Source organism: Saccopteryx bilineata, chromosome 5 (assembly GCF_036850765.1).
Source record: "Saccopteryx bilineata isolate mSacBil1 chromosome 5, mSacBil1_pri_phased_curated, whole genome shotgun sequence".
NCBI classification, from domain to species: Eukaryota; Metazoa; Chordata; class Mammalia; order Chiroptera; family Emballonuridae; genus Saccopteryx; species Saccopteryx bilineata.
The window spans coordinates 193,069,385-193,213,563 of NC_089494.1; the positions used below are offsets into that span (position 1 = coordinate 193,069,385).

At 38.8% G+C, this 144,179-nt stretch overlaps 1 protein-coding gene and 1 pseudogene across 2 annotated transcripts; one reads left to right on the forward strand and one right to left on the reverse strand.

Annotated features, from left to right (window-relative positions):
- Positions 1-14,834: 14,834 nt before the first annotated feature.
- LOC136338017 (checkpoint protein HUS1 pseudogene) lies at positions 14,835-15,790 on the reverse strand (annotated as a pseudogene).
- Positions 15,791-35,651: 19,861 nt separating this feature from the next.
- Positions 35,652-121,474, forward strand: GPRIN3 (GPRIN family member 3). Of its 2 annotated transcripts, none has more exons than XM_066279554.1 (2): positions 35,652-36,062; positions 110,711-121,474. In XM_066279554.1, exon 2 carries the CDS (start codon positions 110,812-110,814, stop codon positions 113,161-113,163), a length of 2,352 nt encoding a protein of 783 aa, XP_066135651.1. In that variant the 5' UTR covers positions 35,652-36,062; positions 110,711-110,811; the 3' UTR covers positions 113,164-121,474. The 2 variants fall into 2 exon arrangements, with proteins under 2 accessions (XP_066135651.1, XP_066135652.1); XM_066279555.1 differs by lacking the exon at positions 35,652-36,062 and adding an exon at positions 77,448-77,550.
- Positions 121,475-144,179: the final 22,705 nt, after the last annotated feature.

Below are 144,179 nucleotides of genomic sequence, written 5' to 3' on the forward strand. Positions count from 1 at the left end.
CTGTAATTTACTGTCATTTGCCAAGTTCCATCTGGTTTGTGCACAGGTCATCCCAGGGAGTTGCAAGGGCTGTGTGCTGGACAGATGATCCCCACATTTTCTAGTTCAAGGAGCATCCCTGTGATTTCTTCATAACCACCTGGCAAGCAGTACTGCTTTGTTTGTGCTAGTCACACACCAAGGAACAGGAAATTGCAAGGGCGGATGTGCTGCATGTCCCCACAACACTGCCTTCATGACCTGGACCTGCAGGCAGAACTCCCTGGCTGTGTTTTCCAACCACAGTCCTTGTAAGATATCTACCCCCCAAATATATTCAGAAATAGGAGATACATATATATAGATATATACCTTGTATGGCTTAGGAGGCAGTCTTTCCTATCCCCAATGAAATAGTTATTGGCTTCAGTTGAACAGTTTGGCCCCCATAACCATCAATGGCACTTGGGTCCCAGCATACTATTCTGGGTTTCCATAGAGGAGGGACACTCTGCACCTTTACCCATGAAGGCCAACACCTGTTGTATATTAGAAGAGGACCAGTGGATTGCTAGTTCCACGTGGGGCCTTTTGTCCCCACCCATTTCTGTAAGACAGGTCCTTTGGAACTAGCAATCCAAAGGTTTTTTTCCCTGCTCACTTGCCCTCCACTGCAAAAAGCAGATTTTTCTTTGTTTATTAGCTCTTTCCCTTTTGTTTTTTATTCCCTCACCTGTCTTTGTGAGCCTTCGATAAACAGGTATGGTCTGACACTTTCCAACTCTGCAGTTCTTTTACCATCTGCCTGAATTCAGTGAGTACCTTCCTCAACCAACAGCAATACACACAGGCCCTATTATTATCCCTATTTTGTAGTTAGGAAACCGAGGCCAGAGGGATTAAGTAACTTGTTTAATCTCTCCTACCTAACCAATTCAAAAGGCCCCATGTGGAACTAGCAATCCACTGGTCCTTTGGCCTTCCCCTTGTTCAAATTGGAACAATGAGTTTTGAGGATCCTTCTTTCCCTGAGCTATCCCCATTATATAATCTTGTAACCATACTACCCTCACACCAACCATTTAAGTGGTAGTTGCTGGGGCCATTTTTCTCAGCAGATGGTATCTCTGTTCTGGTTTAAGCTGCTGCCAAAACTCCAAAAGAACTTTATTAGACTTGCCATCTAATTTCTCCCTATCTTCCCCAGCCACAATTAAATCTACCCACATCTGGGTTCAGGTAACCTTTACAGGCCCATTTCTCTTATTAGTTATGGGGGCAGCATGGGCAACAGCTTTCACAGGTTTATGATTTCATATTGCCTCTACCTCACCCAAGTCTGCTACTATCTTACTATCTGTGTAACCATGTTGATGGGCTGCCACACATAGGGGCCCAAGATAGCCACTAGTGACCCAAAGAGGGCTGACAGGGTACTACAAAGAATAAAATCCCTCATCCCTGCCATAAACACTTTCTCATCTGACCCATGGGACCTCGAGTTGAAAGCAGCATTCTTCATACCTAGTTTTCAGAGTACTTGCCGTAGCTGTATATATGACTGCCACTAACTCATTGCCCCCGGAAGTCTCCAGCATTCTGCCAAACCATTCAAATGGTAGTCATCACCCATTCTAATGGGGTATGGTTTCCTGAGTTGTCATGGCAGTTCTAAAGATGCTGCCTCAGGGAGGAGTGCATGGTAATGATGGCCAATTTCTCCATATCTGCTCTGGAGAGCATGATGCCATCCTCCCTATGTCCCACAACCACAGCAACCAGGCTACCAGGGGTTCGGTGGGTTTCTGCCTGAATTTTGCCCCTAACTCCATCAGCTCTGCCTGAGTGTAGGGCCAGACCACAGCATGCTCCACTACCTGTGGAGGGGGTTGTGCCTGCCCCTGAGGTGCTCTTGGCTGCTGGGTTTTTACCTTCTGGACACCACTGTCTAGGCTCTGAGTCTGCAGACGACAGTTTCGGCCTGAAACTCCTCTTCAGAAAAGGAAAAGTTGAAAATGCCTGCTCCCACTGACTCAGAGCCACTCTGCCAGCACAAATAAATGCAGCTCTGTGTTTAGCACCTGCTTTAGTTCCTATGGCTACTGGCTCTTAGCCTGAAACTGAAGCTCAAGCTCTTGAACCCACAGTTGTTTCCCTAACAACTGTTGCTGCCAATATTCAGCTTCAAGGGCAAAGTGCAGCTCATGAACCCATAATTCCTTTTCTAGCAATTGTTCCAGTTCCAGGAAGCATTGGTGCTCAGCCTGCACCTCACATTACAGCTCTCAATAGTGGTTGGCCTCCTTTTTCAGCACTCATTCCAGTTCAAGCCATCACTATTTCTCATCCTGTAGCCTGACCTGCAGTTCTTGAATCTACAACTTTCTCCAATGACTGTTCCAGCTCATGTCACTGTTGTCACTCAGTCTGCAGCTCATCAAGGAACTTTGACCTCAGGAAGCCTCTTACACAGAGCTCTCAGTTTCTTCTTGCATGGCTATAAAATACATCCAGCCCACAGTCCCCAAAAGGACAGCCACACAGAACCATATGCTTCAGCACAATGACCACTCCTCGACCCCACCCGTCAAGGGTGTTGGCAGCTCCATAACAATCTGATCTGAAGCCTGCTCATAGTGCCAGATGAAATGCTGGTGGTTGAGATCAGGCAGGTTCACACTGAATTTGGGCAGATGGTAGAAGAACTGTGGAGCCAGAGAGTGTTGGGCCATACCTGTTTATTGGAGGCTTGCAGAGACAGGTGAGTGAATAAAACAGGAAAAGCCACTTTTCATAGTGGAAGGCAAGGGGTCAGGAAAATTGCCCCTCACAGTGGCAGATGAGGGAATCAGGAAACTGCACCTCATAATGGCAGGAGAGCCATATGAAAAAATCACCTCTGAGAGAAAGCACCCAGAGCTTTTCATAGAGACACACACATGGCTTTCTGCCCACATGGAGAAGGAAGGTAGGAAGAGAAGCCTCACAAATGTAACATAGGAAAAGATTAGACCTTAGGCTAATAAAAGATGCGCCTCATTTTCTGTCAGTGAGCAATCATTGACGAGGCATATATATTTGCTATGCTACCCTTGTTCAAAATTCCCAATAAAGCATTAGGACAAAAGAGCAAGGTTAAGCCCTGGAGGCCTAGAAAGCACAAATCAGTGATGGAGAAACTTCTCTCCATCATTGTTTGTAAAAATGGCAGATGTTTTGACAGCAAGGAAAAAAAGTAATAAGAAGAGAGGAACAATAATATTGAATGAGAGTAACAACAACACTTACGGGCTTGGAATGATCTAGAGAAAGAACATGAACTCCCCAGAACCCTCCAAGTAAGAGGAAAGAGACTACCAGGGTCCCCCTGAGAATTCTGGGGAGGGTGCAAGGGAATCAAAAAATACTATTGCAACCATTATACAGGTTCTCAGTGCCCTGCATTTTGGCAATGTAAAGGTTACCATGCACACTGGTTTATATTTACAGAACCTTCTCAGAATATTCGAAATGAACTGAGATCCATTTTTTTCAAGGATGTTGCTGCCTTAAAAATTACACCTTGGAGGCCCTCTCAAGGTCCCTTATTCAAGTCTCATTAGTTTTTGTGCCGATAATGGTTTTGTGCTGAGATGATAACAAGACAATAAGATTTCAAATGGAACAAGACTCACTTGTGCTGATTTGATGCAAACAAGAGAAAGCTTAGGTACTTCTGTCAGATTGTTCCTTCCCTTCTTAGTTTACCTGGCTTCAGATGTCTTCTGAAAAGAATGAATCAGGGAGTTATTTAGCCATATTCTCTCAAGATAACACTTGAGAGAAAGAAACAAAATAGAAAATTTAAGAAATATTTTCTTCACTCAAGGAAAGTAGTATTTATTACTGAAGCAACCAAGCCACCTTTCTCTCTTAAGTAAATCGCTCTTTTCTTTCTTTTTTTTTTTTTTTTGTATTTTTCGGAAGCTGGAAACGGGGAGAGACAGTCAGACAGACTGGGATCCACCCAGCACGCCCACCAGGAGGTGACGCTCTGCCCACCAGGGGGCAATGCTCTGCCCCTCCGGGGCACCGCTCTGTCGCGACCAGAGCCACTCTAGCGCCTGGGGCAGAGGCCAAGGAGCCATCCCCAGAGCCTGGGCCATCTTTGCTCCAATGGAGCCTCAGCTGCGGGAGGGGAAGAGAGAGACAGAGAGGAAGGAGAGGGGGAGGGATGGAGAAGCAGATGGGCGCTTCTCCTGTGTGCCCTGGCTGGGAATCGAACCCGGGACCCCTTGCACGCCAGGCTGACACTCTACAACTGAGCCAACCAGCCAGGGCCCGCTCTTTTATTTTCTTTCTTTTTTTGTAATGTGTTAGGATTACACTGGTTTTTTATTTTGTTTATTTGTCTGTTTGTTTGTTTTAAGTGAGAGGAGGGAAGATAGTGAGACAGATTCACACATAAACCCCAATCAGGATCTACCCAGCAAACCCCAACTGGGGCCAGTCAAGCTATGCTTGATGCCTGGAGCTGCCATTTGAACCAATTAAGCCACTTGCTGTGGGAGGAGAAGAGGGAGAGAAGGGGGAGAGGGAGGGGAAGAGAAAGAGATGGTCACTTCTCTTGTGTGCCCTGACCAGGAATTGAACCCAGGATTTCCATATGCTGGGCTTATGCTCTACTGAGCCAACTAGCCAGGGTCAGGATTATACTCTTAAAAAGAAAGGTTATGTCATATGAAAGATTGAAAAACCCTAAGAATATTTGACTTACTCATTTAACTATTTTAAAATACCAGGGCTCTATTTAAAGATACTTTGAACTGTTTTGACTTTGATATTAAATGGGGTCAAGAAAGAAACAATAAAAAAAATAAGTGGAACAACAACAACAGTAAAAAAAAGAAACAACAGCAATAAAAACAAGAATTCATTAAGGCCTATGTTTACAGTGTGCTGAGAAATCATAAGGAATTTATAAGGAATAAATATCATATTTTTTAAAGTCATAGCCTCTAAGTTTTACCCATGTATTCTTTTACTATTTATTCATACACAACTACAATGTCTTTATCCATGGATGACTCAGTTAAGCTGATCCCAGATAATCGATACAATGGGAGCTAGTTGCCTTTTAATATACATACATAACTTGGAAGAAAGGATTCTAGTTCACATTTCTTACAGTAGTCTGAGCTTGGGAAACTGCAGACAGGATAACTGGAAATAGTTGTGTGGGTTTTTTTGTAGAGCTATATTTAGTTTTATTTGTTTATTTTCCTTGTTGCTTAATTGAACTGTAAACACAAAATAATATTTTTTCTGGTTTGCCAATTTACATCTGCTAAACAAAAAACAATGGGATGCCCTTTCTGACCTCCAGGGTTCTCTGAGCTGGGAAGGGCAGCTGCTTGCACTCGAATTACCCAGGGGTAAAGAGCAGTGCGCTGCTCTCCTTTGAACATCAAGAGCAATTGTTTTTTGTAATTCCCAGAAATAGCAACTTGTGAGATTAATAATACAGGTAACACAATGTAGATTTTTCTGCTTTTTGCTTTTCTTAACAAATAAGGGCAAGAGTTTAAAGACATATTAAGCAAGTGTTACTCATGAAACTCATACACTTGACAAGCTCCAGCAACAACAAAACAAATGCGTGGCTAAATCCTGTTTTTCCATGAATTGTTTTGACTCCTGGGTTTATAAGAAGTCCTTCTATATATCAGGAGACTGGATTTTTAAAACATTTTTAGAAATTGTGTCCTTCCCTTTCCTAGTCTTTCTTTCTCTCTACTTGCCAAAAATAAAAAATAAAAGTAAAACCTATAACACAGAACAAAAACACAGGAATTTAGATTCCATTAAATCCTCTCATTTCATCTTTGCTTGAGTAATGGTAGACAAAGTATCTATGGTGACTCAGAATTGAGAAGTAGAAAGAGCCTTGACATCATCCACTCTATGATCTCTCCTCCACACCCCATATCTTGCTTTCTATGCAAGGACTATGCCTGGTTTCCTCTTCACTGAGCCCCATTATAGAACAGGAAGTCAGGCCCCAAGAATGATGACTGTTATCACTCCATTAGCCATTAAGAGCATAGGGCTCCTAACTTCCTGACCAATTTTGATTTCCTGTACCCAAGGTCCCAGAAGGATGTGAAGAGTCAGAACAATAATCCAAATAATGATGATCAGGCTAGAAGGAACGTAGTCATCTCATCAATATCCAATATTTTCTATGTAAAAAATATAGAACCCAGATAGATTTTTATTTGTGTGAAGCCATTTGCATTGCTGGAGGAAAAACAACCCAATAGTGTCACCCCCACCTTCACCCCCAGCCCCACCCCTACCCCCACCATCAGAAATCAACATAACTCTCTCTACAGTGGAACTTAGAAAAGTGAGGCCAAATCCTGGGAACTATCTGGCTCTTTCATCTTTCATCTCTCTCTCTCTCTCTCTTTCTCATAAATGATTTCTGTGTAGGTGGCTTTCAACAAATGGAAAGAGTTAAACTATGTCAAAAGCCCAAATAATAAAGTTTGTCAAAATACTCTTAAATTTTGGGGGTTAATGATGCCAAACAATTGCCCTTTGAAAGGAAACACATTCATCTGCCTCTCACTTCTCCCTCCTTGTTATATATCAAGGATGGAGCCATCTTCTGTCCCAGCTTGGATTACATTCTGGATAGTTCAATAAAAAATTGAGATTGTCAGGTGCCATTGGAGCTCTAATGTAACTTTTTAGCTAAAAAAGAAAACAGGTTCTAGAGGAGAAGCAGTGCTTACTGGATCAAGAGCCGACTTACTTTTAGTTATACTTTTTACTTAAGCTATTGCAATGGACTAAATGTTTGTTTCCCCAAAAAATTTATATACTGAAATTCTAATCCCACAATGTTATGGCATTAAGAGATAATGCCTTTATAAGGTAATTGGATCATGAGGTTGGATCCCTCACAAATGGGATTAGTTCCCTTATACAAGGGACCCCAGAGAAGTCATTTGCCCTCCCTCTTTCCTTCTTGGAGGCTACAGCAATAAGGCAGTTGTCTATGACCAAGTGAGTCTTCATCAGAAATTAGTTCTCCCAGAACCTTGATCTTTGAGAACTGAAAGAAATAAATGTTTATTGTTTAAGCCACCTAGTCTATAGTATTTCTGTTATAGCAACCTGAACAAACTAAGACACCTATAGTCTACATTTTCAATAGGAATAACAATGCAGTTCAGATTATTAGTCCCTAACGGGGTATGTGGGGACCCTGGTGAGATAAGCATTTGAGTGGGTCTAAGATGTTTGAGCAAAGGAAAACTTGGAGATGCAAGCGTGACACTTCTTAATCAGAATAATATTTGAATCTAAAAAGTGGAGCAAAAATAAGTACTAACTATGGAATAGAGTAGGAGAGAAGAACAATAAGATTAAAAAACATTTTAGAAACACTAAGTAAGATAGAAAGAATGTAGGAGGTGATGAGGGTGATAGTGTGATTGGCAGGGGTGGAGTTCTGGCATAATTTTAAGTGTATACCTAATAAGATTTAAACATGAGCTGTCAGAGTAGTAGTTTCTAGGTTAGAGCAAATATATACAGAGACTCAAAAGGATCAAAAATGTATTACTGTCTCTTAAATTCTTGTAAAATATTATAATTATTTTGACTCCCCAGCAATAAAAATTGACCTACCTATCACATTAACATGAAGGTTAAATCTTGTCCAGGGTTATTCAGCAATCTTGTAACACTGAGATATTAACCAAGAACACTTGACCTTTATATTTCTAGTGATATTAATGACTGAGTTGGTTTATATATTCAATACATGCAAAAATAGTGTTTCTCAGTCCAGTGTCTTTCTCTTATTGTAGTGATCAATTTAACCCTCATTCTATATTTTTTCTTAAAGACAATAATGGACTAGAAGGACTAAAAATGAAGAATATATGCATCATTAATCCATAAGTAAAAATTGTATTATATATGTTTCCTAGGACTCAGCTGTGAAGCAACATATAAAAGAGAAAATCTTGTTGCTATTTACCCTAATCTTTATAGACCTCGTTATCATTGTAATTATATTGGTAAAAGCTGCTCTGAAAATTCCCATTAGCTATAAAGCAATAAGTAGGTAGACGATAAATGTATGTATTATGTATGTATGTATGTATAGATAGATACATATATATAGTTAGATGATAGATACATATATACATAGGTAGATAGAGGCAAAGATATGCATATATCTGTGCCTGTGTGATGTTTGTATACTTTATTGATCAAATTTTGGTTAATTGAAGTATTTCTAGACTTCATAATTTTTAAATACTTATTACTGGGCTCATATATGATTATTTGTAGTCTTTGGGGTTTTGGTATTAAAATATCTTAAAATTACAAAGTAACCTATATTGCCAGAATCACCTTTGTGTGGTATTCAGCTTAAGTTTAGGATGAGTCAATTTATCCCAATATATATATATATGAGTTTTTAATACTATTTTGTAATCATTTGGTGATACAAATGTGTTTCACATGTTCCAAGGCTTATGTATATTCTTGAAATTCAGAAATTTACCATCAAAGAGGTGTCTTTATATTTCTGGAAGCCCTATGAAATGCTCTGACATCAAACAGATTTTTCTGACATCAGATCAATGGAATATCTGAGGAAATAAGTTCATCAGATTTAAGTTTTCCTTTAAGAGCAAGATAGAAGACAAGGAGACTGAACTCTTCTCATGGCTTGAATCTGGTAAGGGTTCTAAAAGAGAAATGCTTTAAAACATTTGATCTCATCTACCTCAACCCCTGTGGTGAGCAATGTTACTCAACCAGTCCGGAATAAGACATGTCTTTCTTACTATTACTAAGTAAGGTTGTTCTGTACTCATTTTTATATTAGCAGTTTATACATGTATTTTTTATTTTTATGTAAAACATGAAACAAATTATCACTGCATAGATTTACCTTTTCATCTTATTGATTATTTTGTTGCTAAGCAATACACTCTAAAATCATTAAAAGTGCTATAAGAAATCAACGGGTATTTTATTCTTTTCCCTTCCATAATTCTCTAATTATGTTTTACAGAATGCCATTTCTGGGCATTTTGCCTTCTATAATGACTCTCTCCTAATGAGCCCTGAAGCATCTACTGTGCAGAAGTTATAGTAAGATGCAGGTAAGTAGCTTGAAAGAACTTTATGCTGTATGTGAAGTACGTATTAGAAAGCCTACACAGGATCACAAATAGTAAAGCATTTGGTCAGATATTTGGAGAAGAACACACAACACACAAGCAACAGTTACTGAGTTCACCTGAGGATGCAAGATAGCTATGATACGATTCCTGCCCTCTATGGGTCAGGTTTATTATTCATGACATATGAAGAGTTCAGCAACAAGTTAATATGTGGTATAAGTGGAGATTAAGAATGAATTAGAGAAGAATCAATGAGAGGACTTATATTTTAAAAAGCAATATGGACTTTTCCATTCCATGAAATAACTTGGCTAGGCATCATCACGTAAGTGAGCAGTTGACAAACATATAATCAGAAGGGCAGGATAGCAAATAATTTAGGCTTTCCAGTCCAGACAGTCTCTGTCACAACTATTCAACTCTGCCTTGTTCCAAGCGAACTTAATTTATGAAAACAAGTGGCAGCTAGAGTTAGCCCAAGGGTCAACGTGTGCTGAACCCTGATATAAATTATTATGGTTTAAAACTGATACCATTACTAGAGAAGGAAATAAAAGGAAATGTAGATTTTTATTAGGAAAAAACAATGAGTTTGATATGACAAATATTTCTGAAGCACTTACTGTGTTCTAGGGATGGTATTAGGTATAAGGGAGAAGAAAATGGACAACATGTGAGCTCTGCTCTCAAGAAACTCACAATCTATTGTACAATGTGGTAAAAACCACTCCATGGAGCCTAGCCTTAGAGCAATATTGTGTCCTGGAATAAGCAAGCCATGCTCATGAACTCAATAGAGTGCCTCCATTCAGACCACTTTAGTCCACAGAGCACACTCATGGCTCAGTGAGCTGGGCTGAGGTGGCAAGCTGAAGTATTGCCGGTGAGTGTTGGCAAAGTGAAGATAGGAGCGCTTGATGAGTTTTGAATCATGTGGATGGAAATGTAATTTAAAAATCCAGACAGATCAAGGCTAAATTGTTACTGGCAGCAAAAATCATGCTTGTTCCTCTAAGAAGAGTAATGGAAGTTGGAATGGGACATGAAACTTTAAGTGTAGAAATATTATAAGGACATTGATAGTTTAGATAAACATATCTACTTTAAACAAGGTATGTTCTGTGTACCCCAAACCACCATCTATAGAAAGAGAAAATGATGTACCACCGATATACCATAGAGTTGGCCTACGAAGTGTTGGTGGTATAGTGGTGAGCATAGCTGCCTCCCATAGAGTTGGCCTACATGTCATGTTTGTGTTTTTGAGGAAAGAGGGGAGTATACCAGTCCCACTCCTGATGAAATTGTATGATTATAATTATCTAATTCAATGATTTTAAGGATTTGACAAATATATAAGCTCTTAGAAAATCTAATGAAAAATAGAGGTAAGCCTGACCTGTGGTGGCACAGTGGATAAAGCATTGACCTGGAATGCTGAGGTCATTAGTTCAAAACCCAGTAAAGGTACATGCAAGAAATAACTACTACAAGTAGCAGTGCTTCTCACTCCTATCCTCCTTTCTCTCTCTCTCTCTCTCAAATCAATAATAAATTTTTTAAATATTTTTTAAAAATAGAGGTAATATTCTCTCAAAAATGTATGTTTATACATGCAACAAAAGTTTTTATGTAAATAGAGAAAATCAGAGATTCACTGCTCTTGTATGCATACCTGAGAAGTCTGTGCACCAAAAGTTGAGAAGTTCTGCCTACAATTAGCCAAATTCTTTTCATAGTTATTTAAGTTCATCCTCAGACAACTGAAAACAATAGTTGACTTAGGTTCTATTATCATTTTAGAGAAATGAATGAAGTAAGAATCACAGAGGCTTAGGAATTTGTTTCAGATCGAAGGGTGGAAAGTGGTGGAGCCCATTCCTGAACACCCTACGCACCAGTACAATGGAACTCGCACAGGCCTTCATGTTGCAGCACCCTACCTGCCAATTGTGATAAAGAAAATGTAACTGCTCTTTTATAAACAACTTTTATGACACTCCAACTAAAGCTTCCCCCAACAGAAACTAATTTCTTTAGTCTTAAATGTTGAAAAAATAGGATAGATTGCTCAGTGTGCCCTCTCTTCCCAAAGATATCCAGTCCTAATCCTCAGAACCTATGAATTTCCATATGTGACTAAATTAATAATCTTATGATAGTAACATTACCCTGGATTATCTTGGTGGGCTAAATAAACTCACAAGGGCCTTTAAAATAGGGACAAGATAGAGGAGAGGGTACTACAATGATAAGAGCAGAGATTCAAGTGATTTGGCCACAGGCCACGGCAGAGCAGCAACCTCTAGAAGCCGGTAGAGACGAGGAACAGATTCTCCAGTTAAGTCTCAGGAAAGAGCCAGCCTGCCCGAGCCTCGATTTTAGTCCCGAAAGTCTCCTTACAGACTACAGAATTATAAAGAGAATAAATTGGTTTGGTTTTAAGTCCCTAAATTTGTGGTAATTTTTTTTTATCATGGCAATAGGAAACACACAAAAAGTAAAACCAAACGCAGTAATACTATAAATAATTTTTTTTTCTTCCTGAGCTCCATGAGATCAGAGTTGTATATTCCTTAAACCTAGAACAGTTTACAAAACAGAGAACATGCTCAAAAATAAAAAAAAAATAATGAAGCAATGAATGTTCATTTTAGTACCATGAGACTGAAGAAAGTTAAGAAAATTAAAAATAAAACTAGAGGAACATTTCTGTGAGAAAAAAAAATGTTTTAAAGTGCTGCTGGGAACTATGAAAATAGCTATATCTTAGCCATGTGCTTACACCCAAAGATGCAGATGTGAGAGAATTACATATTTTTTAAGGTGAATTTATTAGTTATTCAACCAAATTCTCTAATAACCAAGTCCTTTTCTTATGTAATCTTTTGTTATTTATAAAGGTAGTCAAAACTTTAGTTCTACTTAATAAACAACTACATTTTTTCTTCTTCCACACTTCTGATCACTTCTGCTATTCTTGGAACTGGGCAGGGAAAGAGGAAATCAGGGATTTGTTGTGGGGAAAGGCTGAAGCTTATTATTCATACAAGCTTTGACATTCATGTCCACACCACTCAGTGTCACTGAAACAAAGAACGGTGGGTATTCCCTTACTCTTTAAAACAAAAGCCTTCCAATTGACTATGTATGGCACTTTGCTTCTTTAAGGTTTTCCTAATTGGGTAGTGGGGGAGGCAGGAGTGCAGATATAAAATAATTTAAAAAATAAACGTAAATATCAAAATCAATAGATGGTTCTTGTAAAACTTTACCTACTACAAAGCTTTATTAGTTACTACAAAGCAGAGTCACTGGCTGCTGTCACACTACCCCCAAATCTTGGTGGCTTAGCATGGTTAACTGTCTTTTGAGCTAAAACAAAGTCCAAAGTAAATGTTCCTAGTCAAAGATCATTCTCTTATGAAGTTATTTAGAGAAGAGGCCTTTGAGTACTTCATGAGATGGAAAAGCCAAGAGAAGAAAGAATCCTACAGAACATGCATGTGAGTAAGTCTAGAAGTCTTCTACAGCATTTTCACCACAGTCAAGCAGGGAGAAGTCTTTTATATGGCTACATATCTGTAACTGCAAGGAATTCTGGGAAATACTTTGCAGTTATGGAACTAGAAACTAAGGAAACAGTTTTGGTAACTAGAAAGGTTTTATGTAATATGGCCTCTGCCGATTACTAACTAATTTCTCGTTATTTCTCTCATTTAGGGTGCTCTAACAATTTTGGCCTCCTTTCTGATCTTTAAACATACCAAGACAAGGTCCTGTGTCAGAACCTTTGTACAAGTCGTTCTTAATATCTGAAATGCTGTTCCCCACTTCATATTCATATGGCTTATCCCCTAACTTTATTCTGTTCAAAACCACATCTTCAGAGAGAATTTCCCTGACCACTGCCCCAACCCCACATCTAAAATAGCACCCTATCACTCTTTAGTCCTTTACTCTACTTTTTGTCCTTTAAGACATTCATCACTATCTGATATCGTACCATATATTTATTTGTTCATTCATTTTTTTTAAGTGAAAGGAGGGGAGATAGTGAGAGAGACTCCCGCATGTGCCCTGACCGGGATTTACCTGGCAACCCCCATCTGAGGCCAATGCTTGGACCAATTGAGCCACTGGTTTCTGGAAGGGAAGAGGGAGAGAAGAAAGAAAGGGAGGTGGATGGAAGCAGATGATCATTTCTCTTGTCTGCCTTGACCAGGAGATGAACTCAAGACTTCCATATATAGGGCCAACACTCTATCCACTGAGCCACTGGCCAGGGCTTGTTCATTCAATTTTTATATGTTTCCCCTACTAGAGTGTAAAGGTCAGGGACGTTTTTAACTGTTGGTCATTGTGTTTACAGAGCATATTGCCCCATACATAATAACACACTCAGTAAGCATTTATTGAATAAACTATGTTCCCTTTTTAAATTTTATTTAAAAAATTAAATATAACAGGGTGGCATTGATTAATAAGAGTACATAAGTTTCTTAATAAGGACTTCCAATATGTAAATACTATAAAGGCTCTATTTTCTTTCTTTCTTTTTTTCTTTAAGAGGAGGGGAGGCAGGGACAGACTCCTGCTAGCATCTCAACAGCGATCCACCCGACCGCTGTATGGGTGGGCAATGCTCTTCCCATCAGTTGGAGGCCACAGAGCCATCCTTAGTGTGGGGGGCCAACTGGCTCCAATTGAGCCATGGCCACAGGAGGGAGAGAGAGAGAAATGAGAGGGAGAGAGGTGGAGAAGCAGATGAACACTTCTCCTGTGTGCCCTGACAGGGAATGAAACCTGGGACATCCACACATCAGGCCGACGCCCTACCACTGAGCCAATTGGCCAGGGCAAAGGCTTTATTTTCTAATGACCCAAACTTGAGCATAGCCCAGGTCACCCTCCCTCTAAAATATCTCCTGTTCTTTCCACTTCTTCATCCTACTAATTTCTATGCAACTTGAATTTAAGTTTCATCTTGAGGATCTTCTTTTTTTCCCCCAAACCCTAACTACCCTATGATCTATAGTGCCTTCTGCACAGCTCATGTTTATATGGAAATCAACTGCTTATGCATCTGTCTCCCTCACAGGACTGTGAACTCCTCCTGGGCAAGGTTATGTATTATTCAATTTTGTATTCTCATTGCCTGATATGGTGTCTGGCATATGGTAGAATCATAACAAAAGTCTGCTAGTCAAAACTGTTCAATGATTTTGAAGATGACTTCTTCTAGCAGCAAGAAAATATACTAAGAAAAAAATATAATCTATTCAAACTTACTAAGAAGTTTTAGTAAGAATTTGGCAAAACATTGTTTCTCTCAACTCCTTCTGAATCATAAGAATCTAAACAAAATTATCCTTTGAATAATGTATAATTAATGCTCTAATAATGGTTATTAGAGCTGGATTACTTGTTTTAAATAAGTCATTATAATACAGTACAGTTATAATAGTTAAGTGTTCTATATGTATGTTGTAGTACATTGAGATTTCTTGAATAATTGATATACCCATTCACATTACTTTATAGACTTTACTCATTTTATAGAATTTAGAAATTAATCTTATTTTAAATGATTGTAGAAATTTTAGTGTTTGTTAGTTTTTTTTTGTTTGTTTGTTTGTTTGTTTTTTGACATGAAGGGCTATATGCACCTACGTTTTATTAATTCAACTTCTGGTTCAAACACAGGGAAGACAGGGAAACACACAGAACTGTGAGGACAGACAACGGGCCACGTCAGGCCCCGGGGGGCGCTAGGACAGGGCCGGGATGAAGTACTGTAGGGACATGTCCTCGTGCAGCAAGTCAAAGTGGACCATCTTGTGACTCACAACGTTGCAGACGGCCCGTGTGGGGTTGACCTGCTGACCAGCAAGAAGCTGCAGGAACTTCCTGATGTCCACGTGCACTTCCGCCATCTGCTCTGGGTCTCTGTCCTGAGACGCATCTTCAGAGGCTAATGGAGGGTTTCCAAGGTCTTTAAAGTGAGTTGTAACACACACTAGTTCAGTTTCTATTTTCAAGTTCAAGTCTCCATTTAGGTTTGCTTGAATAATGAGGTGACTGCTGATGTTTTTCATTTTCTCCACAACACTCTTCATGGTCTTCAGCAGCGGCAGACAAATACTGACGTCAGAGTCTGGGATTGTCGGTTCCTGTAAATTCTTCCACAACTTCCTAGGAATGACCTTAATGGGGATGTTGTGGGTCACCATGCGACTGCTGCTGGACAGAGACACCAGCTCTATGGAGATGGTCAGGCAGGGAAAGTGCTTGTTGGTCAGCTTGACCTTCAGGGCCCTGGCGTTCTGTGCCGTCTTCAGGGCCCGAGCCAGGTTTTCCGACGTGAGCTCCACGTAAATCTCGTTGTTCTCCTCAGAGACACCTTCCATCTGGAACTCGCTGAAGAAGTTCTCCTGGGGCAGCTCGCACCACATGCTGACCCCGCCGCCGGCCGCAGAGTCGGCCAGGATGAAGTGCAGCTTGCGCGGGCTGATCCACAGGGTGCAGGCTCGGGCGAGCTTGGCCACCATGCAGCTGACACGCGTGAAGTGGTTCAGACAGGCCGCGTCCACAATCTTGGCGCGAAACTTCATCGTGTTTGTTAGTTTTTAACTGTGAATCATTTTATTGTTGAATTCATGACCGAAGAAGCCAGGTCTAACAGTAAAATTATTGCCACAGGGGGAAAAGGTACACTTCACACTGATATACTTTTTTGATATAAATAAATTATATTATCATGGAGAATCTTTATAGTAAATGTATAATTAGGGAGATAAGTTTTTCCTGGAAATAACAAGTTTAAACAAGTACCCATTAAGTGATTAAGAAAATCAAGTTTTTGTTTGTTTATTTTTAACTAAAGATGTCTTTTCTTACATTCATCCTTTCTGTGTATAAAAGGTTTCAATAAAATCTGGCAACACCTAGACAAATGTAATCTTGTCAGTGACGCTTTACTATATTAATATTGTAATATATTAATCTATGTCTCTATACTTCAGGGATCTGTGTATATGTATATACTCTTTGATATTTGTACACACATAAACATGTCTATATGCATAACACATTAAACGTATTATATATGAAATCTTCATGTTTAGCATGGCTAAAACCATGGCTCCTAGGGTAGGATATCATGTCTTTAAGAAGTTCTGTTCCACCATGTTTCTTGTCACTTCGTGGACTGATGTTTCTGCCTTCACCCATGCCAAGAAAGCAGGCTTAATCCATGGCAGTCAAACTAAATATGAGCTCTCAAAATGTATTTGGCCCATTTCTATTCTGATTCCCACATGAAACTCTGCAATGTCTCAGCTACCGCAGCATGGTAAAGTCCAGCATCGAAAAACTAAGCCAACCGAATATTATAATGTTAATATAGTCATCAATGCATATGAGTCTATAAATCTGTGAGAACCACATATAGCCTAAATTTCTCTGGGGTCTATAAGACATCAGCTCCATTGATTTATTAATAAAAAGCACTGTAGTGACTTCAGATTTCCAAAAGCAAAGTGAGATACCGGGAAAAATTCTTCACTTAGACAAAGTTAGAGGGAAGATAGAATGATGAACTACTTTTCTTTGCAGTTCCTGGTTCCCCTCCATTCAGGATGAGCTGTCAGACAAATTAGACTTTCCATCTTGTACAAATCCAGAAGGCACAATTCACATAGAATACAATTTATGTTGTACTTCTTAACGTTGTGCAATTTCATAATAACTAGATAAACTTAACCAATCTGGAGCAAACAATACATTCATTAATCCATAAACAGTATGCTTATGACATTAGTTTATTCATTTATTAATTCAGTAATTAATGATTAATGTAGGAGTAATGAAAATGCTAAATCACTGCTTATTTTTACAAAATTTTATATCTATTACAAAAAACAAAGTTGGAAATTTTATCTTATTTTTAATTTCTTTCTGGTTTATTTTTCTTTTATGGTGCGATATTACACATTTCTACCAGGAATATTAATAGTTCTGCATTCAGAAATAATATTCTCCCCAATATGTTATATGGTTAGACCTGTCAAAAAGAAAGAACAAGAGGCCAGCTGGCTGACTAGCTGGCTATTGTAGGCAGGGTCTCTTGGGTATATAATGCCCGAGCAAGGCTAACATAGGTGAGGTATTTAGTTTTGCAGGTTGGTAAAATCAATTATACCATTTCTCCCCAAATGTGATCAAACTCTGGGGAAACTATTTGAACTAGAAAAACTCACAAGAGATGAACATGCGAAGCAGAGTATCAGTATACTTCTTTAGATTGATATACTTGGCAGGATGAGTGGCACTGATCAGTATAATGCACCAAAAAAACTTAATTGTAGATGAAAAGGTTGCTCTTGAACTCAACCTTAGAATAACGAGAGTTAAAATTTCTAGAAAAGTATTTCATTGGGCTACATTACCCTAGTTGTTAAAATGATATATTTTTAAAGTTTTATTGAAATATAATTTATTGAGATACAATTTAATAAGACATAATTCATAATTCATGTACCATATAGATCACCCTTTAAAATTCTACAATTCGGTTTTTTAATATATCCATAGGGTTGTGCAAACATCATCCCTTTCTAATTTTAAAATCGTTTGACTTCTCTAAAACCTATACCCATCTCCCTCTTCCATTTCCTCCAAGCATTACAGCCCTGGGAAACCACTAATCTACTATCTGTCTTTTTAAATCTGCCTATTATGGTCATTTTTATCAATGGAATTCTAGAGTATGTGGACTTTTATGGCTTGTTTATTTTACTTAGCATAATGTTGTTAAGATTCATCCATTTTGTAGCATGTATCAATACTTTGTTCCTTTTTATTTCTAAATAAATTTCTTTTTTATGAATATAGCATATTTTATCTATTCATCAGTTTATGGGTATTTGGTGGGGTTTTTTTTACTATTATTAATAATGTTGCTATGAACATTTGTGTACAAGTTTTTGTGTGGATATATGTTTTTATTTCTGTTGAGTATATATATACTTAGGGAGGAATTGCTTAGTTAAATGGTAAATCTATGTTTAACCTTTTGAAGACCTGTCAAACTTTCTTTTTCCAAAATAGCTGCATCATATTGTATTTCCATCAGCAGTTATGAGTGTTCCAATTGGATTGTGGTTATAATTGAAGCCAGGTGCTAGTTGCATTCTCTTTCAGGTAAATTCAACCAATTTAGAGCTGGACTTTACCAACTACTGGAGAAAGTTGCACCTAGGTACCATCAGCCCATTGCCCTTAGAGAAAAAGGGTTAGCAAAGCCTAGAAAGGGTTAGGGTCTCAAGAAAGCAGACTGGAGTGACAGCAGATGAAACATTATTGGAAAACAATACAGAAGTGGGACCAGATAGACCAAGAAAACTTGGGTGAGAACAGAGAGGAAGGTTGATTATCATTGCAGATGTGGTGGTTCAGGGCCCATCTCAGTCATTGCACATCCAATGTGGAATTTCAAAGAGATTATTTCTATTATCCACCAATAGGAGGGTGTGAGTCTACTATCTGTCTTGGTCAGACTTGGTTATGGGACTGAAAATTCTGAGGTAAAAAGCATGGGATCGGGAGTGATGTGGAGCAAGAAAACTGCAGGGGAGATGACGTCAGAGTAATGGCGGGGTAGGAAGCGATACCGATAAATCTCCCCCAAAACTCAACAAGATCTTCAACCAGAAACAGAAAAACCTATACTTGGAGCTTCCAGATGCTTCGCAATACACCCAAAGGTATGATTGAGTGAAAAATTGGCTAAATATATAACCAAACCCTGAAGGAAATAGGGAGTAAGAAATGCTTCGCCTTCCTCACTAACCTAAACAGGGTGGCTTTCTCCGGTAACTGTGAATATAGAAACTGAGGCGGGCAAAGGGGGTGAATAGATCCAGGCCGTGACACAAACGGCCGAACCAGGCTGTGGCACGGAGATCCAAGCCGAGGAAAATCTGATCCTGTGGCAACCCGGGCAATACAAGCTAACACTCGCGCCAAACCCAAACAAAGAAAGACAAGCAGAGTGGCCATTTTACCCGGTCTCCTGGTCGGTGCGCAGTTAGTGGGCGAGAATTTCTTCCTATGCCCCGAGAGTGGGTGCTCGTGTTGCCCCACGGAGAGGCAGGGTCAGAGGCCTTTCTGTGGGCCGAGGGCAGAGTCTCTGGGCAGCCCCAGTGCCCTGGGAAAGCCACGCACAGAAAGGAGTGAGAACTAATTCCAACGGTGGAGATTTTCCGTGCTTGAGGGTGTTTCACTCAGAGGGAAAAGCGGCCGGCCTCATATCCTGGTTTGCGCGCACAGATAAGGAGTGAGCGATTCCTCCGAGTGCCTCGGCAGTGCGCGCCCGTGTTATCGCACAGAGGGGCAGAGTCAGGGGCCTTTGTGTGGGCCAAAGCAGAATCTCGGGCCGCCCCAGCGCCTTGCAAAAGCCGCGCACGGGGACGGAGCGAGACTCAATTCCAACGCTGCAACTTTTCCCTGCGGTTGGGGGTTTCACTCAGAGCGTGAGACTGCTGGCCGGATATCCTGGTCTGCACACGTGCGCAGACAGTGAGTGAGAGTTTCCTCCAAGTGCCCCAGAAGTGGGCGCCCACTTGTGTTACCGGAAAGAGTGGCAGAGCCAGTGGTCTTTGAGTGGGTGGAAAGCCCGCCTGATTATGCTAGCAGCTCTGACTGACTGAGCCTTACCCAGAGCCCTGTGCTGAGTGGAAATAGAATGGGGAGTTGCCAGCTCTTTGAGCCTCTTACTATCCAGGCAGAGGCAGCAGCAACCCCATAGCTGGATTATCAGGCTACTAATTGAGGAAGGAAAGACTAGGAGAAAGGCTCCAGGAACACGGACTCTCTCACTGTTGGAGCCTATAAATGCTAATGAGCTTCAACTGCCAACGAGACTAAAGCACAATACATGACATTGCCATAGAGACTTATCAACTGCAAACCTCTACCTGAGCATGCCAAAGGGGCAGAACCCGGGGTACAGAGTCACCGACCAGGAAGAGGGAGAGAAAAGAAAAAGCAAGAAGATAACCTCTCAAAATCAAGAATAATCTGCAGACTTTATAACCTATCCCATTTTATTATATTTGTTCGTTTGTTTCTCTTATCTTCAATCTTGATACTTTTTTTTCCTCCTCCAATTTGGCCGATTAACTACCGGTCTTACTCTCTCCTCTCCTTGAACTACACTACCCATAAGTGTTACATCTCCCATTATCTTTTCTCTTCTCTTCCTTTCTCTCTATGAGGGTTGCACTCTAAAACCCTTAACTCTATCTCTCTCTCTCCTTTCTTTTTTCTTCTTTTAGTGGTTCCCTCTTTTTCTCTCTCTCTCTCTTCTTTTCTCCCTCTATATTAATTTCTTCCTTTCTCCTTTACATCTCCTCTCATTCAAACCTCAATAACAAACAAATTATCTTATCTAGGACTCAAACTTATGTTTGTGGCATTTTGGGGGGTTTTTACTTCACCTTTTTAACTCACTAGCAGTGCTCCCATCCCTGGCTCTCCATATTATCTAGTTCTTGTTCCACTAAATACAATAATAATTTTTTAATTTGTCCCCCCATTTTTCCATTTTCCTCTTATTCCTCTCATCATAACTCTTAGACAACCAACACTGAAAAGCAAATCATTTTATTCTTGACCCAAATTTTTTCCTTATTTGCTTTTTGTGGGTTCATACCCCCTTCTTTTTTTCTTTTTTCTTTTTTTTTTTTTTGCCCCTTTATTACTTTTCCCCAATTCAGGCCCTCCATCACAGGCATTGTTTGTTATAATTCACAGTCCACCACAAGATTTTCTCAAGAAAGAGGGGAGAGGAGAGGAGAGGAAAAAAGGAGGGGGGGAATAATTTCCTTATTTTAAAATTTTTATTTTATTTTATTTTTCTTTATTTCATTATTAATTTTTTTTTAAAAAAACAACTCTTTTCGATTTTTTATTTTTTTATTCTTTTTTACTTTTTATTCTTTATTAAATCTCATTAATACTATCAACAAAACCACCCTCAGATGCCATTAAGGAAGAGAAAATCGAATATCATGGATACAAAAGAAAGAGAGGTAACACAGCTAGATGAAGAAAAATCTATGAAGAAAAAATTTAATATATTGGAAACCTTGGAGCTAAATGACAGAGAATTCAAGATAGAAATCCTAAAAATCCTCCGAGATATACAAGAAAACACAGAAAGGCAATTTAGGGAGCTTAGAAAACAACTCAATGAACACAAAGAATATATGTCCAAGGAAATTGAAACTATAAAAAAAAATCAAACAGAGATGAAAAACTCAATTCACGAGCTGAAAAACGAAGTAACAAGCTTAGCTAATAGAACAGGTCAGATAGAAGAGAGGATTAGTGAAATAGAAGACAAGCAACTTGAGGCACAACAGAGAGAAGAAGAAAGAGACTCAAAAATTAAAAAAAATGAGATAGCCCTACAAGAATTATCTGACTCCATCAAAAAGAATAACATAAGAATAATAGGTATATCAGAGGGAAAAGAGAGAGAAAATGGAATGGAGAACATACTCAAACAAATAATAGATGAGAACTTCCCAAGCCTGTGGAAAGAACTAAAGCCTCAAGTTCAAGAAGCAAACAGAACTCCGAGTTCTCTTAACCCCAACAAACCTACTCCAAGGCATATCATAATGAAATTGACACAAACCAACAGCAAAGAAAAAATTCTCAAGGCAGCCAGGGAAAAGAAGAATACAACATATAAAGGAAGGCCCATTAGATTATCATCAGATTTCTCAGCAGAAACTCTACAAGCTAGAAGAGAGTGGACCCCAATATTTAAAGTCCTGAAAGAGAGGAACTTTCAGCCATGAATACTATACCCATCAAAGCTATCCTTCAAATATGAAGGAGAAGTAAAAACATTCACAGATACAGAAAAGATGAGGGAATTTATCATCAGAAAACCCCCACTCCAGGAATTACTAAAGGGGTTCTCCAATCAGATACAAAGAACAAAAAAAAAACAGAGCCACAAGTAAAAGCTCCAAGAAGAACACAATAAAACCAAATTTAAACTGTGACAACAACAAAAAGAAAGAGGGGGAGAAGATGGAGATTAACAGTAGCAAAGGACGATGGAGTGCAAAAGTACTCACAAAATAGTTCGCTACAATGAACAGGGTAGGGACCCATTTCATTACTCAAAGGTAACCACCATTGAAAAAACCACCACAGAAGCACATGAGATAAAAAAGATAGCAACAGAGGAAAGATGTATGGAATACAACCAAATAAAAACAAAAGATAGAAAAACGAAAGAGAAGGATTAAACAAGACACAAAACTAACAGAAAGCAAGATATAAAATGGCAATAGGGAACTCACAAGTGTCAATAATTACACTAAATGTAAACGGATTAAACTCACCAATAAAAAGGCACAGAGTAGCAGAATGGATTAAAAAAGAAAATCCAACTGTATGCTGCCTACAGGAAACTCATCTAAGTAACAAGGATAAAAACAAATTCAAAGTGAAAGGCTGGAAAACAATACTCCAAGCAAATAACATCCAAAAAAAAGCAGGTGTAGCAATACTCATATCGGATAATGCTGACTACAAGACAGGAAAAGTACTCAGAGACAAAAATGGCCATTTCATAATGGCTAAGGGGACACTGAATCAAGAAGACATAACAATTCTTAATATATATGCACCAAACCAAGGAGCACCAAAATATATAAGACAGCTACTTATCGATCTTAAAACAAAAACTGACAAAAATACAATCATACTTGGAGACCTCAATACACCGCTGATGGCTCTAGATCGGTCATCCAAACAGAGAATCAACAAAGACATAGTGGCCTTAAACAAAACACTAGAGCACCTGGATATGATAGACATCTACAGGACCTTTCATCCCAAAGTGACTGAGTATACATTTTTCTCCAGTGTACATGGATCATTCTCAAGAATTGACCATATGTTGGGCCACAAAAACAATATCAGCAAATTCAGAAAAATTGAAGTTGTACCAAGCATATTTTCTGATCATAAAGCCTTGAAACTAGAATTCAACTGCAAAAAAGAGGAAAAAAATCCCACAAAAATGTGGAAACTAAACAACATACTTTTAAAAAATGAATGGGTCAAAGAAGAAATAAGTGCAGAGATCAAAAGATATATACAGACTAATGAAAATGACAATACGACATATCAGAATCTATGGGATGCAGCAAAAGCAGTGATAAGAGGGAAGTTCATATCGCTTCAGGCATATATGAACAAACAAGAGAGAGCCCAAGTGAACCACTTAACTTCCCACCTTAAGGAACTAGAAAAAGAAGAACAAAGACAACCCAAAACCAGCCGAAGAAAGGAGATAATAAAAATCAGAGCAGAAATAGATGAATTAGAGAACAGAAAAACTATAGAAAAAATTAATAGAACAAGGAGCTGGTTCTTTGAAAAGATCAACAAAATTGACAAACCCTTGGCAAGACTTACCAAGGAAAAAAGAGAAAGAACTCATATAAACAAAATACAAAATGAAAGAGGAGAAATCACCACGGACACCGTAGATATACAAAGAATTATTGTAGAATACTATGAAAAACTTTATGCCACTAAATTCAACAACCTAGAAGAAATGGATAAATTCCTAGAACAATACAACCTTCCTAGACTGAGTCAAGAAGAAGCAGAAAGCCTAAACAGACCTATCAGTAGAGAAGAAATAGAAAAAACCATTAAAAACCTCCCCAAAAATAAAAGTCCAGGCCCTGACGGCTATACCGCCAAATTTTATCAAACATTCAAAGAAGACTTGGTTCCTATTCTACTCAAAGTCTTCCAAAAAATTGAAGAAGAAGCAATACTTCCAAACACATTTTATGAGGCCAACATAACCCTCATACCAAAACCAGGCAAGGATGGCACAAAAAAAGAAAACTACAGACCAATATCTCTAATGAATACAGATGCTAAAATACTAAACAAAATACTAGCAAATCGAATACAGCAACATATTAAAAAAATAATACATCATGATCAAGTGGGATTCATCCCAGAATCTCAAGGATGGCTTAACATACATAAAACGGTTAATGTAATACACCATATCAACAAAACAAAGAACAAAAACCACATGATCTTATCAATAGACGCAGAAAAGGCTTTCGATAAAATACAACACAATTTTATGTTTAAGACTCTCAACAAAATGGGTATAGAAGGAAAATATCTCAACATGATAAAGGCCATATATGATAAACCATCAGCTAACATCATATTAAATGGCACTAAACTGAAGGCTTTCCCCCTTAAATCAGGAACAAGACAGGGTTGTCCACTCTCTCCACTCTTATTTAATGTGGTACTAGAGGTTCTAGCCAGAGCAATCAGACAAGACAAAGAAATAAAAGACATCCATATCGGAAAAGAAGAAGTAAAGGTATCACTTTTTGCAGATGATATGATCCTATACATCGAAAACCCCAAAGAATCCACAAAAAGACTACTAGAAACAATAAGCCAATACAGTAAGGTCGCAGGATACAAAATTAACATACAGAAGTCAATAGCCTTTCTATATGCCAACAATGAAACAATTGAGAACGAACTCAAAAGAATAATCCCCTTCACGATTGCAACAAAAAAAATAAAGTACTTAGGAATAAACATAACAAAGAATGTAAAGGACTTATATGATGAAAACTATAAACCATTGTTAAGGGAAATCGAAAAAGATATAATGAGATGGAAGAATATACCTTGTTCTTGGCTAGGAAGAATAAATATAATCAAGATGGCTATATTACCCAAAGCAATATACAAATTTAATGCAATTCCCATCAAACTTCCAATGACATTTTTTAAAGAAATAGAGCAAAAAATCATCAGATTTATATGGAACTATAAAAAACCCCGAATAGCCAAAGCAATCCTAAAGAAAAAGAATGAAGCTGGGGGCATTACAATACCTGACTTCAAACTCTATTATAGGGCCACGACAATCAAAACAGCATGGTATTGGCAGAAAAATAGACACTCAGACCAATGGAACAGAATAGAAAGTCCAGAAATAAAACCACATATATATAGTCAAATAATTTTTGATAAAGGGGCCAACAACACACAATGGAGAAAAGAAAGCCTCTTCAATAAATGGTGCTGGGAAAACTGGAAAGCCACATGCAAAAGAATGAAACTGGACTACAGTCTCTCCCCCTGTACAAAAATTAACTCAAAATGGATCAAAGATCTAAACATAAGACCTGAAACAATTAAGTACATAGAAGAAGACATAGGTACTCAAATCAACTCATGGACCTGGGTTTGAAAGAGCATTTTATGAATTTGACTCCACAGGCAAGAGAAGTGAAGGCAAAAATTAATGAATGGGACTACATCAGACTAAGAAGTTTTTGCTCAGCAAGAGAAACTGATAACAAAATAAACAGAAAGCCAACTAAATGGGAAATGATATTTTCAAACAACAGCTCAGATAAGGGCCTAATATCCAAAATATACAAAGAACTCATAAAACTCAACAACAAACAAACAAACAATCCCATAAAAAAATGGGAAGAGGATATGAACAGACACTTCTCCCAGGAAGAAATACAAATGGCCAACAGATATATGAAAAGATGCTCATCTTCTTTAGCTATTAGAGAAATGCAAATCAAAATGGCAATGAGATACCACCTCACACCTGTTTGATTAGCTGTTATTAGCAAGTCAGGTAATAGCAAATGTTGGAGAGGCTGTGGAGAAAAAGGAACCCTCATACACTGTTGGTGGGAATGTAAAATAGTACAACCATTATGGAAGAAAGTATGGTGGTTCCTCAAAAAACTGAAAATAGAACTACCTTATGACCCAGTAATCCCTCTACTGGGTATATATCCCAAAAACTCAGAAACATTGATACACAAAGACACATGCAGCCCCATGTTTATTGCAGCATTGTTCACAGTGGCCAGGACATGGAAACAACCAAAAAGCCCATCAATAGACGACTGGATAAAGAAGATGTGGCACATATACACTATGGAATACTACTCAGCCATAAGAAATGATGACATCGGAACATTTACAGCAAAATGGTGGGATCTTGATAACATGATACGAAGCGAAATAAGTAAATCAGAAAAAAACAGGAACTGTATTATTCCATACGTAGGTGGGACATAATAGTGAAACTAAGAGACATTGATAAGAGTGTGGTGGTTACGGGGGGGAGGGGGGAATGGGAGAGGGATAGAGGGTGGGGAGGGGCACAAAGAAAACAAGATAGAAGGTGACAGAGGACAATCTGACTTTGGGTGGTGGGTATGCAACATAATTGAACGACAAGATAACCTGGACTTGTTATCTTTGAATATATGTATCCTGATTTATTGATGTCACCCCATTAAAAAAAATAAAATTATTAAAAAAAAAAAAAAAAGAAAACTGCAGGGGCTTTCAAACCTCTCCAGGCAGAGAATACCTTCCGTACTAACCTGTCTGTCTGTCTGTCTCTCTGTCTACCTATTTCTTTTTCATTTTGTTTATTGTTCTCATTAAAAGAAATTACTAACCCCTTTTGTTTTTTGTTTCTTTTTGTTTGTTTGTTTTTTGACAGAGAAAGAGTCAGAGAGCGGGAACAGACAGACCAGAAGGGAGAGAGATGAGAAGCATCAATTTTTCGTTGCAGCTCTTTAGTTGTTCAGTGATTGCTTTTTCATATGTGCCTTGACCAGGGGGCTACAGCCGAGCAAGTGACCCTTTCTCAAGCCAGTAACCTTGGCCTCAAGCCAGCAACCTTTGGGGTCAAGCCAGCAATGATGGGGTCATGTCTATGATCCCACACTCAAGCCAGATAAGCCTGCACTCAAACCAGCAACCTTGGGGTTTTGAACTTGGGTCCTCTGCATCCCAGTCTGACACTCTATCCACTGTGCCACTGCATGGTCAGGCCTAATTCCTTCTTTGAACCCTTTCTTCCAGCATTGGAACAGGTTCCTGAACCTTTCATCTAATACCAAGTGAGGCAGGTTGATTTGTGTTGAGGGGCTATATTGTATGGAAAAAAATAGCTTTCAACACCAGAACTATCCCCAGTCTGTTAAGAAGACCCCACTATGAGAGTCCTACTGAGGGAAAAGCAAGTTTAATTTTTTTTATCTCAAGTTAACCCTGGGTCAAATGGTAAATGGTGGAATGTCATGAGAAAATCCCTGTACTATAGGCATTGTCATTTCTCTATTTTACTCACCCCTCCCCAGTACTGTGTATTTATATTGACACACGTTGAATGTACATACAAACTTTCACTATTCTACTCAGTTTTCTTTACATTAGTTATGTTCTAGTCTTTCTTCCCTGAATACACCCTGAACACATTGAACAAACTAGTTCTGGAGACTCCTTCTTCTTTTGGTCAATGGCATTTTTCATAGAGACATAAGATATGCCTTAATCTCACTGGGAACCATTGTACTCTTGTATTCAATAATTAGCAAATATTGTTTTTTGTGTCCACTATGTGCTAGGTACTGTGCCAGGTACTAAACACAAACTAAGAAAAAAATCTGTCTTCAAAGAAATTATAGTCTAGTGTGGCAGACAGTAAGTAGGTAATGAAATACAAAGTGATGAACAGGTAGGTGCTTCAGGAACACAAACAGAATAAGTACTTAACCCAATACCATAGTCTCAGATAGCCTTTCTAGAAAAAAGGGCATTCCCTGAGGCTTATTAGCCAAATGAAGCAGTCACTAGCCTGGCAGGAAATCATACCAGAAGGAACAACTTGAAAAAAAGCACTTGACACATTTAAGGGAATGTATTCGGCAGTCAAGGAGATATATCAAACAGCCAATCAGATTCTCTTTCTTGGGAAGTTTAAACTTAAGTTGTTTAGAGAGAAAGAAGATTCAAGCAATAGTATTATAAGCAGAGAAACAGAAAGAAATGTGGTTAAAATATCCTTCAGAAGCTTCAGAAAAAGAAGCAACAGCAGATGACTGCTCTAAAGGGACAGTGGGACCAAGTCATCAGAGAGCTTGTCGTTGGACCATAAACATCACTTTTAGTTCCTGGGTCTGCTGCTATGTCCTGAGAGATATATGAAGTCTCTCCATACATCTGTTCTAAGAGCCTATGAGAACTGTTCAGTTGCAAGAGACAAATCCAATTTGAAAAATAATTAAACAATGTAAAATTCTGTGGTAGAATGAGTTCAAGAATTAGTGACAGTAGTAGTTTAAATGATACCTGAAAGAGAACTGCATCTGTTTCTCTCCATCTCTCAGCTCTGCTTTTCTTTCCTTTGTCTTCATGTTGTCCTCATGCAAACTTTCTCAAGATGGTCCCACCAGCAGTTCCAGTTTTATATTTTATTAAGCAGAGGACCTCACTTTTCCCAAGACTTCCAGCAAGAGTTTGGGTCTTGCTTCCATCAGGAACTAATCACTGTGGCCAGGGACTGGTGGTTCTATATATCTCTGTCATAAATCACGTGTTCACCCATGAGTCAGGGTCAGCCCTACCTAATTACATGAACTGAAGTATGGTTCTTCAATGGGAAATTGAGATGCAGTTATCAACAAGGGATAAATGGAAGCCGAGAAGATAGAAGTGCCAGCTGCCTTCCATAAATGGTTTCTTCTGTCTTTACATCTCTGTGTCCATTAAACAAATCCTAAGTAGCTGAGGTCAACTGAGTACATTTTTGCTCTACATAGCCTAATAGTTCCTAGCAAAAATAATCATTTGAAAAATAGTCCTATATGAAATGGATTTTTTACATGTATGACATACAACTTTAAAATAGAAGGCAATGGTCATCTACAAGTGTAGATGTCTAAAATAGACAAATGCAAGCATCAAACACTTTCAACATTGTGAACTCATGAAGACAGCAGAGATACAACCAGTTTTCAGAGCCTAAAGCAAGTAAGGACTCCTCCCTTCTCTTAAAGTTAGCTGAATACCTTTTGTTATAAAATAATCACTCCACCTTCTTTCACTCTAATTAAGTCCAGTTATATATTTTTAAATGCTTAGCACAACTAGAGCAGAGTAAGTCCTTAAAAAATTGAGTTTGCCTTAATCCAATTAAAAATGGGTAAAAGGACTGAATAGACACTTCTCCAAAGAGGACATACGGATGGCCAATAGGCATATGAAGAAATGTTCAACATCACTAATCATTAGAGAAATGCAAATTAAAACCACAATGAGATATCACCTCACACCTGTCAGAATGGCGATCATTAACACATCAACACACAGTAAGTGCTGGCGAGGGTGTGGAGAAAAGGGAACCCCTTGCACTGCTGTTGGAAATGCAGACTTGTGCAGCCAATCTGGAAAACAGTAGGGTATTTCCTCAAAAAATTAAAATGGAACTGCCTTTTGACCCAGCTATCCCACTTTTAGGAATATATCCTAAGAATCCCAAAACACTGGTTCAAAAGTAAGATATGCACCCCCATGTTTATTGCAGCATTGTTTACAAAAGCCAAGATCTGGAAACAGCCCAAGTGTCCATCACTGGACAAGTAAATTAAAAAGCTGTGGTACATATACACAATGGAATAATATGTGGCTGTGAAAAAGAAAAGAATCTTACCTCTTGCAATGGCATGGATGGATCTGGAGATTATTACACTAAGTGAAATGAGACAGGCAGAGAAAGGCAAATATCCTATGATCTCACTTATATGTGGAATCTAATGAATACAGTGAACTGAGGAATAGAATAGAGGCAGAGGCGGGGTCACAGGGAGCAGAGGGACAGCTGTCAGAGGGAAGGGGGATGAAGAGATGGGATCAGAGAAGGTGAAAGGATTAGTGAAATTATATATACATAACACATAGATACAGATAACAGGACAGCAAATCTCAGAATGAAGGGGGGAGGCAATAAACGGGAGGGGGGAAAAGGGGGTATAATGGGGGACATGAGGGTGGGGGATGAGGGTGTTATATTGAATGGGACACTTGAATACATGTTAACACAGTAAATTAAAATTAATAAAAAAATTGAGTTTGCCTTAAATTCAACAAATGTTAACAAGCAAGGGGCAATATACCAAGTTTGGTAATAGAAATGAATATAAACACAAAGTCTTGATCCTCACAGGACTCAAAGGTTATTAAAGGAGAAAAGTAAATAAAAACACAAATTATGGCATAATTTGTTAAATGTAACAAAGATTGATACCAGATATAGACATATCACAGAGGAAGAAGTAATAAAGTACGGGAATGGCTTGTGTGGGCAAGGGCTCCTGAAGGAGGAAATAGTTAAACTGGATTTTGACAGATAAATAGGAATTTGGTAAGTGGCTATAAGGAAAGAGCATTTTAGGAGGAAGGTAGAAGAAGATGCAAATAAAAGCAAAGTTATGATGTTGTGGAACAATATAAACTACTGTGTTATAAAAACTACTATTGCAGGAATAAAAAATATAAAATTTAGGGAGCAAGAAAAGATGACATGAATTAGTGAAGCAGTGATTTCAGCGTCCCTTGTTCAATCAACCGAACGAGCCAATTTAAAAGTATTTCAAAAGGAGATAATCTAAATATTTGACAGTAGGGCATTGACGAAGTGTACAACAGAATACTAAGAATGACCCCAAAAAAATGATTCTGCAGAAGACTGTGTAGTATCAGGGAAAGGGGAAGAAGTAGAGGAGGGGAGAGAGAGACAAAAGGAGGGAGGGAGGTCAGGGGCAGAAGAAAATATGCAGTAGCTTGACTAATAGGGCTTGCATGGTCTTCCAGAATCCCAAAAGTAGTCAGGTAACATCAAAATGGGCCTTAATGTGAATCTTCACTGTTTCTGAACTGATTCTCCTTGAAAAGGGATGATCTTAGAGCCTATCTTTCTTCTCTCTTACTAATAGAGCCTCAGTTTTTATTGGGGCACTAAGATGTCTAGCCTAGAAAAATCAAGGCAAGCCTATTCCTGATTGCTAAGTGCTCACTTTCACAGCCTCCCTGAGTGGTTGGTTGACCAAATTCTAGCCAATAAAGTAGGAGAATGGGTTCTGGGAAATGTTTTTTCTTTCTTTTCTTTCATGAACAAAATATAGAGGTTCCCATTTCCACTGAAATTCTTTTCTTCCTATTGTAGAGGAGAAACAAACAAAAGCCTTTTTCCTTCTACCTTCCTAGGCTACTGACCAGGGCCCAACAAGTTAGACAAAAAACAGGTAACTGGAGAAAAAGAAACAGAATTTGTTAACATATGCAGTCTATTCAGATGCAGGAGAAAGTCGATGATGAGTGTGGCTCAAAGCATACTCAAGTCAGAACTTGAGCTTATATAGCATCTTAACAAAGAACAATAAATTTGTAGAGAAGTGATAAGATGAAGAAATGAGGTATAGACTTAGACGGGTGGCAAATTGTGGGAAGGGGAACCTAGTGGAAGGCATGGGTTATTTTAACATGACTTAGTTCCAGACCGATTTTGATGCTGACTTTCCATCTTTATGGCCATAAAACTTCCCCAGAAGGGAGGATTTATAGCTGTCCTCATTTAGCAGAAGTTTCTGCTTCTAGTCAGATAAGGGAAGCTCCAGGAAGGCTTTTTTCTGTATTTGCTCATTCTCATTTGCCTCCAATTCAAGATAATCCTTATTCCAACGTGGTGGCATATTCAGATTCACTACACTGTCTCGAATGAGGTTTGTAAAGGTATAAGTTTTAAAGACATGGCTGACATCTTATAACCAAGCCATGATAAGTCTGTTTAGATCCCAGTTTGGATCAGAATGCAGGGATATAAAAGAAATAGAGGTGATGGTTTCTGAATCCAAAAATCCTATAATACAAAGTGTCAAGGTACACACATGGATTAACTGGAGAACAATTACAAAACACTTACAGTGTACTCAGTGCCAACTGACGTAGATCTGATGGCAGCAACTCCATGCTGCCAATGCTTCCTGCCAATCCGGCTAACTGATGGCATTTTCAGGAAAGATGTGACATTTAGAGGAGATTCTAAGCTCAAATTCTTACCTTTTTAAAATATATTCCTGCCCTTGTTTAAACAAGACTAATAAGCTTACACTCAGAAAGGACACATAGTATCAGAAAAGCATTTGGCTGGGTGTTCGGGTTTAGTATATATATTTTTTTATAATTTAACATTTTTATTTAGAAAATTAACTTTAACATGGTGACATTGATCAAAAAGATTATATGATTTTCAGGTAAACATTTCTATAGCATTTCAATTGTTGATTATGTTGTATACACATCACCCAAAGTCAAATCATTTTCCATCACCTTATATTTGTCCCTCTTTACACCTTTTCCCCACCCCTCCCCCACACCACCTTCCCCTTGGTAACCACTTCTCTTTTACCTATGTCTCTGAGTCTCAGTTTTATATACCACCTATGTGTGAAATCATACAGTTCTTAGCTTTTTCTGATTTACTTATTTCACTCAGTATAACATTCTCAAGGTCCGTCCATATTGTCCTAAATGTCACTGTGCCAACATTTCTTATGGCTTGGTAGTATTCCATTGTATATATGTACCACATCTTCTTTATCCAATCCTTTATCGAGGAACAGTTTGGTTGTTCCCATGTCTTGGCCACTGTGAACAATGCTGCAATGAATATGGGTGTGAAATGTGTCTTTATATATCAATGTTTTCAAGTTTTGGGGTAGATATTCAGCAGAGGGATTGCTGGGTCATATGATAATTCTATTCTTAATTTTTTGAGGAACCACCATATTTTCTTCCACAATCGTTGTACTAATTTGCATTCCCACCAGCAGTGAATGAGAGTTCCTTTTTCTCCACAGCCTCTCCAACACTTGTATTACCTGTCTTGTTGATAATACCTAATCTAACAGGTGTGAGGTATTATCTCATTGTAGTTTTGATTTACATTTCTCGAATAGCTAGTGAAGATGAGCTTCTTTTCATATACCTGTTGGCCATTTGTATGTCCTCTTGGGAGAAGTGTCTGTTCAGATCCTCTCTCCCTTTTTAAAATTTTTTTATTTTTTGACAGAGACAGAGAGAGAGTCAGAGAGAGCGACAGATAGGAACAGACAGACAGGAAAGAAGAGAGATGAGAAGCATCAATTTTTTGTTGCAGCATCTTAGTTGTTCTCTGATTGTTTTCTCATATGCTGCAGCAGAGCAAGTGACCCCTTGCTCAAGCCAGCAACCTTGGGAATCAAGCCAGCAACCTTTGGGCTCAAGTCAGCGACCATGAAATCACATCTATGATCCCATGCTCAAGTCAGAGACCCTGTGCTCAAGCTGGTGAGCCCCTGCTCAAGCTGTATGAGCCTGTGGTCAAGCCGGTGACCTCAGTGTTTTGAATCTGGGTCCTCTGCCTCCCAGTCCAACACTCTATTCACTGCACCAATGTCTGGTCAAGCCTCTCTCCTGTTTTAATTGGATTATTTGCTTGTTTGTTGCTGAGTTTCCCTCTCCATACCCTTCAGAAAAAATCCAGAGAGCCTGAGCTTCTTTCCTCCCAGTAGTTCAGCAGAGGAAAAAAACCCAGTCACACTGGGTTTGTCTCCTCAGAGCTGACCACGAATGCATGCATTTTATCTTCCGCCTTCCTTTTCTCACCCTATCCCACCTTTAGTTCATTAAGTGCCTTGATCTTTCAGATGCACCTGAAAGTTGAGCTAGGGTCCCTTCACTGTTCAATTTGTTGAATTTTCAAGGGGAGAGATCAGGAGTATCTCTCATGCCGCCATTACTCTGACATCATCAACTAGGGGTTTAGTTTTAATAAAGACACGTAACAGCTATGGGACATGGTGGTTCTTAAATATCCAGCATTTTGGTTCCTGATTTGTAAATTGGGGATAATGATTCATTCAACAAATACTTTTTGAGCACTTATTAAGTGTTGGACACTACTCTAAGCAATAGGGATAAAAAAGTGAACAAAAGAGACAAAGTCCCTGCCCTCATAGGCATATAATAAATATATACTTTATCAAGAAGTAGTAGTACATCCAATGAAAAAACATAAAGCAGGGTAAGGAGGACAGAAGGAATAGCAGATAAGTGGGGAAGAGATCTGCTATTTTACGTAGAGTGATCAAGAAAATCTCTTTGAGCCCTGGCCGGATAGTCAGTTGGTTCACTCTACTTCAGTTTCCTTCCCTGTAAAGTGAAATTATACCTGCCTAACAGTGTTGTTATGAAGACAGACACAATTATTCATGTGAGCACTTTGTAAAGTGTTTTGTGTTGTACAAATGTTAGGTATAAAACTTTGACTTAAGGTTTTCATAATGAGGGTAAGAACTGGAATGAAGACATCTGTCCTTAGTGTGCAGATACCTTAAATATTATAACCATTCCTGTAACAAACATGCTGCTTTGGAAGTGGCCTGCTGCAGGGACGGCTATCCAGCACACTGTCACAACCTTCCCTCAATCAGCCAAATTGAACACGGCTAATTGGTTGCACAATCCTTTGCCCAAGAGCTAAGATACAGCCTTAGAATCCTTCTTAACTCACTTTCAGGAAGTGGCTATCAATCACCTAGAGCTGACATGAAAGAAGAAACTTAAAATGTTTAATCCTTTGGTCAGCAGCATGGGCATCACCTGTGAGCTGGTTGGAAATGCAGATCCTCAGGCTCAACCCAGATTCACTGAATCAGTATAGCATTTGACAAGATCCCTGCGTGCGTCCCGTGTACCAGTTGGGAGAATATATTTTGGAGTGGTTTGAATTCCAGCTGTGCAAGTTACTACTGTGTGACCTCAGACAGTGCCTAAATCATCGAAGCCTGTTTTCTCATCAATAAAGTAGAGACTAAAACCCACCACATAGGTTTGATATAAGAACTAGAGAGGCTGCATATATAAGGCATTTTGCACAAGGCCTGCCAACAAATACTCAGCAATAGTTCTTTTCATTGTATGATTTTGCACCATCTACAGCTGCTAACCAGGCTACACATTCAGTCAGTATTGCTGGAGCCTCTCAAAAAGGATGATTTCCAAAGCCATCCACGCCCACGGAGGCAGGAGAATGTTGGAAGGTGTAGGGAAGGGAGACAGCAACAGTGTCAGCAATGCCATCTCCAAATACCCAGGATACTGTACATTCTGCAACACGTATTAAACGTCAGGTGGTCTCCTTGCTTTAGTTCTTCGCTGCATATGGCTTTATTAGAAACCGTCTGCTAGAGTCTAGACACAACCATGGAGTCTGGTGACCTGTGGGGAGAGAGCAAAGGCCATAATTCCTGCTGAGTCGCTCTCGGCCCCAGCCCTCTACCCAAATTCCTTTCTTAACTTTCCATCTGCAGCACAACCCCAAAAAGCCAGCCCCTGCCCAACCACCCCCTGGTGCGCAGCAGCCGCCGCCGCCACCGCAACCCTTTTCCCCTGGACGGAGAAGGCTGGGAGGGGGTGCGGTGGGGGCGGAGCTCCGCGTCCCGCCGCCGCCGCCGCTGTTGCTGCTGCTGCAGCCGCCGCCGCCTCCGTGGCTGCCACCGCCTCCCCTTGCTCGGATGCTCAGGCCCCGCTGCACTGCCCTGCGTGGACAGAAGGCTGCACGCCGGGCCTGACGGATGCGCAGCCGGGCACCTGAACTCCCACCTCCAATTTGGCTCTGTGCCCGGCGGAGGCGACTGCAGCCCGGCGGTCTCTGCCCGGCTTCTGCGCGCCGCCTCTACTCTTTGCATAGTAATTTCAGTTCCTGCAAGCACTCAGCTCGCTCCCGGAACAGGTCTGAAAACACCGCCGCTCGCGAGCACACCGGAGCATCAGAGTGGCGCCCAGAGCCACTGCTTGGGATATGCGACGGGAAGCCCCGGCCACAGCGCAGGCAGTGGCCCCGCCGCGCGGGGGAGAGCCAGGCGAGAGCAGGTAAGCGACCAGCGGCGGGAGGAGACGCCCCCCGCAGCACCTCTGCCCATTGTCCAGCCCCCGGGGATCCGAGCAGAGGTGTGCTTGGTAGGGATGGAGGATGGATTTGGTCCCACATTTTGCCTGGTGATCCTTTGCCTGTTGCTCTTGTCCACATCCCATCCTGCAGTCCGGGAGGGTCTCTCTTTCTCGCAGGTGAATTTCTCTGCAAGGTCATTGCTCCCTTAGGTTCTGGCTTTGAAGGTAAATGGGAGAAGGCACTACTGTTCTTGTTCTTAGGCAGGAGGATTTATAATCAATGAGGTTTGCACACTGAATATTCCAATAGGTAGGGGTGTGTGTGTGTGTGTGTGTGTGTGTGTGTTCCTACGTTTTTTCCCTTTAAAGTCAAAACACTATAGTTATACATAAAATATATGCATTTCTGTGTGTGTATATATACACACGTTTACATATGTGTATCTTTCTTGAGACAGGCTGAGGGAGAAGGGAGAAGGGCAGAGGCTGATAAAGGGAAATCACTATAGAGACCCATTCAGTATCTAGAGGTGAACTTTGGAGTCAGATTAAATCAGGGGAGAGACTAGGAGCTATAAAATGGTTCTTTAGAAATGGATTCTAGAAAAGAGCTAACAACCAATACATACAACAGATCTTCATACTATCCAGGCAGTTCTGAAGGATACAGGCAAAATTTCAGACGCAACAAGGAACAGTCAAAGGGGAGGGAAAAGGAGAGGGGTATTTAGACACTGTAAAGTAATTCTGAATGGTGGGAAGTCAGCCAGTCCCTGTGAGGTTTAAAGGACCTGATTGGGGGGCATTGGAAGAAATCTCTGCTTGGAATTTAGGCAGTTCAAGGTTAAGATAATGTGAATGTCCAGAAAGCAACCGAGGCTGTGGGGGAAAGGCAAGGTTTGGAGGGGGAGGGGAGAACCAAAGCTCGGAGAGTCACAAAGAGGCAGCCACCTTTCATTGAGCTATATTTTTTCTTCTTGTTAAATCAATACCTTGGATATGCTCCATCTAAAAATTTTTCACAACACGTTAGTTAAAGATCCATTGGTCCATGTTTTTACATTTTGTTTTTGCAAGGAATTTAGGTCATGGTGGGACGGGAAGAAACTGAAGTGTTTACAATGCCAGCAAGATTTGGAGAGAGAGTTGATTAAGGCTTAGCTTCATGAAATATTTACACATCTCTTGCGTGGGCTTTTGTTTGCTCTGCTTGGTGCTGCTGCATATTTTAGTTTGATAATGATTTAAGTGTACTTCTTCCAAATGTGCTTATTTTCCAGTTATAAACTATTGTTTCTTTCCCATTGGACTCACCATTGGCCTGCCCTGAGTAACTACTGTGGGTATAAAGAGGCGTGAGTTACAGCATAAAGGCTAAAATCCTTTCTGTTGCTACCTGCAAATGGCAGGAGTTTGGATTATTGAATATTCTTTTTAACGGAAATCACAAAGAACATTTTTTCAAGTATTTGCGTGTGTTTAGTTGGGGAACAAGGTTGTTGATTCATGAACAGAAAAATAAGTAGTAATTGCCATTATAAGTCTAGATGTTATATCATTGGAATTTATTTTGGAAACAGTGCAAAGGAAGTCAGAGAGAGCCATGTAGAATGTGTTGTGGTGTGGTGAGGCTTTACCTAATCACTAACTAGACTTTTATGAAAATGCTAAAATCTTAAGTGCATAGTTTCATATGGGAAGTAGAGATTGAAATCATGATATGAATCAGATCAGTCTTAATCAGAAGTTGGGGTGGGTTCCAACAAGCTGTTTTTGAAGTTTGTATTTTTTAATTGCCCATTATACTTAATTATTTGTCTCTTCTACATTTCTTTGGTTATGCCTCAAATACATTTAAAATAATATATTTGGTACAGCTATTTTTCACTGTATGAATTTTCAGTCACAAAACCTACAGCTTACAGGGAATAGCAGTTATGGAATCACAAAATCATAAAAGATTGGCCCCAGAGAGTCAACATATTCGATTCCAGTCCCAGCTGACACTTGGAGCCCTTTCAATGGCAGCTTTTCTACTCTTTATACACTCACTCATTGATTTATTCATGCATTCAACATATATTTATCCTGAACTGAACACGGTCCAGGATTGTGGAATTGAAGAGTGAACAAGACACAGTCTCAGCCTGCAAGCCTTGGCAAAGAGGGAGTAACAGCTAGTTAAGTGCTACGACAGGGCAAACACAGGGTGCTATGGAAGTCAGGTTGTGACGGTGGAGAAGACAAGGACAGATCCCAGGGACGTGAAGAATAAGAGCACCTAGTCTGGTAAGGAGGAGAGAAAAGGGCAGTCCTGGTATAGTGACCAAATATGCAGAGGCCCAGAAAGAACAAGTTGCTCTAGGTGGTTGAAAAGCTGTGAGTAGGTACAGATGGAAAGATGGAGATGGAGAAGGAAGTAGATCTGTCTCAGGCTGAAGTCCAGAAGAGCTGCTAACTCATCTGCTCAATCATTTGATCTGGAGAATTTAGGTAAATGTGTTCCTAGTGAGGCTTTATGTTGTTCACATTACTCATTAAATAACCAGAAACTATGTTTACCTTGATTTATAATAGTCTGATTAAAAGGGAAAAGTGTCCTTGAGAAAATCATAATTCTCTCTGCCTCAATTTCATCCAGAGAATATCTACCACCAAATTTGCATATTGTAAAAATAAAAAAGAATAAGGAAATAGAGATTTGTTTTTTATAAAAATTTGTTTTATAAAATGCAGGGAATCTCATTTTTATGACAACAGTGTTCAGGGAAAAAGAATAAAAAATACTGTATATTCTAAACATTTCATTATCCCAGATGACTCCAAAGGAGAATGAACAAAAACGCAACTCAGAAACATTGGCTAAAGAAAACCCAAAGGCCACATCCAATTTAAAATGATTTGTTTAAGTGAAGAAAACATGTACGACAATCCCATAGTAATCAATAAGTAAGTACCCTTCTAGAATTAGTCACAACCCTTCGTTAAGTTCGTTTACTGGGTATGATAGCATTTGTTTTTTATTTATATATTTATTTATTTAGTATTTTTCTGAAGCTGGAAACGGGGAGGCAGTCAGACAGACTCCCTCATGCACCCGACCAGGATCCACCCGGCATGCCCACCAGGGGGCGACGCTCTGCCCATCTTGGGGCGTGGCTCTGCCGCAATCAGAGCCATTCTAGCGCCTGAGACAGAGGCCACAGAGCCATCCTCAGCGCCCAGGCAAACTTTGCTTCAGTGGAGCCTTGGCTGCGGGAGGGGAAGAGAGAGACAGAGAGGAAGGAGAGGGGGAGGGGTGGAGAAGCAGATGGGTGCTTCTCCTGTGTGCCCTGGCCGGGAATCGAACCCATGACTCCTGCACGCCAGGCCGACGCTCTACCGCTGAGCCAACCGGCCAGGATAGCATTTTATTTTCAAAAATAAACTAGAGTAAAGCCTGACCAGGTGGTGGCTCAGTGGATAGAGCATTGGATTGGGACACAAAGGACTTAGGTTTGAAACTCTGAGGCTTGAGCGCAGGCTCACCAGCTTGAGCATGGAGTCGCTGGCTTGAGCGTGGGATCATAGACATGACCCCATGGTTGCTGGCTTGAACCCAGAGGTTGCTGGCTTGAGCCCAAGGTTGCTGGCTTGAGCCCAAGGTTGCTGGCTTGAGCAAGGAGTCACTTGCTCTGCTGTAGCCCCCTGGTCAAAGCACATATGAGAAAGCAATCATTGAACAGCTAAGGTGCCACAACGAAGAATTGATGCTTCTGATCTCTCTCTCCTTTCCTGTCTGTCTGTCCCTATCTGTCTTTCTCTGTGACTCTCTCTGTCTCATCAAAATATAAATAAATAAACTAGAGTAAAACAGAATAGAAGGATAACAAAGTTCATTGAACTTTAAATTAAATATATATTTATATGTAAGTACTCACAGGACTGACATAACAATGTATGTCTTATTATGCATCATATTTCCAAAAAATCTGAAAGCTCCTGCTTTAAGTGAATCAAACAACAGATGCTCTCCAGCCCAAGTATCCATCTGTAGATGAGTGGATAAAAAAGCTGTGGTGCACTTACACAGTGGAATACTACTTGGCTGTTAAAAGAAAGGAAGGAAATCTTACTCTTTGAGACAACATAGATAGACCTAGAGAACATTATACTAAGGGAAATAAGCTGGTCAGAGAAAGACAAGTACAGTACGATTTCACTCATACATGGAATCTAATGAACAAAGTGAATTCACAAGCAAAATAGAGACAAACTCATAGATAAAGAGCAAGTTGGCCCTGGCTGGCTAGCTTAGTTGGTTAGAGCATCGTCCTGAAAACCAGTTCAATCCCCAGTCAGGGCACATACAGGGACAGATTAATGTTTCTCTCTCTCTCTCTCTCTCTACCCCTTTCTCTCTCTAGAATCATTAAATTAACATTAAAGAAAAAGAGCAGACTGACCACTGTGGGTGGGGGCTGCTGGGAGGAGGTAGAAGGATTGACAAAACAACAACAGAAAGACAAGAAAATTCATGGCCATGGACAACAGTTTGGGGATTGCCAGGGGAGGGCAAGGTGTGGGGAAGTGCAGGAGGGTACGGGGAAAATGGGTGATGGACAGAGGCTTGATATAATTAATATACAGATGATGTGTTGTAGGATTGTACACCTGAAACCTGTGTAATTTTGTTAACCGGTGTCAACCCCAAACATTTAATAAAAAGGGAGAGAAGAGATGCTTTCAGTATGCACAATTCCAAGAGTCAACTAGGAAATTGGATACATGAGCATTTATGCAAAATTCTGAAAAACAGAATTGTCTGGAGAAAAGCAAGACAGCATGACTTTCCAGTGAATTCATGGTAGTAAAGTTGAGAAGACGGAGATCCTTGGGGACTGAATTAGTCTGGAAACCTTCAAGGAGAAGGTGGAACTTGAGCTAGTTTATAAAAGACGGACAGATCTGGTGGGCAGTGAGGAAAAGGTGCTATAAAGGGAGGAAGTTAAGAATGAGGTGGCGTAATGTGGGGCTTATTTAAGAATCATTTATAGAAGAAAAAACAAATATCAAGTGTGGGAAGACAATTGCAGCAGAATTTCTATTCAGACTAAAGTATTACTCAAGAGCTGCCATCTATTTTAGATCTAAGATTTCTTTTCCTAATACAGCTAGTTTAAGAAAATCTGAACAGAATGGCCATAACATTGTAAATCTGTTATTTCCTGCCATCATTTTATATCTTTTGCAATAATTTCCAGGTTAGGCCTTGTTTCAACTGAATTTAATGGTTGAACTATTGAAATCACGTGATAGGCCACAATTGTAGCATGATTATTTCATTTCTGAGAACACAAGTACAATCTTTACCACAAGGGGCAAAGGCGATCAAGCCATACATTGACAAAATCCTTCTATTTTCTTCAACAGATCTCTAGTTTTGAGTGCCTCATAGTTGCAGAGCCTGGTGCTAGGCACGACCTGCTCTGTGAAGGTGAACCAGAGCTCTCGGTACCGTGATCCCCAAAGGAAAGGCAGAATCTGTTGGATTTTCTTTTTCTGGTTCTCTGTGACTTGTTCATCATTTTAGTTAAATATAAACAGTGCCTGACTTACAATAATGTGACAACGATTTTTCGACTTGATCATGGTGCAAAAGCCGACAGATTCAGCAGAAACCATTCTTCGAATTTTGATCATTTCCTGGAATTCTCGTAAGCAGCGTGACACTTTCTGGTGAGGCTGGGCAGCGGCAGGGAGCTCAGTTCCCATGCAGCCGTGCGATCACAGTCACAAGGGTAAACAACCGATACCCTACAGTGTGTTCATTGTATGAAAGGGCCTTGCCCATCTGTAAGTCACTGTGCGTGTTCTGAGCATGTTTAAGGAAGGCTCGGATAAGCTACGATGTTCTGTGGGTTAGGTAGATTAAATGCATTTTCAACTTGTGATAATTTCAATTTATTATGGGTTTATCTAGACGTAACCCTATCTTAAGTCAAGCAGCATGTGCACTTAAATAAGTTTGTATTTATTTTTAGAAACTCACACCAGTATTTTGCTATAGCCTAATAGTTATTTTGAGGAGATCAAATCAGGGAAGAAAGGCTTTAGCTGTGTTTCTGAAAACCTTTGTTGAGCTCTTTCAGCTCTTCTGTCTTTCCTACAAAACGAAACAATGTTGTGATAATTGATATCCTTTTAGGTGAAGCTATACCTTTACCCAGAAGGACAGTGACAGTTAAAATAGAGACTTGTGTGCTTAAATTAGTTGATTTGGAGTGCTGTCAAATATGGAGATTCACTTTTTAATGAGGATGTCTTGGATTCCTCTTTCATCTTCCTTTTCTACCTCTGAATTTTTGGATTAATGATAATTAATTTTTTTTTTGCATAAGAGTCAACCTTGAAATAATAAAAAAAACATCTAGTTGACTACATTTGCATTGAAAAGACATTTATTAAATTTCATGGAGAAAATGTATATGCTTTACATTTTAGATTATTTACTGTCTTGAATGCCAGTGGAAAAAAATTTCAGAGCTTTTTAGCCAGGCATGTTGGAGTTGGCAACACAGTAACAGCGTTCTAATTTTTTTTTTATGTTTGTAACTAGATTGTTGGCTTTATTTTGAAGCTAGAAGCATAATTTCAGGTCTGAATTATTATTGCCAAGCAATTATTATTATTATTTGATCTTCACTGGAAAGTGACATGCTATGAGCTATTGAATCTGAGTCCAAATTTAGAAAGCATGGCTTAGAAATCTGTATTTTACCTTGATCCCAAAAGGACTTCAGTAGCCAGGTGTGGAAATCACTGTTTAGTCTTGCCTTTTATTAACAAGGAAATAAAAAGGTTACAGAAAAGACCCAGACAAGTTAATTAACTTGTCCTAAATCACCGTCAGAGCTGGGGATAAAATCTAGTCTTTCTCTTAGCTGACTGTCAGCAAAGGGGAGGAAGAGCCGGACCTTAAGAGAGGTCTGAGCATCTCCTCAGTGGTGGGGGAAGGAAATCAAAGTGCTCATGCAGCCCTTCTTCCAAAATTGAGAGTAAATGCTGTGGGTCTTTCTAAGTGACAATGCAGTGATCTCTGTCCCCGGGGTCTGATGTGGCAGAAAAATTGTGGGGAGCAGCTGTGTGATCTGAGGCAAGGCATTTCTTTGGCTTCACACACCAGATTCAATTTAAAAATGGTAATTCTTTAATCTTAAACCCAGTGAAGACCCAGGCCACCACCAGGGAGATTGCTTTGGTAAGTAGTCACAGCCTGTGACACTTGCAGGACCAAGCAAACCCTGAAAAAAAAAAAATCTCAAGGTGAGAAAGTAAAAATCTATAGTCACAGGCTCCTCCAGGGACCTAAGACTCATTACTAATTCAGTGGACAGCTGGACAGAGAGCTCCAGAGCTTCTTTAAAAATCACATTTGCATCTATTAATTTCTGAAGGAAAAAGGAGTTGCAGTCCAAATTACCAATCTTTTGGCAAAGTGGGAAATCGAGTTTAGGGGAAATCATCAAAGTGTTTTATGTGGATGGATTCTTGATTGTCTTTACAGGATATTGATTCCTAAATAGCCTTAAATTAAAATAACCATTATTGTGTCTATGATACACTCTTTTCTTTCTTTATAATTTATAATTTTGGGTAAATGAAATGCTTGAGGGAGTTCAGTGTGTTCGCTATATTTTCTTTATAATCAGAGTATCTTTCTCTTTCAATTCTTGTCGACAATTTTCCTAAAATGTAATAGCCCATGCCTGTGCCTCTGCCTTAATAAGTATAATATGGAAGATAGCATCAGGGTTCACAATTTTGCATTGCCTCTGGGTTTGTATTCTGAGTTATGCCTGTGTAGAACAGGGCTGCTGAATATAATATAAAAATTGTGCGTTGTTTTCTTCTTTATTCTGATATGAGTTTGCTTTTTTATGACATGCTTTCAAAAAAAAAACTGTGTTGCTCAAAATACAAAATATATTTGATTCATTGCGGGTTCCACTTTGTTGACTTTTTGGTCCTTGCCCTTGACATTCCTTCATTTTGGAATGCTCATTTCTTCGTTCTGCTTTCTCAGGCCCTCCAAACACGGTTTAAAACTCACATTTCAGTAAACTCGTTGTTATTCTTACAAGCTGTCTCTAACTACTATTTTATACATAGCATGAATTTTTCATTTATACTTAGTTACATTGTTTTCTAAGCATACCTTTCTTCAAATCCTATAAATTATCTGTCCTTGAAAAATACAGGGAATAATGAAGCCACGAGATATTTTATGCTAATAAGAATTTTAATCAGAGCTGAGGTTAATAAATGGATGTATATTTCCTCTGCATCTTTGAGTGAGTAAAAATTGCTTATGAAAAATAGGTGTGGAGGACTGGTCTCGTTTTCCTGTTGAACATGTTCTGAAAGCAGTCAGAGAGCCAAAGTCTGTCAATGTCAGGTCAAAGGCTAAGCTCTGACTGAGTGAGTGAAAGATGCCTGTGCAATCTCCTTTCCCATCATGCGTGATTTCTTGCCTACACATATAGATTCTCAGAGTAGAACAGTGCTTTGCCATGAGCATTTCTGAGAGCTGGTGCACTTCACTTAACCGGCCTGGATGTAGGTACAAGATCTGAAATTGGAAACTGGCAATCTGTGAGCCCAGCAAGAAGATTGTATTCTATATGGCCTGCAGATATTTATTTTTAATTAAGCCAATAGTTAAAAATCAGAATACTTATTATTAAAAAATGAAACACCAACCCACATTCTCCAGGCTGGAGCTGAATAACAGTGTGTACTACCTGTTTGTTACACTAAAGTCTCCACTACACCCTACTGTCTCTCTAACAGTGAGGCTTCAGAGAGGTCACTCAACAGCTTCACTTACTGGTATGTGTTAGCTACCTAGCACTACCTAGAACCCATTGGTACTGAGTTTGTGAAGTCTGGACTAGATGTTTTCTCACTTCCATTGAGCTCTACAATGATCTAACTGTACTCATGAAATTGTTACTGTACAAAGTAGAGAGATCATTGTACTGAATGTAGTTACCTTCCATAAACTATACTGAGAATCTAAAAACATTCATATATAGATTCTGTGAAAGATTAATGAATACAAACTGAGTTGACCTGGTGTATTAGTAAGAGACTAGTGAAATTTTTTGTTTGTTTGTACACTAGCTTTTTACTGTACCACATGTGGCCCAAAAAAAGAGAACAGTTTTTCTTCTTTAATTTGACCAGTGACTACAATTTTACATTGAATTGCTTTATGAAATTTTAAATGGACCATGTCCTTATTTTATGGACAACTCTTTAGGTATACACCAAACTTGCTGAGAGCCCCAAGCATATTTCAATCTTCCAAGTAATGGTGCATTCCATTTGAAAGTCTTGGCAGTTGAGACTAAACTCTCAGAAGTAGTGTTGATTCATATCCCAGTTTGTGGCTGTGTCTGTACAGCTGAGACATGCACATCTAACAGTTGCAGTTGGCCGCTCTTTCAAGCCCTGTCTGAAGCTAGTCTGATCACTGCACAGCACAGTCTGGCCACTTTATTGTGTGCAACTTTTCATAAGGCTAAAAGTTAGGTGGCTGAGTTAGGGCCAGTTCATTCATGTTGTAAATCAAGATGAATGCCCTTCGAGACAACAAGATGAAAAAACGCAGGCGGAGCTCTAAAGTCTTAATAGCTCTCTGAAATCTCTCCTTCTTTCTCAACTTCTGCTGCCACTTTCCTTTTCATGCACCCTTCACTGCATACTGCCCCCACATTGCACCGCCTACTTGACTTCTAAAAACATCCTCACATCTAATTATTAATCTTATGGTGTCAGTGCTTCTAGCAGCTTCATTCCAAGAAGACAGTACTGAGAACACAGTGTCAGTGGAGGCCAACAGAGGACACAGTGCTCTATCGTCGACCGTGCTTTCCTTAGAGAGAGTGCACTCGCGTGTGGAGGGATGTTCAAGTCTTTCAGCCAAGTCGTTCGGTGTCACGGTCACTTGAAATGTATTGATGATATATCAAATACCAGAGGTGTTAACAGGTTCTTTAGGGAGAAAGTAAATTTTCTCTTTGTGGTTTTAAAAAATGTAAATTTAGTTACCCTGAAACTTTTATGCTCTCTGATTAAGAAGCTCTTCTCCTATTCCCCTGGTGGTTATTTTGATGTTAAAATTGTAATGGTGGGTTTTTGGAAGATCATCCCGCTGAGGTTTGTGGCTTTTGAGTGGGGAGTCTAAGTCACAGGAAAGGATGCTCCAAGGTAACAACCTGAGCGGGCTCAGGAATACCTAAGTACTTCTGCTTTGCAAATCAAGGAAGAGTGCTCCTCAAAATGGAAATAGAAATTTATTTAGGAGATGAAGTACAGAATGAGAAAGAGGTTGGCGGAAGGCCCCGACTTAGGGAAGATGGGTGCTTGGATCATTTAATAAATTTGTACTGGAGTACTTGACATATATATTAGATCCTGTGCTGTGTACCAGAGACTAAAGTTGAATATGAGAGTCTGAACTCTCAAATAATTCCCAGACACTGAACTAGCGACACTTATTAATAGCTATGGCTCAGTAAAGTTAGAGTGGGCTCTTTTACTGGTCAGGGTCTTTGGGAAATCCCCTAGCAGTCTAACAGATAAGGCTCCTTTCTCTGTCCCAGCCAGGCACCCACATGCCTCTCTCTCCCTTCCTTCCTGTAGGCTCTAGCAATTCAGACTAATTTCCGTTTCTCTGTACAACTTCACCACCTGCTTGCCACATCTCGGTTCCTTTTGGTTCCCAGCGAGGCCAACTTGAAAATGACAGCAGTTTTTCCCACACTACATTTCCTTAATGTCATTGAAAACAAAAACATAGACACATGTATTTTCTACTTTATTCTGCTGAAAACAACTAGGAAACGGAGGGTAGCAAAAGTGACCAAGATACGGCATATTTAAGGTTAAGAAATTTTCTAAATTTCTGCTAGTGGCTAGTCGATCTACTACAGGAAATTTCCTCCCCTGGCATATACCTGAACCTCAGTGTAATTTCATTCCCCCTCCTTTGTTTTATTCAAGAAAATATCTACAAAGGCAAGTGAGATGAATGAGGGTAACAGTATTGTAGAAATTACTTTATTACAAAGATTAGCATAACCGAGAGAAAACTGCTCTAAATTGTTCTTTTAAGAAATCGTTTGTCATTGGTACTTTATCGTTGCTCATAAATGGCTTGTGACACACTAGTGTATTTTGGTTTAAAGGCTACTTTGAGATTACTGCTTAGATTCTCAGGGATCACCTCCACTATTGAGAGATAAATCAGATCATATTGAATAATGTACCCATTTCAAAGTACTGAAAATACCCGGCTGTTTTCATAGCTACTCGGTGAAATACCCCATGCCTTCATGCTATCTTGACTAAGATGGCTCTCATTACTCTTTCTTGGTCTTCTTCTCCATGGTTAGGACCCTGGAAGTCCAAGTGGCAATTCATGTCTCTGGGATGCCTGGTGAGTGATTGCATCTCTTGTGTATTTATTCCAACTGAGAGGTGAACTTTCTTGCCTTGCTGCCCAGAAGGTAGTGGCACAGGGGAAATAAGAGAAGATGAGGGTCCCTAGATTACAGAATAAGTGATGATGAGTAGAAAAGAACAGACCAACCAAACACATGGGGGAAGAAGAAGTCAAGTCGGGTAGAGAGAGAACAAGAGAATAAAGGAGCCAATCATGGCACTTTGCCATCTTGGTTCTAGGAAATATGAGAACTCGAATACATTTCTCTTTATCTCCTTTCCATTGTAAGGAAATGGGTAATGGAGAGACTATAGATATGTAGAGTTAATGAGCTCCTCTTTCAATACTTTAGATTTCTCTACCAATGGCATCCTACATAAAACATGTAAACAAATCTATGCAGCTCATGCTTTTATTTTCCCCATATTAGAGATCAGGAAACATAACTTTCCCAAGGTCCCAAAGATAGTAATTGCCTGAGCTATATGAAAATTTAGAGTTAGCCAATCTCAAAGGCCACAGCCTTCACCATTGTACTGTATTACAAAATATTGTATTTTATTAAGATTAATTCTCTGGACACTTTATTGACAAGTCAAAATATGAAGAATAGACAGGATTTTATAGGCTGATTTCACTTAGCTTGGATTTTATATTGTGTTGTGTAAAAGCCAAATGTGAAAGCATCTAATTCAGTGATAAGTCATTTTTGTAAACAAACATGATGAGTTTAAGGATAATTTAGGTTAAAACTTTATAAATCATTGTACAGGCAGTGCAATTGGAAAACAAAACTTTTCATCAAAATACCCAGATGACACATATGTTCAGGAAAAAATCTTTGTTTCTCAAAAAAACTATAACCAAATCCATATCAGAAATTCACATGCACAAACACGTGCACATACACACATACAAGAAAAAGCAGACGTGTCTGTGCTTAGCCCTACCTGTGGACTTTGGACTTGGAAACTATTTATAGAACTAGTGTTTCTGAGATTGATGTTTTAATCATAGACATTCATTTACTTATGAAAGTTGAGTAGTTCCTTATTATAGCTTGCAGCTAAGTGTCCTAGTTACAAATTGAAGGATAAAAAAGGTAATCTATGTACAGGAGGCCCATTTGAATCATGTTTATTCTTAAAACAATATTTCTAATGGCACTTGACAGAAAGATGAATATACATATCTTTGTCCATTTTAAAAATGAAAATTCACTAATTGTTTTTACATCTGCCTTAATTTTTTTTAGTTCCTTAATAAACAATTGATTTTACTCTAGTCAAAAATAAAAATGACAGAAGTCACCTATAGTCTTAATCAGTGGTGGGATTCAAATAATTTAGTAACTGGTTCTCTGCCCTAATGGCCGTTTTAAGTATAAAAAAGATATACCGAAAGGTAGTTTATTATTTCATGCATCTAATACTTAAACAAGAACAATAAAAAGATAGACTGGCCTGACCTGTGGTGGCGCAGTGGATAAAGCATAGACCTGGAAATGCTGAGGTCACCAGTTCGAAACCCTGGGCTTGCCTGGTCAAGGCACATATGGGAGTTGATGCTTCCTGCTCCTCCCCCCTTCTCTCTCTGTCTCTCTCTCCTCTCTCTCCCTCTCTGTCTCTCTCTCTCCCTCTCTCTCTCCTCTCTAAAAATGAAAAAAAATAAATAATAAAAAAAAACTTAAAAAAAAAAAGATAGACTGAAAGGTAGTTAATTATTCATGCATTTAGTAGTTAAACAAGAATAAGAGAGGTACACAAAACTAGATTATGTTATAAGAAAGAGTTTTAAAATATTGATGAAAAAATATTAAATAATACCTGACTAAAAACAATAAAACTGTTATTTAAAATATTTTCATATTGCTTCTTAATTGGTGTCCTCATTTGGAATTTTCTTCACTTTTTTTTTTTTTTTGTATTTTTCTGAAGCTGGAAACGAGAAGGCAATCAGACTCCCGCATGCGCCCAACCGGGATCCACCCATCACGTCCACCGGGGGACGATGCTCTGCCCATCTGGGGCGTCGCTCTGTTGTGACCAGAGCCACTCTAGCACCTGAGGCAGAGGCCATGGAACCATCCCCAACGCCCGGGCCAACTTTACGCCAGTGGAGCCTTGGCTGTGGGAGGGGAAGAGAGAGACAGAGAGGAAGGAGAGGGGGAGGGGTGGAGAAGCAGATGGGCGCCTCTCCTGTGTGCCCTGGCAGGGAATCGAACCCAGGACTTCCGCACGCCAGGCCGACGCTCTACCACTGAGCCAACCGGCCAGGGCCGGAATTTTCTTCACTTTTATCTGAGCATCATCGGCTGTGTGATTTATCCTTAACCATCTTTTCACTGTAGGAGTAGGATCCCATTCCTTTAGAGGTAGGCCGATTAGACTAATAGTCATTGTGTTTGATATATTAGAAACAGGTGACTTCTCTGAATGTATTTTTTGTTCATCTCTGAAAAACCCCTTTCCACTTCTGCAGAATTTATAGCAATTGTTCTGACAATATTTTTAGCTCTTTGAACACTTTCAGGAATTTCATAGTTCTGGGAATTTTTTTAAAAATTTACATGAAGTTTCAATAATCATTAATATCAATTTGGTAATTTAAAATGTCATGAAGTACAAGCAATTGTTCTTCAGCTGCTTTCCATGGAACTAGTGTTTCTTCAATATTCTAGTAATCTGCACTGTTGCACAGATGCATGTTAAAAAAGAGTAAGCAATGTAAATTTGTGATTTCCACATTGGGCAGCTGCCCAGGCACCACCTTAAAGAGAACCCTGATTACAGGGCTCGGTGAACCATTTTAACAACTGGTTCACCAAACTCAATAAAAAATCAGGTGTCAGTTCTGCTGAACTGGTGTGAACGGGCTAAATCCCGCCACTGGTCTTAATACCGAACTCTTGCCCTCAGTCTGAAATGTCTATACCTCTTTGTCTTGTTTCAGAATTGGAACTCTTTGTTACAGGGGCTGGCACAGTAGAATGCACTGCTTTTCTAAAGTGCAGAAGATTTTCATCTGTGATCTGTTAAATGATCTTAGTACATAAATTTACTTTTTATTTTAATAGTTATAACTTTAATATAACGTATTCAGAATAAATGTAAAAGTATTTTTAAAAACTATCCTTTTGCCTGACCTGTAGTGGTGCAGTGGATAAAGCATTGACCTAGAATGCTGAGGTCATCAGTTCAAACTCTGGCTTGCCTGGTCAAGGCACATATGGGAGTTGATGCTTCCTACTCCTCCCCCTTCTCTTTCTCACTCCCTCTCTTTCTCTCCTCTATAAAATAAATAAGTAAAATCTTAAAATTTTTTTAAATAAAAAAATAACTGTCCTTTGTGAAAAATATATTGTTGGCATATCAAACCTCATTTTACAGATAACATTTTTTAAGACGAGGCTAGTTTTTTCAACTAGTGTAACAGTTACAGTCAATTGAATGAAAAATATTAAGAAAAAAATAGTTTAGATAAGAAGTACATAAAGCAAAAATCATGAAAGAGATACACAAATGTCACAATCTGTGGAAGTGGCACATGAAATTATGTCATTGCCCCAGGCATCTCAGGTTCTCTAGAAATGAAAAGGTTAGTCTAAAAATCCCTGAGATCAATTCTAGCTCTAATGCTCAAATTTTTTTAACAGTCTTACATTTTTTCCTTCAGCCTTAGGCCTGTTTTCTGAATCTTAGGTCTCTTCAGCCTTTTCTGGAATTTAGAAATACCCTTTTTCTTATTTCCCCCTCTTCATCCCCGGCAAGCGTTTGTGCAATCGTTCATTTCCGCAGGGACTCACGAAACCAACACACTATGCTGAACTTACATACTCAGTAATGTGGGCATGCAGGAAAGATTACAGAATCCTGTTCCTCTAACTTCTGCGTTAAATGGGTCTACATGTCTCTGATTCCCTTTGAAGTTAAAGCCCTGGAAAGTCCTGGACTTCTGCCATAATCATTTCTTTGTACTTCCTGAATGACTAAGAGATCTTCAATGGAAAGTCCCTTCATTGATAAAAACACATTCAAGGCTCATATTACAAATTTAAAACATGTGTTGTGCAAATCCTGAATGGAATTATACATAAGAATGGACAAAGGGGTTTCTATGTTTCATAGCTAGACAGGTCTAATTCTTAGGCCATTTTGAATACAAAGAGGAAAAAATGAGTACTTTCATGATTTTTGAGTAGAGGGTAGTTCATCTGTGGTCAATTAGAAATTCTAACAGGTCTGAGTCAAATGGAGAATTTTAAAACTTACCAGGTTTATAAAAATCAGTTACATCAAGGAAGAAATGAAATTTCAATGGCATTTGTTGTTCTTTATCACTTACCCCCAACAAATGGTTAAGGTGTGACCATTATTATAACTAGGTTTTCTTGGAAATTTATCCTTGAGAAACATTGCTTAAATTTTGTAAAGCACCTTACTGCAGTGAGTGTAAATTATCAAAAGCATCTATATAATGTCAGTAGAGCAGTTTTATGCTTGCTAGCGATTCATAAGACTTTTCTATACTGGTAAAAAGAATATAGCTGTGGTTTCCTGCTGGAGTTTCCATATAATAGTGAAAAAAAGCATCAGAGGATGCAATTGGTTTTGGTTGTTTGCTCACACTGCTGCGCTTTTCTTTTTCATAAAAAACAGGAAGCTGGCATTTGTTCTCTACTTAGTTCAATTGATGTCTAATAAGGACTTAGCTGTGTGCCACTATAGGAGGATGTAAAGATGAAAAGATATATCCTTGTCTTGAAAGACTATAAAATCTTAACGTTAAAGAACATTAAAGAGGTTTAAGCACTCATAGGAGTATTAATCTACTGTTAATGCACATACACTGTGATAAAAATTGATTAACTGAATTTTTTTTTCAGATTTTTAATGTCTGTGTTTTTCCATGAGTAAAGATAATTTTCCAAGTGTTACATTAAAATGTATTTTGAAGAAATAGCTAATTAGCTCAGGTGGTTTATAACTCTAGTAATTGCACCAAAGTTCAAATTAGTTTGATAGTTTTTCTCTATTCTCTGATTATGGGCCAAACTCCTAATTCTCCAGCCTGGTAGTTTTGAGGAGAATTGGGCAAAAGAGTATATTCCAAGTCCCTTTCCCCAAAACAAGGTAAAATAAAATGACATATTTAGACTTAATAAATCAGTCCAATATCATTTAATACTATCATAATTTTTTTTTTTAAAAAAGGAAGTCATCCACAAAAGGAATATCTGTAACCAAGTACATATTCTGAGTGCAAAAGATTTCATGTAAGTCATATCAGTTTGGAAAGCAGAGCCACAATGATGATTTATTATAAGTTTTAAACCTCGTACAATGATGGGAGCTTATAAAGAAGTTTATGGGAAGCAGATGCCTTTGCATCTGATGCTGGGCCTGAAATCATCGTAGGTTTGCAGAGCTGGTAACTGGGGAGAAAAGTTGGATGTCAAGTGGAGCTGAGCGGGAACAGACTGGAATCTGTAAGACTCCTACCTCCTCCTACCCCAGGGACCTGGGACAACCATATAGATGGGGCTGGCACTGTTCACTGGGAAGGTATTCTTGAACCCACCCAGAGTTAGGGATGGGCATCTAGTGAGAGGCAAAGGACCACAGTCTGAATGCCATCTGGCATCACCAAGGTCAGCTGAGAGACCAGTACACAGCACCTGTTGCACCAGCTAACTCAGAGCTTACTGCCCCTCTGAGCCTAATAATGCTGCTCCTTCCTCTGTCTTCCAGATCTCGCATAAATTTCCCTATTAGCCAACTGTAATGAAGAACCATCTAGAGAAGGGAATTCTGGGAATGGATTTCCACCTGAGCTATATTGACACCTTGTACAAAATCAACATAGAAACCTACCAATAGAAAGAGAAATGTCTAAGGGCAAAAGTCTCTTGCTTTAAGTCTCAAGATTCCTTTCAACTATAGGACTCAGAATCTAATCTGCCTATTAATTATGTTTAAGACGTTTTCTTATATATTTATACAAATTTTTTCCTGTACACAACTTTAAGTTGTTGGTTTACTTCCATTCAAAAACTAAAGTTTCAGGAATATCTATTTTTAAAATTTTCAAGATTCATGTTATTTAAGCCATTAAAATCATCTCTTCAAAAAATATATATCATCTTGCAACATAAAAGTTAATGAGATTAACTCAGCACATGGCTGGATGATGTAACGATGAACATATTTTCTGCCACAATAGATTCCGAAACTCCATTTTTAGATTTCCGTAGGTGTTACAGAAGGTTTGTATAATATAATGTTGAGAAAAGCAAAAGCTCAGAACAAAGCTGTCTTCCCTGCATTTCTTTTATTTATTTATTTTGTTCTGAGACTCGTGATTCTAAGGATGTATGCACTGGTACTATATGAATTGTTGAGCTGCCAATATTGAGAGTATTCAAGCAGCTGTTGTAACCAGAAGTCTTGCATGACTGGGAGGCTGGCCGACAAAACTTTTAAGACTCATTCCATTTTTGAGATTCTTTGAGTCTTTATCAGTGACTTTCAACCTCTTTTCATGTCCCAACTCACTTAACAAGTGATGTTTACAGGAGGGTTCCACTGTAATTCCAAATTTTTCTCTCTCATCTAAAAAACAAAACGAAATGCCAGTAAGTGGCAAAACAAACAAACAGTTCAATTAAAAAATAGTCAGGCCTGACCAGGCGGTGGTGCAGTGGATAGAGCATCAGACTGGATGCAGAGGATCCAGGTTCGAAACCCCAAGGTCACCAGCTCGAGTGCAGGCTCATCTGGTTTGAGAAAAAAGCTCACCAGCTTGGACCCAAGATCGCTGGCTTGAGCAAAGGGTTACTCAGTCTGCTGTAGCCCCCCGGTCAAGGCACATATGAGAAAGCAATCAATGAACAACCAAAGTGCCACAATGAAAAGCTGATGATTGATGCTTCTCATCCCTCTCCATTCCTGTCTGTCTGTCCCTGTCTATCCCTCTCTCTGGCTCTCTGTCTCTGTAAAAAAAAAAAAAAAAAAAAAAAAGGTCAGAAGAACTGAACAGACATATTTCCAAAGAAAATATTCAGATGATCAACAGGTACATGAAGAGAGGCTTAACATCACTAGTTATAAGGGAAATGCAAATCAAAACTACAGTGAGATCTCATCTGTTAGAATGGCTGTAATAAAAGAATGAGAGCTAACAAGTGTTGGCAAGGATGTGAAGAAAAGGGAATCGTGGTGCACTGTTGGTGGAAACATAAATTGGTGCATCTACCATCAAAATAGTATGAAGGTTCCTCACAACTTTTAAAATGAAACTACTATATGATTCAGCAATTCCACTTTTGGGTGTTAATCTGAAAAAGGCAAAAATACCCAAAAAGATACCTACATTCCTATGTTCACTACAGTATTATGTATAATAGCTAAGACCTAGTAGTAGCCTAAGAATCCATTGATACATGAATGAATAAAGAATATAACATATATATGTATACAAACACACACATATATAATGAAATATTATTCAGCCACAGAAAAGAGAAAAGGAAGTCATGCCAGTTGTAACAACAGCGATAGGCCTTAAAGGCATTGTGCTAAGTCAGATAAGTCAGATAAAGAAAGATAAATACTACACAACCTCACTTATATGTGGAATCTAAAAGAAAAATAGAGAGAGAGAACTCACAGATATGGAGAACCAAATTGCAAAATGGGTGAAGGAGGTCTAAAGGTACAAATTTCCAGATATGAAATAAATTAAGTCCTAGAAATGTAATGTACAGCATGGTGACTATAGTTAATCATTCTCTATTGATATAATAGAGTATGTGATAACACTCCATTGTATACTTGAAAGTTGCTAAGACAGTAGATCCTGAAAGTTCTCATCACAAAAAATTTCTAACTAGAGTGTGGTGACAGAGAGTAGCTGGACTTATTGTTGTGATCATTTTGTAATATATCATAGCTATCAACTATTATGCTGTACACCTGAAACTAATAAAATTTTATGTGTCAATTATAGCTCAATAAAAAATACAAGTTAGTGATCTAGTTTGTAAAATAAATACCGGTAAGTTATAACTTCTTGCTTAAGTACTAATAAGAAAAATCTTATCTTTCACATGAGCACAGGAAATATCTTACTTAAATATTTCATCATCCAGCCCTGGCCGGTTGGCTCAGTGGTAGAGCGTCGGCCTGGCGTGCAGGAGGCCCAGGTTCAATTCCCGGCCAGGGCATACAGGAGAAGCGCCCATCTGCTTCTTCACCCCTCCCCCTCTCCTTCCTCTCTGTCTCTCTCTTCCCCTCCTGCAGCCAAGGCTCCATTGGAGCAAAGTTTGCCCGGGCACTGAGGATGGCTCCATGGCCTCTGCCTCAGGCGCTAGAATGGTCCTGGTTGCAGCGGAGCGACACCCCAGATGGGCAGAGCATCGCCCCCTGGTGGGCATGCCGGGTGAATCCCGGTCGGGCGCATGCAGGAGTCTGTCTGACTGCCTCCCTGTTTCCAACTTCAGAAAAATACAAAAAAAAAATACAAAAAAAATATTTCATCATCCAAACCATATTTTCTAATTTATTACTTGGTGAAGCAAGAATACCAAAATATTCAATAGACTTGTATGATCTTGGGTCAATTTTAGATAAATAGCCACAAAAGCATATGAGAAAAGAACATAATTTTATTAAAATTTCTTTGGTATACAACAATTGAAAAAATTAGGCAATGCTCTATTACATTTTAGGTGCATTAGTGTCCTTGTGTGTTAATCTAATCTGATCATAAAAAAGCATTTGTTTAAATAGCATGTATTATTTGCCTGTTGAAAATTTCTGTGCTTAGGATGGAATGGCAGTGCATCATATATACAAAGATGACTAAGATTTTTTTCCTTACCCACAAATGACTCTGTAATCTAGTGGAAAAGATAATACAAAGATCCAAGTGAAAAAGTGGGAGGAGGAAGTGTTGAGTGTGGATTTAATATGGAAACGGAAATATTATGGTTCTAAAAAAATGAGGTTTCAAAGTTTTATCCCACACTGCATATCTAGAATGTCAAAGACAGAAAAAAAATTTTTTAAAAACAACCCTGATGATACCAAGTGTTAGCAGGGATGTGAAGTAACTAGAGCTCTTGTATGTTATTACTGGGGATACAAAATAGGACAGCCATGATGGAAAATATTTTGATATTTTTTTCTAAGGGTAAAAATTCACATACCATATGTCAAGGCAATCCCGCTCCTATTTGCCTAAGTGAAATAGAAACCTATGGTAACACAAGTTAGCATAAAAAAATATAGTGGCTTTATTCATAATCACCAAGAACAGGAACTACTCCAGGTGTTCCTCAACTAGGGAATGAATAAACAATGGCACATTTGTGCATGGAATACTACCCAGCAATAAAAAGGAATAAACTATTGATACATACAGTAACACAAATGAATTTCTTATACATTATACTAAATAAAGGAGCCAGAGTGAAACAACTATGTACTTTTATGTTTATAAGACATTCTGGGAAAAGCAAAACCAGGGTGGAAACAGATGACCTGTTGAGAGTGGGGAGAGTATGAGTGCAAAAGAACAGTCAACGGGAATCTTCAGGGGAGCTGATGGGATTATTCTTATCTTAATTATAGTTATACAACGATGCACTTGTCAAAATTCATACAACTATCTACTAAAAAGAGTAAATATAACTGTACATAAATTTTCTTAATTCTTAAAAAAAAATTCAATGTAGGCAAGACTCATGGTCTACAGTTTAGCATCCTCCTGGTTCTGAGGTCAGAAAAGCAGGCCATATGGAGAAGATGCTAATTCTATTCCCTGTTTATTGACACAGAAAAATGTGCAGACTGAACAGATTGTGCTCTCTGATGTCCAGAGATCTTGGGTCAGTTTTGATCTCAAGACTCTCTTTAAATGGATAGAAGCAAGTATCAGGGGACCCTGGATTTCAGCTGGCAGTTCTGTTGCCTAAAATAATGTTGTGTTAACCATCTGGTGGGTGGGGGTGAGAGTGCTGTATACTCCCTGTGTCTGCTACTCTCTGTGTGTGAATGGGGTCTGTCACTCTCTCTCTCCCTGGTCTCATATTCACAGACTCTGAGAGAAATTCTTTATTTCATTATTATTTATTGCGGTCTTGTTATATGAGAAGTACAGTTCCATGTACTGTGGGGGCTAAATATTGAGATACTTACAACCTCTGTCAAAATTGGAGCTTACAGCTTAGGGTGAGAGATAAGAATGTGACTCAATAACTGTAATTCAATCAGGGTATGATAAAACCCACAAAAGTACCTCACTGTACTGAGGCTGATGAGAGAAGGAAGTCATCACTTTCTACAGGGAGTATCAGGAAAGGTTTAGTTTGCACTGTGGCATTTGTCCTGAGCTTTAAGAATTCAGTAGATCCTAAACTCTTTGAAAATGAATCCTTTCTGTTTTATTCACTACTTTTTCCCAGATCTAGCCCAGTTCTCGACACACTATTAATACGTTAGTGTTTCAGAATTAATTAACGAAAGAAAGAAAAGACAGATGGCATTTTCAGAGGCAGAGAACACATTCTGGGTGCCATGGCCTGAGCAGAGAAATGCAGACAAATGTTTGAGAAACAAGTGAGAATGCTGCACTTCGGCTGGAGTGTTGGGGTGTTATGGAAGCAATATTCCAAGCTGTTGAAATCAAACTGTAAGGGGTCTCCAGTGAAAGGTTAAGTAATTTGAACATTTTCATAATAGGAAGGAAACCACTGAAGGATTTTGAGCTGACAGTAATGAGATCAGATCTGTGTTTTAAAACAATGTCAATTTGAGCCTGACCAGGTGGTGGCGTAGTGGATAGAGCATCAACCTAGGACGCTAATGACCCAGGTTCGAAACCATGAGATCGCTGGCTTGAGCTCCAGGCTTACCAGTATGAGCATGGAGTCTCCACCTTGAGCTTGGGATCACTGACATGATCCCATGGTTGCTGGCTTCAAGCCAAAGGTCACTGGCTGGAGCAAGGGGTCACTGGCTTAGCTGGAACCCCCCCCCGTCAAGGCACATATGAGAAAGCAATCAATGAACAACTAAGGTGCCCCAACTATGAGCTGATGCTTCTCATCTCTCTCTCTTCCTGTCTCTCTCTCACTCTCTCTCACTCGCTTAAAAAAAAAAAAGAAAAAATATGTCAATTTAACAGTGATTATGAGACAGTAACTATTAGTGGTTTATAAACAGTATTGGAGCAAAGTAAACGGACAGTGCCTGAAGCACTGTACCAGCTAACGTGTGACTTGGAGAAGGTAGTCACTGGAATATTGCACTTGGGAAATCTCTGGAATCAAGTCCTGATTCTGCTTCTAAACTGCGGGATAAGCCACATAAGTTTCTGAAGCCTCAGTCTTTGTATCTATGAGGTTAATGTGGAAATTATAAGAAATAATACCTGTGGAAGCTTTGTATGTTTTAAAGAGCTATACAAATGTAAGCAGTATTGTTATTTGAGTCCCTGTTATTGGAAAGAAAGTTGCAAATACCTCTGGCACAATTGTGACAAAAATTGGTGACTGCATGTTTATAGGGGCAAGGGAGCCAAAACTGTCAAAACGACTCCAGGATTTTAAGTCAGACCTGACTGGCAGAACATTGGTGCCATTAACAGAAATGGAGATCTCAGGAGGAAAAGTTCATTTTTAGCCGAATGATGTCGAATCCTGGCTTGGACACTGGTATGCAGGACACTGGTACTATATGCAGGAAAAGGATGGGAATGAGGGAGGGGGAAGAAGGCAATGCCTGGAATTCCAGCCATTGTATTAACACTGTTAAGATAGACTGTGTGAAATAAATTGCCAAGGACAGGAAAGGAGAGGATCAATGAGGAGAATTCCTGGTAAAACCCCTATAGAGGGGTCAGAAAAGAAATTAAGTTGGATCTAAGACTACAAAAAGACCATCCAAAAGCAGAGAAAAAAATCATCAGGAGAGGGAATCAATAGTGAAAACAATGCCAGTATTCAAGGTGGATGAGGAATAAAATTCAGTTGCTACCTTTTAAAATTGAGAAAATTATACCTTCTTACTGGCTTGTTGTTGAAAGTAAATGAGAGATAGTACATAGTGCAATATTTTATATGTAGGAGGTTAAAAAGAAAATCTATTATTTTAATATTGTCATTGGAATTTAATTCTCATTTTAAATATCCTTTAGGAATTTTAAAAAATGTAACCCAGACCTTGTAAGTTTTGTATGCCTGTAATGTTGCCTTTTTGAAAGATAAATCATGGGCTAAATTTGCTGCACAACAACGTCTCCTGACCTTTAAAGGGTAAAATGTATTTCCACCCCAATTTTAGAAGATCTCCACACTGTTCTGACAACAGTTTTTATTTTTTGGTAACTCTCATGAGGGTTCCCTGCATGGAAAAACAAATTTCTCCCATCTAGGCTAAAGTTGGATCACAGCAAGGTACACAGGATAAGAGCTGGCTCATCTGCTTCTGCCCTAGTGCCGAATGGATAATTTATAGGGAATCAATGCTAAATTTCAGTCCTGAAGGTGGCAATCAATGAAAACTTAGTTGACCCAAAAAATCATTAGGTAAGCGGTAAAAACTAAAAGAATATGGGTTTTATGCATACTTTTTCATTATCTTATGGCTAAGTGACTAGGATGGTATAGAACCACCATCAAATCTATTTGTATCATGTGGATTATTTTAAAGTTTTATTTTTTTTTATCTAAGAGCCTGAACATCTCTGCATTGATTCATATAACAGCCAGTTTGCTTTCCAAAGAGAAAAACAAACAAAAACCTGCCTTCCTGGATCACAACTTGTCTCATCTCAAATTGGCCACCTTGCAAATGTTTGCAATTAAGGAAACAGAAAGCAAAAAAAGGGTTAAAAACATCTGCAGTTACTCTGGGGAAACTGTCTTAAAGCAAGGAGCCAGTTCATGATCTTTAAGGATTCTTGTGGTTCTAGAATTTGATGACACATTATTCAATGTATTTAAATGATTAATCAAAAATTGTGGGAACTCCCAAAGAATTTGAGAAACTTCTGTGGTTGTCCTTTGATATCAGCGTACTGACTCAGCAGGGAAACTAGAGCAAATTTTCTTTTATATTTGTAGCCATCAATAAAAATCAGAATTATCGTGGAATCATGGAATTAACTTTATTTTTTCTTATGAGTTTCCTAATATACAAAAACACTTCTAGACATAACATTTGTTTTGTTTCATTCCGCATTTCAGTTAATAGAGTCATTCATTTTTCACTCGTTTCAAGTTCTAGAACTTTGAAATAATTTCTGCAATAAAATCTAATTTCTGAAGCTGGCATTGAAGCCTATTCATTATATAGACTTGGGCCTAGAACCTTGTTTCCCAATGAGTATCCCAACCCATGCCCCATTTGCACCCTACTCCTAGCTCTTTTCCTTTAAATAATTTCCTGTCTTTGAATCTTTGCCTGGGCTTTCCCCTCTGTTCCAAAGCCTCGGCTTTTAAAACCCAACTTAAATCATTACCCTGCTCTAGAAAATAGCACACAGCCTAATTTGGTCATTTTAGATGTATTAACCACAGTAAACTAACCTCTAATAATCTATAACCCCAAAATTTCAATTTCTTAAGGAAATAAAATTATATGTATATGTTTTTCAAACCATTACCAGCACTTCTAAAAAGCCATTTAAGGTCCCCTGGAGTATTTGCCCTCCTATACTCCCAGAGCGCTTTCGTCTGCATGTCTAGTATAAGAGGTGTTTTTACAGATGTATCTTCCCTAAAATGTTCAATTTTGGAGTGCACCAATCAGCTTTTATTTATCTTTATATACCTTTATATAGCCACCACAAAACTTAGCACAATGCCCAATACATAGGAATCCTTAGTAAAATTAGTAAATGTTTATTGCATTTAGTTTCCATTGACATCAATACTGAATTCCTTAAGAAATTGAAAGTAGAAAGGAAACAATTTTTTAAAATTTGCTTTGTAAGTATTTTTGTGGTACTATCTTCCAAATCTTTGTGAGATTAACAGTTGGGTTTGTTAAGTCTCTATATTATACCCAAGGTTGTTATTGTATTTAACATGAGAGAAAGCACATACAGTATCTTCCATCTCGGTACTTTGGTGATTTTTTCCTCTTTTTGAGATTTTTGTGTCCTAATCATCCCTAAAGCTGAGAAGCTCCTGGAACCAATGACAAAGAATAAAAGAAAAATAGGAAATTAATGTTTAAAAGGAGATGTACATAGGAGATGGAAATATCAAACATGGAGTCTCATTTTATAACATGAAGAAAAAAAGACAAAAGAGCTATCATATTGTTTTAGTAAGCTTTTTGAATATAGGGTGGGTCCTGAGAGGCAGTGGCACAGTGGATAGAGCGTGGGACTGGGATGCAGAAGACCCAGGTTCAAGACCCCGAGGTTGCCAGCTTGAGCGAGGGCTCATCTGGTTTGAGCAAAAGCTCACCAGCTTGAGCCCAAGGTTGCTGGCTCGAGCAAGGGGTTACTCGGTCTGCTGAAGGCCCGTGGTCAAGGCACATATGAGAAAGCAATCAATGAACAACTAAGGTGTTGCAATGTGCAACGAAAAACTAATGATTGATGCTTCTCATCTCTCTGTTCCTGTCTGTCTGTCCCTGTCTATCCCTCTCTCTTACTCTCTCTGTCTCTGTAAAAAAAAAAAAAAAAAAGAAGTTATATCTGATCAGATAATGACAGATAGTGACAGAATATAGGAAAGCAACCATGAAAGGTGAACTTGGCCAAAAGGGAAATATCAAAGCTGTTCTGATACAAGCTGCAGACAGAGAATAAGGAAATAAAAAAATTGACTTTGATGTTTTAGGGATCATCATTGTACAGTGGATATAATGAGCATCACCCACCTGATACTATCATCTGTACAGTTTTAATAAAATGATCAGCAAAAACCATAGTTGTGTTGAAGCAATCTGGGCTTTTGGAATGAACATTTTCATATTTTGTAAATGAGTGCTCCCCTGACTTCTGCTTCCTTTCACTACTCCTGTTAAAACATTCAGAGGATATGACAACTACTTAAGCGTCATGTCCTCTTAATTTTTATGTATATATTCATGAGATAAACATATTCCTCCTATTCAAAAAAATTTAGTGTGATTGAGCAACCTCTACAGAAAAGAAAATGTCAAATAGTTAAGGAAAAAGATGTGTTCTGCAAAAGAAAAAGGGAGAGAGCTGAGAATATAAGCAACTGATGAAGTCAAGCTAGAAAGTGGATAATCTAAGTGAAAAACTAGTTATTACTTCTTTTTCCACTGAGGATAAGTTAAGCAGCTAGAGCAGCAGGTTATAGATTTAGGCAAAATTAGGCATTCTAACAAGCTACTTATCCATGGTGATTTTTCCCCAAATACCAGTTCATCTACCATTCTTCTTGTATCACTGATTTACTTTATTATTTAAAATTATTTTTTATTTATGTTTTTCAATTATGGTTGATTTTCAATTATTATTTAGTTTCAGGTGTACAGCATAGTTCTTAGACATTTATGTAATTTATGAAGCAGATTACTACTGTTTCCCCAGGAAGGCTCCGCAGGTTGCAATAGCTGGAATGAGTCATTCTCCTGTGTTACTGTTACTAAATCTCTAGCACTGAAATGTCTTTCTCCACAAAAAGATACCAGTCGCTGAAGGCAAGAATTGAGTCCCACTCATCTTTGTTGCTTTTAGACACTACTATAGGCCCAGCACTAGGATATGCTGAACAATTTGGGACAGCCAAAAAAGGTAATATGTTTTATGTTTAGTACTTCAGGTGCTTTGTTTAGCTGCATAGGAGTTGAGTGAATAAGAAAATTAGTTACTGTGAAGGCCCTGCTTGAATCTCATCTCATAGTCTTCATTTAAGCACAAGGTTTTATAAGCAAAACACTGAAGTCCTTGACTAGCTTTGTTAACGTAATAACAGGTGGTCTTCTTAAGCCTGGACATATGTGGCTGATGTTCTTATCACTATTAGAAAAAAACACAACCCTCTATTATCATCTGAGGGTAATAAAAGTACATGTGTGGCAAATAATCAGATTAATGAATTCTTAAAAGTAAACAAGTCTAGCTTGTTTTATCTCTATTATGTGAATTTCCAAAGACTTGTGAGGTCTTTAACATAAACTCTGAGACTGATTCATAATTCCCATGATAAAAACATGGGAATGACCTAAGCCCTTTCAGGCCATGATGAGATCATTTCTAGTGAGTAAAGTGCTGATACTTCTGACAAGTGACTTCTCAGACTAACGTTCTACACACTTAGAATTGGTCCTTTCTTAATGAACTCTTATAAACCTGTGACTGTATCCCAACAGAGGATGCAGACCACTAAAGCAAGTAAGGATTACAGCTGCTCAATGATCAGGCTAATAAGATATGCAGTAAACTTTCCTGACTTCCATTTACTTTTATTATTTTTGAAGTATAGTTTGTTACTTAGATAATCATATAATATTTATTTTGTTATAAACTAGTCTAAGCAGTAAAAAAAATGCTAAGCAAACAGTTTATGATTTGAAATAGCATGAACACAATTCTCTTTGTTGCTAGTGAATAAAATGAACTTCAGTAATAGAAACAGCTCTTCTTTTATGTTAAAATAATTTTGTTGGCAGTGCATTGCATATTATTGGTCTAATGTGAGATCTTATTTTTCTCATTAACTTATATCCACTCTACTTGATGATTTTCAATATTTAATTTGAAGGAAATAAAGACCACACTTCTTTTGAGGCACGTTAACATTCACCAAGTGTTAACTGCACACCCTTTTTTTTTTTCTTCTTGCCGTTCTTGTACAGGATACTGGCGCTGCCAGATAGGCACTGTCTGTACTTTCTTGGAGCTTACTGTCTAACAAAGAAAAAACAATGATGAAAGCATAGAAAGGCATTCTAATACAGATATGCATAGACACAGGGGAAGAAGCATCTGAATCAGGGGTGGGAAAGCACAGTGCAGGTTTCCCAGAGGGGTAGAAGCTGAGCTGAGTTGAGGTTAGCACGGGAATAAAGATAGGAAGGACATACTAATTGCCTAGATCTGCCAAAACAAAATACCACAAGCTGAGTGGCTCAGCACAACCATGATTTGTTTTCTCATTGTTTCTGTAGGCTGTAAGTCCAAGATCAAGGTGTTGGCAGGGTTGGGTCCTTCCAGTGACTCTGAGGGAGAATCTTGTCCATGTCCTTCTCCTAGCTTTGGATGGTTGCCAGCAACCCACGGTGTACCTTGGTTTGTAAATACAGCACTCCAGTCTCTGCTTCTGTCTTCACAGCACTTCCCCCCTATGTCTGTGTCTGTGTCCAAATTTCCCACTTCTTATGTCACCAGTCATCTTGTCTTTAGGACCCACCCTAAGCCAGTATGACCTCATCTTCACTTGATTTTATCTACCAAGACCCTTTTCGCAGGTTCTGGATGGGTCCAAATTTTAGGGAACAGTATGCAACCCAGTACAGAGAGCATTCAAGAAACAGGAAGCATCGTGGACGTAGGTAGAGAGGTTTTGATATGTGGTTAGATTGAAAGGCTCTCGAGTTCCAAACAAGTTAAGAGCCTTACGAGGTAGCAGGAGCCTCATCCCAAAGAGCCTGTGTGCCAAGCTTAGGAATTTGAGCTTCCTCAGGAAGTCTGTGGGTGTTACTGAAGGATTTTAATTCTGGGAGTTACATGATTATATTTGCATTTTCGAAAACTCGGCAAAAGCAGCACGGAGAATTGAAAAAGGTACAGATTGGAAGCTGAGAGATTATATAGATAGTTCTTGAAATAATTCTGGCAAGAAATGAAAAATGCCCAGACTACATCAGCAATAAGAAGACTAGAAAGGAGGTAGATGGTAGATAAAGGAGATATTAAAAGGAAAGATCTATAAGACTTGGTGGTTAGTTAGATATTAAGAATCAGAAGAGGGAGGAAAGTGTCTTTCAAGTTTCTGGTTTACGTGAGGATATGAATGTGCATTCCCTGAGATAACTAAGGAAGAATATGTTAAGAGATAAAGTGGATGAGTTTTTTGGATGTAAAATTTGAGGCATTAATAACACTTATAGACCCTGGCCAGCTGACTCAGTGGTAGAGCATCGGCCCTGTGTGTAGATGTCCCAGGTTTGATTCCCCGTCAGGGCACACAGGAAGTGACCATCTGCTTCTCCAGCCTTCCACCTCTTCCTTCTCTGTCTGTCTTTCTTTCTCTCTCTCTCTCTCTCTCTCTCATTCTTTTTTTCTCTCTATCCCTCCTGAAGCCATGGCTTCATTGATTTGAGCTTGTTGCCCTGGGCACTGAGGATGGATCCCTGGTGCCTCTGCCTCAGGTGCTAAAAATAGCTCAGTTGTGAGCATGGCCCCAGATGGGAAGAGCATCAGCAAGACGGGTTGCAGAGTGGATCCCGGTTGAGGCGCATGTGGGAGTCTGTCTCTCTATCTCCCCTCCTCTCATTTGGAAAAGTAGAAAAAAAAACAACACAAGTAGAGAGCTGCTATTTTAGAGATTGATAGTTGTGGCTGGAGATGGATTTGGAATTCACGATGTATAAGTAACCATGTTCCCCAGGTTGAGTGTATAAAGTAAGAAGAGCAGGAGGTCTGGGAAATGCCAACATTTAGGAAACGAACTGAGGAAAAAGAACCAAAATGTGTTAAGGAAAAGAGTTCTGTTCAGAAAAGAGGAAAACGGAGTGAGAGCATATCAGAGATAAAAGAACCTGCACAAGGACAGAGTGCTCAGAATGTCAAATGATGCAGAAAAGTCAACAAATGGAAGAAGAGTGTTTACTGTCATGCGTCACTTAACGATGGGGTTGTGTTCTGAGAACATGCATCTCTAGGTGATTTTGTTATACAAACATCATAGATTATACTTACACAAACCTCTGTTATAACTTACTACACACCTAGGCAATGTGATATAGCCTAGTGCTCCTAGGCTACAATGTGCTGTAGCAATGTGATTGAATACTGGAGTCTATTGTGACACAATGGTAAGTTTTTGTTTACCTAAACATATCTAAACATAGAAAAGGTACAGTAACAATATGATATAAAAGATAGGGCACTTATACAAATAGAGCTTGCAGGACGGAAAGTTGCTCTGGGTGGGTCAGTGAGTGAGTGATGAGTGAGTGTGAAGACCAAGGACGTTACTGTACACGAATATAGGTTCTATAAACTGTACACTGAGGCTATACTGAATTTATAAAAAAATATTTTTCTTTCTTTGATAATAAACAGCTTAGTATAACTTTTTACTTTATAAACTTCTTAATTTTTTAAACTTTTTAACTTGTCAAAATACTATTTTGAGGTTCTTTTTTTTGAAATCTCAAGTAATCTTTAAATTTTTATTCTATTTTAAAGTATCAAAACTGATCATCATAGAAATAAATTATGGATGTGGTTCTGTAGATTCTAATTGGTGGACTCTTACTCAAAAGAAAGACTTGGTTTGACATTATAGGATTGGTGAATGGATGTGCATGTAAAAATTTAGGGTATGATAAAACTTTCAAGAACAAACTCTGGCCAGGTGGCTCAGTGAATAGAGCATCATCCCAACATGCTGATGTTATGGGTCTGATCCAGTCAGGGCACATAAGAGAAGCAACCAATAAGTGCATAACTAAGTTGAACAGTGAGTTGATGCTTCTCTTTCTCTCAAATAAGTGGAAAAGTAAAATAAATAAAAACATTCAAGAGCATGAATAATTTGTTTTATAACTCTTCACTTTTAACTGACTTTTTTTTAAATTAATTGTGTTTACATAGATTCTAGGGTCACCCCAAATGCCTCTCCTCTCCCCCCTATTCCCCTCAACATCTCCCTTGCCCCCCTCCCTACAGCGCCCTCCCCCCTTCCCTTCAGGTTTATCCCAACCTATCATCCCCTTTCCTTCTGTCCTCTTTTCCTCTGGTTCCTTTGATCCCTCCTCTCTCTCAATTCTGTTCCTCAGTTCTCATTATTCCTTGCATTCCTCAAATGAGTGATACTTTTCTTTCTCTGCCTGGCTTATTTCACTCAACATAATAGTTTCCAGGTCCCTCCATATTGTTGCAAAAGGTAATATTTCCTTCTTTTTCATAGCCCCATAGTATTCCACTGTATATATGTACCACAACTTTTTAATCCACTTGTCCACTGATGGACACTTGGGCTGTTTCCAGATCTTCGCTATTGTGAACAATGCTGCCATAAACATGGGGGTGCATTTCTTTTTTTTCAGTCGGTGATATGGTGTCCTTGGGATATATTCCTATAAGTGGGATGGCTGGGTTAAAGGGCAGTTCCATTTCTAATTTTTTGAGGAATCTCCATACTGTTTTCCACAATAGCTTCACCAGTCTGCATTCCCACCAGCAGTGCAGGAGGGTTCCCCTTTCTCCACATCCTTGCCAGCACCTATCATGTGTTGTTTTGTCAATGAGCACCATTCTGACTGGTGTGAGGTGGTATCTCATTGTGGTATTAATTTGCATTTCTCTAATGATTAGTGATGTTGAACATTTTTTCAATTGTCTATTGGCCATCTGTATGTCCTCTTTGGAGAAGTGTCTATTCATTTCTTGTGCCCATTTTTTGATTGGATTGTTTGTCTTGCTGGTGTTGACTTTTACAAGTTCTTTATAAATTTTGGTTCTTAACCCCTTAGCAGACGTATTGTCAAATATGTTCTCCCATTGAGTGGTTTGTCTTTTTATTCTGCTCATATTGTCTTTAGCTGTGCAAAAGTTTTGTAGTTTGATATAGTCCCATTTGTTTATCCTGTCTTTTATTTCATTTGCCTGTGGAGATAATTCAGCAAAGATATTGCTGCAATAGATGTCGGTAAGCTTACTGCCTAAGTTTTCTTCTAGGATACTTATGGTTTCACAATTTACATTTAAGTCATTTATCCATTTTGAGTTTATTTTTGTGCATGGTGTAAGTTGGTGGTCTAGTTTCATTTTTTTGCAGGTAGCTGTCCAGTTTTCCCAACACCATTTGTTAAAGAGACTGTCTTTACTCCAATGTATGCTCTTACCTCCTTTGCCAACTATCAGTTGTCCATAAAAATGTGGGTTTATTTCTGGGTTCTCAGTTTTGTTCATTGATCTATATGTCTGTTCTTATGCCAGTACCAAGCTGATTTGAGTACAATGGCCTTGTAGTATAACTTGATATCAGGAAGTGTGAGACCTCCCACTTTATTCTTCTTTTTCAAGATTCCTGAGGCTATTCGTGTTCTTTTTTGGTTCCATATAAATTTTTGGAATATGTGTTCTATATCTTTGAAATATGTCATTGGTATTTTAATTAGTATTGCATTGAATTTATAAATTGCTTTGGGTAATATAGACATTTTAATGATGTTTATTCTTCCTAACTAGGAGCATGTTATATGCCTCCATTTGTTTGTGTCTTCTTTGATTTTTTTATTGATGTTTTATAATTTTCTGAGTACAAGTCTTTAACCTCCTTGGTTAAATTTACTCCTAGGAACTTTATTTTTTTTGTTGCAATAGTGAAGGGGATTGTTTCCTTAATTTCTCTTTCTGACAGTTCATTGTTCGTGTATAAAAATGCCTCTGATTTCTGTGTATTAATTTTATATCCTACCACCTTGCTGAATTCATTTATTAGGTCCAGTAGTTTTTTGACTGAGACTTTAGGGTTTTCTATATACAGTATCTTATCATCTGCAAATATGATAGTTTTACTTCTTCTTTTCCAATTTGGATGCCTTTTATTTCTTCTACTTGCTTGATTGCTGTGGCTAGGACTTCCAGTACTATGTTGAATAAGAGTGGTGAAAGGGGTCACCCCTGCCTTGTTCCTAATTTTAGGGGAATTTCTTTAAATTTTTGTCCATTAATTATAATGTTGGCTGTGGGTTTGTCATAGATGGCCTTTATCATGTTGAGGTATGTTCCCTGTATTCCCACTTTGCTAAGAGTTTTGATCATAAATGGGTGCTGGGCTCTGGCCAGTTGACTCAGTGGTAGAGCGTCAGCCTGGCGTGCGGGAGTCCTGGGTTCAATTCCCGGCCAGGGCACACAGGAGAAGCACCCATCTACTTCTCCACCCCTCCCCCTCTCCTTCCACTCTGTCTCTCTCTTCCCCTCCCGCAGCCAAGGCTCCATTGGAGCAGTGTTTGCCCCAGCGCTGAGGATGGCTCTGTGGCCTCTGCCTCAGGCGCTAGAATGGCTCTGATTGCAGCAGAGCAACGCCCCAAGATGGGCAGAGCATCGCCCCCTGGTGGGCGTGCCGGGTGGATCCTGGTGGGGCACATGCGGAAGTCTGTCTGACTGCCTCCCCGTTTCCAACTTCAGAGAAATACAAAAAAAATAAAAATAAATAAAAAATAAATAAATGGGTGCTGAATTTTATCAAATGCTTTTTCTGCATCTATTGAAATTATCATGTGGTTTTTCTCCTTCCTTTTGTTTATGTGATGAAGCAACATTAATTGATTTATGAATGTTGTACCATATTTTGATGTTCTTAGGATATACTCCCAGAAGTGCAATAGCTGGGTCAAATGGCAGATCCAATTTTAATGTTTTGAGGAATCTCCATACTGTTTTCCACAGTCACTGCACCAGTCTGCATTCCCACCAGCAGTGCAGGAGGGTTCCCTTTCTCCATACCCTTGCCAGCACTTGTCTATTGATGTATTGATGATGCCCATTCTGGCAGCTAGCTCACTGTGGTTTTAATTTGCATTGCTCTGATGGTTAGTGATGTTGAACATTTTTTCATATGCCTATTAGCTCTCTTTATGTCTTTTTTGGAGAAATGTCTATTCAGATCCTTTGCCCATTTTTAAATTAAATTGTTTACCTTCCTGGCGTTGAGTTTTAGAAGTTTTATAAATTTTGGTTATTAACCTCTTATCAGATATATCAGCAAATATTTTCTTCCATTCAATGGGTTGTCTTTTCATTTTGTTGATGGTTTCTTTTGCTGTGCAAAAGCTTTTTAGTTGGATGTAGCAGAGTGTAAATGGTGTTATATTTTTTCTTTATCGATTTTTAAAAATTTATTATGTTAACATGGATTCCAATATAACCCCCTCACCCCCGAACAACGTGCCCCCCATTACACACCCTGTGCCCCACTCCCCTTGACTCCCTTCCCCCTTCCCACTGGGATTTGCTGTCCTGTTATCTGTATCTATGTATTATGTATATATAATTTCACTTATCCCTTCACCTTCTCTGATCCCATCCCCTCATCCCCTTCCCTCTGACAGCTGTCCCTCTGCTCCCTGTGACCCAGCCTCTGCCTCTATTCCATTCCTTAGTTCACTTTGTTCATTAGATCCCACATATAAGTGAAATCATATGATATTTGTCTTTCTCTGCCTGGCTCATTTCACTTAGCATAATAATATCCAGGTCCATCCATGCCATCGCAAAAGGTAAGATTTACTTCCTTTTCACAGCCACATAGTATTGTACCACAGCTTTTTAATCCAGTCGTCCACTGATGGACTCTTGGGCTGTTTCCAGATCTTGGTTATTGTAAACAATGCTGTAATTAACATGGGGGTGCATATCTTCTTTTAAAACAGTGTTTTGTGATTCTTAGAATATATTCCTAAAAGTGGGATGGCTGGGTCAAAAGTCTGTTCCATTTTTAATTTTTTGAGGAAACACCATACTGTTTTCTACAACACCCACACAAGTCTGCATTTCCACCAGCAGTGCAGGAGGGTTCCCTTTTCTCCACACCATTGCCTGCACTTATTCTGTGTTGATTTGTTAATGAGCGCCATTCTGACAGGTATGAGGTGGTATCTCATTGTAGTTTTAATTTGCATTTCTCTGATGATTGTTGATGTTGAACATTTTTTCATATGCCTATTGGCCATCTGTATGTCCTCTTTGGAGAAGTGTCTATTTAGATCCTTTGCCCATTTTTTAATTGGATTGTTTACCTTCCTAGTATTGAGTTTTAGAAGTTCTTTATCAATTTTGTTTATTAACCCCTTATCAGACGTATTGGCGAATATGTTCTCCCATTGTGTGGGTTGTCTTTTTATTTTATTAATGGTGTATTTTGCTGTGAAAAAGCTTTTTAGTTTGCTATAGTTCCATTTGCTTTATTTTGTCCTTTATTTCAGTTGCCTGTGGAGATATATTCAGCAAAAATATTGCTACAAGAGAGATCAGAGAGTTTACTGCCTATGTTATCTTCCACGATATCTTTTATGGTTTCATGACTTACATTTAAGTCTTTTATCCATTTTGAATTTACTTTTGTTAATGATGTAAGTTGATGGTCTAGTTTCATATTTTTGCACATACCAATCCAATTTTCCCATCACCATTTTAAAAAATTTTATTATTACTATATTTTTTTGTGACAGAGACTGAGAGAGGGACAGATGAGGACAGACAGGAAGGGAGAGAGATGAGAAGCATCAAGTATTCATTGCAACACCTTAGTTATTCATTCATTGTTTTCTCATATGTGCCTTGACTTGGGGCTGCAGCAGAGCAAGTGACCCTTTGCTCAAGCCAGCAACCTTGGGCTTAAGCTAGCGACCTTGGACTTCAAGCCAGAGACCTTTAGGCTTAAGGGTCATGTCTATGATCCCACACTCAAGCCAGTGACCCTGTGCTCAAGCTGGTGAACCTGCTCTCAAGCTGGATGAACTCATGCTCAAGCCGGTGACCTCTGGGTTTTGAACCTGGGTCCTCTGCTTCCCAGTCTGATGCTCTATCCATGGCGCCACTTCCTGGTCAGGCCCAACACCATTTATTAAAAACACTGCCTTTACTCGATTGTGTACTCTTACCTTCTTTGTCAAATATCAATTGACCATAAAAGTGTGGGCTTATTTCTGGGTTCTCTGTTCTGTTCCATTGATCTGTATGCCTCTTCTTATGCCAGAACCGACCTATTTTCATTACAAAAGTCTTGTAGTATAACTTGATATCAGGAAATGTGATACCTCCCACTTCGTTCTTCATTTTTTGTCGTATATAGCCTTTATTATATTGAGGTATGTTCCCTGTATTTCCCACAATGCTTTTTCTGCATCTATTGATATAATTATGTGATTTTTATTCTTCTATTTGTTTATGTGATGTATCACATTTATTGAATTGTGAATATTGTACCAGTCTTGCCTTCCTGGAATAAATCCCACTTGATCGTGATGTATGATCTTTTTAATATATTGCTTGAGCGAGCCAGTTTGCTAATATTTTGTTGAAAATTTTAGCATCTATGTTCATCAGTGATATTGGCCTATAGTTTTCTTTCTTTGTAGTGTCTTTACCTGGTTTTGGAATGAGAATAATGCTTGCTTCATAAAATGAGGTTGGGAGTCTTCTTTCCTCTTGAATTTTTTGGAATAGCTGAGAAGGATAGGGGTTAGTTCTTCTTTGAATGTTTGGTAAAATTTGCCTGTGAAGTCATTCAGTCTAGGACATTTGTTTGCTGGAAGTTTTTGATAACTGTTTCAATTTCATTTGTTGTACTCAGTCTGTTTAGGTTTTCTTATTCTTCCAGATTGAGTTTTGAAAAATTGTTATATTTCTAGGAACTTATTGATTTCACCAAGGTTGTCCTATTTTTTGGCATATACATCTTTATAGTATTTTCTTACAATCACTTGTATTTCTTTAGTGTCAGTTGATACTTCTCCACTTTCATTTCTAATTTTATTTATTTGGGTCCTCTCTCTTTTTTTCTTGATGAGTCTGGTTAAAGGTTCATCAATCTTGTTTGCCTTTTCAAAGAAGCAGCTCTTGGATTTATCGATCTTTTGTATTGTTTTTTTAGCCTCTCTGTCATTTATTTCCACTCTGATCTTTATTATTTCCTTTCTTCTATCTCCTCTGAGTTTTATTTGTTTTTCTTTTCCTAGTCCTTTTAGGTTCAGGGTTAGGTTGTTTATTAGAGCCTTTTCTTGCTTCTTAAGGTATTCCTATTGTAATGCTATGAACCTCCCTCTCAGGACTGCTTTTGCTGTGTCCCATAGATTATGGGTTGCTGTATGTTCCTTTTCATTAGTTTCAAGGAAATTATTACTTTCTTCTTTGATCTCACTGGTAACCCATTTTTTATTTAATAACATACTATTTAGCCTCCAAGTGTTTGAATGATTTTTAGTTTTACTATTGTAGTTGATTTCTAGTTTCATGTCATTGTGATCAGAGAAGATGCTTGATATAATTTTAATCTTCTTAAATTTATTGAGACTTGTTTTTTGTCCTAACCTGTGGTCTATTCTAGAAAACCTACTATGAGCACTTGAAAAAATGTATATTTTTCTGCTTTGGGGTGAGGGGTTCTCAGAATATCAATTAAATCTGGTTAAGCTAGTGTGTCATTTAAGGCTACTTTTTTGTTGTTGTTCATTTTCTGTCTGGGGGAATCTATCCATTGATGTTAATGGGGTATTAAAATCCCTTAGTATTATAGTATTGCTGTCAATCTTGCCTTTTATGTCCATCAAAATCTGCTTTATATATTTAGATGCTTCAATGTTATGTGCATAAATATTTACAATGGTTATATCCTCCTGTTGGATGGCTCTCTTTATCATTATGTAGTGACTGTCTTTATTCCTTACTATAGCCTTTGTCTTAAAGGCTATTTTGTCAAATAGAAGTACTGCTGCCCCAGTTTTTTGTCATTTTCATTTGCATGAAATACTTTTTCCCAACCCTTCCCTTTCAGCCTATGTGTATCTTTTGTTCTGAGGTGGGTCTCTTGTAGACAGCGTATAAATGGGTCCTATTTTCTTATACATGCAGCTACCTTTTGTCTTTTGATTGGAGTATTTAATCCATTTACATTTAAGGTTATTATTGACATGTATAATACTTATTTTTTTCCATTTTATTCTTTAAACATACAATCCTCTTTCTCTCAATTTCTTTTTCCCTATGATCTTTTTATAGCAGGCCTCTTAATATATCTTGCAGTACTAGTTCAGTTGTAATGAGCTCTTTGATTCTCTTTTTGTCTGGAAGCTTTTTCTTTCTCCTTTAATTTTAAATGATAGCCTTGCTGGATAAAGTAGTCTTGGTTGTAGGTTCTTGTTTTGCAGCTCATTGAATATTTCTTGCCAATTTCTTCTAGTCTCAAGTGTTTCTGTTGAGTAGTCAGATGTCATCCTTATAAGGGGCTTTTCTGTAGGTAATGAACTGTTTTTCTCTTGCAGTTTTTAGTAATCTTTCTTTGTCTCTTAAGTTTGGCATTTTAATTACGTAGGATGTGTCTTGGTGTAGGCCTCCTTGCGTTCCTCTTTAATAGTACTCTCTGTGTTTCTTGAACTTGTGTGACTTTTTCCTTCATCAATTTAGGGAAAGTTTTAGCTGTGATTTCTTCAAACAGGTTGTCTATCTCTTGTTCATTCTTTTCTCCTTCAGGAAACTCTATGATGAGGATGTTGTTTCTCTTCATGTTATTGCAGAGAACTCTTAGAGTTTCTTCAGTCTTTTTGAGCCTCTTTTCTTTTTGCTGCTCTGCTTCTGTGCTTACATTTATCTTGTCCTCTAAACTGCTGTTTCAATCTGCTGCTTCATCCAGCCTGCTGTTGATTCCTTCTAGTGCAGTCTTTATTTCTGATATTGTATTTGTCATTTCTGACTGGTTCTTTTTTGTGATTTCAATGTCTTTTTTGATGTTTGCTATCTCTTCATTTAAGTTCTAATTGTGATCATCCATTGTCACTCTAAGACCCTTGAGCATTTAAAATCTGCATCTGGTAGTTTGGTTACTTCCATTTCATTTAGTTCTTTTTCTGGTGGTTTCTCTTGTTAATTCTTTTGGGTCATATTTCTTTGTCTTTCCATTTTGTCTGTGTATTAGATATCACTGTCTGACTTTGAAATTTGTTGTGGTGTCTTTATGAGGAAGATGGGCTCAGTGGTACTGACCTCCAGGCCACCAGAGTTCCTTGCTTTAGGAATGCTTCTTGAAGGTATTATTTACCCTCCTGTTGTATGTGAGTATTCAATGCAGTTGATCTTTTTGTGGGTGCAGTTATCCCTTCAGGCTGGCTGCCTCTAAGGGTCAACCTTGATCATGTATATTAGACTCTGTTCAGTGTCTGTCCTATTGGGTGTATTTGTTCTCCGCAGTGTCTGGTTCCTGCTGGACTCCTACTTTAGGCATGCTGCCTATGTAGCTAGCTGAGTCTAGTGTTGGTGCTGTCTATCACCCACTACTGGTTGTGTTGGTTCTGGGTCTTTTGGGGCTGGCATAAGCCGTTGTTTGTAACCTGACATAGGCTACCTATCTGAAGCTACTGCTATATTCACTGTTTTTGTCTGCATATTCTGTGCCTGAGTAGTGTGAGATGGGCCAACCTGTGTATAAGGATCTGCTTCCTCCTGCTTAGAAATAACAGCAGCTCCATAAAAACCCCAAGCTCCATAATATTTGCCTCCACTTTTTAGCTGCTCTACCTCCTCTTGCTGCTCTATGGTCTTCCCACAGAGTCTTCTACATAAAGGCTGTGGTGTGGGCTTAGACTGACTTTACCCCACCTTTATAGGTTACAGGCTTGATGGGTTAGGGCATCTGAGGTTGGGAATACAACGTTAGTGGAACCCCATACTTCAGGGGTCTCTTGGTCAGTAGCTCAGTATGGGGAAAGTGACCCCCTACTCCAGAGCCTAATTCTTCAGACACTGCTGGATACTCCAATTCTATTTCTCCCCAGCAAGATAAGCAGCAAGTTCAGATTGGTTGTGGCCAACAATCTCCTCTGCAGAAGTTCTTACAGCTGGTAAGTTCCTGGTCTCAGGAAGAAAGACTGAAAGAGTCCTCCTCTGGAGCTGACTATGTCCCCCCAGAAAGTGGCTAAGCCCCTCAATCCAACCCAACAATAGGCTTGCAGGGACCCACACTTTAAATGTCCATGCTCTAAGCCTCTCTCCTTTCCCCCGAGGAATCTAGTTCAGTGGGGCAGGATAGCCAACACCCAGACCAGTTGACTGAGAAGCTCCACTCTGTTCAGTGTGCATGAGCTTCTATGTTGGTGTTGACCACAGAGAGTCGAGTTCACCTCAGCTAGGCCAGGTGTCCAGTGATCCTTCCCTTAGTACACACTGCCAGCAAGGGTTGTTAGCTCTCTGCAGCTTGCCACTGGACATGCCAGCTGTGGGCCTCTCTAGAGGGAACCCAGAACAGACCAGTGGGAGACACTGACCATGACTGGCCCTCAGCAACCTTCTTGGAGCTACAAGCAATCCAGAGTTTGTGGCTGCCTTTGCTGGGCCCAGGTGCACATGCAAATACCAAGCCACACACCTACGCTGACTTTTACCCACACTGGGCCTGGGGGAAGGACTACAAAAGGCCAAGGTTCCCTGAGCCCTTATTTCTGTAGCCTCTGTTGGCTGCTTGTTGGGTTCGGCCACTGACAAAACCTCTCATGGAGTTTAGAGCCTGTGGCAATTTAGGTATTAGGAAGAATGATGGGTGTGGCTCCGTCCCTAAGCCCCAGGTGTCAGTCTGTCCAGACTTTTATCACAGACCTCAGTGGGTGTGGCCCTAGGAGTCTAGTGGGTGTGGCCTCTGAGACCCAGAGATGTGCTCTGCCCACAATCTGGACAGTTTCCACTGAGTCTTCTGTAAGGTAGAAGCACCAGTCATATAGACTCGGGAGCATGGGAAAGCTCTAGCCTCAATGCCAGAAAACTGAGTCACTGATGCATTCCTGCTTTCTGGCTATTTTCTCAGAATGGCCCAGTCTCCATAGGGTGGGGCAAAAGGGATTCCTGAGGGTGAGGCAGTTGGTTTCCTCTGGGCTGAGGTCACATGAGGGGGACTGTTCCACCCAAAAAAGATGGCAACTGCAGTATTGGAGGATGATTCAGCACAACGGTTCTGGTGGTTGTTCCCCACGGTGTCCCTCCTTTGGCCACCAACTTCACACTCTCCTCATGCAACTCCAATCCTCAGCTCTCCCTCCACTAGAGCCCCAGGTAAGTGGCTGTGAATAAGATTTTTTTTGCTGGCCTTTTAAGATGGAGCCTGCATCTCTGACACCTCTGTCTCTTTCTTGCAGACAGAAACCTCTGCTCTTTTCACTGCCGAATGTTATGTGGGTGCCTCTTCTAGGCTCTGGGGTTCTAGGCTGGGGCACCTAGGTGTCCTGGGGCTGAGGATCCTCCCCTCTCAGGGTGAACCTCCCAACAGTGAGAGTCCCTCCAGACCCTCCTGGAAGCTGGAACAGCCCTTTCTGCATCTCTGTCTTTCGTACCAGTCTCAGTGTGGCTTCTTCTATGGTCCTTGGTTATGGATTTCTTTTCATTTAGTCCAAAGTTGGTTTTTCAAGATGATTGTTCTTAAAATAATTTGTAATACAATTTGGTTCTGAGGGCTGGCAGTTGGAACGTCTGCCTATCCCATCACCATCTTGGAATATCCATCTGCCACTTTTTTATGCTCGATGTTATATTGAGTTTGACACAAAACCTGTAAGATTTGGTGAACCAGATCATCCCAATAAGTTAAAGATAAATTAATTTAATAAATAATAATAATAACATCTTAAAACACAAACACATTTTACAGCTGTACAAATATATTTTTTATGTCCTTATTCTATAACCTTTTTTCTATATAATTTTTAAAAACATTTTGGTTAAAAACTAAGACACAAACACACACATTAGCTGAGGCCTACACAGGATCAGAATATTAACATCATTGTCTTCCACCTCCAGATTTTATCCCACTGGAAGGTCTTCAGGGGCAATAATACACATGGAACTGTCTTGTGCTACAATAATGCTGTCTTTTCTGGAACACCTCCTATAGGACCTTCCTGAAGCTCTTCTTGAGGAGGTGTCAGTGAAGAAATATTGCTTGGTTTGTTTCTTTTTTTATCATAGATTTGTTTGTAAGCAGATAATAGATTTGGAACATGCTTCTCTATTAATGAAAACCTTTCAGTATTGGGATTCATGTTTTCAAACTTTTCAAGGAACTTGTTGAAGTCTTCAAAAGTTTCACTGTGAATTTTTTGAGGGGTCCTTCTTTTTCTTCTCCTATAGTTTTCTTTTCTCTGGCCTCTTCTTCAGTTATGCATTTTTATTCCAGTTCCAACAACTCCTCTTTAGTCAATTCCTTAGGAACTACCTCCAGGGGGTCATCAACGTCATCTTCATCCACACCCAGGTTAAAGTTGTTTGCCATTTTAAACACAGCCTGTTGACTGTTTGCAACTTCCTCATTCTTGGAAAAATCCTTTGAAGTTATGGACAAACCTGTTGAGTGAATTGTCTTCTTCCAGATGCCATTCTTACACTCCTTGATAATATCACCCCAAGCCAAAGCAAGATTCTTGGTATCATCATAGATGTTGTAATCCTTCCAGAATTGAATTAGTGTCTTCTCAGTATCCTCCTCAGGTGTAGCAATAGCTGGGACAAAGGTCTTCCTCAGAAAGGCCTTAGCGCTGCTATAACTCCTGATTCATTGACTGCATCAAAAAGGAGGTGTTTAGAGGTAGAAACACCACACTTTGATATCAGAATTAAGAATACCAATAAATGGAGGATGTCCCAGAGTATTACCAATAATAAGCAAAACCCTGAAGTACTATTCTACAAATAGTACTTCTCCATTTCTCTAGCATAACAATTTAGGAGGTCCTCTGAGCAGAGAAGCTGGGTGGTCCCTGACTTATTACTAGCCCTGTAGGACACTGGCCTGGTGGTTTCTGCTCACTGATGTGCTGCAGGCCCTGGGGTTCTCACTGGGCCAGACCACTAGGGTTTCAATTTGTAGCTTCCAACATTGCCCTCAAGCAAGACTGTTATCCTCTTCTCAAAAGCTTTGATACCTATCATTGACTTGGCCTACTTATAGATGAAAGTCCTTACAGGCACCCATTTCCAGAATAGGGAGGTTTCATCATTATTGAACATTTGTTCTGGCAACTAATTTTCCTCCGCAATTAGTTTATCTAGAGTTTCCAAAAACTCTTCGGCTGCCTTCACATCAGCGCTCGCAGACTTACCACTCACTTTCACATTATGTAATAAATAATGATTCTTGAATCATTTAAACAACCCAGAGCTAGCAGTAAATTCAATATTACAGTCAAGTGCAGTCTTTTGATATCACAAACAAACTCTTTGCTCATCACAGTGATAAGAGGAATACATTTCTATACCTGTATCTGGTCTTCAAATCAGGTCATTATAAGTTTTTCCATGTATGATATAGATCCTTCTTGAATTTTTGTTATTCTCACTGGCTTTCATGAAGCAGATCCTTTAACAGCTTCTACCCCTTTGTTTTTGTTATAAGATCATAGCTGTGGTGAAATGGGACATGCCTGATTGCCAAGCAATAGCCATCACTGATTTTCCACTTTTGTAGTTCTTAATCACTGTTAATTTCATTTCCAGGTTAATGATTCAGTGTGACCTTTTACTGGAAACATTAGCAGTGAATTTTAAATGCTTAGGGGCCATAAGGAACAAAACAACATGAGTTTAAATCAAGCACAAGAGAAAATGAAGCAATCAAGAGACATAGTAAACACAAGAAGTGTGAGGCTACTGTCTGCATAACATGGCACACTGTTACAGCAAACTTTTTTTAAAAGTAAAAGAATACACACTAAAGTAATTATTAGAGTATAGTATAGTAAATTCATAAAACTTTAACATAGTCATTTATCATCATTATATGTACTGTACAGAATTGATGTGCTATCCTTTTATACAACTGCCAGCACAGTAGGTTTGTTTACACCATTACCACAAACATGTGAGTAATGAATGCATTGCGCTAATGACATTTTCATGGCAACAACATCACTAGGCGGTAGGAACTTTCCAGTTACATTATAATCCTACAGGATTACTGTCATATATGTGGTTTGTTGTTGATTGAAACATCATTATGCGATGAATGACTTTATTTATTTTGGAAAAATCCAGTGAATTTTGGCAAAATTTAGCAAGGGTAGTTTTAATGGAATGGAAGGAAAGATAGAGGAAGGAATAAGGTGATAACAGATTTGGGAGTGATCATGCAGAAAGGAAGGGGTGTAGGAATTGTAGATCGTCTTTGTAAGAAGTGGGATTGTGAGGGAAATCAGCTACATAGGAATCAATAGCTACATGGTGTTAAGGAAGAGTTTTCTCTGAAGATAAAGGTTTGAACAGACTGTCATCCAACTCAAGTGGGAAACATGGGCTCTACAGAGTGGACTTGAGCTAGGGGATAGGAAGGGGGAAATGGGTAGGAACACTTCTTTCAAATAATAGCATCTACCAAGGTCCTACTCTTAAGAAAGTTGAAGGATATCTCCCACAGTTGCCATTGTGAACTTTTTGTTAATATGAATAAAAATATTTCTTCATGCTTTATGTAATGGGAATTTTTTGTTGCCCACACTTCTCATTGTCATTCCCCTTCATTTTACAGCAGAATTTTTATTTCTTCTTGGAAAATCGATTCTTCCCCTCTGTATGCAACATTAGTAGAACTCATAGACAAGGTGCCCTGCCCTTACCTAGGCAAAGGCCAGCTGAGCATCTCTCCCAAGATTTCGAATCTGGAGACTTTAACTGATATTGAGGTGGGATGGGGCGATTGGAATTAAATTATCCCAGTGATAGTTCTCTTCTATGCCCTGCTTCCATAGCCTACCCCTCAATTCTGTGACAACCCATATCCTTGGATAGGCTGCAGTGTCTAAGACTCTGGAACCACAAAGCTTGGGTTCATATTCAGGTTTGGTCACATCCTAATTGTGTGATCTGGAGCAAGTTACTTAACCTCTGTGTTCCTTAGTTTTCATACTTGTAATGTGGGACTTGTAATAGTGCCTACATATAGTCATATGCCATATGACAACATTTCAGTCAATGACAAACCACACTAGAAAACTAAATAGAGAGATATTCCATGTTCATGAATAGGAGGACTCAATATTGTTAAGATGTCTTAGTCAGTAAATGTCTAAATAAATACTGTATATGTATCTATAGATTTAATGCAATCCCAATCAAAATCCCAGCAAGGTATTTAATGGATATCAATAAACTGATTCTAAAGTTTATGTGGAAAAGCATAAGACCTACAATAGCCAACATAATACTGAAGGAGAACAAAGTTAGAGGACTGATGGTACCCAAGTTTAAGACATTATACAGCTATTGTACTCAGGACAGTCTGATATTGATATTGGTGAAAGACTAGACAGAATATCAATGAAAAGTTTATATGTAATTAGAGTCTAGAAATAGGCTCACATCGATATAGTTAACTGCTCTTTGACAAAAGAGCAAAGGCTATACAATGAAGCAAAGATAAATCTTTTCAACAATGATGCTAGGATAACTGGACATCCACGTACAAAAAGAAAAAATGAATTTAAGCACAGACCATATGCACTTCACAAAAATTGATTTAATTGGGATCATAGACCTAAATGTAAAATGCAAAACTATAAAAGTTGCAGAAAGTAAGACAGGAGGAAACTTAAGTGACCTGTATGACAAGAACATTTTAGATACAATACCAAAGGCATAATCCATCAAAGAAAGAATAGATAAGCTCAGCTTTGTTAAAATTAAAAATGTGTGCTCTGAGAAACATACTGTCAAGAGAATTTGAAGATAAGCCACAGACTTGGAGAAAATATTTGCAAAAGACACATCTGATAAAAGACTATTTTATTCATAATATACAATAAACTCTTAAAATTCAACACTATGAAAACAAACACATCGGTCTTTAAAAAGTGGGCTAAAGATCTTAACAGATACTTAACCAAAGAAGATAGATATATAGATAGCAAATAAACATATGAGAAGATACTTCATATTATATCTCATAAGGAAAATGCAAATTAAAACGACACACCATTATACACCAATTGGAATGACTGAAATTCAAAACAAGCACACACCACCAAATGCTGGCAAATGTGGAACAACTGAAATTCCTGTTCCTGGTAGGAATGCAAATATGGTACATTTTGAAAGGACATTTGGCAGTCTCTTACCATATGATTGAGCAGTTGTGCTGCTTTGTATTCACCCAAAAGAGTTAAAAACTTCACACAAAAACCTGAACATAGATATTTATAGCAACTTTATTCATAATTACCAAAACATGGAAGCAACCAAGATACCCCTTAATAGGTAAACGGATAAACTATAGCACACCCAGACAATGGAATATTATTTAGTGCTAAGAGGAAGTGGAAACCCATAAAAAGACATGGAGAAACCTTAAATGCATATTACTAAAGTGAAAAAAGCCAATCTGTAAAGGCCACATATGATATGATTCTAAATATATGACATTCTAGAAAAGTAAAGAATATGGAGACAGTGGAAAGATCAGTCTTTTCCAGGAGTTGAGGGGTGGGATAGGGAGAGGGATGAATAGGCAAAGCACAGAGGATTTCTAGGGCACCTGTTGGATACTGTAATGATGGTTACATGTCATTATGCATTTGTCCAAACCCAGAGAGGCATAACACTGAGAATGAAGCCTAAGCTAAACTATAGACATGGGGTGATTTATGTTCATTGTAACAAATGTATCACTCTGGAGGTGGGATGTTGACAGTGGGGGGAAGGGAGGCCATGCATGTGTGAGGAGAAGGGTGTATAGGAAACTATATCTTTCCCTTGATTTTGCTGTGAACCTTAAACTGACCTAAACAAAAGTCTTAATTTTTAAACAAAGATTTAATAGTGTTTTTGAATAGTGAGATTAGGGATTTAAAAAATTCTTCTTTAAATTTTTTTGTGTTCTAAAGTTTAGTTATACTTATTGTTGGTGATTGAATTAGTCATACTTCTCAACTGATTTTAATTTATGAACAATGGTCTATAAAAGAGTCTGTCTCATTTAATTGATTCAATAATAATTCATTTCCCTTCATCTTTTTCTTCCCCATTTCTGTCCCACTCTTTATGAATCACAATGGCCTGTCCTTTTTTTATATGTTATTATAAAATAGATATCATATAAAATATATTTATTTCTATTGTATAAGATTTAAAATAAAAACCAACTGCTAATTGTCCTTTTCAGCTCCTCTTTCTGCATATATAAACAATTAAGAAAGGAAAATAAAAATTCTAGGTAATAATAGAAGTAACTAGTGAAATAATTAATAAAAGGGGGTCTATAATTATTAATAAGTATGGAATGCATTAAATATAAATTAGAATATTATTAGCAAAAGCTGGAATAATCTAAAGTAAAAATGTTCCGAAAAAATATTAAGATCAGTGTAGTAAATGAAAAACAGGAGTAGAATTTGTATAAAATATAATTATTCATGAGCATACCTAGTACACAGAAGGTGATCAATAAATATTTGTGAAATAATGGTTGCTATATTCAAAGTTTATTTCTGGTATAAAAAATACTTTATATTATTTGCTATGATGTAAACAGGCAAGCTCTGAGAGAGGTCATACTGTTTATCCCTTTTCTACTTATTTAAGTAAGAATTTCCTAGAATTCAATTCTCCTCAGGCAAGTTAGGGTCACAGAATCTTCCCTTCAAATTGTGGGTTTGGCCTAAGTCAATTAAAGACATTCTTCATTGTGGAACTGAGAGCTCCACATAAAAGGGATCCACTGCTAGAATCAGTTAGGCAGATTGGGGGCTTGTTTTTCTTTTTTCTGTATGAAATGTGTCAGCAAATATTAACCAGTCTGATTAGGATCCCAGATTGCATTACAGTGACGATGGTGTAGTTCGTCACTACTGGTGACGTGGACAAGGAGGCACACAAAGGGCTGCTTCACTAAGGAAGGAATAAATAACAACCGGGAAGGGGTTGCACAATCCCCTTTCCCGCAGCTCTTTGCAGGGCTGGTAGGAGAGAGTGAGGAGGGAGGAGGGCAGCATTCTGCTCCTCCTCTAAGAATGGCTGCAATGTATTACTGTGTTAGCCGGGCCACAGACCTGCCACGGCAAATCCTACCCCACTGTCAGGCAGGCTTCTGAAGAAGGAAGAGGAAAACTAGTCTTTTGTCTTTTATCTCTGTTTCGATTCCTTTTCTTAAAATAGTGTGTTAATTCCATCTAGCATTGAGGGGCTGCTGGGTCTAGGCAGGATGCAGTTGTTTTATTATTGATTAGACCATCATGAATAGCAAAATGTAGACGTCATTGGTAAAAAAAAAATTTTTTTAGTTTGATAGTTTTTGTTCTGTTATTACAATCACAGGGCCACACCTGTTCTGTATTTTTCTCTTCTAGGACAAAGGCACTGCTTCACTCTTGAGTTAGTTGCCTCCCACCCCCACCTCTGTGTATGGATGCACACACCAGACAGTGTGTGGATGCACACGCACACGTGAGCGTGCAACTACACACACATGCACGCACATACATGTTTGTCTGGCCCCTTGCTGGCAAACGTAGAAGTCATCAGACATGGTACTTGCCAAAAAATGCTGAAGCATCTCTGGCCACATCTGTAGCTCCTGTGCCTGTCCTGCTTCAATGTTCATATTTGCTCCAACCCCAGCCATCTATAGCTACTTTATTTATCCGTCAGTGATGGACCATTCCCAGGTCAGCCACGTGCTCTTCATCCCTCCACCTCAATGCTGAGCTAAGAAGCTGTGAAAGGTTATCAGGAAGGAGCAGCACTGAAAAGACAAGGAATTGGGGGAGAAATAACTGCTGACAGAGTGGCCTTATTTTACTCTTCCCAACCCTTAGCATCAGCCTGCCTGGCCCTATAAATACCTGCCCTTGAATCCTGATGACCTGCTGCCCACCCCAGCTCCTTATACCTCCATTCCCTGGCCCACTGCCGACTCTCCAATTCCGTTCCAGGCAAATGGCATTGTGCTGATGGTTGGGTGTTAAGGGAGGACTGGTCTGGACTTCTTGGTAGGTGGGAGAGGAGCCGTCGCTCAGAAAGTATGTTCCTTCAAAGCTCCTTCACAGGAAGCCAACTCCTACGTTACCTGGGGGTGTGTTCACCTAGTAGCTACATGACGTTAGATTTTCCATGTGTGTTTTTATTGATATTGTGTCTGCAATGGATATTTGATAATACCGACTTAAAATTTTGGGGGGGCCCTGGCCGGTTGGCTCAGCGGTAGAGCGTCGGCCTGGCATGCGGGGGACCCGGGTTCAATTCCTGGCCAGGGCACATAGGAGAAGTGCCCATTTGCTTCTCTACCCCCCCGCCCTTCCTCTCTGTCTCTCTCTTCCCCTCCCGCAGCCAAGGCTCCATTGGAGCAAAGATGGCCTGGGCGCTGGGGATGGCTCCTTGGCCTCTGCCCCAGGCACTAGAATGGCCCTGGTCGTGGCAGAGCGATGCCCCGGAGGGGCAGAGCATCGCCCCCTGGTGGGGGCAGAGCGTCGCCCCTGGTGGGAGTGCCGGGTGGATCCCGATCGGGCGCATGCAGGAGTCTGTCTGACTGTCTCTCTCCGTTTCCAGCTTCGGAAAAATACAAAAAAAAAATTTTTTTTTTTGTAGCCATGCTTTATGGTCTTAATTAAGAACATTTTGGATCAGGGGAAGAATAGTTTTCTCAAGACAGTTTTGACTCCATGAGCAAAAGTCCTTTTGGCAGATGAGATAACCTACTATCCAAGCCAAAGGCTTACTAAGACCACCTGATATTTCATAGTAGGTTGTGAACAACCCCCTCCATCTTGGCTGGCTTTTACATGGAACTGCTCTTAATTAACACATTGATTGATTCTATAGAGCAGGACAAGCATATGCTTCTTTAAAGCTTTTCAGATAATTCTGATCCCAGCTCAATCTGGAATCCACTAATCTAGGCCAACCCTTTCATTTCCCATATGAAGATACTGAGGCGCTAACAAAACATCAAGCTTTATATCTTCTAAATAGCAGTGTGCTTCCTCCTGGCCCCTGCCACATTCCTGAAAACTTCCTTTTAGAAATGTCTTCAAGGACTCCATGAAATTCAGCATTATTACTATCAAATAATTATCCTTTTTGTGCCATAAATGCAAATATCAACTGTTGGGCAGATAAAATGTATTATGCTCACTTTGTTAAAGATGGAGGCCGTCGCCCAGGTGATATTAATGTGTGTTGAGAATCCTTGTAGCCTGGGGCTTGGTTTTGGGATTAAGCCTTTCCCACCCTTTTTGATGTGGGGTGGTACAATCCAATCATGCCTCAGAGAAGTGACTTTGTATTAGAGACTTCCCTATTTTGTATATTGGATTAGAGATTTGGATTTCTACACTATAAAATGGGGATAAAACGGGAGCTTGGGCTCTTGGTTCCTGAGGTTAGCATGAGAGAGCAGAGAGAATAGAGCCAGCAGTGGAAGGAGGCCACGTGGAGGAGGCCAGGAAAAGCAGCCAAGATGGCGGAGTGCTGAGTGAGATGCCAGTTTGTACAGAGTTTGTATCTGGGATAAGGAAGGAGATGGGGAACTGAGGAGAATAAGGCTGGTGAGCTAGAAACCTTTGATTCTAGGAAACTCGGATAAGTCAGTGGCTTTGTGAGCACTGAATGTGATTGGGTTTTGGAGCCCAGTGTGTGTTTTTACTTGCCCGCCGGGTGCAAGCTAGGATTAAAGACTATGGCCCATCAGTTTTTGGCTCCTTTGTTTCTTTACCGACTGTCCGAATCCAATGCGAACCTGCATGGGCCAGGCAGCTCTGATGGTGACCTTGGCCACTGGCTCTACATCAACATAGCCAAAAAGGCAAGTAATTTCCTGGTGCCTTTATGAAGGGAGTTCTGACTTCACAGACCCTCAGAAAGAGACTCCCACAGACTAACCATAGAGAACTTAACTCAACTTCCTAGCTGTTATTCCACACCTTAATGAGCATAGCAGCATCAACAAGCAAAAATAAATATGCACAAAGAATGAGGAGTTTGTAAAAAAAAAGCTTCTGTAATCACTAGGCACATTTTATAAAGTTACTACATATTCTAGAAATTATAGCTCTGTTGCTCTAAGTCTATTTTATTCCCAATTAATTTTTCTTGCAGCTTGTTAAAGTTCTCTAAATCAGTGATTTTCAACCTTTTTTGAGCCGCAGCACATTATTTACATTTACAAAATCCTGGGGCACACCACCTACCAAAATGACACAAAATGACACTCTAACACAGTACATATTATACATATAGTTAATAATATAGTTTCTAAAAGTATTTATACTCACTTAGTGTGAAACCTGGGCCTGTTTCGATGAACACAAAAGGGATATCCTGGCAGGAATGGTAGAAAGACACACACGAAGCTCTTCCTCAACAGTTCTCAGTCTCTCTCTGTTTTTAGTTTTTATCGCAGTCAAGCTTGAGAAGCTCAGCTCACATAGATATGTGGTTGAAAACGGGAACAATGTCAAAATAGCTTTGTTAGCCAGAATGGGGAACTCCTTGGCAACAGATAACCAAAAACTGTCCAAAGGAAGACCAGCAAACTTTAGCTTTAAATTTAGATAACATTGTGATGCATTGTATATCACGCTCTGCGGGGGCCTCTTTTAAGAAGAAAAAAGTCAAATGTCTATATACACTATCAGGATAGACACAACCAGCTGAGGCTGAGGCTTCATCCAGTGGTGGCAACATTTACCTCCAGTCCTGACCAGGATTAGAAATCGGGACCATGGGGAGGAGTAGCAGCTTCAACTATTCCCTGGGGCCACACAATGACAAGTGCACGGCAGCCCAAGCGGGGACCTTCCTGGGTGTGGATGAAAGGCTCCCTACTATTGGTTCATCGCTAGTGGTCGGGATGAATCCTAGAAGGTGATTGGTCAGTGAGTGTTCCCTGTGCCTCCACTCTTCCTGTCGCTGATAGCTGGAGGGATTGTGAGGGGATTGTTTATGTTTGGATGGAGGCGGCTGGCGGCGGGCTAGATAAATAGCCTCCGCGGGCCGTAGTTTGGGGACCCATGTTTAATTTCCCCACGGCATACCTGACCATGTCTCACGGCACACTAGTGTGCCACGGCACACTGGTTGAAAAACACTGCTCTAAATCATTATAATATTTTGATTAGATATGAACATGACCTTCTGGAGATTTAAACCCAAATTTATAGCAATTACTGGATTAATACTATAATTGGGATTAACTATTAACTTGAGTTTGGGACTTGGGAACAAGTTTACTAATTTGGCAGGTGGTAAAAACTCAGTGAGATTGCCATGTAATAATTTCATTGAATGTTTCTTAAGAAACAGAATCTATCAAAGACATGATTTACTCTCTCTTTCTTGTTTTCCACACTTCCAAAGCTCTGTGTGCTAGACTCTGTCCTGGGCACCAGAGGGCCCAAGGTGAACATGTGGTTACCTCATAGGTGGAGCTCGGAGATAAGCTCCCTGTTCTTCAATCTGTGGGTCACCATGGATATCAATTTGGTGGATTTCAGTCAGCATTTTTAAATGGAATGAAATTGAATAGAAAATATCAGAATACAAGTATTGTTTCAGTAACATTTTATTTTAGTGGACTAGATATACAGTTGGATATGAAAGTGTGTATTGAGTTACAATTTTTTTTGCACAGAATTGCCTCCAAAAAGCCTGAAATTCACTGTTATAGCTGATATATTGACAGAGAAAATTTGTCATATCCAAATATTCCATTGAAGTAAAAATCCCATTAATTATAATTTTTAAAAAATATTTAGAAGCATGACAACATAAAAGTACCAAACAAAATTGGGAGAAACAGAAGTTTGAGTTGAACACCCAAATAGTAATTAAGAATGGTAAAAGATAATTTTATTTTCAGAAACCTTCAAATAGTGAGTGCTATGGTCATCTCAACAGCCATAATGGTATGAGTGACCTTAAAACTCCAAATGGAAATTCCTTATGGGATTACCAGAGGTGTGTGTGCTATGGTACCTTGTGATCCATCTCAATAACCAAGTCTAGAAATTGCCATCTTGTAACAACTGCCACCCATTCCCATAGTGTTTTAGTAGAAACCTAATTTTTACAAACTTCTCACCAATATATTGTCCTTGTTTTCTCCATCATCCTCCCTAGTCAGTTAGAATACAAGTCCTGGTAATTCTTTGTTCAAAAGATATATTGCATCCATCTTTTTCTTGCTACTGCCCTTCTCACTGCTTGTACATACTTTGTCTTAAACACCTGCACATCTATGTTACCTCACTCCCTCTGTATATCCTATGTGCTGCCAGCTGGTCTTTAATGCTGCCATTCCCACCCTGTGCCCTTCATTTCTATCTTAGCCTTTTACAAGCTGAAAGATTTCAAGCTTTAAAGTTAACAGTATCACTTATTAGCTGTTGACTTTGGGCTCCAGTTTTATCAACTCTGAAATATGAGTTAAATGACTACTACCTCATAGCATTATTGTGGGTTTTAAATGAGATAATGCTTATGAAGTCTTTAGGTTTTAAGAACACCTAGAGCATAGTAAGTGCTCAATGAAATATGTTTCTACATCATAACACATCACTAACCTCTAACTTATATGATGGGGTGTACACTCTTCAAGGCACTGATCAACTTTTTTTAGTCTAAAATACTATATTTGTAATATTAGTCAAAGCCTCCTGATTCACAGCCTGACACATTCCTAAGCATTGTAGTGTCTGAAACATTTGTTTTCTCCCTCAGTTGCTACATCTATAATGTATACTCATCCTTTATGACTGTACCAAGTTTCAATTTCCATATCATACTTCTTGTTTCCTTTCATTCACTTGGCCCTTAGCAATATATATGATCATTGTTTCTTCTGTGTGTATTTTGATGCATGATTTTATATAAAAGATACCATAGCTAACAAAAAAAATATATATGACAAGTTTGGTGTGGTGTGGTGTGTGTGTGTGTGTGTGTGTGTGTGTGTGTGTGTAGAGAGAGAGATGAAAAATATGTTTGAAAAAAATAAGAAACATTGTATATGACCCATTTCTGTTACCAAACTCAGTGAGGTACTATATTTGTTTGGCAACTTTAATAAGTTAATTTGATTATAGTTAACTGACCTTTGTTCTTAGCATAGAAGCAAATTGCAGGGAGACACTTAGTAACTGGATTTTATGTAGACCTCAGAGTTAATCAATGTAAATCCACCTTTGTCATCCCTGAGAAGCTGTATGGCCACCACCAGATCAATGGAAGCCCTTTCTCCTTTTTATGGTGAATAAATTTACCACATTTCTCTCCTTTCTTTATACTTTTTTGTCACTATGTATTCTGTTTTGGTAACTTTCAAATGGTAATTAATCAATACCTGTTGTACAATATTTTCTACCTGAATGAGAATTAAACTCATTCGAACTAAGAGAATGAATACTCAAGATTTACATACTATTGATTGAGTAAATTAAACCAACATTTCTAAGACAACATTTTAAGTAAAAGCAACATTTATTCCCTTAATTCCTCAAATATTTGAATTAAGACTGAGTGCAATGGAACCCTACTGCTACAAAAACATATTCCTGTCTTTCTACAAATGTTTTTGAGCATCAGTTATGTACCAAGCTACATAGTGAGAGATTGGATTCTTCAGTAATGCCTAATAAATTTCTTGAGAATTAGATGAGAATCCCTGTTAACCAATCTATAGTGATTTTTTTCTCCACACTTGAGTAGTCTTGAAGAACTGTGTTTTGTCCTCTGTTGGAGAATATGGTTCTAAATAACAGCTATCTTAACCTTAAACCAACTAAAATGTTATTTAAGCACAACCATCTCTCATATCCTGCCTGCTCTGTTTAACAATTTCTGTAATACATTTCACAGTTGAAAGATTAAGCCTTAGAAATGATTCATTATGAAAAGAATAAATATAAACCACACTTGCCTTTTGAAGAAGGAAGAAGACCAGGCAGATGGGGTTGTGGTGGGGTGGAGTGGATGTTTTCACATGGAACAAGTGCTAAAGAGGGGCCCTGAGAAAGAAGTTTGGTGATATTCTATTGAGATGATTTTTATCTCTTTACTAACTCCTTCAGACATTCAGCCTGCTAGCCTGCTGAAAAAAGTCATTGTTGTTCAGCTGAAGTGTTCATCTAATTTGTAGAGGAAATCAAAGAGAACTGTTAAAACAGGAGGAATGAGAAGCAGGGACCACCTACAATAGTCATTAGTACATCAACAATAAATTGAAAAACATTATTTGTATAAAAATTTGTTCAATATTGTTTTAAAAATCAGAAGATATTTTTCCCTTAAAGAACCAATGACTAACCCAGAAATGTTTAGAGATTCTTTCCAACTGGGAATAAATTTTGCCGTTACACTTTCCATGAACCTATATGGCAGGGGTCCCCAAACTATGGCCCGTGGGCCACATGCGGCCCCCTGAGGCCATTTATTCGGCCTCCGCCACACTTCCGGAAGGGGCACCTCTTTTATTGGTGGTCAGTGAGAGGAGCATAGTTCCCATTGAAATACTGGTCAGTTTGTTGATTTAAATTTACTTGTTCTTTATTTTAAATATTGTATTTGTTCCCGTTTTGTTTTTTTACTTTAAAATAAGATATGTGCCGTGTGCATAGGGATTTGTTCATAGTTTTTTTATAGTCCAGCTCTCCAACGGTCTGAGGGACAGTGAACTGGCCCACTGTGTAAAAAGTTTGGGGACCCCTGCTATATGGCCTTGTCTATCAAGCATACTTCAAAATCAAATGTGCTTTTCCTTCTTCTCCTTTCAACTGTTAGTCTTAAACTTTACCTTACAATCCTTTAAAGACTTAAAGACTTGTAAAGTTCACTGTTTTTCTTACATTTATAGCCAATTTTTCAAAAGAGTTATAAATATTTAACAACTAACTCTGGGAAAACAACATCTGAGTTTGCCAATTTCTGTGGTATAACTATTCCCACCATGGCCAATTTCAAGTTACCAATATGGTGTTACTGATCACAGAGTTGAAAAGAACACAATCAATTTTTTCAGCCAGCTCCAGCTCACTGCTGGTTGTAGGCATACTATTTCCATCTTTTATCATGTATATTCCTTAGTAGTAGCCCCAGATTTTTTTTTTTTGTATTTTTCTGAAGCTGGAAATGGGGAGAGACAGACAGACTCCCACATGCACCCGACCGGGATCCACCCAGCACGCCCACCAGGGGGCGATGCTCTGCCCCTCCGGGGCGTCGCTCTGCTGCGACCAGAGCCACTCTAGCGCCTGGGGCAGAGGCCAAGGAGCCATCCCCAGCGCCCAGGCCATCTTTGCTCCAATGGAGCCTTGGCTGCGGGAGAGGAAGAGAGAGACAGAGAGGAAGGAGGAGGGGGTGGAGAAGCAAATGGGTGCTTTTCCTATGTGCCCTGGCCGGGAATCGAACCTGGGTCCCCCGCATGCCAGGCCGATGCTCTACCACTGAGTCAACCAGCCAGGGCCCAGAATTTTTATATAAATGGCAGTTGCAATTCCAACCTAATTTGGAGGGGAGGCTGCACTTTCTTTACATGATTATATGTTTAATTGGAGTGAAGTAGGTGGCAAGGACAGAGATAGCTGTGGTAAGAGCAGCTGACGCTCTCCCATCCATGTCACTCAGCCTCCCTGGGCATGGCCACCCATTAGAAATCTCCTGGTCCAGCCTTGTTCCCTGTTCTTGAGTCATTTGGGAAATTTCTCCAACATTCTCCAAATCACTCTGCTTTGAAACCTTGGGATCATCCTTGATTCCTTCCCTAACCTTGCTTCATACCACCAGTCATTAAACACTGCCAATGCCACCACAGCCATGATCTTCATATCCCTTTTCTCTTTATATTCTTTATATTAACAACAGTGAGCCTGGCCAGGTAGTGGTGCACTGGCTAGAGCATCAGACTGGGATATGGAGGATCCAGGTTCAAAACCCTGAGGTCACCAGCCTGAGCCCAAGGTCGCTGACTCGAGCAAGGGGTCACTCGGTCTGCTATAGCCCCCCGGTCAAAGCACATATGAGAAAGCAATCAAAAAGCAATTGAGGTGCTGCAACAAAGAATTGATGCTTCTTGTCTCTCTCCCTTCCTGTCTGCCTGTCTCAATCTGTCCCTCTCTCTGTCTCTGTCACAAAAATAAATAAATGAAATAAAATAAAAAACAGTGAAGGGTTCCTCCCTACCTCTTATGTGGCAAAGGCCTTGTAGTTGGTCTCCCTACCTGTGGATTCTTCCCTACTGGTCAGTGATACTTGAAATCTGTTCTTTTGTAAACTTTCTAATTGTTTCATTGGCCTGTTGGCAAACTTCTAGTAGATTCTTACTGTCCTCTCAAAAGGCTCAAATTTGTTAACAAAACCATTAAGGCTTTTCAGTCTCACCCAATCTAACATCTCGGCTTTTAGCTCCTGATAGCCACTTTTATGTAACTACATACCAGTATCAGTTATTGTACAAATAGCATCTAATCTGAAAGTCAGGTGCATCAAAGTATGTACTAACTGATAAATATTTCTAATGATTTAATTAAACAATATTTTTAATGCTTATGAGACACTGTTTAAACTTAGGAACAACCCACACTTCCATGAATTAATGATATGCTCCACCACCACTACCAACCCCAGTGTCTGCACTCAAAATCATCCCTATTATTCAAGTTTGAACTCAAATGCACTTAGCGCTTATAAACATTAAAAAGACAGAAAAAGGAAACAATACTTCTTAAAACCAGAAGTAAAAGTTAAATAACTGGTTTCTAAATGGCTCACACCAGAAGCCAGAAACTTACTGGGGCCCCAGTAGGAAAGAATTTCAAGAACCAGTGAGGAGCAATGGTAAGCAACTTCTAGGAATGATATATGAATGCTACTGAACTAGAGCCAATCACATGCCTTGAAACCAGAGTGGTTATAAGCTAGTTAAGTACTCTAGGGCAGCAATGTAAAAAAGACCACCTCATTGGGCAGGATTAACCCCAGATTTCTTAGATATCTAGTGGAGTCTAATCATATGCTTGGGGCTCATGTGCAGAACTAGTTTAGACAAAGTAAAGAGCTAGGATAATATCCAAAAACCCAGAGAATGCATCAAGATAAAACAAAATCTAAAAGTGAAACTTTAGGAAGGAACAACCTTCCCATTTTTATATCATGAATATTCTTAGCAATGGGAAACTCAAGGTTTCAAACACAGATTATAAAATGCGAAACCTTGAGGCTTTAAGGTTCAATTTGGTAGGAATCTTGTTTCTTCATTCTTACTCTTCTTTACATTTTTTGCTACATTTTACATAGTTGGAATAAAACTATGTTTACTGGGTTTAAAAATACAAAAGAATAGGCCCTGGCCAGTTGGCTTAGTGGTAGAGCGTCGGTAGTGGTAGAGCGTCGGCCTGGCGTGCAGAAGTCCCGAGTTCGATTCCCGGCCAGGGCACACAGGAGAAGTGCCCATCTGCTTCTCCACCCCTCCCCCTCTCCTTCCTCTCTGTCTCTCTCTTCCCCTCCCGCAGCCGAGGCTCCATTGGAGCAAAGATGGCCCGGGCGCTGGGGATGGCTCCTTGGCCTCTGCCCCTGGCACTAGAGTGGCTCTGGTCACAACAGAGCAATGCCCCGGAGGGGCAGAGCATCACCCCCTGGTGGGCAGAGCGTCGCCCCCTGTTGGGCGTGCCGGATGGATCCCGGTCGGGCGCATGCGGGAGTTTGTCTGACTGTCTCTCCCCGTTTCCAGGTTCAGAAAAATACAAAAAAAAAAAAAATACAAAAGAATAGAGGTTTGTTTGTTTTTTATTTAGATAATTAAATTTAACAGATGACATTGGTCAACCAGAGTACATAGATCTAAATGGTTGACCAATAATAAAGTTTTTAAAATCACCTACAATCCCACTATGTATTAACCCACTAATAGTATATTTTCTTCTGTTTTCTACATATATATATTTCCTTTACATATATTATATTAGATATGTATTTCTTATATATAAGCCCATAGTGTCACAACTCTTTGATAAGAATGATCAAAAATTATAGAAAATAAGGAATTATAAAACTAATACATATATGTCTAAGTGTCTTCTTTCAGCTTAAAATATACTGCTCACAAAAATTAGAGGCTATTTTATCACTTCATACTCATTTTGAAATAGCCTCTAATTTTTGTGAGCAGTAGATTTGTATTCACATTATTCTTGAGAATAGAACCACTGGTTAAACTTTTACATCCTCTTTCTTTCATAAACTCATAATGAACTCTCAACATTTTTCTACTTGTTTTGTTACAGTTGAAATAAAGCATTGTTAATTAAGAATTAAACTTTCAAGTGTTTGTAATTATTTTCCTCTTCTACAGCTGTCTTACTCACTCCTAATTTAATAGCTACATTTTTTAGCAACCCATCTTTGTCAAGTCTTACCCAAGCATTCAACTTAGTTCCGAGAAATCAGACATTTCCCTTCTTTCATCCTTTCTATGTAATGTAGTTGTGGTCAAATTATATGGTAACAAGAACATGGACAACTGGCATGAACAAATTCAGGAAGAGCCACTGACTCTTGGTCTATATATGACCTAAGTGATAGGAGCCCATTTGAGAGGCTGGTTCAACCAGCTGCCAAGTCCTGGCTTCATCAATAAATCTTTCACTGGGCATGGGAAGCGCATCACCTGGGGAGAAGTTACTCAGAGAGCTCCTACTTACAACCCTACAGTGAACTTCACTGTTCATAAACCTACCAGTTTGTGTGTGTATGTGTGTGTGTGTGTGTGGTGTGTGTGTGTGTTTACTTCCTTAGGCTTAATTCCCAGAAGTATAATTACTGATTCAAAGGCTATAGATATTTGTAATGTCTGGAACTGTTCATCGATTTGGACTCACATAAGCAAGACTGAAAATGCCATTTTCACCTTACCCTTGCAACCATTGAACATTATTTTTTCATTCTTGCCAATTAAATAAACAAAATTATGGTGTTTTGTGTTAGCTCACTTGAGTATGGAATTGTATAACATGGTAGTTTTCTACTCTGCAGGCTTGTCAGCTTCACCTGGAAAGAGTCTTAAAATTTTTTTGTAGGTTATAATTTTAGCTGCAAAGTATATTACATTGTTATAATATAAGTGAAAAAATAGCATTGATTTATTTTCTTGCTTTATAATCTATAATAAAACATTGGTAAATAAATTATATTAGTCCTATACCAACAAAATATAAGTGAGAGAGGAGAAAGGAAAAGAGGAGGAGGAAGAGAGGGAAGGAGAAAAGCAAGGTCGGCCCAACAGCAGTATAGAAAATAAGCATTAGGGGAAATGTTATTGGAAATCAAACAACATTATATGTTTTACTTTATACAGAAATCATAGTAAGCTAGAATTTTAGTCAGTGTAAGTCCCTAGCCACTATTATCTTAGTAAATTCATCACAAACCTTTAAATGTTACAAATAAGGATATTAGGAACAAATATAGATATAAGAATTCCCTAAGTTGGAAAGACAAATCTGAAAGGATATTGTTTAATTTTTTATCTTTTTCTATAAATTAATTTAGATCATTTCTCCTAATTATTTTAAGCAAAAAGGGCCATTATAATCAGTTACTTATAAGCCTCCAAATTAGCCCAGTGAAAAAAATAACTGAATATATATCCATATATATATATAAAATACATATTATATATATTTATAATATATATCTATATCTATATATCTTTTATATTAAGACCATTTCTTAAATTAAATTGAAGAAAATATAAGAATACTTGTGGTGACAACATAACTCAGTATTTTGCACTGCAGTTATCTTCAAAACATCCAAAATATATGATTACCTTGCCTATATAAGTCCTCAAAGAAAAACCTATCCTTAAGTGCAATCCATAAAAGTTAAATGAAACCCTAGAAACCATGGCATACTATGAAGGCACACTAAAATGAATAAGGCAGTAGTCAATACATGTTCACTGAAAGCTTATTATGAGCCATTCACTAACCTAGGCACTTCAGGTGCACCAGTGAGCAAAAGTAGACAAATGTTGAGCTGTTGGAGCCTGCATTCTGGCAAGGGATGACTGGCAACATACAATCCTCACAGTGAGTGGATAAATGTTTTGGTATTTTGGAAGGTGATTAGTGCTATGGAAAAACATATATGTAATATATAATAAGTAGGCACAGGAGGGCTTCAGAAGTGACAGTGGAGTCACAGTACTTGCAATTTAATAATAGCCTGATCTGGAGGAACCTCATTGAGAAAAGACTTAAAGAAACCCTGTGTAATCTTCTCCACCTGATTTTTCTCCCTTCCCCTGCTATTTCAGCTCCTGCTGCCATGCTAACTCTTCACTCTTGCCCACAAGTTCCTGCCTTTGCTCTAGCTGTGCCTCCTGCCCACAGAACAAAGGTTAAGGCAAAATGTGAGACATACCCTGAGGTTAGTAAAGCAATCAACAAACTGCTACAGGAGATGAGAGATAGAAAAATTGCTCTTGGTTGATGTAATCAAGAGAGGCCTGAAGGAGGAATTATATTTCAAAAATGCTTTTCAAATTTGTCCCACTTGCTGTCTTGTCTATTATCTGCATACCTTGTAAGCTCATTTTTATCTCCCACTGTGTCCTCTTGGAGGCAGCAGAGTTTGGGAATCAGACTCACCTGGTGTTGAATTACATCTCTGCCACTTACTAAATCTGTAACTTTGGTAAGCTGTATTTCTTTGAGCCTCAGTTTTTTCATCTGTAAAACAAGACCATAATTCTTCTCTGAAACTTGTTGTAAAAAAAAAAAATTAAGAAATGTACAAGGTCTGGTAAATGATAATGAGAGGGGATACCAGTCTTGAAAGAGAAATGGATCAGATAGGAAGGACAGTTTTTAGACCATGCTAAGGATAATGGACCTTATTTTATAGGTAATGGAGAACCTTTAAGGGACATATTTATATGTTTTTAGAAAGAGAACATTACCAGCAAGTCCTCACACTTGACAGCAAGACCAACTGGTATGATATTGCAGCGTTGTGAAATATGATGAACAGAGTTAAGCCTGGCAGTGACAGAAAAAGTAAACTTGATAACTGTCCATTAAAATAACTTTTCTAAAGTTTATATCTAGATATTCAGTCAATTCTCAAAATATAGACAAAAATAAATAAATTCATCTTAATCATTTTTATTGATATTTTGATCCAATTTCATAGAGTTTGGCTTTTCCTTAGATTTATTGTTTGATGGATGTATGATTTGAGGACCGACTGCTAGAGCTACCAAGAATAGAAAAGGAGGAGGGAAAAAATCAACTGATAAACAGGAGTCAGAGAGTCTGGGAAAAGAAACTTAAGTAAACTTTATTTTGTGGCCCAACAGACATCACTTTAAAAAAAATTTCTCAGCTGTTGACTTTGAAAAATAATTGTATCCCCTAGCTTTTAACTTGTAGATAACCTAAATGGATAAGGAAATTATGGTTTCCTTTTACTAGTTAAATGTCTAGGCTGACCCCCTTGCAATAGCACGGAGCAGATGGAAAGAGTGTGGAAGGAGAAACCAGTAGAAATCCATCAGTCACTGATAGAAAAGCTTCAGGATGCATGTATGTTCAGTTTTGCCCAAGTGAGAACCAGCGGCTTTTAAATTTTTATTATTTTGGAATCGATAATAGATTCATATAGTTTAAAATTCAATAGGTAAAAAAAAAAGATACAGAGTCAAAAGTCTTCCATGTATTCTATCCCTCACATGCCTAGCTTCCCTCCTTTGATAGCAATATCTTTGCTGATAGCAAATAATATTTACTCTTCTCTTTTTAATACAAATGGTGGCATATTAAACATACTGCTTTGTAATCTTAGGGTTTTTTATTATTATCATTGGGCTTTTGTTTTGTTTCAGTTGTTGTTTTACTTAATATATATATTTTGGAGATTATTCCACACCAATACACAAAGAGGGTTTTTTTTTATTATTTAATATGGCTGCTTAGTATACCATTATATGGAGGTAGTGTCATAATTTTTGTAACTAACCCCCTCCCTATTAATAAGACATTTAGATTGCTTCTAATCTTTTATTTCATGTAATGAGTAACCTTGTACATATATCAATTAGCACATTTATTTATTTTACTTATAAGGTTGCTACCTAAAGTAGAATTGCTGAGTCAAAGTGTATGTGACCATGTATCTTTGACAAATAGTGCCAAATTGTTCTTTACAGAAGCTATACTAATATGCATTGTCAAACAGAGAGTATGAAGAGCACCATGGTTGTCAAACTTGAGAGCAGAAAACTGTATCATTAATTCCGATCTAGATAGAATAAGTTCAAACTCTCTTATAGCAACTCATAGGTTGTCATTCTAAGGGCGTTTCTATCAAAGGTCAATATACTCCTCTCCTAGATTAGTGGTCAACTGGGGCCGGTTTCATCTCCCAGGAAATATTTGGAAATGTCTGGAAACATTTTTCATTATCACAACTGGGGTGTGAAGGTGCTGTTGGCATCTAGTGGGAAGGGCTCATGGGTGCTGTGACACATTCTGCAGCACTCAGGACAGTACACCCTCTTTTTCTCTCCACAAAGAATTGTCTGGTTCAAGATGTCAGTATTAATGAGGTGAGAAAATCTGTCCTTGATAAACGTTTACCTCCTCTCGATCACATCAAATAACATCTTACAAAGCTTAAGATTCTTCACTGTCGCTAACCTAACGTCTACGTCAAGTAAAACAAGTCCTCTCTGTATTTCCATAACACATTAGTTTGTGTTTCCTCTGCAACATTTATATTATTGAAATTAGTGATTTGCAGGCACTGTGAGTTCCTCAAAACCATGAATATATCTTATTTCTATTTGTATCCCAAATGTTTGGCACAAACAAGGCACTCAATTATTAAATGAATGACTAGATGTTAACAATACTTCCTAATTGTCTCAGTGTGAAGGGATTTTTTTTAATCAAACGTCTTTTTTTTTTGCTCTACTTGCTCCACTTTTGTTTTAATTTCAAATATCCATTTTTCTTTAGTCTTACATAAGCACTTTTTTCCTAGCCAAAGAAAGAATTGTATCAGGAAATGTCAATTGAATGAGAAATAGTTGAACTTCTATAAAATGTAGTTTACCACACACAGCATCATCACTCAATTATATACTATCTTGTTCACATACAGCTTTTGATTGAATCTGTTTTGTCTCCTTGAATAGATTGAAATTTCCTTAAGGGTAAAAATCAAAACTTTTAAGTAGTTCCTGATCCTGATGCCTAACTTAGTGTTTTACAGACTATAAAGCAAGGAGAGTGACAGGTTGTTTGATTCATTCTTTTTCTTTTTTTTTTTTAATCACAACTCATAGACCAAACCCCAAAAAGATCCAGGCTATTATTCTTGGAAGCAGAGGACCCCCATTCTTCTCAGATTCTGCAGTCCTTACAAAGAGCACAAGGTCAACCCTGCAGAGCATTCAGACCACAGCCCTGAGGAATATATATGTCTGCTTCATAACTTTGCCTTCCATTGGTTTCCCCGAGTTTTCTCGGAGTGGAAGAGCCCCACTGACCAGCTCTGTGCACAGCTCCCTGTTCACATCTACGTTCATCACCCCAAGTACTTCCCCCAGACACTTTCCCATCATTCAACATGAGTAAGGACCAAGTGTGGGAACAGGAGGAGAGACTCTGGGCTGCTGTCAGACATGAGCTAAAAGCAGAAATCACTAACAAGATTGCAGCCTGAGGCCAGGTAGCAGGGGTCTCTGATTGGGTGCCCAGCTCCGCACTTAGGAGTTGCCTTTGCCAGAAAAAAGGCAGGTGGAGTCGAGGCGTGGTTTGAATGAGAACCCAAGGTGTGGGGGCCAGTGTGGCAGCCAAGGAAAACAGCAGCAGATCATCCAGGTCAGGGAGGAATGAAGCAAGGTCAAGAATACTTTTTGTAAGGATGAGTGGCACTAAGTATATCCAGCAAAAACTTGGGATGCAGGGCAGCTTAGATCATATTTAACACAGGATTTTAAAATGCAAATGCAGAGCTGCTTAATTTATTTCTTATAGCTTGTTGTTTAACTGCCATTTAGCCATGAGATCCTTGTGCATGTCTTTGCAATTAGAATAAGCTTGCAGTTGAAATCCTTCAAAGCTGAGTTACAAAAGAAGGAAAACATTCTAATATTTGTCAGGAAAATCAAGTAAATGATCAAAGCCAGTTGATTAGAGATGAAAAATAACAAAACAACTACTTTATTTCTTCTTTAGAAGAGTTTGGATTTTTTTTTAAAATAACATATTTGGACACTTTTAAGCAGCAACTTTGATATTAAGCTACAAATTATGTCCACAGGTAGGCAAATGCAGCTGTGAAAGGGTTAATTTTTATGGTAATCAAAACCTGAGTCTTGGCTTTGCTGAGAAAAAATAAACAATCCACATCTCCCACATGATCTAAAATAAACAGAGCTCATTTATTGTACTAATCTTCAAGTTAGCTAGAAGTTTCTTCTTCTGTCTTCTAAATGGTAGTTTTTAGGTGGGTGTGGACTCCCTATAAAATATATTGTATAGGTCCTCCCTTCTTCACTAAGTGATGTCACACTAATAATAATCCAAGACTGTGTATTTGTTATCTTCCGAAAACCATGCTAAGTATCTAACTTCTTTCATTCAAGCTTTATAACATTTTGAGGCAGGTATATTTAATTTTGTGGCATTCTGCCTTAGACAAAAGGATATTAGTGTGTGTGTGGCCCTGGAAAGGTTTCCAGGCACGAACTCTCTAAAATTAACAACAAACACATACATAAGGTGCACTTGTGCACTACTAGAGAAGGCTCATAGTTTTCATCAGTTTCTCAGGAAAGTCTGTGGCCCTTAAAATTGGACTCAACATTATTGGACCCAAATTGGACTCAACATTATGAAGAACAAGAAGTTCTGCCTAGATGACCTCTATTAGCTTGAATTAGTAAAGGCAAGGCTATGTTTTCTGAGTTTTTCTGTTGGTTTCCTTGTTGTCCGATTCTGCTTCTTGCCCTAGTCATTGAGCTTGCCTACACACACACACACACACACACACACAGCCCCACCTCTCCCTGTGTAGAATTGGTTAACAATGTGGACTCTGGAGCCAGAGAACCTGGCTTTAAATCTGGTCTCTTACCACTTACGGCATGTGTGGTGTTGCCTATGTTTCCAGATTTGCAAAGTGGAACTTATATTAGGCACATCCTCACAGAGTTATTCTGAGGATTAAATAAGTTCACATAGAGAAAAGTGTCTAGAATATAGCAAGCATTAAATAAGCACTTGCTGCACCATGTGATTTCATTCTGTTGTGAATTTAGAAGCTGTTGAAATTGTATTTGACGTAGAGGGACGATATATGTGGGGTCTCCATGTCCTTTTCTACTTGGTTTTTGTCCAGTCCTGCTTCCAGTGGAATTCAATGAGATAACGAGACATGCGTTCATTTATCTAGAACAGTGTTGAACAAAAAAAGAACTGGAGAGGGAGAAGGGACACTGCTCATTTTTCACGAGCTTTTATTAAAGTCACCATTAAAATTGGAAGTCCACAGGACACTGTTAGTGGCATTAAGCAAAGCAACCTTCTTCTCTCCTCAGCCATTCTGATTTGCTTTAGACATAGTTACAAGGGAAGAACCAATTTTTCTACTAATATCTTTGAAAAGTGCATTTAAGGCAGCTATTAGTGTGAGGGTGTGATTTTTTTTTTTAAGAAATAACTGCTTTCGTAGCCTGTGGGTGTTTCCTGGGATTGAATTATTTCTCCTTAAAACTGTGCACTGGCAGGACCCGCTGGGTTCAGAAAGCAAGTGATCTAGGAGGCAATGATTCCCAGATAAAGGGAACAAGTGAAACAAAATGGAATAGGATGACAGACGACATTTTTTTAATAGTCTCTTACCTCTTGCCCTGCTGTTCTCTAAGGGTCTTTGTACCATCCATCTGAAGGCTAAAAGCTGCTGTCAGGTGGCTGGAGACAGAGGTACTCACTGTGTACCTGTAACACTTGCATAGAGTTGCTAAAGAGACGCAGTGACATCCTAGAGCCCTTGCTCTAGCAAGGGGGCAGTGCTGTGGTGGGCAAAGGCCCTTGTTGCCCACCGGATTACTGCCCTGACCTGTAGATCAGCATCCCATGGGTCCAGGACTGCCAAGCCTCTCTCTAGTCCCGTCCAATGAATGCTTTTTCCACCAAAGCAGCTTTGGCACAAGTCACAAAGGGATGAGATTCCCTGCTGCCTGTCTTACTAAACGTGGGTGTCTGTAATGAAAATAGACACCACAGCATAGTAGTGGAACCCAATGTTTTCAGAATTAGCAGTGGTGGTGTCGGCCTTCAACAAGCCAGGCCTTTCATAAAGAAAGTAACCAGTTGTGAATATCACTTTAGTGGCTGTTAATGTCATCCTGGCTGCCCCTGAATTGCAAACCCCCTGTGAAAAGAAGGCTCCCTCTCCTCTGGGACATACATATATATAAGTATGTATATACAGAGGACAAAAGTGGGTTTACAATTATTCATATGGAAAATTATAAATATAATAAACTGTTTTGTGTACTCACAACTGTAAACGTACTTCTGCTCACCCCTGTATTTTTTTTTTTTTGTGATAAAGACAGAGAAACAGAGAGAGGGACAGACAGGAAGAGAGAAGAGAAGCATCCATTCTCATTACAGCACCTTCATTGTTCATTGATTGCTTTCTCATATGTGCCTTGACCCGGGGGGCTACAGCAGAGTGAGTGACCCCCTGCTGAAGCCAGTGACCTTGGGCTTCAAGTCAGCAACCTTTGGGCTCAAGCAAGGAACCATGGTTATATAGACATGATCCCATGCTCAAGCCAGAGACCCCGAGCTCAAGCTGGTGAGCCCATCCTCAAGCCGGCAACCTCAGGGTTTGGAACCTGGGTTCTCTGCATCCCAGGCTGATGCTCTATCCACTGCACCACCACCTGGTCAGAATCATTCCTGTATTTTTTAATTTTTCCTTGTTTTCCACCTTCTTTCCAGAGTCACAGATAATAAGGAAGAAGCACCAAGGGAGCCAGGCATTAGCATTCATCAGAATTTAGTTCAACGGGAATTAGAGGTATTCAGCCTTGAGGAGGCTACTTGACGTCAGAGACTCAGTTTCCTTCCCTGGAAAAGGTGCATGTTGTTAACCATGCAGCCTTCCTGCATTGCCAGAACAAGGCTTTACATTTTTGCTCATGATTTTAAGGGCAGAAGCACCAAAGGAACCTGCTTTCAAGAGTCCAGTCGCCATTAAACTTAAAGACAAACTCACTTTGTGACCAATCCAGAAAGAATTCATAATGCTATACAGCCAATCTTATAAGGAAATTCCTATTTGCTAGTGCAGATAAAAAAAATCTTTAGCCAGGCTCCTGTGGACTCTCTTCTGCAACAGGCCATAATCTTAGGCTTCCATGTCCGTCCTGGCAGAGTCCAGTTGTAACCAGACTCCTGCTAAGCCAGTTAGAGAGACTCCTCCCACCCCATGTCTGATCATCCTTAGTACCCAATCAAATTCCCTTACCATCCCCCAGGTGACAGTTGATCACCTAGCCAGTCTTCGGCAAGAATCCTATTGAAGTGGTTTAGCAAGAATTTCCCTACCATTGATGTGTCCTCATAGTACTTTTTCATCTACTGACCCCCCACCCTGAACCTGCTCCTTGGTTATAAATCCCCCCATTTGTTCTTGTTGTATTTGGAGTTAAGCCTGATTTTTCTTCCTTCCTGTGATAGTCTTTTTTTTTCTTTTTTCTTTTCTTTTAAATTGAGCCTGACCTGTAGTGGCACAGTGGATAAAGCATCGACCTGGAATGCTGAGGTCGCCAGCTCAAAACCCTGGGCTTGCCTGGTCAAGGCACATATGGGAGTTGATGCTTCCTGCTCCTCCTCTCTTCTCTCTCTCTCTCTCCAAAAGTGAATAAATAAAAATAATGTTAAATTGAAAAATGTTGGACACATAACACTGTATAAATTTGAGGTATACAACATATTTGATACATGTACATATTGAAATATGATTTCTATTGTAGTGATAATTAGCACCTCTATAATATCACATAATTATTATTTCATTTTCAGTGGTTGGAATAATTAAGTTCTAGTCTCCTAGCAAGTTTGACGATTATAGTACAATACTGTTGTCTAATTTTACTATACTGTGCATTAGATGTCTAGGACTTATTTACTGCCTGTTGCAAGTTTGTACCCTTAAGCATTATCTCTCCTATCTCCCCCACCCCTATCTTTCTGTGACTACCATTTACTGTTTTTATGAGTTTCACTTTTTTAGATTCCTCATATAAGTGATATTATACAATATTTGTCTTTGATTTCTCTCACTTTGCATAATGTCCTCAAGGTCCATCCATGTTGTTGCCAATGGCAGGATTTCTTTTTTTCTCATGGCTGAATAATATTCCATTGTGCATATATATATATCACATTTTCTTTACCCATTCATCTGTTGACGGGCACTTAGGTTGTTTCTCGGCAATTGTGAGTAATGCTGCAATAAACCTGGGAGTTTATCTATCTGTTTGATATAGTATTCAAAACAGTATAAATATCTAATAAATTTATCATCCCCAAAACAATAAATGTGCCTTAGTGCAATAGTTCAATTATGAGAACATAAACTTGTGAACATTTAATAACCTAAATGCCAAGATGGAGGGTTAGTTTTAAATAATATAGTCTGCCATAAAATGAAATACTGAACTTATTCACCTCCTGAGATTGTCTTGACACCTATCACAATAGTCTTAACTAAAGTCCTCCTTACCATTTTAACAAGTGTCAGAATAGTTTTTCCTTTAACACAGATCATGCTTTTATAGTGAGGTTTATTAAGAGGCTAACACTTCAGGGTGCTTAATATATGCCAAGACATTATTTGTTCTAAACGTTAGATCTGTTCCTTACAACATACCAGTGAGGCAATTCTATTACTATTATCCTCGATTTGTAGATTAAACTGGGCCTCTGAGAGTTTGTTTGCCCAAATACATAAAGCTAGAGTTAGGGAGTAGAATGGATACTGTAAGCCAGGGATTCTGGCCCTGTTTCCATGTTCAGAAACGCAATGCCAAATAGCCTTCAGAGGACTAAAAATTAGGTTGGGGTTTCTAACCTGTCAGTGCTTTTTGAGCAAAGTTCTCAAACTCAGCAGCCCAGATAAGTAATGTGAAGGAGTGAAACAGAGCAGTTAAGGAGAGTCCCTGCCATTGAGCGAAACAGCCCTTATGCGCGCCATCTAGTGTTGCTTTCTGGAAATGCATACCTTCCAAGTTTTTAAACAGATGCAAAAGAGATACCTGGATTTTTAAGAAACATCTTTTCTATTAAAAAAGGACAAAGAAAGAAAAGAAAGAGGAAGAAAAAAAGAAAGAAGGGAAGGGAAGGGAAGGGAAAACCATTCAGGACACGCACACGTGCGTGCGCGCGCACACACACACACACACACACACACACCTGCAGAAGGGATTCAGTCAGTATGTGGACCACCTGTTTGCAGCCTCTAAATTTTTAGAGGTTAAATCTGACAATGGACTCTGGTTGAATTTTTTTTTTTACTCTGGTTGACTTTAAAACATATTCTCACTCTAAACTACCAAGTAATTACACTTTTTAAATGTCTTATGTGTCTGACCTTTTGGAGACTAAAGGTTTCCGCTATTTGTTGGGGAGGGGAGGGGAAAATGTTCAGGGTATGGGGCAAAGCGGTACAAGGTTGTGAGGGGAAGATTGTTTCAGAACTTAGGCAGTCTCATCTGGTACATGGAGATTCGGCGACAGCAAGTTGTGTTGACTTCCCATCTACTTATAAATCAAGAGATTTAAAAAAAAAATTCCATTGATTTGAAAAAGGGGAAGGAGGAGAGAGAGAGAGAGAGAGAGAGAGAGAGAGAGAGAGAGAGAGAGAAGCATCAACTGGCTGTTTTCTCACTTAGTTGTTTTATTTAGTTGTGCACTCTTTGATCCCTGCTCCTACATGTCCTGATTGGGGTCGAACCCACCACCTCTGTTGTGTACAGTGGACGCTGTATCCACTGAACCACCTTGATCAGGGCCTAAAGCAAGATAAATTTTAATTACAGGTGTTAGCCAAGCAATCTTGGTTCTTCTTGATTCTTCAATTGATGGATAATTTAACCTCTATTAACAAAGCAAACAAAGGCAAACACCCTTTCAAAGTTAAATTAGTACAATTAGCTATCTGGGAAGTGGAATTAAACACAGGGACTGAGAGTTTTATGAAGTCCATCTTTTTCTAAGTCTTTCAACTTTCAGTTGCTGAACTTTGAGCTATTTAAAATTTATAATCCTCTTGGCAAACCAGGTTTCTTGGCTCTAGGCATAGGACGTAGGAGGCATTCTGTATTCTTGGCTTTCTGAGACCTTCAGATGTCCAATGTACTTGTTTTTAATTGCCTAAACCTAGATTACAGGTACACATAGTTTAATAAAGAAGATGCAACTATTTTCTTCCAGACACAGAACTCTTTTTGTATTGTGTTTTCATTCATATCTTACGCCATAGGTTTAAATTTCTTCTTATCTTGAAGTTTGGTAGCATATTAATAGTGGCCATTTTCGGTGGAAATGGGATCAGTTAATGCCTTTTTATGCATAAGATTCTGCACTGTGTCCTGTGAACAGATATGAATCAATAAGCTTGTCTCCTTCCCTCCTGGGGCTTGAAGTACTTTTGGGTAAAAGAGGCATTTATACAAGTAGCAATAGTACAAAAACTTCATAAAAAGCATACTACAAAGGACACTGATGACCATAGCTATAGGATTTCTAAAAGAGGGAGAGACTTTATGACTTGAAGGCTTTAGAGGCCTTCAGAAAGGAAATGGTGTGTAAGTGGGACCATGAAGAATGAATAAGCTTTTTTAGGATGAGGAGGGCAGAGAGTGGAAGGAAAAGTATAATAAAGGCAGATATGAAAGAGGGAGAGGGAAAGATAGGCTTGGAGAACAGCAAGTGAATGCAACAGAGACTTCCAGTAAGGAGAAAATGGAATGTAAACCTGGGGAAGTGATCTGAATGAGCAGAAAGTAGTCAAAACCAAAGATGGGGAAATATTCAACCCACTATCATTAATAATGAAGTTACAAAAAAAGGCTGACTTAAGGGAGAAGTTGGATTTACTGTTAGATCCCATATAATTGTGGATCAGCCAAATAACTTTAAACTAACAGATAAAATTACATATATTCAAAATCTGGGCCCAACCAAATTTACCTTTGCCTTATTTTGACACTTTATAGCCTGAGCTAAGATTGTGCTATTATTCGTCACATGCAAATACATAAGATCTTTGAATTTGAGAACAAGAAGGGTCCTTTGAAATCATATAATTTATTTTGCCAATGAGTTAATTAAGGGTCAGGAAAGATTAGGTGGTTCACATGAGGTCCCAGAGTCTATGAGAAATAGACGTGATACCAAACTATAGTCACCCACTAATTTCTGAGCCATTGCTTTACTCACATCACCTGGTTATCCTTTCTAAAGCACAAGGTTTATACATAAAGGCACACAAATAAATTCTTAGGTATATCTTTTTAAATTTAGTATTTTCCCACCTGTGGGTACCTCCATTTCTCTTCCCTGGTTTCCAGCTCATCACACTTCCTCCATTTAACTTCTAATATGTCTTCTTCAAAATGTTTTTAGAATTTATATAATCATATACAAACACATCTGTACACACGCAGCACATGTATATGTAGTATTTTAGGTCATTGCTTTTCAAAAAGAAAAATCTGTATACTCTTCTATACCTTGCTTTCCTCATTCAGCAATACCCTGGGGAAATCTCTCTCAAGTGACAAGTTACAGCCTAATTGTTTCTTTTTGTGGTTGCATAATGCTCTACATATGATATATGGCATGATTTTTTCTACCATTCCCCCATTCATGGAGATCAGTTTGCTTGCAGTTTTTTTACCTCTACAAACAGTATTTCAATAAACTTACTTGTACCTAAATATATGTATGCTGGCATTTTGTTTCTATTGGGATCATTGGGTCCAGGTTATGTATTTTTAGTTTAAAAAACCAAACTGCTTCCCTAAGAAAGGTGTAATAAAACACATTTATACCTACAATTAGTAAAAATACTTTCTTTAGCTAGGTCTCCCCAGACGACGATAGTGTTGTAACTTTTTTAAAGAAAGTTTTTCCAAGAGCAATTAGTGTCAAGTAAAATCTAATTGTTACATTTTTGTATTTCTTTGACTACAAATGAACTTGATCATCTTTTCATAAGCTTGCTGGTTGTTGAATTTCCTACCTTGCAGATTCCATTTTCATATTCTTTATCTATTCTGCAGTAAGCTATTCTGTCTCCTTGTAAATCTTTAAGAGAGCTTCTGCTGTATTATAGATATTTTTGCCAGTCTTCTAGAGTTGCAAACATCTTTTTTTTTCAAATCTGTTATATTTGTATGGTATTTTCTGCCATGCAAAATTTTGAATTTTATTTAGACACTTAACGTTTATATTTTTCTTATAGTTTCTATATTTTTTGCCTTTCCAACGGAAGCTTACCCTCCATGTCCCTAGATTATATTTATGGTTCCTGGATTCTCTTACAGGATGTTTGTTTATTTATTTATCTTTTTTAATTTTATTTCATGTTTTAATCCATCTAACTTCACCTAGGATTTATTTTTGGAATTGGTGTAAGATAAAAGCTTAGTTTGCTTTTCTTCCAGATGAATAACCAGTTTGCCAGTCCGTTATATTAAGTAATCCATCCTTTTGCCTCTATATTGGAATGCCTGTCTTGTTATATATTAAATCCTCACTTTTATATGGATCTATTTCTAGATATTCTATTTCATATGTCTGTGAAATAGACTGTGATTTGATCACAGTAGCTTTACAGGATTTTCTGATATCTTGTAAATCAGATTACACAAATAACTTTTAAGGTAGTTATCAAATGCTAGGTAAATACATTACAAACCTGTTTGCTAGACAGCAGTGAGACGCTAAAAGAAACTAATATACATCAAAATAATACCGGTACACTTAAAATATTTTTTTCAAAATCTTACTTTCCAAGAACTATATATTTTTATACAAACAGATTTAGGAAGAAAGATTCAAAGTACTTATAAGATCTTATACAAATGACAGGTGTATTTTCAGTCCTTAAATGCTGTACTGTATTTATTGATGGTTGTTTCCTTGATTCGCAGAGGCATCATCCCTGACTGTGTCTTCGCTCTGAGCTACAACTGCGTCCCAGTGGGAGCCCTGCTCAGGGGAGAGCTCTGAGGTTTTCCTGAAGAGAAATTCCATGGGGACTGTACCTGACCCTCTAAGATCAGCTAAAACTTCCCTGATCACAGCTTCTGGAAAAGAAGAGGACCTAGGAGAGGTACAAGCTGCCTCACCTCTGCCTCGACCAGCCCTCCCATGTGAGAACACCAATGGCCTGTCGGGCAATCCCACAGAACCAGACCTCAGCCCCAGGGCAGCTTCCGAGGCCCTGATGCAGGCCTGCGAGCATGAGACCACCCAGCCAGACATGTCTTCCCCTGGCATCTTCAGTGAGGTGGGAAAAGCATCTCCCACACTCAACTCCCCTGGTAATACCCAGCAGCCAGGAAACTGCATGCCCATAGCACCAGCCCAGTGTTCCGCAGCAGTTCAGAATCTTATACACACAACACTGATGATGCCAACCAGTCAGCACACCCACCAGGCCATCCCTGGCGACCAGCCCAATGCCAGCACCTCTTCAGGATCTGAAGATACCCTGGGGAAATCACAGAGAACCTCAGATGGGGAGCAACCTGAGAAGTCAAACTGTCCTGTGGGAGGCACTTATAGCAGCAGCAAAGATCAAGTGCCCTGTGATTTTCCTTCTCCAGAAATAATCCAGGGAATGGTGCAAACTGCAAATCCAGCAGCCAGGGTGTTCAGTCATGCCTCCTCTCCTGTAGGCAGCCCTGACAGGGAAAAGCAGGGAACCATTTCTGACTCCAAAACGAGGTCCTGCGAATCTCCTGCACGAGAAGATGGACGTTCAGGGAACACACGGCCTCCTGCCGCCACCTCAGACACTCAGGCCGTGAGTTCTGTGGCACCTCAACCATCCCACCTCACTGGCAAAGGTCTGACGTTTCCTCCAGATCCGGAGAAGACGCTGTCGCAAACACAGCATCCAGTGTCAAGGTTCAAAGAAGCAAGTACAATGACCAACCAGGCTGAAAATAAGATTGAGGACGTTTCCAACAGGGCTCAGCAAGACGCTGAGGTGCAGGCAGTGGCGAGTGTCGAGAGCAGATCCGTCTCCACTAGCCCCAGCATCCTCACTGCATTCTTAAAGGAAACCCCTGCTCCCGAGCCACTGGAACAAGAGCAGCTGTGTGTCATCTGCCATGGCAGTGGGAGCCACACGGTGGAGCTGTCAGTCAACAATGCCGTAGCCCCCCAGAAGCTGGGGCAGTGCCCTGGCATCATGACAGAGGTGCACATCCAGGCAGCTGCAGCTGTTTCCACAGCTTTCCAAGAGGATACTAAATTGGTGAGCCTACCGGTTGAGGTCCTCAATACCTCATCAATCTATGTGGCATCTAGTAATGCTCAGGATACATGTACAGAAGATGGGAGGTCAGCAGGAATGACCCCAGCAAGGGTGGAGCCCACCTCTAAAAAGCTTTCAGGTACTAATTCTAGTTCCCTGAAAGCTAGCCTCATTGACCAGATTTCTATCAGTGTGGGAAGTCAAGGTGAAACGAGTCAGGGATCTGGGAAACTTGAAACCAAGCCCTCTGAGCTTGCAAAGAAAACCGCAAACGGCCATAGAACAGACCCAGACTGCACACCCTGGGATTCCTGTGGCCCTGTCAGCAAAACTGACCAGCTTAGGAGCGTGGATCCCACTAATAAAGGAGATATAAGGGAGAAGAAACCTGCGTCTCCTCAGATAATAAAAGAACAAAGATCGGGGGGCACGGATATCCTGGATGGGAGGGCGAGGGCAGAGCCGAAAACCATACTGCTCAATCCTAAACCTCAAGCAAGTGGAGGCACGGGGTCAGCTGCCAGCCCCCTCCCCTCCCCGGTCAGAAACAGCCAGGAGGGCGTCGTGGAAGAAGGCAGACAGACCAAGACAGCCGCCAGCCTGAGCCTGCCGTCCGAGCCCACGGGTGACTCCAGTCCGGGGTCGGGCAAGAGGACCCCCTCTCGCTCCGTCAAGGCCAGCCCACGCCGGGGAAGCCGCGTCAGCGAGTTCCTCAGGGAGCAGAAGCTAAACGTGACGGCGGCCGCCGCGCAGGTGGGGCTCACCCCGGGGGAGAAGAAGAAGCACCTGGGCGCCGACTCCAAGCTGCAGCTGAAGCAGTCCAAGCGCGTCAGGGACGTGGTGTGGGACGAGCAGGGCATGACCTGGGAGGTGTACGGCGCCTCTCTGGACCCCGAGTCCCTGGGCGTCGCCATCCAGAACCATTTACAGAGACAAATCCGGGAGCATGAGAAATTAATCAAAGCACAAAGCAGCCAGGCGCGGAGATCCATTTCCTCAGAGACTTCCTCCAATAAAAAGCTCAAAGGAAGGCAGCACGGCGTGTTCCAGTCCATGCTGCAGAACTTCCGACGGCCCAACTGCTGTGTCCGGCCAGCCCCTTCCTCCGTGTTAGATTGAACGGGAACGCGGGCGGGAAACCTGTGTACAGTTAGAGGCTTCGCAAGTGTCGTCCATGGCCAGAGCTTACTTAGTTTTTTCCGAGAGACCAGGCAAAGAAAGAAAATTTCTAGGAACTATAGAAAATTGTTGTTAAGGATTGTTGGGTCCTTTGATTGGGGCTCCACAAATTAAAATATCATTTCAATTTGAAAGAAAGAACAAGAGAAAAGTATGCTTCCCTTAAAGTTTAATACTTTAATTAAGAGGAAGTAAGATTCACTGGTTTGTTGTGGGGTGTTTTTTTTTTAATATACTGTTGCTTATAGAACCAGCATTGTCATTCTACATGTGTCATTTTGTGTTACTGTCTCAATTTATCATATTATGGTATTTCCACTGAAATCCCTACTTTGTGTTAAAAACACTATTAGCAAAACCACTGTTATACTTTCTAATCCTATTGCTATGAGAATGCTGTTACCACACAAAATTTTAGTAGCTGATAAGAACTATAATGTAAAAAAAAATTTTTGAAACAAATTTGCCTTGTTCAAAGGCCAAATATGAATTAACATCTACAGGTAATCATTTTTATAAATCCTGTTATACTCTTTAATAAATTTAAGAAAGTTATATTAGGAAAATTAGCTATGCTTTGAATATGAATACTGCCCCCATAAAACATGAATTTATATATACACAGTGCCCAGTGCAGAAGGCAGGGTGCCTTTCTGTACTTCTGACAAGATTAATTTCATATGCCCTTATGCTAGAAAATATATGTGACTGAATTCTTGTAAAGAGCTACAATACTGAACTTAATACTAAATTTTATGTTATACAGGTGTTCTCCAAAAACATTCTACTGAAAAAGCTCTGGTAAGGAATTATAAATAACCAGTTAACAAACACTCTTCCTTCTATGTTGAAAAGGAAAGCTTCCTGAGTAACAGAAACAATATCTTGAATTTAGACCCCTGCAAACAAAATACAGTGTGTGTTTTTCTTTTGATTTGGTTCAGTAGCTTCTAATAGAAAATGCATTCAACAGCAAATAGAACATAAGCTTTCTTACAGCTTTGGTATGGAGACTAATATCATGTAATTGCTTAAGTCTCTATAGCAAAAAGGTACCTCTGCAAAGTTATTAATTTTAATATTTCACCCTGCAAACCCAATAAAATAGAGACCTTCAATAAAACACTGAGCTTTGGTCCTTGAGAATATAGGCACCTGTTTGAGCTCAGGCCTCACCTGTCTCCAGAAATGGACCCTGTCCATGGAAGCCCTGAGTGTTGTGCAGGGTAATGGGCTAGGATGGTGAGCAGAGGCTTGAGAATTGGGGTAGTACAGAAGAGGGGAATGAGCTAGGGTCCTGGGAAAGCTTCCCCTCCCGGATTCATTGTAGGCAAATCATTGCTTACCACCTTGCACTTATAAAATCAGATTGTTAGATGTTGGGAGGTACTAGTGATCTTCTCTAAACTCATTTCTCTAAATGAGACAGATAGCCATGTAGTCTCTCTTCAGCGACTCATAAATGCCATTTTTGCATGAACTCCAAATCTCTGTTTTGGCTTCTTTTTTTTTTTTTTTTAATTCTTTTTTGCAGATGCTGAACATATGGGGAGAAATCACACCTGAACTTTAACACCACAAGCTACACTGGAAACAACCTAAATTAATAATAGCCAGTGATTTCTTTCAAAGCAATTAGACTATGTATAAGGCTTGCCTAAGTAGACCACAGTCACAGCCTTCTCAGAATCTGAGAATGGTACTTAACAGTGACTGTAGTTGGAATTTACAATGGAATTTTTAGTGATACAATTTACAGATTCTTACCAATTGGCTTCTATTAAAAGTGCTGTCTAAAGTAGAAATTACCATCAAATTAGCAATTAAAATTATTACTAAGGATTAGAGTTTTGGTTAAAACTCTCTTTTGGCCTTAAATATTCATTTGTAATCATGTTCGTTTCACTTCTGTTGGAGATGCCTTTTCCAGGATGTAATCCTGCTTCTGTCTCTCGCTCACTGGCTGTCTGTCACACGTTGGCATACATGTTGTGTATACACAGAGAACACCCTGTGTACATAGTGGCAGATGTCAACAGTACCCACTCCAGCTGGGTGGGCCCCAGGTAATCCTCTGCTGCAAAGTGGCTAGAACAGGCTGTTCCTGCATTAAAATACGCAAAAAGGAAGAATTCAGCATCTGGTAATAATATCTATTTTCATGAGTTTGGAGTAACCACATGATTTATAAATAGTTAAATGAGGCAGAGGCCTCAAAGAGAAGTAGGCATTTGTTGCATATTAAATTAATTAAAACTAAATTTGGTGGTGTTGTGCCTCATATTAAAACAATGTTTAAGGGGGTAGCTTGAGCTGGTTTTCATTGGTGCTAGAACTAACATTCTTAATCTTTAATTTTTTGTTTTTTATCTTTACTTTTGCCATACTGTAGAGATTGTCACCACATATTACAAAAGCTTTCTTGTTTTGTTGCTTATTGAATCTTACCGAAGGAACAGCTTTTAAAAACAGGAATGGAAACAGATCATCAAATGGATAAATAAGATAAGAGCCTGCTCAAGACAACCACGTTTTTACATTATGATACCCTAAGTACCTCTTACAACAAAACCTTGATTTGAAAATTTGCCTTTCTCTTTGATCTGGGACACAGCATAGACGTTTAGTACATCACTCATGACTCCTTAGGTTCACCCAACAAATGTAGTTGCAAAACAATTTTTACATCAGACTCTTTGAACTTGTTCGACTATCCCTTAGGTTGAAAGTTGTTTGTTTTTGTCCTTAATTTCTTTTGGTTATGTTTCGGTCCTTCTTAATGCATTTTAGTTGTTGAAATAAATGAAGAAGAATTTTTATTTATTAAGTAAATAAATATAAAATATTTCTTGACCCAGTAGTACAAGGGAGATGAGTTAGAACACAGTGTCTGGAAGATAATGAAACATTTAAAAATGTTAAGATGCTATCCAGCTTACCCAGTGAATACTAGAATTTTTAATTTAAATATTGATTTAAAATTTTCTATTTTTATGATGACAAGACATTATCATCATCTCTTCAGCTGTCATATGTTTATCTTTAGTGATTTTCTAATTATGACTTTCTTGATTATTGGTTTTAATGCACAGAACAATTACTTTACATATAATAAGATCCTAATTAGCCACTGTGTGTTTTGGATCAGTGGCATAAGTTGAATATATTGTTAAGTCAAAGTTAACCAAAAACCTTTTTGTTTGCATCTAAAATGAAATATATATAAAATATATGAGTATGATTTAGTACTTTGAAAAGTTCAGCCATATTGAATATTATTGATTTTTTATATTTTTTTAATCTTTAGAATTGTCTGATACTCATTATTTTGGAAAGTAGTGTTCTCCATGCTATAGGTTAAATATCAGAATGTAAGTAAATTGGACTGAATATGCATGTGTAACATACACCCTATAGCTTGAATTTTGGAACTATATCCTTAATAGGATTAATCTTGCTGTCTTAAAATAGAAAGCTGAAAAGGAGTTCCTATCATTCTGGGAATACCTGTATATACCACGTGAAGAATATACTATGATGTGACTTTAAATTTGTTTACAGAGGATATATATGAATATGCTAGGAATGTAAATTGTTTGACCTTTGCTGTATCTGCTCTGTACTGTTCTACTGCCTAAATGTGAGAAATAGTCTTCTCTTCTTCCAACATATTGTGCAAGTGTTAAAAGATTTGTCCACTTCTAGTACCATATAACTCACCAAATCCCTTGTCTACTTTTTAAGAATCAGTATAAAGAAAAACAATGCAGTAGAATAAGGTTTGCATATATGTATATGTGTTTTACTGAAGACTGGGTACTTGTAGCCTTCTGTAGGTCTGTACCTGTCTGATTTACTATTATCTACAGTGCTGCCATAGAGATGATGCTGTTTACTCTCTCCTGCTTTTCCTAAATGGCGTTTGAGAAATGAGGCTGTGAATTTCCCTTTGTGATAATAACACAGTGAACTCAGCAGTATTTGGATAAATGAGATGACCATCTTGTCTCCACACCTGTTTTGTCTATACAGTAAATAAGTCTTATCCACGTTTGCTTCAGTGTTTACTATTTTATATTCATATCTGAGCATTTTTTTCTGTGAGCAATGTTCCTTGTTTGTGGCCCTTTTGGTTGAGTCTCTCCAAGTGTTGGTCATCTGCTGTCACTTGGCAAAAAGCATGTGATATGCTGAATCTCCTGTCCAACCTTCTTACGGAAATTCCGCAACTGGCTGAGTAATTATAAATGTCATCTGTGCAAACACATGGGCTTAAGGATGCTACAAAATTTTAGTCATTTTTGCAAAAGGGGAAAAAATAGTCTTGTAAATATTGAAACAGATTTCCATAAACTTTATCCTAGTCTTGGGGGAAAAAATCATCCTTGGCTACAGAAATCAAACTTGATTTGCAATGAATGACCAAGGACATAAATGAAGCAGAAAAAAGTGGAAAAATTCTGTTATGAGTAATCAGTGACATCTGCCAGAGGTCATTACAACTCCTTTTAACTGTGAACACTGACCAGCTAACCTACTCACTTGCCACAACCAAATAACCTCTCTAAGTAAACCCAGTACATCTGTATATATGTGAAGATAGAAATAACAAAGTATCCTTAAAAATTACTATTGGTTCTTAGGTAATCAAGGTGATGATAATTTTAAAGAACATTTAAATAACTATGGGCCTTCCTGAAATGACTGTGGGGGCCAGAATGGTACAACAAGATGTTATTTACAAGTTTGGTGTTTTCTTTTTTCTTTTTTAAGTCCCAGATATCTCAGATAATAATTATGAGAATAAAGACTGTTGAATATGAAATCAAAGCAAAGCAATAATGTGCCAAAAAAGAGGCATTTATACCAGCAAGTGCATCTATCCGGGGCACACCATTGTACAGTTATGGTCTGCCCATGAAGACTGACTATAACCCACGGATAAAATAAGTAAAAGCATCATTTCTCCTTTCTGGGAAAGCTTATTTGTGAGTTTCATAAAGAGGTGCAGCAATAGTGAGCATTATTAGGGATATGGTTAACAGCCAAGAGAAGAAAGGAGTCAAAAAGTCTTGCTAGCTTAAAACTCAAGACAGCTCCAACCAGAAACTACTGAAATGGAGAAGTTGAACATATGATAATTACTCTTCCTGGATACTTGCATGTAGAAAAGCAATTCAGTTAACTCTGCCTGGAGGATTACCAACCTTAGCTATGAAAAATGGGTTCCCAAATATAAAATAACCAAAACGTGAGTACTCGTGTCAAAGGGGCCTCAGAAATGCCTAACAGAAACAAAAATGATGTTCCAGATGGCATTCCTAAATATTCTTTGTCAAGTATCTTTTTGGGTTCAAGTTCAAAATCCACTGACTGCAAAACAATAGGCATAAAAGTCACATAATTTGCACTTCAGAAAAAGGTACTGATGAACAACCAGCATGCTGATAATTATGATGAGAGGTTACCCTGGTGATTTAAGTGTGTTCAGTAGAATTAAATGGGAGGGAAAAGTTAACTTCTTTTTTTTTTCATTTCTTAAGATGTGGGAATGTCATCCACTTATTTCTGGGGTGAAAATTATAGCTTGCTTTTTGACATTGCTGCTAGCATTACTCTTTGTTACTTTAAAAATAAAATTGTTCTTTAAAAAAACTTTTAAGCAGTTACATAATTTTTTTCTAGTTTGTATCATTGCTTTTAATATGCAAATACTATGTATAGAGCAAACTATATTGAATGAGTAAAAGGAGCTTGCCCAGCTTTATCAGTATCTTTTAATAATTTAGGTTAGCCTTAGCATTTATTTTAACTGTGTCTTTGAATAAGTTATTTTTCATAATGTTTTCCATCATGTCTTAAAATGATGCTTGGTAAATCAGGAGATTGCAATATTATAGTCATACCCCTGAATCCCTCCCTATAGGAGAGGAAAGACTAATTCTTGTTTTAAGGGCATCTTGAGATACCTATACTGAGGTCAAGAAAGGTCAACGGGGCCTGAAAACTTAAGAAAGAAATGTATTAATAATTACTAAGTTTCTAAATGTATGTATCTCTGCTGTACTAATATGTTGTAAACAATATGTTGTGCATAATTACTGTAGGAGGTGTGGTATGTCAATACATTCTATAAGTGTGTATAGTCTGGGGTGGTTGGTTTTCTATTTTTATGTGTAGAAAAAAAATAATATTCTGTATCCCATTTTAAGGCCAAGTTCTGTCATAAGGTAGGCACATATATGAAAGTGAGTAAAGCCAACAAAAGTATACCTGTGTATTCAGTAAAAGTTCTTTTCTTTTTGAAGTTCAGAAGAGCTGTTGGCTTTTTTAAATCATCTTCAAGAGTAGATAACATAATTATCACACAGGATGAATATAGTAATCAGTACATGGGCATGTTACTAAATATGCCAGGGCTAATTAACCATGCCATTAGTCACAGGTAAGGTCAGTTCTTTGACCACTGGGATGATTTACATTTCTCACACATCCTCTCTGTATTAAATGTGTGACTAGGATGTACATACTATGGGTGTTATTGTATACATACCTCTTATGAATTATCTAAATCCTCAAAGCAGCTACAGGAAAGCAGGAAGAAGAAACAGTTGTACAAAAGCCTCAAAAGGGCTAATCAATGTGTGCTTTCATTTTCTAAACATAAAAAATTGTGTACATAACATACTGTAAATAGCTTACCCACATATATATGCACACAAATACATTTTATTCATACTGGTACATTTAAGGAAATCACAAAACAACTAATTGAAAACTGCAATTTTGTATTACTGTTCTGTTTTACATATACTAGTATGAGGTCCAGTGCTCTCCATTACATTGTGCTACTCTCTGATAGCAGGTTTGGAAATCAGGGAAGCTCCACTGGGCTACGGAAATCTAGTTAGCATCTTACTGAGGCCCAGGATGTACCTGAGCAGGTTTGAGGGTTGAATGTTCTTTCTTTAAGCACCTGATATTATATCTGAAAATGACAAACACTGGGGGAAACCAATTATGTTTTATAAACTCTATTTGTACATTTACTAGTGTGTTTATTTGCACAGGCTGATCAAAGCCACACTTTTTTTAGATATCCCTAGATTTCAGGAATTTATGATCACATGCAGTGAAAAATGAGATCAGCAAAACAAAGTTTAACAACACCAAAGAGGTCGAGTAAAAAAAATGTTTTAATCATAGATAATGTTGGTAATACGTTCGGATATGAGCAATTGTGAGTTCCTTAAGATGGACTAAAATAAATTATTATTACTGATAACAGGTGATAATATGTGGATTTGATAACAAGATTAGAGTCATCAGCCAGCTAATGTGGACAACATATTTCAAGTTACCACAATTCCAATCTGTGAACTGATATAGTTTGAGTTCCTCTCATTTCTTCTGAAAAGAAATACACTATTATAATAAAAAAGTCTGATCTGATTCCTAAAACCTAATATGATTTGACTGCAATTCCTTGACACTAAAACTCATCTTGGCTGGATATTAGGTTGAAGATATGAATGGAAATACCAGAATTTCCCATTGATAGAGAATTCTGTATGGCAAAATGCAAATATAATCCTTCTCAATAGAAAGTTAATGATACAATTTAATACCTACTTGTGTTTTGGAGAAAAAAATGTGTGATCTTTATATATTAGATAAAAATAAAACATTAACCAACCATAACACTACAGTTGTAACTATAGCTGGCTGTGTTTTTTAACCACTGAAAACATACTTGCATACTTGTTTATAAAAGCAGCATACCTGAAATTTTGATGTTTGTCAATATTTACTGTTGCTTACAAGATAAATTTTTGTAATTATTTTGGAAAATGTGTATTAATTTAAATGCCACCCCAAAAAATTTAGCTGTCAATGTAAGAATCATTAATGTTTGTAAATAGTCCACTGAGAAAGACCAAAAGTGTAGTATAAGGTAAATCACTGAAGAAATAGTAATATCAAAATGAAATTCCTTTATGAATGTATCGATAATAGAATCTAAAATTATGTCTTCACAATGTCTACATACAAAGGTCATTAAATGGTTTATTCAAGGAAGTCCCCATCCTGTAGAAATTGACCTACTAATTAAATTTTATTTCCTAGAAAAAAAAAAGATGAAATTTTATGATTTACATAAGACTAGATCAAGACTTTGGAATTATATTCACTTCCACCTTCATTTTGGGTTTAATCTTTGAATGGATGAATGAATGAAATTTAACTGATGACTTAGTTTATCCTTGAAAAAAATTCAAATACTTTTTTTGCATTTCATTTTCCATAATAAACTTAATATAGATCAAAATGTACACTTTTTTGTTGTTATTATTGTTTTTGCCACTGCTGTTGAAATTGTTCTTTTAGCTCTAGATGTTTAGAATCAGTTGATTTTTGGTGAGACACACTTCTGCTAGGAATCTACAGTGGAACTGGAAGTATTTACAGTAAAAGTAAAATTTCCATAGAGTCAATAATACCTGCAGGTCATCAGAAGCATTCAGTGGTTTTTCCTGTTCTTGATGACACCGCAGTGTATGTGTGTGTGTGTGTGTGTGTGTGTGTGCGCGCGCGCGCGCGCGCATGTGCATTCTTTTGTTCTTGGTGGTGAGACGGATGAAAGCCTGGCATGCATGGAAATACGGGAAGGGGTGAGGGTACTGGGAGCGTCTACTCTGTGGTGGCATGGACCACCTGTATTCAAGCTTAGATTGTCTCCTGTCTGGGCATACCTACCTCTTTCTCAGAACATTCAGGGGTGTGCTGTTCCAGCTCCTCTGCTTACTCCTGGGTCAAGTTGGGATACTGTAGTCTAGGTTCTAAAAGATAGAAAACAGAACGATGTCTTCCAATCTAGCTTAACCAATAATAAAACTAACACTGTAATTGGATCCCTCTTTGCCTCCTGGAGTCTGACTTCAACTCGTCAAGGAACTGTAGAGTGGGAAGGGTACAAGATTTATGAACACCAAATCTCAAAAAAATAATTTAGTGAATTTTCCGTGAACTTTCAACGGTGGTGGTTTCAAAACTTCCAAAGGCCATATTCTTTCTCAACTACTGTGTGTGTATAAACACACACCATTTCAGACTACAGTGTTGCCCTAGGGCTGCTGTTATCTAACTCATATACCTAGAAATTCATTCTTGACAAAATTAAACCTCATAGGCTTAATCATGCAAGAGTCATCATCAAGGGGGCTAAGGTTGTTTGTGTTATGCCGGAAGCTGTTTATGTCCCACTGGCAGGTGTTTTCCATATTAGATGCCGTTCCCAGCCAACTGTTCTCACTTATCCACATCTTTTATATTGAGTAGTAAACATAAGAGCAGTCTTCTTGGCATAACTGGACTTCACTGGACTTATTGTGAACTCAAAACACTTCTTGTTTCTTGTGAAAAGTCTGCCTTTTGTACACCCTATAGATCACTTTCAGACTACCATACATCCTAATGAACTCAAGAATACAACATTCTTTAATTTTCCTCAACACCATCCACGAGTGTTAGTGACCTGAATTACAGAGTTCTAAAACCTTTAGATGCTTAGAATGATCTAAATGTTCTGCAGCCAGTTTTTCTAAATATATAACAGAGGAGTAACATAGTCAAAATTCAGATTGTCAGGATGGAAACCAAAAGTGCCTGAAGAGATTTCTGGTGGTAGCGTCAGCATATCAGAGATATTTCCTACATCATTTTCTATTCCCATTTGACACTTCTCAATCAAACCTCACAGGAACCTTGACCTGCTATTCAAGGTTCCAATTTAAAAAAAAAAATCTAAGCAGAATGTCATTGTCAAAGATATTACAGGTGTGTAAAAGCAAGATAAGATTCCTAAAAGGGGTGGAAATTATTTGCTTGTTATCCACGTTCCTTTTAGCCCTAAGTCAATACAAAGAATAATGACTATGTGCCAGACAATCTGCTGGGCACTTTCACATATGTTTCACCTTTGGCAGGTATTGTATATAAATGCAAACTGTTTTCGGTCATTTTTTTTCAGAGCTAAAGCAGGACTTAAGACATATGAATTGGATGTTCAGCGATATACTGGTAAATATTCAGACTTAGAACCAAAGAACCCTAAATTCAAATTTCAACTTTAAAGCTAAGTTCCTTGGCCAATTCATTTAATGTTTTTGAGGCTCACTGCACTCATCTCTAAATTGCAGATAACAATACGCATTTTGTAAAATTGCAATTGAATGACAGGCAAAACAAATGTTAGTTCCTTCTCCTACTCTTGAGTTTTGCTTTCTTATTCGCTTGAACTTTATTGCTCTATTATAAACAGACTGGTATTCTGCCATTTTTTTTCATTTAGCAAACCTTTTATAAATCTAGGTAAATACTAAGAAAGGTTTTAAATATGACAATAAGATACCTAAATTGTGACTTTGCATTTCCCTTTTTGTTTAAACCATGAGGATAATACATTCAAGTATTTAGAGTTGTCAGGTCTTCAAGAATTTAAGTTTTTTTTATTATGTTTAACTTTCACACAAATATAATTTTAAAAATATATAGTTAAATGCTAATAAAATATTACCAGTACAAAAAAGGAAAGAGAGAAACAATTGGCAAATTTACACTAAAATTTAGCTATGGTAAGATTCCATATGCAAATGGAAGTCATAACTTACAAAATATTAGAATCTAGAAAACTAGAAAGAACACTGTGGGGTAAATTGTGTTAGGCTTGCTCGCAGGTTACCAGCTGCAAGCACTTTGCTTGATTAGTGCGTGAGCACGTGGCAGAGGCACATGTGTATGGCCTATGTAAGGCTATGGGTGCTTGCGCTTGAGAGAGATGAGAGATGAGAGATGGGAGATTGGAGATTGGAGATTGTGGATGCGCAGATTACCTGCCCACCACTATGAGGGGCTCTTTTGCAGTTTGCCTGAGAGGCGGTTTCCCCTGCCTGTCTGCTTGTCTGCCATTGTGAGACTTGATTAAAAGGAATGGTCCAACCCTTTCCAGCATCACAGATTTTCTACCGTCTGCCTGAATCCAGTGTGAACCTAACTGGCCATGACGGCGGCCACCAGCATTACACACACCTACCAGTAAGTGACAAAAGGATGAACAACACAACAGAGACTTGTCAAACTGCATAAGCGAGCATCATATACATATGAAAATATTCTCAACCCAGTCACAAATCTCTCTCCCCTGCAGCTGAATGCTGTTAGAGAATACCTTTCAGATTTATGAGGGGGCTGAGTTAGAAGTTTTATGTCCTGGAAGAGAGAAGTTTAGCTGCATTAAGAGATCTGCAGCCCTGGCTGGGTAGCTCAGTTGGTTAGAGCATCAGCCTGAAGCACAGAGGTTGCCGGTTTGATCCCCGGTCAGGGCACATACAGGAACAGATTGATGTTCCTCTCTCTCTCTCTCTCTCTCCCTTCCTCACTCTCTAAAATCAATAAAGTAAGAATTTAAAAAGAGAGAGACATCTGGAAGTTGGAAATCCCCATTAGAGATCCCCGGTGATGGATTTATATGAGAGAGCAAAGGAGTGAGAGAGTGTGTGTGTGTGTGTGTGTGTGTGTGTGTGTGCGTGCGCGCACATGCACGCAAACACCTGCACACATGCTCAGGAGAGCAGATTAGATGTAAATACCTGCCTGTATAACATTTTCAGATTCTCTTTGTTTCTCTCTCTCCTTAACCTTCAACCAAATTGGCAGAGATAGAATCTCTAAGAAGTAGAAAGAAACAATCCAAATCAAATCTCATTGTAAAAAAAAAAAAAGCTGGCATTTTGCCATTTTCTTCCATTTACTAAACATTTTATAAATCTGGATAAATACTAACTCCCCTATCCATGTGGGTCTTTGTGACTGATAAGAGAGAACTTTCAATTGTAAAGAATTGACTATTGATTATTATATGAGACTGGGCATTTAACATTTGAAATAATGAGACTGCTTTTGCAATTCTGAATGAACTGTGCCTGCTGAATCCAGGGGGAAGCACCCCAGACTGAAATAGACAGTTACTAATAATGACCTTGCCACCTGACATAAGGTTTTGTGCGGACAGAAAATATTGGGAGTTCATGAGACTGAGCCATGCTACCTGTTTTGCCTTTGAGGGCTTTGGCAGTTAGTTACCTTGAGTTTTAGCGGTCAGAACATCTCGCCTTCCACAGGTTGTGAAGAGAGAGTCCCAGTTGACTCTAATTTGGCATATTCAAGTCCACTGCGATAGCAAAATTCTAGGATGGCCTTCAAGATGCCCGGGCCCTGATGTACACACACCTGCCACCAGTTATTCAATCTACCGCTGCTGTGAGGTGATTTTGCAGATGTAGCTCTTCAGGTCCCCAATCAGTTAATATAGTCAAAATAGATTATCTGCATGGGCCAGACCTAATCATGTGAGCCTTTCAACAGCTAATTTTCTCCAGCTGGTCCAGGAAGAAGTCTGAGAGACACGCTCCAGCCAGCTTGGAAAAAAAACAAGCATGCATGTTGTGAACTGCAAATAGAGTCTACCTGGCCGGAACGGCACACACCTTCTAGCAGATGAGAGAAAGCTCCAGCTGACAGCTAGGAGAAAAACAGCAACTCAGCCCTGAAACCTCAGGGAAATGACTTCTGTCAACAACAAGTCAGCTTGGAAAAGGAGCCCTAAACTCCAGGTGAGAACTGCAGCCCTAACCAACACCTTTTTTTTTTTTTAGCAACTCAAGACCCAGAGCAGAGAATCCAGACACACTAGGCCCATACTTCTGACCCACAGGAATTGCAAGATTAATTGGTGCTGGTTAAGTTGCTAAGTTTCTGGTAACTTGTTACACAGCAATAGAAAACTACAATGGCAATGGAAAACTAATACAGCATTCATTTAGGGATTTGAAGTCGCCAAAGATCAATTTTGCAGTCAAGGACTTGTTTATTTCTATACTGTCCAAACCAGGACATAGGAACCCTTCCATCCTGAGGTACTCAATTTTCCTGAAACAATTGATGGCACTGTTAATGTAGGTCATGATGGTAGGTACTTAAGTCACTTTAACATTGAAGCAAACATAAATTTATGTACCCGTGCTGGACCTCTTCCATTTGCTCTTGTCTGTCCACTCTTCCTCATCCCGCCCTGCACCCTTAGACACTGACTTGTATAGACAAGTTCACAGGCTCCCTTGCCAGGCTGCTACCCACTGCTTTCAGTTTATCAGAGGCGCTGGTGGAAATGAGAGACAAGGAGGAGAGTAAGTGTGGGGCATTTATTTCTAGATCACCCCCAGTTGGGGACCTGGTGTTGGCTGTGTCATACTCAGCAAAGCTGGACCCTCTCCATTAGGCTGGGTCCTGGTCACCCCTTTCCTTGTCTCCTCAGGGTTCAGAGTGGTCGCTTCACCCCAACCTGCCACAGGCTCATGGTGCAACACTTGTAACTACTACTTTGTAACTGCCCTAGAGCCTACCTACTCACATATATATATATATATATATCATCTTTTTATAAAATTCTCGACTACCAAGTTTAAAAATACCAACTGTTTCTACAAGAATTTTACTGATAGAGTCAAAAGACAAGTTCAGCATCTTTAAATGATAAAGCATGAGACTTCGGGGAGATATTTTGCTGGCTCTTCCAGCTATGCCCCTTTACCTTCCAGTATTATTAGTTTATTATTCTCACCAACCATTAGGGATAATACTGCGTACAATCTGAAAATGATTTTTTGGTGTAAATCCTATAGATAAAATGCATATACATTTTTCTTTACTATATGATAGTGTCATTTTCAGTAAAGGAGAAGCCTTTTGGTGTGAAATAGGCACTATGTTGTTAAGGTATCTTCAGGTATAGTGCTTATCTCAGGGTCCTTAGGATAAATAGTTAATGAAATTATGCCTCAATTTCTCCATATACAAAATGGGACATTTGGTATTATTTGTCATTTGCTCACAATTAAATTTATGTGTGAATGATTATACATTAGCATTTCCCCCAAACTATTATATTAATAATAATAGCAAAAATATAGTGAATGTTTAGTACACACTAGTCATTATTCTTACTTTCTCATATATACTGCTCACAAAAATTAGGGGATCAGGGAACATGCAGATACTCCTGTACTTTCAGCCTTTTGGATAGTGCATTTTCACCAATGAAATAAAAGTTGGTTTTGTATCTCATTTGCACAATTAAACAACTTTCTTTGACTTGTTTGCTTTTCTGATGTACTTGTTTAATAAAAAAAATCAAATGCTTTTTTATCACTTCATATTCATTTGGAAATATCCCCTAATTTTTGTAAGCAGTATATATTATTACTCTTCACAATAACCCTAGAATGTATTATTAGTATCCTGCCCATTTAACACATGAAAACTACAATGCATATAGCTAATTAGTGGTGGCACCATGATTCAAACCCACTCAAGCCTGCTGCCACCTACTTACCTAACAAGTTCACTGAGGCTGCCTTACTGTACAAAAAATGCTAACAAAAAAGAGATTATCAGTGGGGCAGATACTACTTCAATAAAACTTAATGATTTTCTCAGTGTGACCTAGCTTATTCTTCTACTAACCCATACAAAGTTTTATTAACTCAGGCTATTAGAGTATTATTTGGTGCATCACTAATAAATGATTTTTCCCAAATCAAAGGTGAAATATAAAAATAAGGAAAAAATGAAGTTTATTCAAGTAGATTGTCTCTAAAATGCATGTATAATGGGAAAAAGAAAAGGAATAAACAGGTGAAAATATTAAAATATTCATTTATACTCTATGCAAATCTCATATTCATAATAACAAAAATTAATTTTATGCAAAAACTGCAGAGAAGTAAGGGACTACTTACTGAAACTACATAAAATTGGTTGCCCTTTTCTATAAAAAAGGAAAAATATAATCTGGGTTTGTGATGTCATTATTTTTTGTTCAATCTGAAGTATAGTTGTACAGATTGACTCAAAGTAATTTTTTGTTTCATTGCAAATGATATTGTTTTCTACCCCTATAGTGTTTTAATAATTAATTAAATTAAATTTTTATGAACTTTATGAAAGTAACTCATAAAATATATGAACAAGCCTTGGGCATATTTTAAATCATTAATAAATTGTTGGGAGGTATGAATTTTTAATTGTAGCCTTCTCTATGAAAGAATTGACTTCTTTATTCCCTGGAAGGTAAAATGCTCATCTAAAGATACTAACCCTAATAACATGGGCCAAATTATGCACCAACACATTTGAAGTAATTATGAATTTATAAATGATGTAATCCTTTTATTTTGAGGTTTTTAAATTTATTTCCAGGAATTATATTGTGACAGAACAGGAATCACCAATGTGTTTGATGTGGATAAAGTAGGAAAGAAAGCCACAAACACTGTATATTAATACTTTCTGAGAAAAATATTAGAAGTACTTAGGAAATAAGCTTAAACTCAGATAATTTGGCAGATAAATTCTCAATTTGGAAAAAGCAGAAGCAGAACCTGGCTTAGTGGTAGTGTCCACTGGCATGTAGATGTCCTGGGTTCGATTCTCAGTCAGTGCACACAGGAGAAGTGTCTATCTACTTCTCCACCCCTCTCCCCTTTCTCTTCTCTCTTTCTCACCTCCCTCTCTCTTCCCCTACCACAGCCATGGCTGGATTGGTGAGCAGTTGACCCCAGAGCTGAGGATGGCTCTGTGGAGCCTTGGCCTCAGGTGCTAAAAATAGCTCAGTTGCCAAGCAACAGCCCTAGATGGACAAAACATCACCAGTAGGGGCCTTGCCAGGTGGATCCCAGTTGGTGGGGGACATGTAGGAGTCTATCTCTCTGTCTCACCTTCTCTCACTTAAAAAAAAAACACACAAAAAATAAAAAACAGAAGCAGATTACATCTCCTTCTAGGAACTTTCCAGGGCCTAATAACCAGCTCCACCTATAACTGGAAGAATTTTTTCTACTCTAGGTCAAATGTCAACAGAACCTTATTCTAAGAATACAGACTAGATTTGAGCAAAATGACATCAAAAGAACCATTCTTTCATTCTGTAGACATAAGTTAAATACCTGTACCAAGCATATGTGTGACATGCAGGTATTCAAAATATGAATGACCCACAACTCTTACACTACAGAAGTTTCAGGATATGTAAACCACAGAACAGCAATGTCAAAAGGGCCATAAAGGAATGATTACCAATAACTGTATGATCCCAAAAAATGAAGCCCTGACACTGCCCTATAGAGTTCAATCTAGAAGATAAAGAGTGGGACTAGGAAAACACAGTGAGAGAATGGCAGGGTATATATTTGCATTCCTGTGTATTTATATTATCTTGTATTGTGATGTCACAAATATTTGTCACATATACCATAATTTACCATACCAAAATTTACTATATCGGCAAATTTTAATGTACTTTGTTAGTCACATTAATTGTGAGAGGTTATAGTTTGAAGCTTCTGACAATACCCTAAAAAAGTATTGGGTGAATGAACACTGGGAAAAAAAACAACAGTATAATATAAATTATACAAAATATGTATATATAAAATGTGAGAAGATGATATATGGTGAGATACGATATAAAGAGATGAACTTCCTTTATCTTAAACCTCTAAATCATGTTGAAAACCAGTAGTTGAGTAGAGTGTATCTGATCCACAATAATTTTTAGCAGTACGCTTCTTTTCTGTAACATGTGGCATGTGGAGTCCATTTTCTCCTTGCACTTTTGCCCATTGTGTTTGTAATCTTTGGAACATCAGAATAACAAAGACTACCAGATGTCACTGCAGGATCCTTTCAAATGGCCTACCACTTCTATGTTTATTAATACAAAAACAATAAACCATATGGTATTGTTGGGTGGAGGTCATGTGGGTCAGCACAAACTCAGTGTGAAGCAGGAATGTTGACTTCTTATGCTCAGTGTGGGATTCTCTAATGTAATTCAGCCCTGGGTGCTCTGTATGCCCCCTAGGAATTATGTTGGGGGAGGCACATGTCCTCACAGATATCAGTAATTGAGTGCGTAAGGATCTGAGACAGAAGTGATGTATGGCTGCATTCATGCAATAGACAACACAGAATCATGTTAGCCAACCTGTTCAGATGATAAGGTTCCTCAGGGTTTGTGTCTCGCTTGTCATTGATAAACCCCATAACGAGGTGGCAAAAAGCAATGAAAAATAAATCAGAAATGATGCCATGAATCAATAACTATCTAACTTGTCCTTTCAAGTTCTTGAGAGACAACACTGTTATTTTCTAAACCTTGAACTAAATGGTCAAAGCTGCGCTGTTCTATCTCATGTCTTAGTCATGGAGAAAGGCAATGTGACTGTGGCCTGGCTTTATTCCTCAGTCTCTCCTTCTGCTCTGAGATATTGGAGGGTTTTCAGGATGAAAACTCTCTCAGTTTAATTGAAAGACTGGGAAAGAGTAAACCTCCTCTTTTCACTATTTGACTCTTTAATCTATAGATTTCAAGGAGTTTCTGCTCCCACAACATGAATTGGATTAATATCTAAGTCCTCTGAGACTAAATGCTGCCTATGGTATAGGCTAGCACCACAGATGTGTTGAAGTTTGTAGCTATCAAAACCACTCCTTCCCCAGTGCCCCATAAATCTGGGCACACAACGCCTATATTTCTCCAGGAGGCCAAGAGAGGCAGAAATGGCATCCTTTGTATGACCTAGCTTTCCATTTTCTTATTTTCAACTACACAGTTAGTTAACAAAGAGTTGTAGGCTGTGGGCTTGAATAAATTATTATAGAGAAGGAAAAAGAATTTTCTCTCTACCATTCTGAGTTCTTAGCTGAGACCCCTTTATTAAAAGACAGATTAACAAGTAAAAACAAATAGAAGGTTGTTACCATGTATACCTCATGTATACATGGGAGAAACCCAGGGAAAAAATGAGTAACGCTGAGCTGGTTTAAAATCCAGGCTTTCATACCATCTTACTAGGGAAAGGGGAGAGGAAATGTAGACCTTTTAGGGGAAAGTAAATGATACTTAGGAAAGATGAATTGTCTCTTGGAAGAGATGAGAGGTATGTTAGTTTGTAACACTTTATCAGGTATGGTATGAACTTCTAGTCTCCATTCCTGTGATGAAAACTCAGAGGATTTAGAACAGTTGAGTTCCTTTTGAAGGATCTGTCTTTAGACAAATCAGTGGAGTTAAAAAAAAAAAAAAAAAGCCTTTCCTTGCATTTGCTGTTTTCAAGTGCCCACAGCTCAAGGTAATCAATATACTCAAGGGTATATTTTGAGTGGCATGTTGTGCTACCCTTTATCATCAGTAATCACTAGCATAACAATTATCTAAAGAATAAGTGCCTTCCAGATGTTTTAAGTCCCTTAAATAGGTTGATATTTTTCTCATACATTTCTTAAATTTGTTAAATACTTAAAAGTTTCCATCTTCAGTCATTTATACTTTTTTCTCTCTTGCAAGAAACTTTTAGTTAAGTAACCATAACTAACTGCAGTCAAGCCTTTGTAAAATCATATTCTGAATGGACATATTTCAAAAAGAGCTTGAAACAGGGAAGAAAAAAGAAAATTTACGTGGATGGACCTTCACTTCCATGCCCCGCATAAGAAAATGTAGATAGATTTCCACCAAAGTCCTCTCTGGAATTTGAGACCCAAATTTCCTCTCTTTGGATTGGGGAAGACTCCCTCTGCATAGGAAACAGAGCTACCTTATCCCATACCCTGGGATCCAGAGTTGGCTCAGACCTGGAGGTGAACCCAAGAATTGAAACCATGGGTTGCCTGAGAAAAACTAAGCTCTGACTGCCCTCTGTTGGCAAGGCCTGGATGACCAGCCTCTCTGAGACTGGAAGGACACAGTTGCCAGTTCCTCTTCAACTGTCCCTCCAGCCATCTAAGTCCATAAATATTCTCTCTAGATTAATTGCTATAACCTCTACCCTACCTGTTCCAACTAGCCACCATGATGGTTCTTTCTTTTGAGATCTATAATGTGGCTTAAGTAGTGCTAAGTAAGCAAGCCTTGGATTTTTACTTTACCTAATTATTAACCAAGATGACATTGTGCCACAAGCTTGAGACATTTCTCAATTCTACCCAAAACACCGAGTTATTTCATCTTTAGAGCTGAGATGACTGAAATGGGCCACCATTGGATCTGGCTGTTGTACAGTTCACTGATTGCTCTATACATTTTCCAAATTATCTTCTTGTAATACACAGCTATGAGCTATTCATATTAAAAATGACTAGAAGGAACAGCACAAAAATAGAAAAACATTGGATTAGAAAAAGAAAGCTTAGTTTTAATACTAGCTTTATCCCTCTGGATCTCATTTATACATATCTGAGTAGAAAGGGATGAACTATATGCTATTTCTAATTTAAGGTTCTTAGACATGCCCCCCTCAAAATTCTAGAATGTAATAAAAAATCTATAAAGTATAAGGGACCTATGTATTAATGACAAGGCACATGCTAACTATAACATATTTCTAAAGACTTTAATTCAAATTGTTTAATTATTAAAAACATTTAATTTTAATTATTACTTTTGTCCTAAATTATTTTTTTTAATTTGTAGATTATTATTTACATAATTCAAAAATCTTGGGCCCTCACCTCTCTGTGGATTTAATGACTTTACATTATCATTTAAGCCAAAATTGATCTTATTCATCATTTTTATAACTATCAGGCATATCCTTAATCATGTCTTTCCATAGTTACTTCTGAGAATTCCTGGGGAGTTACACAAATGCCTACAAACCAGTGAAATTCTATTCTGTCCTCCTGTCAACTGGAAAGTGTCTACTGCCTGCAAATTCATTTATGATTGTAAATACTACCAAACTGGCTGCAGACACCTTCCAAGGATGTCTGCCAAACCCATGAGTTGTCGTCTCCTTGATAATCCAGTACTACAGAACCCTTGAGTTGCTGACAAACTCATGTATTCTTTAGTATTTACTGCACTTAGGCTAAGCCAGATTAAGCACAGGAGAGAGAATGGCTTCTCTTCATAAAGTTCAGGTAGAGCCATGGACACTCACCAAGTTGAGAGCCAGGGAAAAGTCCACATGCCCTCAGCCTCTATTTCACAATCTCTGAAGCCTCCCCCCCTTTCCTCTTCATTCTTTGAAGAGAAAGAAGAAAATGCCATTCTCCTCTCCAGACTCTGTTTCCTCACACAAATTAGTTAACTCACTGTCATATCAGATCTCTTGACCAAAAAGCCCTTCAATAGAAGACTGGATAAAGAAAATGTGGCACATATACTACTCAGCCATCAGAAATGATGACATCAGATCATTTACAACAAAACAGTGGGATCTTGATAACATTATATGAAGTGAAATAAGTAAATCAGAAAAAACTAAGAACTGCATTATTCCATACGTAGGTGGGACATAAAAACGAGACTAAGAGACATTGATAAGAGTATGGTGGCTACAGGCGGGGGGGGGGGGGAGAGGCACAAAGAAAACTAGATAGAAGGTGACGGAGGACAATCTGACTTTGGGTGATGGGTATGCAACATAATTGATTGACAAGATATCCTGGACACGTTCTCTTTGAACATATGTACCCTGATTTATTGATGTCACCCTAGTAAAATTAATAAAAAAATAAAAATAAAAGAAAGATCTCTTGGTGAACAGATTTACTCAGTGGAGAAAGATGTATTGAAAGAAAATCTTGGTGGTAATAAAATTTGAGTACTCAGAGCTGAATAGTGCTTCTGCCCTTTACAAGACTTTTTGGATGGTATGGTCCTTCAAGCACCTATTTGCCCTCACCAGAAATGTGGGAGTTTTCCTTCTCTGGCTTTCCTGGAAAACTTCCTTCCTGGAAAACGTCACCATCCCTACCACCACCACCACCTCCTACCAACCCAATACTTGTTCTGAATTCTTTCCTCTCTTGTCCTAACAAACACGACATATGTTATCTAGATGTACAATCTTTATTGTCCACATTGTATTTAACGTTCCTACTCTCAGTATCACCAAAGAGCAATTTGAGAGTTTACAATTGACATCTCTTTATATACTATATTCTAAAAAGATAATATCCACAAATTTATTGAGTGCTTATAATAAGTGCTTTAGAGATGCCATTTTTTAAAATGTCATACTGTGATAAACACATTCCTATGCCCATTTAGAGGATAAAGGAAATGGATTAATTTGTTCACAGCCAATAAAGATGGCAGAGCAAGGGTTCAAAATCAAGTCTGTCTGCAAACCCATACTCTTAAATCTCTGTCCAGAAACAAACTAAGAACAAGAACACAAAAAGAGGCCTCTCCAACCAAACTAAATTTTGTGTAGTTTACACACTAAAACTTATTAACTCATTTTTACAGGGATCCCTCAGGCTCTTAATCAGAGCCTAAATAATCAGTTTAAAATAATCACAATTCTAGATTATCTGTTTTCTAAATCTGTTAGATTAGAAAGCAGCATGTTGAAAGCAGTGAGAAGAATAAAAGATGCAATCATCAGATTCAGAGAAAAAGAGACTAGAAAAGTCTCAGAAACTGAAAATTTTCTAACAGAATGGGACTATTTGGGGAAAAATAGCTCTACATTCTAATATCGGATTAGTGCAGCAATCAATGTTCATAAATTCAGGGACATCTTTTTGTCACCCTTTATACCTCACTTATAATAACCCCATTAAATCTCTCAATAGAAAAGAATCAGAAGCTACATATTCTGTCTTATACTCTTTTTTACTTAAACACAACTTTTTGCATTAAGTATTCTAATTGTTTTTTATTAGAAAACAATTGGTTTTCCCCAATATGAAAAATGAATTAATGAGAGTCTATTGAAGACTATACAAAATATAAATTCATTTTTGCAAAGCTCAAGAAGCAAAACAAATGTATTGTTTAGGAATACATGATAGAATATTTTTTTACTGAGAATATATTATAAAAAATTTTTAAATGCAAGGGAATAGTGGCTCTAAAATTTAAGATAGTGCTTCTCTCTGAGAAGAGACAGAGATGGAATAAGCAAATATACAATTTAGAAATGGACAAAGGATTTTAATAGACATTTAACCAAAGAAGCTATACCAATAAAATGTACCAACAAGCCAATAGGAAATGAAAAGATGTTCAACATCATTACTCATTAGGAAAGTGCGTATCAATGCCACCTTTCTCAACCACTAAGATGGGTAAGTAAAAAAGACAATGACAATTTTTGCTCAGTTGTGCAGAAACTGGAACCATTAAACCCTGCTAGTGAGGATGTGAAATGATGTGAAATACAGCTTGGCAGTTTCTTTAAAAAGTTAAACAGACTTCTCACATGACCCACAATTCCACTCTTAGGTGTCTACCCAAGAGAAATAAAGACACATGTCCACATAAAAACATGTATGCAAATATTCATAACAAAATTATGCACAAAAGCCAAAAAGTAAAAATAGCTTAAATGACTATCAAGTGGTAAATAGATAAACCAAATGTGGTATATCCATAAGATGGATACTTATTTAGCAATTAAAAGGAATGAAGTATTGATACGTGCTACACCATGAATGAACTTCAAACCATGATCAGTAAAAGAAGCCAGACACAAAAGAACACATAATTTTATTTATATGAAATGTTCTAGAAAGACAAATATATAGAGAAAAAAAGTAAATTAATAATTGGGGCTAGAGGTGGGAATAGAAAGTGACTAAATGGGCACAAAATTTCCTTTTAAAGTGATAAAAAAAATTCTAAAATTAGATTCTGGTAGATGATTGCACCATTCTGAAGATATACTAAAATTCATTAAATTGGCCTGACCTGTGGTGGCGCAGTGGCTAAAGCGTCGACCTGGAAATGCTGAGGTCGCCGGTTCAAAACCCTGGGCTTGCCTGGTCAAGGCACATATGGGAGTTGATGCTTCCAGCTCCCCCCCTTCTCTCTCTCTCTCTCTCTCTCTCTCTCTGTCTCTCCCTCTCCTCTCTAAAATGAATAAATAAAAATAAAAAAAATTAAAAAAAATTCATTAAATTGCATAATTAAAATGGGTGATTTATATGATATGTAAATTATATCTCAATAAAACTTCTTTAAAGCATAATAGATTTCAATTTTTTTCTCTATAACATTTTAATAGACTACTCATGTTATTTAAAGTCCTCATAAAATTTGTCTTAATTGAAGCAACAGCTTGATTATGCTGTTCATCTCCTACTTTGCATAACTGTCAGGTGGAAAGAAGAGGCTTAATTACCCAGAAATTACTCTCATTATCATTCCTTCCAATTTAAACAACCATAGTGTGATTATGAGTCATGTCACTAAAAATGTGCCAGTTTGCAGTCCCATCAACAACAGGAAACAGTGATGACTGATGACCTTTGAATCATTGTTCATGATAACATAGGTACATCTAGTGCAGCCTTGTTTCTGCATTGGGTCGTGTGAGAATATATCACATTTTATGTTAAAGTCAAAGATAAGATGTTGACAGTAGCTCTTTTATTGTTAAAAAATCAACTTTGCTTGATTCACTTTAAAAATTACATACATATATACATGTTTGTGTGTGTGCATATATGTATAATATATATACATATACACACATATATATAGCGTGTGTCCTTCTATAAGACAAGATGGAAAAGTAGATTAACATGGCTGAAATACGTTAAATCCCATGAGAAAAAAGAAAATTAACTTAGAGACATATTTGTTCTTTCTCTGAGGAAGGAATCTTTCAGTTCTTCACATAAAACTTGGCAAGGCTCAAGGTTTTATCATTTATATTTCTCCATGGTCTCAGATGAATGATTCTGTCATCATTATTTTTAATGAAGACCTACTCTTTACATTTATGTCCAATGTATTATTGCTCTATGGCATTTGTGGTCATTGCTTTTTTTTTAACATGGCTGTTTTGAAAGCCTTTTAGAAGACCTAGGGTGAACTTTAATGGCTTTGTTTATCTTTTTTTTGTAGAGTAGGTTCTTTCTACCCTGCAAAATAAAAAAGTCACTTGGGGAAACACAACATAAGCTGGCATATTTTTCTAGCTCTGTGTGGTATGTTGCAATGAGGCCAGAACTGTCAGACCAAGACAGAAAAGCCATTGAGAGTGCATTAGCACTGCAATGCACTCAGCCTAATTTTCTATTACTGGTGATGCAAAAGGAAAATATAGCAGTGCACAAGGGAATAACAAATTATTTTCCTCTTTATTTATCACTTTATGTTCAACCAGAGCTGACTGACAGGAAAAAAAAAACAGCAATAGAGAAATTTCCACTTGTTAAAAATTTAGATTTAATAAATGTTAATGATCATCAAAGAAGTGCCCTGGGCTATATTAATGTTCATTATTCAGGGACTTTCCTTTTCCTGGAATATCTTCCTCTTATCTTCTGATAAAATTCTCTTCCTTGGAGACTGGAACAGAAAAAGAACATTAATGTGAAAAGTGAGAAAATCTGAGTAAAATCTATAGTTTAGAGAATAGTATTATATTCACTAGTGATGCTTGTAAGGTCGGCAGATAATGGGGAAAGGTCAGGCCCGCAAACTTTGGCTGGGACTGCCCACAACCAAGCATGCCAAAAGAAACTTCCCAAGAGCCCTTTGGAAAAGAGCAACACCTCTGTCAGCCAGTGAGATTTCACCACATCATATTAGCTCGACCACCCTAGGGACCCTTTAAATATCTCCCATGCGGGTCACTCCTTGCGACTTCTCTGAGCCCTGCCCCCTAGGACCAGAGAACCTCGTCGGGCAGGAAGTGCTCTGTACCCAATAAAGCCTTTTATTATTCTATACTTTGTGGCTCCAGCCCCTTCCTTCCTTCTCAGTGGGAAAAAATAACTTACATTTTTGTGCCAAAACCCAAGAGAAGTTGAAGTCTGCAAGGACCGCTCTTCTCCCCATTTCCTCCGAGACAAAACCAGGATCTCCGACCTTCCACCCACTTCAGCGCACCATGCGGTAAGTCCCCTGCCTCCAGCTACCCTTGAGTTCTTTCCGCTGAGACTCCCTGTCCAGAAACCGTAGCTACATCAGGGAGGTCTTTCCGTTCCAAGTGCGTGTACCCATGGAGACGTCCTGAGCACATCCACTTTACCTTATCCGTTTATGGCCAGAGCTTGAGTTTTGGGATACCAGTTCTCAACTCTGACCACTCTGAGGACTGAGGGCAGCCATGGGGACACAGGAATCTCCCTCCCTAAAGAAGAAAAAACTGTTCTTCTTCTCCGCTGTGGCCAGGCCACAAACCCACTGAATTAGCCTCCTGAAAGGACTTTCCGTATTAACACGCTCACCAATTTAACTATCACCAAAAAAGCTGGGAGCTAGTTGGAGATCTCTTACATTAACAGCTTCTAATTATTCGAGTGCCCATCCTTAATCTCTGGCCCTTTTTCTGGCCAGAGAAACCTCACCTAAAACCTCCACTCCTGATCTTTCCTTCTCCATGATCTCCCAACTCTCTCCCCCTCCTGCCTGACCTCCAGGGGCTGCCCCTCTCTTGGGACTCCTCTCTGGTCCCTCTGCAGACATCTTTCGCTCGGATCTCTTCCCTCCAAGAACCCCCTCCCCTCCCTTTGCGAAATCCTGTTTCTTATTCACCACTATCAGTCTCTCTTTCTCCTCCCCTGCTGGCCAGGGGCCACTTCCTTCTCCGCTATACTCCACCTACTATTGGCTATTACACCGGTTTGCAGAACCCCAAGGCCCAACCCCAATTTTCTTGCAGGAAGTTCCTGCCCTGTCCTGCCTTTGGCTCCAGCATTTCTGGCCGGATCTGGGTGCCAGGCTCCCCACGAGCCTCCCTCCTCTTATTCTCAACCCTCAAACCCCTATCTGGAACCTGTGAACACAGCACTTAAAGTTGTTAATGGTCCCAACTAGTAGAAACAGGCCAAGGCTGTTCTCCAGGCCAATATGCAGCAGAAGGTAATGCTCCAAACCCAGGCTCTTGTGGCAGCCCTGAGGCCAGCACAGCAACAGAGGCAAGACACAGGAGGTGCCCTGACCCAAGTCCAAGCCACAAAGAGGAATCCCACCAGCAGCTTGCTTTAAGTGTGGCAAGCAGAGTCACTGGTCCCAGCAGGGCCCCTGCCCGCAGCTGCCCACTGAGCACTGCCCTGACAACAAGCAGCTCGGTCACTGGTGGAGCAATTGCCCCTTTGGGCAACAGGCTTTTCCTTAGCACCTCTACGTGGAGGACAAGCCGCCTGAATGGGAGGCCAATCCAGCCAGGTGGGTGCATCGCTCAAACTCCTAGGACACGGCCTGGACTCAGAGAACCCAGAGTATGCTGCAACAAGTGGGTAAGTCCATCTCATTTCTTGTGGACACGGGAGCTGCCTTCTCTGTTTTGCCATCACACTGTGGACCTCTAATTTCCTCATGGGTCTCGATTATGGGAATAGATGGGACCCCCTTCTTTCCCCTTTTTACGCCACTCCTAACATGCAGTTTTGCCTCAAGCTTGCCTCCATACAGGACCACTGGCAGTCGGAACCACTGGACTCCATACATCTCCAGCTCACCAAAGGCTAAACCCTGAAAATTCTCCTACTACTCATCTTTCTTTTTTTAAATCCTTACAGGACTACATCCGCGAAGTTTTTCCAGTCATGGCCAAACAGATGTTCCTCCTGACACCCTTCAAAGCCACCACCTTCTGATCTCCCCCTCCCCATGATGCCCCCAATCAGCAGGAAGTAGCCAAACAAATAAACGGTGCCCCTTTTCTATTTAACACAAAAGGTCAGAATGTAAGGTCGGCGGATAATGGGGAAAGGTCAGGCTCGTGAACTTTGGCTGAGACCACTCACAACCAAATGCGCCAAAAGAAACTTCCCAGGAACCCTTTGGAAAAGAGTGATACCTCCATCAGCCAGTGAGATTTCACCACATCATATTGGCTCAACCACCCTAGGGACCCTTTATTTTTTTTTTTTTTTTTTTTTTGGCTCCATTGTTTCTTTTTTTTTTTTTAATTATAATTTTATTTTTTTAATGGGGCGACATCAATAAATCAGGTTACATATATTCAAAGATCAACAAGTCCAGGTTATCTTGTCCTTCAATTATGCTGCATACCCATCACCCAAAGTCAGATTGTCCTCTGTCACCTTCTATCTTGTTTTCTTTGTGCCCCTCCCCCTCCCCCTTTCCCTCTCCCTTTACCCCCTCCCCCCGTAACCACCACACTCTTATCAATGTCTCTTAGTTTCACTTTTATGTCCCACCTACGTATGGAATAATGCAGTTCCTGGTTTTTTCTGATTTACTTATTTCACTTCGTATAATGTTATCAAGATCCCACCATTTTGCTGTAAATGATCCGATGTCATCATTTCTTATGGCTGAGTAGTATTCCATAGTGTATATGTGCCACATCTTCTTTATCCAGTCTTCTATTGAAGGGCTTTTTGGTTGTTTCCATGTCCTGGCCACTGTGAACAATGCTGCAATGAACATGGGGCTGCATGTGTCTTTACGTATCAATGTTTCTGAGTTTTTGGGGTATATACCCAGTAGAGGGATTGCTGGGTCATAAGGTAGTTCTATTTTCAGTTTTTTGAGGAACCACCATATTTTCTTCCATAATGGTTGTACTACTTTACATCCCACCAACAGTGTATGAGGGTTCCTTTTTCTCCACAGCCTCTCCAACATTTGCTATTACCTGTCTTGTTAATAATAGCTAATCTAACAGGTGTGAGGTGGTATCTCATTGCAGTTTTGATTTGCATTTCTCTAATAACTAAAGAAGATGAGCATCTTTTCATATATCCGTTGGCCATTTGTACTTCCTCCTGGGAGAAGTGTCTGTTCATGTCCTCTTCCCATTTTTTTATTGGATTGTTTGTTTGTTTGTTGTTGAGTTTTATGAGTTCTTTGTATATTTTGGATATTAGGCCCTTATCTGAGCTGTTGTTTGAAAATATCATTTCCCATTTAGTTGGCTTTCTGTTTATTTTGTTATCAGTTTCTCTTGCTGAGCAAAAACTTCTTAGTCTGATGTAGTCCCATTCATTAATTTTTGCCTTCACTTCTCTTGCCTTTGGAGTCAAATTCATAAAATGATCTTTAAAACCCAGGTCCATGAGTTTAGTACCTATGTCTTCTTCTATGTACTTTATTGTTTCAGGTCTTATGTTTAGATCTTTGATCCATTTTGAGTTAATTTTAGTACAGGGGGACAAACTGTAGTACAGTTTCATTCTTTTGCATGTGGCTTTCCAGTTTTCCTAGGGACCCTTTAAATATCTCCCACACGGGTCACTCCTTGCGACTTGTCTAGCCTCTGTCCTCCAGCCTAGGGAACCTCATTGGGCAGGAAGTGCTCTGTACCCAATAAAACCTTTTATTATTCCACACTTTGTAGCTCCGGCCCCTTTCTTCCTTCTCAGTGGGAAAAATACCTTACAATGCTGACATGAGGGAATTGAGTGAAGGGTCTAAGAGAATCTTCTGTATTATCTTTGCAACTCATTAGTAAATCCAAGTATATTTCATAATAAAACCACTAAAGAAAAAAAACCCTCATAAGTTACTACATTTAGAACAATAACAATTCTCCTTATGTAAGAGCTGAATCAGGTATCTCCCACATGATGTTTGCTTTTATCCCTCACAGTGAGAAGTAAAGCTTTATATTACATGCTCTTGTGGCCTTTTGTGTGCATATAGCATGCATCACATTCTAACTTTTATCATTGATGTACATGTATAATTTCTTCTATTAGGAATCCAGAATGGGCTAGAAGCAAAAAAATATATACATATGACTTTAAATCCTAGTTAAGCAACCATGGACAAAAATGACTTCAACTCCCTGAGCCTAAGTTTTCTTGTCTCAAAAAAAAAAAAAAGGCGAGAATAACAAGTTAATCATAGATAAGTTGACATTAGATGCATAGAAATCTTTGGACAAAACCTAGCACATAGCCAATGCTCAAAATATGAATTTACATTATAGTTCCCATTATCATTATTATTGGACTAAGTATTGTGGCATTGGTGACCTTTTATTCCAGTTCACAGAAGCCTGAAATGGAGAAGGGTACTCAACAATGTGTTAGTGAGCTTGAGTGGTTCCAGCATGTGCTCTTTCAGGTTGACAATTTTATCTAACATCCTCATTTTACTCAATATTCTGCTCTAAATTAGCATTGTCCTCTTTACAGTGTTTTTAATTCTCAGGTGTACACATGTATTCTAGTATATCTAGCCCAACCCAGTTTCTCATCAAATCATAGTTTATAGGAGAATAAATGTTCTCTTTTCCCCCATAAAGTTATTGAATAAAACCTAAATGTCTCCCCCTTTTTTTTTTATCTCTTTGAAGCAAGACTTTACCTCTCGGGACCAGCTCGCTAGCCAATGTCACAGCCTTGGGCCTGTCAGAACCCCTTTGAGGGGATCCTGCTCAAAATCTGCAGTGCTTTTACTGGTTCTTAATATCTTTCTTTTTTTTTTTTTTTTTTTTTACAGAAACAGAGAGAGAGTCAGAGAGAGGGATAGATAGGGACAGACAGACAGGAACAGAGAGAGAGAGATGAGAAACATCAATCATTAGTTTTTCATTGCTACAACTTAATTGTTCACTGATTGCTTTCTCATATGTGCCTTGACTGTGGTCCTTCAGCAGACCGAGTCACCCCTTGCTCGAGCCAGCAACCTTGGGTCCAAGCTGGTGAGCTTTGCTCAAACCAAGTGAGCCTGCGCTCAAGCTGGCGACCTCGGGGTCTCGAACCTGGGTCCTCTGCATCCCAGTCCGATGCTCTATCCACTGTGCCACCACCTGGTCAGGCGGTTCTTAATATCTTTATTCCAAATCAGAAAGCAAACTTTATGTACTCTAACCCTATGTATACCTATGTGCTTTGGAACTTACAAAAAAAGGATCGTGCTAAACTAAACTAGAATGACATTTTCAATTACTTTTCATATAAATATTGTGAAAATGTTTACTAGTAGGAGTTTAGTTATTTTCTCATCTGTTCTCTCTTTCACAAAGGGTGACTGATTAGTACCTACTGGCTACTAAGCTAAATACTGAAAATACAAATTTGAAAAAAACAATGAGCTCACATCCTCTAGGAGGCTTCAGGAGCTCGTATCCTCTAGGGAGACAACCTTGTAAACATTGTGAAGTGTGCAATCATAGAGATGTTACAGAACATGATGGGATCATAAAAGAGAGAAATCTGGGAGAAAAGCATCATGACTCTACAGCAGTGTTCTCTGTCTGAGTTGCCACAGAATTCCCCTGAGGAGTATTCAAAGTACTGATTTCTGGAAGCCACTCCCATAAATTTTGTTGTAATTGGCCTGAGGTGTTATGTAGACATCTGACCTTTCTCAAACCCTACTGTTCTAAAGAATGAGTAAGAAACTAGGGGGCTGAGGACAGGGAGGGTGGGGAAGGGCATGGAGAAAATGGGTGCGAAGCAAAGAACAGCATGAGCAAAGGCGCTGAGGGAAGAAACAGCTTGGTGTGCAAGATGAAGACAAGCACACCAAGATGTAAGAGAGCCAGGTTGTCAAAATGCTTTTATTGTTAGGAGAGCAGTGGTTGGTAAAGAAGTTAGCAAAGTGAGCAAGGAGGCTATGTGCTGCTTTCAGAATAAAAGATTTGGGGCAAAGAAATTACATGATCAGATGTACATGGTAGAAATCTTTCTCTGTTAGCTGAGTAGAGGGGAGATTTTAGAAAGACAAGCCTGGAGGCAGGGAAGTGAATCAGATAGACCCAAATAAGATATGATTAAGGCCAGAAACTTGAAACAGCACTAAGAAGAGAGTACAAAGCTGTTCAGGAAGTCATATTAGCTGGTGTCAGATATTGTTTGGATGTGGCAAGAGAGGCAGAAGGAAAAATATAATGAACAGGTGGATGGAGATTACTACCTACTGAGACAAAGAGGATAGTAATGGTAGCAGGCTT

Excerpts from the sequence above, each read along its gene's own strand:
- GPRIN3 (XM_066279554.1), top strand. The coding sequence starts at position 110,812 with ATGGGGACTGTACCTGACCCTCTAAGATCAGCTAAAACTTCCCTGATC.